This window comes from Nyctereutes procyonoides, unplaced genomic scaffold, assembly GCF_905146905.1.
Source record: "Nyctereutes procyonoides isolate TBG_1078 unplaced genomic scaffold, NYPRO_anot_genome, whole genome shotgun sequence".
Classification (NCBI taxonomy): Eukaryota; Metazoa; Chordata; class Mammalia; order Carnivora; family Canidae; genus Nyctereutes; species Nyctereutes procyonoides.
In genome coordinates, this window is record NW_026575048.1 from 37162853 (window position 1) to 37303857 (window position 141005).

At 51.0% G+C, this 141005-nt stretch overlaps 2 protein-coding genes and 1 pseudogene across 8 annotated transcripts; 1 reads left to right on the top strand and 2 right to left on the bottom strand.

The window, feature by feature from the left end:
* The first annotated feature begins 939 nt into the window (after positions 1–939).
* On the top strand, positions 940–36211 carry PSD4 (pleckstrin and Sec7 domain containing 4). Of its 4 annotated transcripts, XM_055327384.1 has the most exons (18): positions 940–1410; positions 9506–9620; positions 20278–21377; positions 22503–22628; positions 22889–22967; positions 23464–23845; positions 26705–26881; positions 27291–27371; positions 27516–27628; positions 27865–27923; positions 28134–28223; positions 29343–29386; positions 29753–29913; positions 30965–31035; positions 31125–31288; positions 32003–32147; positions 32336–32479; positions 34001–36211. In XM_055327384.1, the coding sequence occupies exons 3-18, from the start codon at positions 20400–20402 to the stop codon at positions 34256–34258; spliced, it is 3072 nt and encodes a 1023-aa protein (XP_055183359.1). In that variant the 5' UTR covers positions 940–1410; positions 9506–9620; positions 20278–20399; the 3' UTR covers positions 34259–36211. The 4 variants fall into 4 exon arrangements, with proteins under 4 accessions (XP_055183359.1, XP_055183358.1, XP_055183361.1 ...); XM_055327383.1 differs by lacking the exon at positions 9506–9620; XM_055327385.1 differs by lacking the exons at positions 940–1410; positions 9506–9620 and adding an exon at positions 13176–13196.
* Positions 36212–42971: 6760 nt separating this feature from the next.
* On the bottom strand, positions 42972–104178 carry PAX8 (paired box 8). Of its 4 annotated transcripts, none has more exons than XM_055327600.1 (12): positions 104074–104178; positions 103630–103737; positions 72750–72915; positions 70563–70763; positions 69082–69170; positions 68649–68774; positions 68210–68385; positions 63611–63734; positions 62955–63164; positions 56135–56236; positions 49807–49893; positions 42974–48344 (listed from the first exon to the last, which is right to left on the bottom strand). In XM_055327600.1, exons 2-12 carry the CDS (start codon positions 103652–103654, stop codon positions 48268–48270), a joined length of 1383 nt encoding a protein of 460 aa, XP_055183575.1. In that variant the 5' UTR covers positions 103655–103737; positions 104074–104178; the 3' UTR covers positions 42974–48267. The 4 variants fall into 4 exon arrangements, with proteins under 4 accessions (XP_055183577.1, XP_055183578.1, XP_055183575.1 ...); XM_055327601.1 differs by having other exon boundaries at positions 42975–48344; positions 70563–70760; XM_055327602.1 differs by lacking the exon at positions 62955–63164 and having other exon boundaries at positions 42972–48344.
* Positions 104179–117731: 13553 nt separating this feature from the next.
* Positions 117732–117837, bottom strand: LOC129511225 (small nucleolar RNA SNORA72; annotated as a pseudogene).
* Between the last annotated feature and the right edge of the window lie 23168 nt (positions 117838–141005).

A 141005-nucleotide genomic window follows, 5' to 3' on the forward strand; every position in this document is an offset into this window, starting at 1 on the left:
GAAAAGCTGCCTACGTCATTGGGTAGTTGAGCGGATTGCATGTGCTAAGACAGGGAGCTATTGCCTGGCACATAATTAACACAATAAACATTAGCTGTTGTTCCTTCCAGGAGAGCCTGGTCAGTTCCGTTTTAGGCAGCAGCAGACGAGGAGACGGGCTGCCCCCGGGGGCCAGTCTCTGGGAGAGCTACGCATCACTGGCTATGTCGGAGATAAGGAATCCCTTAACCCGGATTGATTTTCACATACGGTGCCTTAACGTAGCCACAGAAACAGAAACCAGGAACTGAGAGCCATCAAGTGGAATCCTGAAAACTAAAAGCTGCCCGCCAAGGTCGACCGATGTCTGAGGACACGGCCGCTAAAGTACGCTCCTTGCAAAACACAACTCTTGGCCACCGTGCCGTCAAGTAGCAGAGCGGCCAGCGGCAGCACACCGAAGTCGGCAGTCACAGCCGCACCGCTGCCCTCGGACCACGCAGCTTCCCTCGCGCCCGCGAAACACAAGCAACGGGCGTGCAGGGACCCGGAGCTGCGCGCGGGGGCTCGAGGCGCGTGCACGTCTGGGCGGCCTCGGTTTCCGGGGTCTGCGCGCAGAGGCGAGGCGGAGGCGAGGCACAGGCCCCGCGGCGGACGGCCCGGCCCCGGCCCCCGCCCCGGCCCCCGCCCCGGCCCCCGCCCCCGCCCCCGAGCGCGCAGGCCGGCCCGCGCCGCCGCCGTCAGACCAGTCGGGCGGCTTCGCCCCCAGCCCGCCCCTCCCCGCCCTCCCGGAAACCCGGGCCCTCCCGCGAGCGCCCGAGCAGGCCGCGCCGGCCCGCGCAGCCGCCGCCCGCAGCCCTCGCGCTCCCGCCCGCGCTCGGGCGCCGCGCCATGGGGCCGCCGGGCCGGCGGGAGGCCGGAGCAGGCGCGCGGCGGGCGGTGGGGAGGGGCCCGCGGGGAGGCCGGGCCGGGGCGCCCGCGCCGCCCTCGACGGGGGCCGTGCGCCGGGACGCGCCGAGCGCGGGAGCACCTGCGGGGGCTGCGGGGCCCTGCGCCCAGGTCCAGGGGGCCTGCGGACGGAGGAGGCGGCAGGAGGGTGGAGAGCGAGCGGCGCCCTGGGAATCCGGCCTCATCTGGTGACAGGGACGGCGCACAGTGCGACGGTGCCCCACTGGGCCAGGCAGCCCCGGCCCTGGGCTGGGCTGGGCTGGGCTGGGCTGGGCTGGGCTGGTGGCTCTGCTCCGCGGGCTCCTCCAGCTGGGCCCGCTGGATCTGCGCCCCGGTATTAGCGCCGGGTGACTCCAGGGCCTCGCTGCTAATGACCGTTGCCCTGTGCCGCGGTGGCCCCTGCCCTCCCTGCCCTCCCTGCCCTCGTGGATGTTGGCCCATCTCGATGTGTCTGGCCAGAAGACATCAGAGATTCCTGGGAAGGTAAACAGTGCCTGCTCAACTAACAAACTCACATTCCCTCTAGCGTTCCTTGCTGGTCCTAGAATGGAGTCTAGCTTGCCCTTTCTTGGGACGCTGGAGCCAGGAATGTGCGTTCCTTGCTGGGTTTTTTCCATGCCGCAGGATGGATTTTGCTTCTCTGGTCGGTGCACTCACCCAGACCCCTGTGTCTGTGGCCTGCATGCTAGGTCAGGAGGCCAGTATCAAAGGGAGGGCCTGAGTAGTTTGGGACTCCACCTGCCCTTGAACCTCATTAGCCCAGCCCAGAGCTGATTGAATGTAATTAGCAACTAATTGGATGTCTGTGAGCCCCTCTGCATAAGAAATACACCAAGGCCAAGGTTTGATAGCAGATAGTGCAGAATGATTCATTCTTTACTTTCAGACATGGTGTTTTCTCTGTGTGGGGCCTATGACGAAGAGCCATTCATTCATTCATTCATTCATTCATTCAACAGATAATTGCTGAGTGCTGACTGCTAACCAGGCATGTAGGCATTGGCAGCCGCTCTTGTTTACATACATGTTGTATGAGAGAAAGTAAGTAAGTGGGTGAATCACGTTATTTCAGAGAGCATATTTTAAAACAAAAGAAACTGGCTGGTCGCGGGCATGGTGGTGAGACAAGAGAAATTGGCCCTTAGCTAGGTAAGGTACAAGCTTTCCTTTTTTTTTTTTTTAAGACTATTTATTTATTCATGAGAGACAGAGAGAGAGAGGCAGAGGCAGAGACACAGGCAGAGGGAGAAGCAGACCCCATGCAGGGAGCCCGATGTGGGACTCCATCCCAGGTCTCCAGGATCATGCCCTGGGCCAAAGGCAGGTGCTAAACCACTGAGCCGCCCAGGCTGCCAAGGTACAAGCTTTCTAAATGAAGCAGGAAGGTGGTACAATTTTCAGGCCCTAAAACTCTGGGGCTCAGGATAGGATGTCCTCTGTTTCCATGAGCAGAGACTTCTGAGCTGCCTCTGAGGGGTCAGTGAGCAATGGATAAGTGGTGAGTAGCTCCTCTCTGGAGTCCTCAGGATACACTTGTTGGGGAGCTTACATCAAGGCGGAACTCTAAGCTTCCCCAGAAGACAGGCTTCGTGGGTTCACTCGCTCATTTGTTCATTCAACAAATGCTTACCGAGGGCCCATATGTTCCAGGCACTATTCCAGGTGTTAAGGATACATCAGCGAACAATATAGTCTTTCCCCTCACGGTGTTCATTTTCTGGTGGGAGAAATGGACAATAAACAACAGTAACAGCAATTTTAAGGTCGTATCTGATAAGTGCTATTAAGAGAAGGAAAGTAGCTTAAGGGGTTGGAAGATCATAGGGCCGTTGTGTTCAGTAGAGTGGTCAGGACAGGCTGTGCTGGGGAGATGAAATTTTAGTGGAAACCTGAATGTAGATAAGATGTAGTCATGTGACTATCTGAGGAAAGAACATTCCAGGCAGCAGGAATAGCAAGTGCAAAGGCCCTGAGGCATAAATAAGGTGAGCATGCTGGGCATGCTGAATGGGCTGGAGGAATAGGAAAGAGGCCAGTGTGACTCTGGGAGGCAAGCAGACATTTCAGAGGCTCTCCTCAGGTGTGGCCACAGCCTGATGACCAGAGGCATTAAAGAAAGCAGATGATGCTCCCAGGTGCTGTGGCAGGAAGATTCATATTCTCTGCAAACCCAGGGTCAAGCCTCATGGTTTACAGTGAGCAGGGGAATAGGTGATCACTAGAGATGGAGAGTATGTGTCTTAGCACGAGGGGCGTCACTTGCTTTTCTTACACCCAGTATCCATCAGGAAAACCATCATGGGGCCACACAAAGAGAACTAAAGTGGTAAAACAGATCCCAAGCTTTTAAAAATTAGTAAATCTCTGGAAACTGGATATGGAGAGAAAAACTTGCCTTCTTGGAAGATTCCAATCACCTTTCAGTCTTTAATTAGGTGACTCATTTAGGCTTAAAAGGAAAACAAGACATTTATCATTGACATTTATTGAGCACATACTTTATGCCAGCCTCTCCTTTGAGCACCTTATGTGCAAACACAAATCCTCACAGCAAGTCTGTGAGGTAGGTACTGTCCCATTTCACAGATGAAAAAAAAACCTGAGAGACCCAGAGTAGGACAGTTGCCTGCTTTTACACAGCTAGTAAGTGAAGAGTCAGGATTTACCATCAAGGGGCACAATTTTAGAGTCAGGCACTGAGAGACAGAGAGGGGATGCGGGAGGTTTTGGCTGAAGGGATGTTTGTCCACAAAGGAGAGGAATCCAGTAGCAAGAGATCCTAGGGCCTAACAGCAGGGGATGGTTAGAGGAGACAGTAGGGGTTAGAAGCACATTCCACCTCTTTTGTTCTTTTTAAGATAATATTGCACGGGTTAAAAATTCTTTAGAAAGTATTTTTAAAAGTACTACCTGTGTGTGTAGTACCCTAGGGATTTTATCAGCCCTTAGGGATGCACAGTGGAAAATCTCCCTCTCCCTCCTGTGCTCTGACCCTCAATTCTCCTCTTCGGAGGCAATTTCTCAATACTATTTCAAAAGAGATGTGTTCTGTTTGCAAAGGAGCATCCAAGTATCTATAACTTCTCTCTCTTTTTTTTTTTACACAAATAGTAGTAATACTCAGTTCTGTATTATTATCATCATTATTATTTTACTTAAGATACTTATTCTGATTCAGCACATAAAGAAATACTTCACCCTTTTTAAATATACATGCAATGTCCCATTGAGTGGGTGCAACCTGTTTTTCTAGCCGGCCCTCTATGGGCTTTGAGGTGGTTTTCCCCGGTTTTGTGTGTGTCTGCTGTGACAGCAAGCACACGTGTACCTATGGGTCCGTGCACTTCTGTGACTATATCAGCAGGGGAAATGAATAAACGTGGGATTACCGACTGAAGAGCAACGAGTATTTTAGATGTCGATGCTGTCAGCCCTGCATTCCAGGGGCACAGTGTGACACACTTCGGACACAGCTTGCTTCCCCACTGCTCCACCAACTTGGTGTGTTACCAACCTGTTCCTGCCAATGTGACAGATGAAAACAACTGGCACCACGTTGTCGTTTTAATAAGTCTTTATAGGGAGTGCTGTTATGTCTCACACCTGTTTTTAGCTATTGGTCTTTCTCTTTCTGTGGACCGTTCACATCCTTGGCTGGTGGTTTCAATTGGATTTTTGCCTTTTTGTTGTTGTGATTGAATTATCAGGGGTCTTGTTGTGATTTCTTCTTCATCCCTCAAATCTAGTACCACCGACTGCCCCCTCGCACCCTCCACCCCCTTCTTGTGAGCAGCAGCCACTCTTGAGATATTTGTGGTAGGTTTATTCTGGGATCTGGATGTATTCTAGAGAAATAGATGATGTTGACTTATATAGGCATGTATTTCAAACTTACATAAATTGTATTGTGCTACAAATCATGTGCTTTTTACGTTTTCAGCCCGAAGCTATTTTGTTAAAAAGATGGATCTGAGTGCTGTGTGAGCACTTGGTTGGTCGCTCCCAACCGCTGCCTGGCGCTCCCTAGCTGGGATTATGGGATTCTCATAATAGCTGATTCTTTCTGGCTAGTGGCTTGGTCTATAAAGATGGTTTGGAGAAATTATGGGAGTAGCCTCGGAGGCTGAGGAGGATTTAAGAGATGGAAAGTGGTGAAAGGAACAGATGACCCAGAGCATAGCATGAGGACACAGCAGTGTGCCAAAGTACCAAGGACACTGAGGGAGTCCCCTAGACTTCAGGATTGTGCTTCAGGATGTGGAAGTGTGGTCCTGGGAGAGACTGGGGGGTCTCACATGCCAGTGTTGCACCTTCCCAGATGGCAACATGAGTAAGGCAGGGGCTGAGAGACAGCAGGAAGTATTTTCAAGGGCAAGAGTGATCTCCTGGAAAACTGGAACCTTCTGCCCGTGATTCTGAGAGGCAGGAGGTCCCTGCAGTTCTCCTGGTGAGAGAGGTTTTGGGTGAGAATAGGGCAGTGGCATGTGCTGGGGAGGGAGAAGAAGCAGGACGGGGCACTGGGGTCAGGAAGGGTCTGGGCTGGTGTCAGGGCTATTAACTTGGAAAGCTGGGTGGATGTGACACCACAGACAGGACCCAGGAGGGCAGACTGGGCACGGGGATGGGGAGGCGTGTTTGTGGGCATGTGGGCATACTGTGGGGCATGCTACTGAATCTAACTCCTGCTCATTGGGCTAGAGGATTCTTGCTGGCAGTTAGGACTCCCGGCTTTCAGCAAGAAGGTGGGAGGGAGATGAACCTGTGAGGTGAGTGAGGTCACCCCAGGAAAGAGTAGGGCCAGAGAGGCCCAGGCAGACCAGAGCCTGGGGCAGGCCTGTAAGTAGAAGTGGATGGACAGGCTGAACCAGCCAAGGAGGCTGGGTACACTCTGCAACTCTTCCTTTGTTGGCTGCATGACTTCAGGGAGGCCTCCTCTCAGCATGGGAGCCTGGGCAGGTGTTGGGTGGAGGGCCCTGCCTTCCTGGTGTCTACCAGTGCAGCTTCAGAGGAGGCCTAGACACACAGAGACAGACAAGAGGGAGAGGACCTCGGGTGGTGCAGGTGTGCGGGCTCTCTTCCCAGGGATGAGCTCTGAGCTTCCCTGGTGCTGTTCCCACTGGAAGCTGCCATGCCAGACCACCCCTCTGTCCCTGCGGGCCGCAGTGGAGAGAGCATGGATCAGGTCCTGCTGGCACAGAGAAGGGACCAGGAAGCCCAGGGCTCTGTGGCTCTGAGCAGGGTTAAATCCCAGCACCTCCAGGGAAGTCTGGGGCCTTTTAGGTGGACCCAGGAAATGCCTTGCCCTAAGTGTCATCTTCCTCCTACACTAGGTCCTTCACACCTGTTCACTGCTTTATGGAACACCACAGCCTTGCATGCCTGCTAATCCTAAGCCTGAATATCCATTCAGCAGTTGACAACTCATCAAGGCTAATTAGCATTATCATATGTAACTCCCAGTTCTTTCTTCAAAGTAAATGCTCAGAAAGGTGAAAGTACACAGTGTCTACTCATTTACATATCTTGTCATGATTTTTGACGGGAGAGTTTTCCATCCATACTATTTCATTTCATATTTTTCCTTGACTACACACAATTTGAAACTAAAATAGCTATTATTTACTTCCACATGGCCCTAAGAAACAACATCTGTGACAGCCCAGGTTCATTGTATCAGCTATATTTTTAAAATGCATATTCAAATAAATACTCAATTACTAAAAATGTTCATTATGTGTACTGCATCCCTACTTAGGCAAACACAGCCTTAGGTTCATGGAATCCTGGAGGAAGTAATCTTTGCCATGTAGGAGCCAGGGGAAACTTCCTCTGCCCTCTTAGATTCAGTCACTGGGACAGGCAAATTAAACTGACGAAAGATTACCAGTCAAGAGAGGTTTTTTGGCATGCACCTGAGACCCAACCAGAGAAGCAGCTGGCTTGTTAGAAGCAGCTGGTTAAAAGTGTATACACCTAACTTAGTAGGGGGATGGAGGCAGGGAGACAAAAGGCCTCTATGGGAAGAACAGATCAGTTTCTTTAGGAAAGACAAATGGGTTTTTAAACAGGTGAGAGATGAGAAGGTTTGTGAGCACATTTGTCTCTAGGGTATGGGTGATCTTTCAGTGTCCTTCAGGGCCATAATCTTTCCTGGAGAAGGGAATTGGGAGAATTTTTATTTCATCTTCTGGGGGTAGCTCCACCCTGAAGCAGGAATTTATGGGACCTGTATTTTCCAGAATTTGCTGCATTTAGTTAGTTAAAGAAAGCTCTGAGAAGACTTCTTTTTGCCCCTGTCAAATCTCAAATGTCTTCACCTTAAAATAATCTTCATAGCAACTCCGGAATTCTAAACAGGTCCCCATCAAAGACGTCAGAGAGGTCACCCCGGCAGCCACTTGAAGGGTGGTGACAGTGAGGGGTCGAAAACAGTGCACACTATTGCAGACTGTCCTCGTGGCATACTAGCTCCCTGCCTCCACCCAAAAGGAGGGACGAGGTTGGTCAAGAACATCCCAGTCTTTGAAGTGCATGGAAATCGTCACTTGTTGTTTAATTCAGCATATTTAATTTCCTAATGCCTTTATTGCTTTTGCTGCTGATAAATATAATACATACTTGTTTTTAAAATTTAGCTACATACCAAAAAGTGCATCAGGAACTTTAAATCGTGTATAGCGTTGCCATATGCGTTCAGCCACTATCAACCAATGCTTTGGTATTTTGTTGCCTAAATACACAAACATGTTTTTAAAAAATTAAGATCATAATGAATGTATAATTGGTTTTCTTAATAATATGCCATGAGCATCTTTCCACTGCATTAAATACTCTCTAAAACTGAGATAGTTAAAGGTGGCTGAGGCTCACCATATGGCTCTGGGCTCTACCATAATCTATTATCCAATTCCCAATTATGGGTGTTGAGGTTGTGAGCTCTTTTGCCACTAGAAGAACTGCATATTCTTGTACTTTAACAGATGCTTGTGAGCATCTGTTGGGTGCCAAGGGTGGGCTGGAGACAGAGGCAAATAGCTAGGATCCTACCCACGCTTGCCTAAGGAGGGCAGACCCATGACAAGAGGCTGTAGGGAAGGTGCCAATCTACAAAGACACAGAGTTGGGAGGGAGTGGAGAAGGGGAGCCTTGGGAGACAGAGGCTGGGGCCAGACTAGTCCCAAGGAAGAGGAGAGCCAGGGAGCTGTGGCCTGGGCATCTGGGCCTGCAGTGTAGAAACACCTTCCCAAAGTTACTGTGCCTCCCATGGAACTGGGCAACCAAGCCCAAGAGGTAGAAGCTTGTCATTCACTGTCATAATAATCACTTCCTGCCTTTTTCCAGGAATCCAGGGGCAGCACTGGTGCCCACATAGGTGTCGAGAGGTCGGTGGTGGTGGTGTTACCACTAGACTGGGCTCCCTGCCTCTGAGAGACTTCTCCCTCCTGTTCTAGGGGAAGGAAGCCCTTACCACCCCCAGTGCTCCCTCCTCAGCTCCTGGCTCAGACCCCCAGGGGGCCCATAGTCACATAGACCAGTGCAGGTATCCCCATCTAACCTGAGAGGAATGTTTAGGGAGGCAAGCATCCTCCTGTCTGTCCTCCCTGGGGCCCTGGGGTTGTGGAGGCTGGAGAGCTCAGAGGGAATAGGGCCTTTTCTGGAAGACAAAACGTGTAGCTGCCTAAACAACAGAAAGGTTATTCAGCCACACAGGAACCCACTGAGGGACTTTTGGCTCCAGCTCTCACCCTGCCCAGTGGCTGGTGTCCCTGCAAGGACAGCTCAGGAGTTTCTATAAGCTTCGAACGGGGAGAGGTAGTTCAGGCTACACTGTCAGTAGTGCTGCTACTTGCAGAGGAGATCTGCTCCTTCATTCACATCAGCAGTAGGCAGGGGGCAACGGGGTAGAACAAAAAGTGGATTTGCTTGGGTTTGGCAGTCCTGGGTTCAAATCCAGCCAGAGTAACTGCTCAGACCCTCAGTCTCCTCATCTGTGCTGCAGCATGGGGGTAATGACACCCCATTCATACAACAACCTCAGGGGGATTAGAGATGCAGCTTGTAAAGGGGCCGGGTAAATGTCAGTACAGGGGCGGGGGGCAGCGCGTGGTGAAGGGCAGTTATAAGTCAGGTGCCTGTTCCCTTCCCTGCTGCCCGTCTCCTCTCATGCCTCCACCTCTCAGGAGGGCAGACTGCAGTGCTGGAATCCCCAGAGGGGATTCCTCCCCTAGAAGGTGGGCCCTATTCCCTTCTCTGTGCTTAGCTCGTAAGCTATACCTCCGTACCTTTGCTGAGCTGCTTCCTCCGCAGGCAAACAGGAAGTCACTTACCTCCAGGCAGGCAGGAAGGGGCTGCCTGGCAAGGCTGCATGCCCAGGGGTTGTGGTCAGGTCAGGGGGCTGGGTGTCCTCTGGGCCCCAGGGCGGGGATGGTGGGCTGGGTGGGGAATCCCTGGGCGTGGGGAGGGGAGGTAGGTCAAAGCTTGTGCTGGTGAGGGCTCTGGGGCAGAAGCCAGTTCCCTCCTCCTGCCCCCATCCAAGCCACATGGCCACTGAGTTGGTGCCCTCCTTGCCTGTGTCCAGGGATCCTCCCTCCAGAGTTTTAGTCCTGGAAACCTTGAGAAGGGGCTGAAAGCTCTGGGAGATGGAAGAGAGCTGGTGGCTGGTACACTCAGGGAATCTGTTCTTGGAGATTGCTGTGAGTAGAAACACCCCCACACCACCAAACACACATCCCATATGCATGCATACAAGCCCCCCATACGCCCCACTGGTTGGGAGGAAAGGGAGGGACAGATTCTATTGCCTGTGGCATCCTCCTGATGCGATCAAGGAGGAGACGAGTAGCTTTCATTTCATTCACTCAAGTGGCCGTGGGCATGCGTGAGCCAGGCGTCCACAGCCTTGGTGCTCCACAGGTGAATGGGCTGGTCCTTCCCTTGAGGAGGTGGTAGTGTGGGGAGCATGTGGACTCATAAGCCCACAGAGGAGGCGGACCACTGGCACCCTGCCTGACCAGCAGCATTGTAGCCACCGGAGCTGCTTGCACCAGGATCACTGCGGTGGTGTAGAGGCTGGACTGTGGGGGGCAGAGCCGTTATCGGGATCTGGGACATCGACCCCAGGTCCTCACCTCCTAATCAGTCCTCACCTTGTGACTGCCTGGCTTCAGCCCCCATCGTGCCCCTGGTGCCCCCAACCTCTGCTTGTCCATAAGCTCCGTGCAGCCACATTTTTTTAAAGATTTTATTTATTTATTCATGAGAGACTCACAGAGGGAGAGAGAGGCAGAGACACAGGCAGAGGGAGAAGCAGGCTTCACGTAGGGAGCCCGACACGGAACTCGATCCCCGGTCTCCAGGATCACACCCTGGGCTGAAGGCGGCGCTAAACCACTGGGCTACCACGGCTGCCCGTGCAGCCACATTGGATGGCCACTTTGCTCCTTATCTTCCTAGAATTTCTAGTAGCATTTGACATAGCTGACCACTTCCTCCTTCTGTAGTTATCTCCTCTCTTGTCTTCTGTGATGACACACTCCTCATGTTTCTGTCCCCTCCCTGGCAGTCCCTTCTCACTCTCCTTTGCAGACTCGTCCCTAGTAGGCTCCATCAGTCCCTCAAGTAGCCCCTTCCTGCTGCTCACACACGCTCACTTCTGCAGCCCAGCCTTCCTATCCCTGCCAGGCATGGTTTCAGTTGCCTGCTTGAGTTTCACAGGTATCTCAAACCTGAAAAAAAAGAACTCTGAAAAAGCAAACTCTGGATCTTCTCCCCAATCCTGCCATTTTTGCAAATGCCATTTGTACCCATCTGGTTGCTGTAGTCAGGAATCTGGGGCTTGCCCCTGACTAGTCTTTCCTCTTCACACCTTGCTTCTGCTTGAGTAGCTGGTCCATCCACTCAGCCCAGCGTGTATCCCAAGCCCCCCTGCTCCTCTGCTCTGCCCTCTCTGAGCCCCTCCATGCCACCAGCCCGCCTCTCCTGGGCCCCCGGGGCTCCCAGCTAGTCCCTGCTCCTCTGTGAGCCCTTGACTGTCATCCATACGGCAGTAGTTGATCTTAAAAACCAATATGGCAGTGCTCCTGACCTGTCATTTCCCTGCTTAGCCTGCACGCTGGCTGGCTGCTGAGGCCCCCCTGGCATCTGGTCCTGCCACTCCCACCTCATCTCCTCCCACTATCCCCTGAGCCAGCTGCCCAGCCACACTGGCTTGCTTTCTGTCCCCTTAACCCATGGAGAACTTTCCAGTCTTAGGCAAGGAATTAGACATGCTGGCTCCCCTTCACCAGGGTGCAACGGTCCCCACGAGCATTGCAGGTCTCCTGCCGCTGGCCCTCCTGGCTCCCCACCCCTACCTTCCCCAGTAACCACAGTTTACAATCAGATGTAGATTACCTAGGCCACTTGTCTATTTTCTGCCTCTGTCACTAGATTGGAAGCTCCCTGGGGACAGATGTCCTGTGTCCTGTTCCTGAGGGGTCAGCAGCTTCTCTCATAGGAAGCACAGGAGGAGTAGGTGCTGGCCGGCTGGGGCCATGTTCCAGAGAGGCCTCAAGGGAGGGTTTGCATTCAGGCTGAGGTGACTTTGGGTTTCTGGCATGTACAGCTGGGCACAGTTCTGTAAGATCCCAAATACAGCAGGACGGGCAACGGAGGGTAGGGGTGATAAACCCGGTTAGCATTGCATTGAGTCTGAGGCACTCAGGAGATAAACCTGCCCCTAGCATTTGCTAGCCCCAGAACATGAACAGTGGAGGGGCCCATCTGATGTGTTCAAATATGTAAAAATTAGAACTGCAATTGACAAAGTGTTCTTTGAAGTGTGTCTATCCTCCTACCTCCCATCTTAATAGTGTGACCTGTTGAGATTTGAATTGAGATTCTCGGCTTCCCCTGAATGTGGCTACCATACAGAGCCCACTTCTGGCCTCCAACCCCTGCTGTGGCCAGCCTCCCCTCCCTCTTCTCCACCCTGTACCATGTGTGCCTGCAGGGGGCAACCTGCCCACAGGTGCAAACCTCGTCCCTCCTCTCCCTGTCTTCCGCAACCCCCCTGCAGTCTAGGGCTGCACAGAGCAGTGATGCAGGGCCTCTTGGTAGGATGATGCCACATGGGCCCAGGAAGCCGAGAATTCCAGGCTCCTGGGTGCTCTGAGTATGGTGGAGAAAGGCCTGGTGGGCCTGACCTTCTGGGGGAGGGACACAGCCAGAGGAGGGGTAGAGCTGGAAATAGGCCTCTAAACTAGGGGCCAGGACAGCCTGGGTCAGAAGGTATTCTGATTCTGGGGCTCACAAGTGGCAAAGTCTCCTGGGCCCTTGGAATTGTGCAGACCAGAGCTTGGGGCAGGGAGGGGGCTTTGGAGCCTCAGCATGAAGCTGGGGGTGCCTGAGGCTAAAGACGTAGATTGTACAGAAGGAGAAGAGAATGGCACGCGAGCAAGGCTCCCCACCAGCCTCTGTGTCACACTCGTGGTCAGCTGTGACCTGCATCCTGCAGGAATTCAGTAGTGGGGAATGGAGGACTGTTGGTTCTCGTGGTCAGACACTCTTGAGTTCTAACCTCCGCCGTGTGACTTCCCAGCTGTGCGACCCTAGGCAGTGGTGTCACCTCTCCGAGCCTGCCTTCAGTCTGCAGTGGATATAGCAGTACTTCATAATGGAGCTGAGAGGAGTGCAGTACGGTGCTCCTGGGGGACACTTTGTAGCTGCAAGACAAGTGTGTCAGGCACCGCCATTACCTGTATGAAAAGAAGCCTTTCACAGTTTGCAATATCATTTGTGAGAAACGGAAAAAGAAAAGCTGCCAGGCTAGGGCCCTCCTCTGTCCCCTGGGTGCCTGGCGACGAGGGACCGCCAGCTGGGGCAGAGATGAGAACCTGGTGACAGAACCACAGGGAGGAAGGGGGTGGGGCCTGTCCACAGCCCGGGGCACAGCACCTTCCCCTTTCTCTCCCTGGGCCCTAGCCTGGGGAGGAGGGCGTCACCACGTCTCTCTGGGCCGCCTGGAGGGTAGGGGGCCGCAAAGCAGCAGGGGTCTGAGGAAGGGGGCCAGAGGCAGTGGACCTGGGAATGGAGGCGCTTGGCTTGTGGGCAGGAAGTGTGAGGTGGCGAGCTGCTCAGGAGCCCGGAGGAGGCCGCGGGGTGGGAGGGGTGAGCGTGTCGTGGTGGTGAGGGGAGCGGAAGTCGGAAGCACCGGCAGCCACATTCTCCATTCACTGGTGGACGGACCTGCATGGGGAAGGCCCGCTTATCCTTTCCTGGGTCCTTGGGAGGTGAGCAAGGTGGGCCTGCTGGGGGTGGCGGCCTGGCGGGAGCTGAGGGGAGCAAGGGATGTGGAGAGTCCCATGTGGGCCCCTGTGGTAGCCGCAGGGGCTGGTGGGCAGGAAGGAGGGCTCTGTAGGCCCACTGCGGGCCCACCTTCTATGAGCCTGGCAGGCCTGCAGCCCTCACGTTCGTCTTCCTTCTCTCTGTCCCCCTCCTCCCTCAACCCACCCCACCCAATCTGGCCTTGCCTCCGATCCCTGCTCTGACCCCTATGTACCTTGGCCTCTCCAGAGCCGCTGGGGGTCTCCAGTTAGGAAGGGGGAAGGGGCTCCTTCCTGAACCTCTTATGGGCCTCCTCAGGTCCCTGGTGACCACTGTGGCTGGGTACCCAGTGGGGGCTTTTGTGACCAGAAGCTCCGGGTGAGCCTTTGAGCGAGCTAGAGAGAAGGAAGCCAGACAGGCCTGGGCTTTGGGGCGGAGGCAGCTTTGGGTGTAGTTGCTGCGGGAGCTCAGACGCAGAATTGGCCATTAGGGGGCTCCCAGCTCTACCTCGCCCTTCAGGCCCCACCCCAGGAGGCTGGATTAGTGCTAGGGACCCCACTAGCTGGTTGGCCAGGGCAGCCGTGGTTTAGGCCTGTTGACCTGATACGCAGTGGCCATCATTTTACTCGCCAAAGCCTCCCTGTTTAGGACACTGTGAGGCCTTCTGCTCGTAGCTGTCATCCTCATGGTAAATGGAGTCTCCCGGAGGGAAAGTCCTTCTAAGGGCCTAAGATCCTATGGTTGGCTTCACTCCTCTGCTAAAAAGGCAGGGGAGGGTGAGCTGTCATCAGCAGATAATAAATACTCCTCAGGCCTGTTGGACTTTAGCCAGGTTGGAAGGAATGTGCCTCAGATGGGCCTGTATCCCCAGCCTCCTGAGGCTTTAAAACATCCCAGAGCTGCTTCTTTCTGCAGGTAATAAACCACCCAGCACAGGGCTTAGAACCTGGGCTGCTGGGCTCTTTGGGGAAGGAGGGGAGACCCAGGAGGGGTGAGGGTGGTCCAGCCTGGCCCTGAGCCCTCCTAGGGGTCTTTGTCATTCCCAGGGGGCAGCTGCTTTGGAGATACATTGGTGGTCTGCCCCCATTCTCTCTGTACCCCAACCTCTCTGCCCCCCATCTTCTCTGCTCCCACTCTCCCTTCCCCCACCCTCTCTTCCCCCATTGTCTCTGTACCCCATTGTCTCTGTACCCTCATTCTCTTCCCTCTCTGCCTGAGCCCCAGCTGACCCCACTACGGGATCCTCCGCACTGCTGGTATCTCTCTCTCTCTGTCTCAATCTCTGTCTCTTTGTGCACACTTGCATGAAGGCTTCTTCCGTGTAGGCAGGATGTGGGGCTGCCACTAGGCATGTCTCTCACGGTGCTCTTGCCCAGGTTTAGGCAGGAGCATCTGTCTTGCAACTCCAGATAAGGAACTCTTCCTCTATTCCTCTGCCCTCTGGGATGACATCCCTAACCTGGCTCCTACCAAGGGGTGTGTAGGGACAGGCCACTTCCTAAATTCCTGGATGGGCCAGGAGCCTTTGCTTTTTCCATAGGAAGGAAAATTTTCTAGGGATAAGGAAGGAATGTCTGCTGAATCTGGAAGCTTCAAGGGAGTGAGGCACAGAGCCATAAAACTCGGGGATGGGGCTCAGAGCTTAGGAAGCCCACTGGGAGGGTTGTTTGTGGGCTTATTTGTTTGGGCCTCTCTAAATAACCAGCAAAGCAGCAAAGTTAAACTGAGAAGGACATGCTATTTCTGAGCACCTGCAGGCGGCCAGGCCAGCAGCAGCTCTCAGACCCATACTGCTTTATCACAAATCTATAGCATAGCTTTACTCCATCTTATTTCCTTTATTTTATAGATAAGGAACCAGGTGAAGTTTTTGACCAGAGTCACATAGCTCTTCAGTTGTAGTTGGAACTTGAGTCTAGTCTGTGAGCCTCTAGACATAGGGGGGCTACAGACATGCAAGGCTGCCACCTCCTCGCCCAGGGCAGGCTCTCCCCCAGTGTCCTGTGGCCTCCCTGCACCTCAGAGTAAAGCCGTGTGCCCCAGCAAGGGCGGGGGGCGGGGGGTGAAAAGCAAATGCACTCTCAAGAAGTACAGTCCAAGAGCCAACTGGTCTCCTTGCCCTCCCGCGCCACCCCCTCTACCCCCCCCGCCCAAGAGCAAGACAAAGTTGCATTGAATCCCAGGGTGAGGGACGGTAGGGGTGGAGGGACTTAGGCCCCTTAATCCCCCAGTGATGAGTTTGTGTGTCCTATATATTCCCATCAGCCAGGCCCAGCCTAGCCCCTGCACTGTTCTCCACTCCAGTAGAGAGGGGGCGCCTCCCCCCCACCTCCTCCCTCTCCTCCAGCTCAGCTCCTTCCTATTCCTTCCTGTCTTCTGGAGCTCAAAACATTTTGTTGGATTCCATAGAGCCATTCTGCTTCTCCAGGAGCTTATCCTTCAACTTCCCAAGCCATCCAAGGGCCACTTTATTTTGGAGGTTAACAAAACTCACCGTGTAAGGCATGCAGCAGAACTTTCTTCCTCGTTTGTTCTGGTTAGGATACCTGAGATAAGCGGTTTCTTTTTTCTTTTCTTTTTTTTTAAAGATTTTATTTATTTATTCATGAGAGAAACACACAGAGAGGCAGAGACATAGGCAGAGGGAGAAGCAGGCTTCCTGCAGGGAACCTGATGTGGGACTAGATCCTGGGACTCCAGGATCACACCCTGGGCCCAAGGCAGATGCTCAACTACTGAGCTACCCAGGGGTCCCAGATAAGTGGTTTCAAAAGAGATTTCACTCAACACCAGGGCTGAAAAAAAAGTAAACCAAGACAGTTCTAGATATGGAGACCTGAGTTCTGGTCCCCAGGTCCTGGCCCACCTCTGACTAAGACGGAAGGTTGCCTCCAGGAAACAGGCCCCTACTCCACCCTTGACCCTGCCCTCACCCAGGCAGGGCTGCCTTACCCCTCAGGCCATTCTACCCCTTCATTCAGGGAGGAGTGATTTAAAAAAGAGAGAGAGGAGAAGGGGGAGAGAAAGAGAGGAAGAAAGGGAGCAGAGGAGGAGAGGAGGAGAGACACGTAAACTCTCAATCACAGTAGCCCTTGCAGAGGCGGAGAGCACAAATCACGTGATTGAATGAGTCTTCCTCATGTCTCCTCCTCTCTACCAGCTGCTGCCTGGGAGCCGGGACCCATGTGAACATTTTGGCTGCTGGCCTGGCAGGACCCTACCTCTGGGAGAGCTCTGCCCCAAGGGTCCTGGGCTTCCTGGGAGGAAGGAAGATGTGATTGGTTCATAGGCAGACTGTCCTTGGGAGGTAGTTGCAAGGTCAAAATGATGCTAAATCTCCTCCAAGCCCCATCTCCCTAGTCCTTGGGTAAGGTTGTCAAGGAGCGGTTTTCAGGATCTTTCCCTTCCATGCCCTCATCCATCCATCATCCATCCACCCATCCCTCCATCCTTCTCTTTTATCCATACCTTCTATCCATCATCCATCCATCCGTCCATCCATTTTCCTTCCCCTCCCTCCCTTCATTCCATCCATCCATCCATCCTCTCATTTCCACAAACATTTTTGGAGTACCACTTCTGAGTCAAGCAGACACTGAACTGGACAGTGGGAAAACAGATGAATTCAAGAGACTCTCTGCTTCACAAGTAATTCATGCTTCATTCAATTCATGAAGGCCCAAGGGAATTGATTTATGGGTGGGGAGAGAGAGTGATACATAAGAGAGCCACAGACCTGCATGCAGGTCTCCACATGACTCCAGCTCTGCCACATACTACTAGCTGAGCTACCTGGGTACATTTTTGACACTCTCTGAGCTTTAGCTTCTATTAGGAAGGAGATGATAGCACTTGTCTCATTTGTGGGGTGGCTGTCAAGATAGATGAGCTCATGGCTGTGAAGCACCTAGCTGGATAACAGGTGCTTTGTGGGGGCTTGGTACATTTTTTTCACCTCCTCTGTGGGGTTGGGTTGCCAGATAAAATACAGGATGCCCAGTTACATTTTAATTTCAGTTAAACAGTAAATTTTTAGTATAAGTATGTCCCAAATATTGGGCATCCACTATGTTTATTTGCCAAAGGTGGCAACTCTACCGTGAAGCCATGTGCTGCCCATTTGGAACTGCCAGCCTAGAATCAGGAACACCTGCCACCAGGCTCTGTAACCCCAGGGGTCCCATGGGTGGTCCTGAATTCTTGAGTCAAAAGTAACCTTTAGCTTTCTAATCTATCTATTTTCTTGGTGCTTCCATTCTGGGAAGGGCAGACAGGAGCCATGTGAGTGAAACACCAACAGTCACACCTCAGGATAAATGTTCTGAAACAGAGTGAGGGGTGGGGTGGAGTCAGGTCGATTTTAATCCATTCAGAGTCATGGACTAGCCAAACTGTATGCCTCTTCTGTCACCTAATGCTCTGTCTGCTTCTTCCTTCTGTTCCTCGGTCCCTACCCCACCTCCCTCAGGTCCCAGAAATCTGCTCTCTCCTCTTTGGTGTCTGGAAAGCTGCTACAGCTTCTGTCCGCCCTCCGCCCCCTCCCCTGCCCCTCCCCCAGCCCGGAACCTGTTGATCTGGACTTGTTCTGGGAGGGCAAATCCAGTGATCATTTATGCCTAGCAGAGTCACGAGCATTTACCCATTTGGCTCCTTAATTCATATACATATTTATTTAAAAGTACATATTTGCAAAGAGAAATACGTGGGACTCCTGTCTCATAGCAATTGCAGAACTCCTTTCCACAAGGCTGCTGCCAACATTTCCCATTCCAGTTACTGGCGTTTGAACTTTTCCCACCAAGTGAGTTCACTGATGAGAGTAGGGGAGTTGATGTCATCCAGACAAAATGCTCTCATTCCCACAGGGACATGCTCCTGAGGCTGGCACATGTTCATGTACAACATGTGGACCGTGTAGAGGAATGAAGACCAGGGCAGGGGTGTTGGGAGGGGAGCCAGCTAAGCACAAATAGCCCAGGTCTTGGCAGGAAGGGAGGGTAAAGGAAGGTCGGCCTTGGGATCCAGAAGTGAACTGTAAAGAAGGTGCTTCCCTCCACCTCTGTCCTCTGTCTCCTAAATGGAACTGCCTTCTCTGTGTTCTTTGTACCCTGTGAGCTTGCTTGCTTGAGAAGGCTGCAGTGGGGAGATCTCACCTCCTCTCTCACATTTGATCATTCTCCAGACAGGCCTGGGGAGGTAGATTGGATCTGGAGGGGTAGCCCAAATATAGACAGTGGATTGTGAGACTCACTCGTCCTTCTCCCTTGGAAGTACCCAGAGAGGACTGAGAATAGAAAACAGACCACACTGCTTGGGGGGAGGAAGGTTCTGGTATTGCCTGTTGGACCAGTGCAGGACTTAAGGAGCAAAGCATAGGAGTCCTCAGCCTATAACTGGGAAGAGGGGCGTGAGGTGGAGACAAAGAAATGAGAAGGACCAATGGCTGAGCAAGGAGACCCAGACGACAAGAGCCAAGGGTAAGACTGGTGCACATTGCTTTGATTCAGAGCATCGAATACAAGCTTAAAAATAAGGACTAGCCTCGCCTTCAGGGAAGGTATAGTCCACACAGTCACTGCTAGAACTTGGTAGCCCTGAAGGCTGGACACGAGCCTTTCCCAGGGAGACAGCCTCCAGATCTTGAGGCCCAAGCAATGACAGGTTCCTGCTCTGAGAGAGGAATGTAGGGGTTGGGACAGAGAGGGAAAAATCCAGACAGGGGTTCTAAGGGACTTTTTGGAAGAGGCTCTCAGAAGGAGCAAGAAACTGAAATTCCTGGTGGTCCTGTGTCATTTCTGTCAGATACTGTCCCCAAAGAGGGCATGGTGCCAAGCCATGTTTTCTAGGTGACCTTAAACAATAGGTTTGAACAGTAAGTCCCCACCTGAGCCTGGTTTTCCAGCTCCTGGGGGGGGGGGGGGGGCGGGGTCCCATTTATCCAGTGTTTAATGGTGGGCCAATAGGTAGGCCCCAGGTGGTTACAAGTTGGGAGCAGGTGTGTGTCTCTTTATATCTTTGTTCCCCCAAATAGTTTAACACAGCACACAAGCACACACAAGATTTTAGGATGGAAACACGTGAGTGCAGGATGTGGGCCAAAGGGAAACCCAGAAAAGTTCCAGTGCAGCCAGGGGTATGTTCAGTATCGGGCATCCACGCTAAAAGGGCTGTGCACTTAGCCCTGCACTTCCTGGGACTCTACCAAGCAGGAAATGGGTCCATTTAGGAGTTGCAGAGTGTCTATGTGGTCAAAACAAGCCATTGTCCTGAAGAAGTAGGGCCGCCCAGAGAGTCTTGTAACTCGTCTCTATGCTGAGGATGGAGACGCATGCTTCTGGAAAAGATCCTTCAAGATTCTTCAGCTAGTGTGGCAGATGCACTGGGCAGGTCTGAGGGGATGTGGTGCAGCCACAAGTCTCTTGCTGCTCCCTCTCCTTCCCGTGTAGCTGGGTAGGCCGCAGGGGCTGTGGGTCCTCTCATTGGGGCCCCCAGTGAGTTTAGCTGAGCCAAGGATGAGGCCTCAAAGACAGGAGCCCTGGAAAGTAGAAATAAGGCAGCATGTGCCTTCCTTTCCTGGGTGCCTGCTTCTCCCTCAGGGCTCCTCGCCTCCAGTCTGTGTCTGTTCAGCTCCCCCATACTTTGGTTTATGTGTGTTTTCAGCTTGCCACTGCTTTTATGCTGCTCTGAGGAATGTCCACCTTCTGTTCCTCCTACAACCACTTCAGTTTCTCTGTTCTCCCTTCCAGATTCCCAAAAAAAAGATCCAGTGTGTCCCATTTATCTTTCTTAGCTAAGCCACTCAGCCACCTTCTGCCAATAGATGGGTGTCTTTGGAGCAGGTGCCACCCTGGTGTGAACAGTTGAGATTGTAGGATGGACAGCATTGATGGTATACCCCTCACCCCTGGCAGGGCTATGGAGGGCATGTGTTCCTTGACCAGTGCCAGGGATACAACAGGCACCCCGAAACCTGTCTGATACACAAGACGCATGTGTCCATGGACTGACAGCCCTTTGCTAACCTGCATTTGCTTTGGGCGTTTCCAGGGTAGGTGCGGACTCCCAGCTGCCGCTTGGGCCAGCGCTCCCCACACCCAGTCCTCACAATGGGATTCTGAAGGCAGACACTTCTAGGGGCTTCGGAGCAGCCGGAGCAGCTTGCACTCTGGATGATGGGGGACGACAGACTCTCTGAAAAACCCAAGCCCATGGAATTTCTCAACCTCTATTTGGGAGACAACCTACAGCCATGTCCAGAAGCACACCTGAAGGAAACGTGCAGCCTTCTTGACCCTCCCAAACCTGAACCTCTTCGGGAACAGACCTGGGTCTCAGAGCCTCCTGATTGCATGAGGCCAGATGCTCCTCCCAGTGGTGCCAGCATGGAGCCCCCGCACCTGGGGAGTGGCTCTTCCCAGGGCGGGGCCGGGCACAAAGCAGCACCCCCTAGGTCACCCAAGGATAGCCATCCCCTGGAGAGCCCAAGGCAGAGCCAGAGCACGTCCACCCAGGTGATGTTCTGGGCAGGCATTCTACAGGCCCAGATGTGTGTCCTGGACCTGGAGGAAGAGTTGGAGAAGACAGAGGGGCTCCGGGCTGAGCTGAGATGCTGCCTCCCTGCAGCCCCTGTGGAACTCCCCCCTCTCCCCTCCAGCCCTGCTGGCCCCCGCAACTCAGGCCTCCATCCCAGCTCACCCTCGGTGGAGGCCCTAGGGGGAGACAGCAGTGACCCTGAAGGGGAGAACCAGAATGCTGTGTGGCCCAGGAAGGGAAGGATAGACTTCTCCCCAGAGTGGGGTGCTGAGGAGGAGAGTGTGTTCTTTGACAATCCCCTCTTTTTGGAGAGCCCTTGCTCGGACACGGGTGCTTCTGGAGCTCGCTTTTCCTGGGAGTTCTCAGACTCCTGCATGGATTTGAGATCTGAGCCCCAGGGTCCCCAGACCCTGGAGCCTCCCCCCTCAGGAGGAGGGGTGCTGTGGGAACTGGACAGTGAGCCGGATTTGGGGGATGGCACAGCTGATTCCAGTGGCCACACCACGCCTCCCTTCCCTGTGCCCACCTACAAACCTCACTCCTTCTCACAGACTGTGGTGGATGAGGCCACCAAGGGGACCCTGGAAGCACCAGGGTGCTGGACAGAGAGTGAGGTAAGCTGAGCCTTGGGGACCAAGCCAAGGCTGTGCATGGAAGGAAGGGCCTTTCTCTGTGGTCACCAGGCCCAGAACACCCTTTTTAGATGCTAGGGCCTTTTGGAATCCTAAAGTAATAGAGCAGAAAAGCAGGCCCAGTATGACCTTCAGAATTATAGGGCATTTTATAAATGCCATGATGTCATCAGAACATGATGGCAATTAAGTCTGCAAATGTCTCCATCTCACCAGCTCCAGGGGGCTGAGTCTGGACACATTTAGAGAACAAACAGCTCCTCCATTTGCAGTATGTTCCAGACCATTCTTAGACACTACCCCTCCCACTTCCAAGACATTCCCAGCTATAACAGGATAGTGCTCAGCCTGCGAGATGACCTCTGCCCCAGGCTGGGAGATATCTGTTTTAAGAGTCTTGTCCTTTCTTTTCTTGAGATATTTCAGCATTTGGTTACTTTTAGTTCACAGTCTTTTATTCCCACCCCTCCGCCTCCTCCCCAGGGGCCATAGATCAGGCTTGCATAACAATGGCAGAGGTTCTTGATATCAACTAGGACAAGTTCTGGGGACAAGTAACACGTGAGACAGTGGGGAGCACTGTTTTCCCAAGGAGCCCTCTGTTTAAGAGATAAGGACACTCAAGATGGAGAGCTGGGCTGTAACTTTCTAATCTCTCTGGTCCCAAAGAACAGTGCAGAAGAGCCGTGAACCAGAGCAGCTCTCTCACCTGACCCCAAGATCAGAGGAGCTGCTAGGTATTCTTGGAGGCCCCCCCGCCCCCACCTGAAGGCTGGGAGGTCCAGCATGGGGCATTGTGGCTCTGTCCTGTGCGAGTACGTTCTTGGGACCTTGTTGCTCTAGGGCCCTTGGGGACCTCAGAGGGAAGCCTGGGAGCCCCATCCTCACAGCAAGTAGCATTTGCTCTCACCTCTGTGCCTGGGAGCTGTCATAATCCAGGCCGTCCTTGGGCTGGTACTGCAGACCACAGAGGGAGGAGGATGGAGGCAGAGAAGATCAAGAGTCAGTGAGCATGGACGAGGGGCTCCGGAATCCTTGTGGGATGCGTTTAAGGCCCTAAGAACTGTTTCCCTTGGGTCAAACCTCTTGCCTCTCCTTCTCTCTAAGACTTTGCTGGGAAGCAGTCTTAACTCCGCCCTATCTGCAGCATCCTGTGTGGACAAAGCATTGACCTGGGACACAGGACAAGTGGAATCTGATCCCAGCTCGGCCACACATCGTGTGCCACCTTGGGCAAGTCACTTCTCTCTCGGCCCCCCCTTCCCCATCTGTATGAGGTAATGCCCTGGTGGTTCTTGGGCCAGCACCAGCGTTCTAGGATGCGGGTCTTCTCTCACCCAGGATTCCTCTTCTGAACTGAGGCCGTGCTGTCAGAGTAGGAAGAGAGCAGAGAAGCAGGGGCCCTGTCACCCTCCTCAAAGTCACCCTCCCCCTCCTGCCCTCCCCTCTGAGTGTCTCCCAGGCTCATGGAGATCCCCTGCCTTTCTCAACAGGCCCTGCCCAGCCCGGAAGGCTGGCAGACAGAAGAGGGCCCTTCCTGGGCCCAGGTGCCTCTTCTCTCCCAGGACCGAGGTGAGATCTATTAGAGACTCTGGGAAATTGGGTGTGGGAGGCTTTGGATTTGGGTAGGGACAAAGATGGACCTTGGATCCATAGATATCATTAAGAAGTACCATCGTATCGTGTTGAAGCCAGACCAAGGGTGAAATCCTGCTTCTCCCTCTGTGACTTCATTCATACAATGGGTTTGAAAATGCTCATTGCAGAGTTAATGAAGAAATGTGGAAAAGACCCAGCATTTCTGATGCCCGGGCCTCAGTGGTTTAGGAAGTCCTGAGCCCTGGGTTGCCTCGGACGGGAGTCCTGGGAACCCTCTGCCCACTCCCTGTGCCTGGGGGAGGTCCCTGTCTGAAGGAAGCACAGAACATGCAGCCCAGCTTCAGGGGAGGAGCCCCAGGGAGGGAGCGTGTGGAGTGGCTGCTCAGGCGGTTTTCCTGGCTCTGCCAGGCCCCCGGCCCTCAGCCTGCCTCTCGCCCCCATGTCAGCTTCCCTCCACACTCTTCCTCAGGTGACAGTGATGCTGAGTGTATCCAGAAGTCTGCTCCATACACCTTGGCTCCGGGCCCCTGGGGGAGCACAGCCTCTTTGACAGAGCCTAGCAGTCCCGAGTCTGAGGGCAGAGGCCCTGGCCCCAGGCCCAGCCCTGTGTCCTCCCAAGAAGGCAGCCCACAGCACCGGGACCACCACTTGGGCAGCAGTTTTCCCGGGTGCATACTAGATGCTTCATGCCCTTCACTCTTGGAGCCAGATGGGACAGAACCAAGTTTTCTGGAGAGAGAAGAGGCAGGAGAGGCCCCACACCCCAGAGAAGAAGTAAAGAGTGAAGGTCCAGCCAGGACTGCAGAGGCTGGAACCTTCCAGCCTGGTACTCGCTTGACTTCTACAGAAGGGTAAGTGTTAGCCTAACCAGTCATCTGACTTCTAATTGTGGATGCATTTAAGAATACCCTGGTCTGGATGGAGCATGAGAAATGCACACTGGGATTTAACATACTAATATCTATTAAGCCAGGATTGTATGACTGGGTGCCAGCAGTTATGAGCAATACTGGAGGATTTGAAAGCATGAGAAACCAAAAAGCAGACAATTACACATGTGGGGCAGGATTGGTGTGTGCCGAGGCAATGCCCCAAGAGCCTGGACACCGGGGGGCGCGGGGGGGGCGGTGTTCAGAGGACCTGACCAGGCCTATGTGTCCAGAGAAATGGCAGTTGTGCTAGGCAGGCCTGGGGAGTGGGAAGATCAGAGCTTGTGATGTGTGAATTACACACTGCTTTGAACTTGAGCAGGTGTCTGGGAGAAACTCATCCATGAGCCTAGGCCCAGGGTACTGGCTCAGATCTCAGGAAAAGTCAGAACACCAAGGGGAAATTTGACTGGAACCAGGGAGTGGATCTCAGAGCCCATATTGGGATCGAATAACCATAGAACTATGGCCCGAGGCAGGAATAGGACAACTGGGAAGCCAGTCTCGATGTCTGCCTGCCCCAGGAGGCTGCCTGAGGTCTGTCGGCGCCCAGGGCCTCCACCCAGGAGAGGGGTTTTGTTCTCTGGCTGCCTGGGTAGGGGACATACTGAAGAGGCCAGGAGGAACCAGTGATGATGGTTCAGATTGTACTAACTGGAAGGTCGGCCTCACCCCTATCTCAGTGTCACTGGGTGATGGGGACAGAACCTCAGGCAGTGCCAAAACCAGAGCATCTTCCCCATGCATCTGGAAAACCATACTGCCTCTGGAGGTGTTTGGAGGCTTGGTAATCAGGGGAGTCTTTCAGGATCTGAGAAGAGAGGGCTCGTCATACCAACACTAGTGTCAATTCAACTCAAAATAAAAGTAAGTAAATCCACCTAAAATGAGAACCATATTTTCTTTTTTTAAGATTTTATTTATTTGAGAGAGAGAGAGCACACAAGCAGGGCGAGGGACAAAGGGAGAAACAGACTTCCTGATGAGCAGGGGGCCTGACACGGGGTTCAATCCCATGACCCCAGATCACGACCTGAGCCAAAACCAAGAGTTGGACACTCAACCAGCCGAGCTGCCCAGGCGCCCCTCAGTTAATTTTTAAATTTTTAAATTTTTTTTAAATTTTATTTATTTATTCATGAGACACACACAGAGAGAGAGAGAGAGAGAGGGAAAGACATAGGCAGAGGGAGAAGCAGGCTCCATGCAGGGAGCCCAATGTGGGACTTGATCCCAGGACCTCAGGATCACACCCTGAGCCAAAGGCAGACGCTTAACCACTGAGCCACCCAGGCGTCCCAATTAATTTATTTTAATAACAGCTTTATTGAGAAGTAATTCACATACCATACAATTCACCCATTTAAGTACACAACCCCATGACAGTTTATGTTTGCATCATTTTTTTCCTCCAGAGTAACTCCCCATCTAGATATTATTTTAGTAATCACACCAATTGGCCAGGTCATTTCTGTAAAAGCATTTTAGGGCTTGCTCAGCTATCAGAGTTCTCTTCAGATGTGATGAGTTGTCCTTATTTTTCTCTTCAGTTGTCCACTGGACTCACTGCTCCAGTTCCTTGTTTGTCAGTGGCTCTTCCTGTGATTCCTAGACTCTTCTGGCCTCACTAACACAGACTTCATGAAGTCCTACGTTTTGGGGGGGCAAGATGGGTGATGTTGCTTCTCCGTGGGTCTCCGTTATGCCAGCCCCACCTTGCTGTGACAGCTGGGTGTATGGGAGCCTCAGGACTCAGGGAGAAATCAACAGTGAAGACATGGCCCGGTTGGGGGCAGAGATGGACACTTGTGTTAAGGAGAGAGGGCGGTCGAGTGCAGCCCCATTTGATAAGTGGTCAGTTTACCAGTGAACATTTTCATGTTCTCATGGTGTTGCTTATCTGTACAGCTCCCTAACTGTGGTTATTAGGATTCAGAATATTCAGATTAATGATGATACCCCCACCCCCAATTGTAATGTTGCAGGGAAAACCGAAAAGTCGGGTGGAGACCGGCTTGGTGACTTCCAAGGCTCTGAGTGTCAGACCCTGAGCACCCCCCGAGTCTGTCAGAGTGGCCTGGTCCTCTGTATGTTCATGATAATAATAACAGGTCACCATGTGGGCTCCTGAGGAGAGGGCTTGCTTACCACAAGGCTGCGGGTATGAGAAGGGAGAAGTCAGAAGCCACCTCTTTGACTCCCTCCCAGCTGTCACCATGCCTGAAGCCAGGCTTCTTGTTCATCCCTCACCCTTGCACCTTCCTTGGCTCCAGCTCTAGGAATGAAGCCTGAGGCTGGGGCTTAGAGGGAGAAAGGGGGCAGGTAGGCATCACAAGCACAGCAGGACAAGTGAGGGAGACAAGTGGCTGGTAGGGCTTGGGGAGACAAATGCCATCCCTCCTGGGGATGGATTAGATACCACTGGCATCTTCAAAGGACTGCATGTGACAGCTGATGTGACCTGGGCTCAAAATGTCCTTGTGGTTTAGCTGAGAAAGTGCTAGGGCCTAAGCTTGGCTCCCATGCTTGCTGGCCTGGCAGGTATGCCACCTCTCTGGATCCTCCTGTGCCCAGGCCAGGCCAGGCCCCAGTTTCCCCAGGAAGGCCCTGGTCCAGCTTCTGCCTCCACTACTCAAGGCCCGGGAGCTCCAGCTCCCCTGCTGAACTCTGAGCATGGACTCTGGGCACCCCTCCCATGGCTAACCTATAGGGACGCTTGACCCAGTACCCCTTCCTGCCCATCCCACGTGGTAGTCTGAGGACACTGTTGTACCTCTACAGGCTTTCTGAGAGCCCCATGCCCCAAGCACAGTCCCTGGAGGAAGGCCAAAGGCCACAGGCTGGAGACAAGCTGGCTAATGGTGTCAGCCCCGACAAGGTGGCCTGGGACTTGGCCTCTCGCCTCTATCACCTGGAAGGCTTCCGGAAGTCTGAAGTGGCTGCCTACCTGCAGAAGAAGTAAGGGGCTTGGAGCCTGAGCAAGGCTGGAGGTTGTCAGGAGAGGGAGGAGTGGTCAGCAGACTCTGTCGACCAGCCGCCCCTCCTATCCCTGTGTCCCTGCTGCCCTTCATCCCATCCTTCCTGTCCTATTCTATCCCCTCCCCTGTCCTCTTGTGGTGCCTGCCTCTTCCTCTTAGTCCCACTTGTCACCTCTTCTCCACACTTTTGAGCCCACCCAAGAGCCCCCAGTCCTGGCCACCCTGCCTCCCAACCCGACTCCACATGTCCTCCCCACTCAGTGTTGGATGGGTGCCAGTGGCAGACAGGACCCTGGCTCCCCTTGACCTCTCACCCTCCAGGGATGTGCGGGCCCTGGGGCCCCAGCCACATCCCCAGGGCGGGCTTCACTGCTATATTCTCTCTGCAGCAATGACTTCAGTAGGGCTGTGGCTGAGGAATACTTGTCCTTCTTCCAATTTGGAGGCCAGAGCCTGGACCGAGCCCTCAGGTAATGCCTCCAGGCCCTCTCTGGGGAGGAGGGACAGCTGGGACGTGGTGGCCCTGGGGAGGCTGGAATAGGATTGTCTCCCAGCTTGGGTGCCCGCTGGCTCCCCAGCTTGGGCTCTGTCCTGGAGTCTGGCCTTCCTTCCAGGGGCTTCCTCCAGGCCCTGGTGCTCAGTGGGGAGACACAGGAGCGAGAGCGAGTCCTCTACCAGTTCTCCAAACGCTTCCATCACTGCAATCCTGGGGCCTTCTCCTCCGCAGGTAGGAGGGGCAGGCCTTGAGGGCAGGGCAGGGGGTTCTGGGGTGCCTGGGAGGATGGCATGGAAGTGTCCCCAGGGGTCTGCTCAGGAGTTCACTGGGTAGCAGCTCGTGGCAGTGTTTGGGTGGCTGTGGAGAACCAGAAGCACTTGGTCGTCGCTGCACCCAGCATGGGCAGTGGAAAGGCAAGAGTCCTGGTTCCAACGAGCTTTCTCTCCACTTGCCTCCCACTGGGGCAGATTCTATACACACCTTGACCTGTGCCATCATGCTCCTTAACACGGACCTGCATGGACAGGTGAGAGGGCAAGGGAGCTGGGACCAGCGGCATGGAAGGGCCCCGGCGGGGGGGGGGGGGGGAGGGCAGGGTTATGTCTGGAGAACTGGGGGGGGTGGGGGAGGAGTAGGTCTGGAGAACTGGAGAAGATTCCAGAGTGGCCGGCTAGGGGGTTGTTCTCTTGGGGTGGGGAGTATGTGCCAGCTGTCCCACTTCTCTCAATGGCCACAGAACATTGGGAAGAGCATGAGTTGCCAGGAATTCATAACCAACCTGAATGGCCTGCGAGATGGCGGGAACTTCCCCAAGGAGTTGCTGAAGGTAAGGCATGGGGGAAGGGGGGGCCTTCGTATTGACCTGTTTTCTTATTGTTCTCAATATCCCAGGCTGGTGGCTCACTGGGATCATGATGCCAGGGCTCCCTGTGTAGCTCCTCATCCTGGGGGGGATGCCCCACCTGGGCCTGGCTCTGCTGCAAAGTCCTTGGGAGGCCAAGGCTTGTTTATGGAAGGTGCTAAAGTGTGCATCTTATTCAGCAGCAGCAGCACCTTGAAATTTGTTGGCTTGTGCAAATTCATAGGCCCCCTGCCTTGGACCGACTAAATTAGAATCTCTGGGGCTAGGATCCCTAAAATGTTCTCTTGAGTTTCCAGGTGATTCTGAGATGCACTCAGAATTTTTTTTTTTTTTTTTTGGTTCTCAGAAATGAACCAAGACAAAGTTTTAAGTGGCATTGAGTCTAAGATTTAGGAGCTGCGTGTTCTAGGGTTTGAATTCTTCTAGTCTTAGGCAGCTTGGCTGCTGAAGTTCCTCCAGGAGCAGCGACTGCTTTACATTGTGGTTATGACAATGAAATAAAGGTTGTCAGGTGCTTAGCATGGCAAGGGGCACAAGCCTGCTTTTTTGTAAGCTATGATGGCACTGATTCTTTCGTCTGTGTGATGGACACTTCTTGAACACTTGTCGTGTGCCTGGCATGATGCTAAGCATTGCTAGAGCTACAAAGGCCAGCAAGATGCATGGACACGAGTACTCTTTGTTGCATCATTTCCAAGTCCCAGCACTGATTTACTCATTCTTCCACCATCCATATTTTGGCCCTGTTAGTCAGCTGTTCCTGCATTGTTAGATCCCTCTGGGCCAGGATGGTATGTGGATGATTCATTTCCTTTTCAGGAGAACTAGCTCAGGCCTCATGAATCTCAGGTAGGGATCAGGATTGCTTTGATCACCGTGCAGCATCTGGCACAGTCCCTGGCACACGGTGAACGCTCCGTAAATGGTTGCATGTATGCATGAGGACATGGATGCATGGATGAGCTGCCTCCTGGTCAAGGAGGAAGGGGATGGAAGAGGCAGACTGCAGCTTTTCCCTGTCCTACGTCTGAGTTTGGGCCTCATGGGCAGAGGCTCCCTGCCCACTGTGCACTTCTATTCTAGGCCCTCTACTGGTCTATCCGAAGTGAGAAGCTTGAATGGGCCGTGTAAGTAAGACTCCTCTTCCTTCTACTCCCCACCCCTCTCCCCTGCCTCTGGGCCTGTCCTCCTTCCATCCACCCACCCACCTGAGAGTTGGAGGAGCCCAGGGCCTCTGGACAGTGGTCCCCTCTGTGTGGGGTCCAGACAGAGGCCAATCTCAAAGAGGGTGGAGGAGTCCAGGTAATACCTGGAGGATCCAGGGGCCGTGGGGAGTAGGGATGACAGGAATAGCTGGCTTTGAAGGACTCCTTTTGGGGGGTCCTGGGACATGGCTCCCCAGTGAGAAAGAAGGTAGAAGGTGCTGAAGCTGCGGGCCCCTCCTGGTGGCTTTTACCCAGTCAGTACCCCCAACCTGATTCTCTGATGCCCAGGGACGAAGACAACACAGGCAGACCAGAAAAGGCCCAGCTGTCTCTCCCCTCTGGCAAGATGAGCAACCCCTTCCTCCAGCTGGCCCAGAACTCCACGGTGCCCACCTACAAGCAGGGCATCCTGGCTCGGAAGATGCATCACGATGCGGATGGCAAGAAGAGTGAGTGTCTGCTGTGCTGAGTGTGTGGGGCTTGTGTCTGCCACCGAACCAGAGTGTGTGTGCATACAGGCATACAGAGTGGCTTGGCACAGGGACATGGGCTGAAGTGTGTGCCAGCGTGCAGAGAGATGGCGCAGGTCAAGGACAGGCAGCCTGTGTTCCTTCCTTGATGGGGACCATGTGCTGGGTGCCGGGTAAGATGCCAGGGGGCGGGTGTACAGAGACAAGACACACCTAGGTACTCCTTGGCCCCCAGGACCCCCCCAGGACCCCCCCAGGACCCCTGTGGTAAGGGGGAGGTGAGACAAGTACATCAGTGTTGGGATAAAAGGTAGAAATTGCTGAGAGGTGTAGGGAGGGGGAGGTCAAGTATGGGGGTGTGGAAAAGGGCTAGGTTTTGATTTGTTTGGAGGGTGAGATGTGGGGGACAGGGATGGGTGAGGCTTCTGGGAAACGATGGTATCAGAGTTGAACCTCAGAGCAAAAGAGGCCAGAGGGCATTTCCCACAGACAAGGAACAGGAATGGTTTGCTGGGAATAGGGGGTGTGTGACAGAATGGCAGGGGGTGCATTTGGCCTCATTCTGCAGACAGGTGGGAGCTTTAGGGCAGGGCAGCCATGGGACCAGAGCAGTAATGGAATCCTGGATTGGACGGGGTGTGGGACCAGCCAGGAGCTAGCATTTGGGCCTGAGCAAGGCCTGGAGGCAACCCCGGGAAAGCCGGCCACCTACTGCATGACAACCTGAGCCCTGTGACTCTCTGGATGGGACCAGAAAGATGTCTGGTGGAACTATGCTTGCAGGTGGGAGTGTTTGGAGGGAGGATGGTCAGTGTGGACATCTGGTTTTGTTGTCGTTTGTGCGGTCCAAGCACGATTGCCTGGGTGTGAGGCATGACATCTGCTTGTTTGCTACTGTTTTCTTGTGTTGGTACGTCAGTGTGTGTTTATTATGTGCACCCTGGGGAGGGACTGAGTTGGCGGGGAGAGGGGACTGCATGTGTCTGGTTGGGGTGCCACCACCCGCTTTTGTGTTCTGCCCCTGGAGCAGCACCGTGGGGTAAGCGTGGCTGGAAGATGTTCCACACCTTGCTTCGAGGGATGGTCCTCTACTTCCTGAAGGTAGGAAGGGCAGGGTGGGGAACCAGAATGGTTCGGAGGGTGGGCAACTGATAAGCACCCCTTTTCTGAGGCCCTGTGCCCTGTGGCAGGGAGAGGACCACTGCCCCCCTGGCCAGAGTTTGGTGGGACAGATGGTGGACGAGCCGGTGGGAGTGCACCACTCACTGGCCACCCCGGCCACCCATTACACCAAGAAGCCACATGTCTTCCAGCTGCGGACTGCCGACTGGCGCCTCTACCTCTTCCAGGCACCGTAAGTCCCTGGGGGTGCCCGCCAAGCAGCAAGGCCCTGGCCCTCCTCTCCCTGATCTCATGCTCACCCTCTGATGGCTGCTGGCTGGGGCCTTGGTGGGAATTGCCTTCTTCTTCTTTTTTTTTTTAAGATTTTATTTATTCATGAGAGAGGGGCAGAGACACAGGCAGAGGGAGAAGCAGGCTCCATGCAGGGAGCCCGATGCAGGACTCAATCCCAGGACTCCAGGATCACACCCTGGGCGGAAGGCAGGCGCCAAACCGCTGAGCCACCCAGGGATCCCCGAGAACTGCCTTCTTGGCCCGGAACATTAGACCGCCGCAGCCGGCAGGGGTCCTAGGGCTGCACCCGAGGCCTCCTCTGACCCTGCCCACTTTGCCACTGCAGGGGCCTCTTCCCTGGAAGCCCCGGGCCAACCTCCTACTTATGAACAGAGGATTCCAGGAAAGCCTCTAGCCACTGATTTTTTTTTTTTTTTTTTTTTTTTTTTTTTTGCATTTGATCTAAAATCCATTGCTTTCCTAGATTTTCCTCTTTGACAGATGATAAAAAACCACCCGCAGAGGTCAGCCACCTCGGCTGGTGACCGGCTTCTGGCTTTTTGAGGCTCTGGGTCTTGAGAGTCTGGAAGACTGTGCAGCCCGCACGAGGCTGGGGGGAGAGGGACAGGGCCGACTCGGTCACCCGGGGGCTAACGGCCTCCTCCGCCCTCAGCACCGCGAAGGAGATGAGTTCCTGGATCGCGCGCATCAACCTGGCGGCCGCCACGCACTCGGCGCCGCCCTTCCCTGCCGCCGTGGGCTCCCAGCGCAGATTTGTCCGGCCCATCCTGCCTGTGGGCCCGGCCCAGAGCACGCTGGTACGGCCTCCGGGAGGGCGGGGCTGCGCACCTGGCCTGGCTAGCCCGAGGGGGTGCGCCGAGCACCTAGGCCCGGGAGCGCCCCGGGTCGGGGAACGGGGAACGGCGCGAGGGGATGGGGTGGCCCGCGCTGCGCATCGGGGCCGGCACGGAGCGGTGGGACAGCGTCCCCTCCCCCCCGCCCCCAGGAGGAGCAGCACCGATCCCACGAGAACTGCCTGGACGCTGCCTCCGACGACCTGCTCGATCTGCAGCGGAACCTACCGGAGAGGCGGGGCCGCGGCCGCGAGCTGGAGGAGTACCGCCTGCGGAAGGAGTACCTGGAGTATGAGGTCAGGCGCCGGAGTCCCCGCCCGCCGCTCCGCCCCTCCCCCCCCCGCCTCGGCGCGGCGCTCTGCCGCCCTCTCGTGGCCGCATTCGGCGGCCCGCAGCGCCCTGTGCAGTGTGCGTGTCCCTGTGCACGCAGACCTTCCCTTGTCCTGGGGGCACCTGGCAGCTGCTGGTCTGCAAACTCTTCCAGCGGACTCTTTATCACTTTCACCTAAGAGTATACTATATTCGTCTTTACCTAAATTGAAGGGAAAACTGTATTTTAGTCGAATTATTTTCCCTAATACCTACCTAGTACTAGCAGACAGTATTTATAGAGCTTGTAATACTTGCCGGTATTATCTTATTTAGGCGTCTAACAACTCTGAGGTAGGGACCGTCATCCTCCCTTTACAGATGAGGAAGCAGGCAGGGAGAGATTAAACAATTTCTCCAAACTTGATGAATTCACATCCTATTCCAGGCAGGACCGTGCCTCATAGTCTTAACTAAGGAATAATCTGATCTGTGCCGCACTGTTTTATCCCCTGGCCCCACATGTTACCCTCCCTCCTTCATCTTACATCTTAGGCCTCTGGTCAGTGCACACATTCTGGGATCTGAAGCCAAGAGGGGTAGGGGAGGGGCAGTATGAGGACAGAGAGGATCAGAGTCATCCAGAGGCAGAGACCAGAGAAGGAAGCATCCGTGTCATCCTGGGCTGTGCTCACCAGGTCTCATGCTGCCCTCTCCCTGCCTTTTTGGCTCATCCCTTAGCTTGGTAGGTGGTTCTCAGCCGTGGATGCACCGTTTCCCAGAGTCTCTGGGGTGACAGGACCCATCCCTGCCTGCAGAATCCTAGCCTCTCCCTGCCTATGGTCAGCTGCAACCTGTAGCAAGCCCTTGGCCCTCCCTAGATCTCATTCCCTTCTTTATAAGGTGGAGAAAACGATTCCCTGGCCACCCAGTCAGCCAGGGCTGGGATGAGGATCAGGTGGGGTGGAGGATGAGCATATACTCAGTACACCGGGACCCCACCCGCATCTGAAAGCTGCTAGTTATGGAGGCCTTCGGAGAGTTAAACAGATGAAGGTAGTTAGCATCCCACTCTCCAGATGCCAATTGTTAAAATGCTATTCAGACTCAATTAGGCTTCAGTACAGATGTGAGCTGTTTGTGTGCAGTGCTGCACAGATCAGGCCTAGTGGGTTATGGATCTTTTAGTGTCTCAGAGATGTAACGTGTTCTGGAGGCGTTAGTTACAGCATTACAAGGTGGTGGCTGTTAGAACAAGCCTGGGCTGGTAGGTGTTCTTGTAAAACTGTCCAGATAACTGCACATTTTGGGCACGTTGCTGCTGTGTCCTGCAAAGTCTGCAAAGTCAAGCTCAGTACAGATGTTGGCTGTTGGCCCAGCACTCCTTTTGCAGAAATCTTTACCACCAGAGTCTTGTTCACCTGTGAGTGGTCTGTCCCCCATGATTCCAGCTTCCTCCAGCCCTGGAGCCAGGGTGGCGCTAAGGTGGCGGGTCCCGTGTATTGCAGAAAACCCGCTACGAGACCTATGTGCAGCTGCTGGTGGCCCGTCTCCACTGCTCCTCAGATGACCTGGACCTGTGGGAAGAGCAGCTGGGGAGGGAAGCCGGAGGCACTCAGGAGCCCAAGCCCAGCCTGAAGAAGTCCCACTCCAGCCCGTCGCTACACCAGGAGGAGGCCCCCACCACTGCCAAGGTGAAGCGCAACATCTCAGAGCGCAGAACTTACCGGAAGATCATACCCAAGAGGAACCGCAATCAGCTGTGAGGCTGGTGCCACCTCACAGACTCTGACCACATGTCCGGGGTGGACCTGAGATGAGACCCCACGGAGGAGCCTCATTTCAGTGGGTCCCTGATGGGGGATGAGGCCCTTCCCCTTTCCACTGAAGGACAACCCCGATTTCTCTGTGATCCTCCCTCCCTGTTCACTGGAACTTTCCTAATACTCTGTGCCCACCCCTAGGTTGGCCCCCAGCTGCCCCAGTCCCTGCTCACTCTCAGGGGAGGATGGATAAGAGCTTGGCTGTACTCCCGGGGGCAGCTCAGCACTCATTTGAAATTCAGAGTACTCCTGGGTTCTGAGCTTCCAGAAGGGAGGCTGAGGCAGCGGAAGCCTCTGGGCAGTCAAACCAGTGGAGCCATAGCCCTGAGGGTGGTCTTGTGCTGGGAGTCTGGTGACCTGTGGTGAGAGGTCCTGGGAGACCCCAGCCATCCTCAGGTGACAGCAGGGTGGCTCAGCCCTGCCCTCTGACAGGTAGGCCTTGGGAGGGCAGGGTTTCAAGAACAAATTCAGTGAGGCTGATTCTTGGGCCCCCGGCCTTTGTGTCCTTTCCCCCTACAATCATCCATGCACCAGGGGCAAATGAAGGAGGCCCCACCTCACACACCCAATTGCTAATCATCAGAGCAGAGCCACTGGTGGTCGGTGAGGGCCAGAAGGGGTTGGAGAGCCCTGGGAACAAGGGGCCTTTGTTCCTCCAGAGCAGGGAAGAACCTGTTCAGACCCTGGGAGAGGGCTGAAGGGCAAGATGTGACACATCCCCCGGGGGGGCTCTCTTGGAAGATGCTGAGAGCTGTGAGGGCCAGGTAGAAGCCTGGCTCCCTTCCACACACCCCATCCCATAAAGTTGCATTCCCAAGAGGGGTGCCAGGGCCACTTCCAGAACCCTCCCCCCACCAGCTCACAGGGGGCTTTGCTCCCCTCCCTGGGAAGTCCCCTTGTGCTGCCCTCTGACTGCCTCCCAGCTGGGCTCTGGGGGAGGTTCCGGACACTCATGGACCTCAGACTCTGCCTGTGGGAAGGAGGCTGGGTTGGAGGAGCAGCCACCATTGTCTCTGTTCAGCCAAGTGTGCGAGCAGGCTGCCCGCCAAGAGGGGCCTCTGCTGCCTGTCTGCCGCCTGCTGGCTGACGCATTGCCTCTCTGGCCTTCCTGCCAGAGGGTGGGGGGCCTCCTCCCTCTGTGTTTGTAACCAGCCCCGTGGCCTGGAACTCCACCAAGTGGGGCTGGCCCTCAGAGACCATAAGAGGTGTCTGGCCAGGGCCTGGGGCCGGGCCAGGTACTCAGTGAGTGCACAATAAATGCAGGTGTGCACAAATGTGTGACGAAGGGAGGGTCAGGCCGTTCTGAGCAGCTGGAGCCACCTGCAGGGTGCCAGGCTGAGTCTCCCTTCACCTAGGTGTGTCTGTACCTCTGCGTGTCTGTATGTGCGTGTGTAGGTCTGTGTGCATGTGTGGAAGACTGTGAGCCAGAGGGGACCTCAGAATCATTTGTTCATCCACTCATTCATTCATTTCATAAATAATATTGACCACTTTTTATGGGCCAGTACAGGGATTTCCAAAATGACTGGAACATGTCTCTGGCCTCTGGGAGGTAACAGTCCTGTTCTCTGGTCCTTACTATCAGTATAGAAGCACACTTTATCTTGCTGGGGAGGCATGCTGAGGATGCATGTCCATCCTCAGGAACAAATCCCATGCTAAGGGATTCAGATTCAGTAGGTCTGGGTCGAGGGCATGATTATGTTTTTGTTTTGTTTTGTTTTTTAAAGCGGCTTGGGTCACTGATGTGCAGTTAATAGGTGAAAACCTAGCATCAGGTGGATGAGACTTGCCCCAGGACTGACACAAGCTTGGCCTTGAGTGGGTTATTTGACCTCACTGAACGCATATCCTTATTTCTAAAACCAGAATAAAAAAGGCAGACGTTTATCCACATTTGTGCATGTGTGTGTCACTTTGATGCTTCTTTGTTCAAGTAGAACTGGCACCTCTCTTTCACCTGGGCGCAGGAAGCCGTCAGAGACAGGTGGTGGCTGCGGGGGGGGGGGGGGGGGCGGGGGGGATGGGGCAGCGGGCCAATGCTGCCTAGGCGTCCCTTGGCCTGGAGGCCTGGGAAGGTGCAGGCTGCGAGGTTAGGCTGCAGTTCTGACCTGTGGCCACTGGGGGGCGGGCTTGCATCTTTCAAGCTTGTGGGGCCCAGGTGTCCAGCCGCAGAGCTCTGCTCCCTGAAGAAGAGGAAGTTAGTCTGTTTGTCCCCAACCATCACCAGAACCAGAGCCTTCCACTTCCCTAAATCCACAGTGATCCAGGCCAGGCCTCCACCTTCTGGAGAAGTCCGCCAAGGAGAGGGTTGCGACTCTGACATCTTCATCTTCCGATAGATGGAAGGGGAAAGGGTATCCAGAGCCATGTGGGGGCAGCCTAGAGTTCCCCAAAGTATTATCCCCACAAAAGTGAAAACTGAGTGAGCTCCCTGTCCCAGTCCTGAGGCATAGGGCAGCGCCAACCCTCAGGCCTGTGTCTGACCTGGGAGGTGGGTTGGTGATCTCTTTGCTGACAGTGGGGTGGGCACAGGTTCTTGGTAATGGGCTCAGGCTCTGCAAGGCTGGCTGAAGTTGGTCTTTGGCTCCTCCTTTCCCCTCTAGGGAAGCTCAGTCTCCAGGGCCCTGGGCCTGCTGTGACCCAGGTGACACCCCAGATGTAACCTCTTCCTGGTCCCCCAGAATCTCTGTTTTGTGTGGCTTTCTGCTGATAACGTTCATTTGTGGGTCATTCATCAGGCACCAGAAAAGAATAAAAGGCCACTGAGGCCCAAGGCCTGGGTCTTTTTCTTTGAGGGTCAGAGTCAGATGGCGACAACAGGTGGGCTACGTTAGAAGGAGCTGGGCTGCAGGATTGTGCTGGCAGTGGGCAAGGGAAACACGGTGGTATGGCTGTGGTGGGGTCTGGTCACTCAGGCCCTCGCCTGCAGCCCAAGAGTGTGCTTTATCAGCAGAAGAGACACAGGCTCATGGCCTGGGAGGCAGCCAGCCTGGGAGTCTTGCTTTAGGAAAATGATGTGACTTGAGTGAATAAGGCCAATACGTAGGGTCAGAATATGGCCTGGAGACACTACACCACCTGTGCAACTTTTCTGTAAGTCTAAAATAAAAGATGAAAATGGGGGAGAAAAATCAATGGTCTGGAGACTTAGGACAACCTGGCAATCCCCCACCTGACCCTCCTCCCTCCCTTGCCCCCTATGCCCACGTGCATGCCCATGCCGGCACATACTCCAACGTACTTATGGCTCTCCATAATGGCTCCTCCCACTGCCCCTCTGCTAACTTTTCTGGATGTCTGTGCCCCCTTGCCGTCCAACTGTGGCTCACACCTTTACCCGTCCCTTCCTCTTCCCTTCTCTAGAAGAAGAAGTGCTCACTGTATATCTGGGACTGACCACACACTGTCCCTGCTTCTCCTGCCTGCCATGACCTCTCTCCCTCAGGAGTCTCATCCAGGTCCTTGGGCCTACTTTCTACCACCTTCCTTATCCCGCCTTGCAAACAAATTCCAGTATACCACCCTCAGGAGGAAAAAGAAAAAGAAAAGCCTGAGTTTTACTCTTTGCTGCCTATAGCTGGGACCCACAGATGTGTGGTCTTTGCCAGCTGTTTCTCTCCCTCGCCCGGCTCCCATTCACACCTGGCTCCCACTCACACCTTGCAAACTGGCTTCTGCTCTACCCTTCCCAGAAACGGGGACACACCAAAAGGGCCACTGATGATGCTTAATCACCAAATCCAATGTCTTCTCAGCCTTTGTGCCCCTCACCTCTCAGCGACCTTTGACTCAGGAACCTGTCTGACCCTGCACAAGGCCCAGCGTGATCTGGGCTCACCAGCCAGGGCCTGGAATTGGACTGTCTAGGATCAAGTCCCAGAATGTTCTCTCTTCTAGCTGTCTGACCACAGGCCAGCTCCTAAGCCCCTTGCACTCTGATTTGCTTCTTTATCAAATGGGAATAATAACACTATTTTCTTCACAGAGTCCTGGTGAGGAATAAGTAAAATGACCCAGAACAATGCCTGGCACTGAAGGAAAGGCTCTCAAGTTAGCTGTTAGTCCACAGCCTTGTGGGCCTCACCACATGCACCTGCCCGTCCTTGGGGGCTGCTGTTTGGGTTCTGTTTTTCTAAATTCAAGGCCTTGGATTTCCCTCTGCCTGGAATTTGCAAGTTATAAATCTTAAGTCAAATGGGCTTTACTAAAAAAAAAAAAAAAAAAAAAAAAAAAAAAAAAGGACATTTGATCACTCCCATATTGGGACAGTCTATATCCAGGTCAGATGAGGCCTGAGCTAGGACTTTCAACTAAGCCTTGCCCCCATTTCCCTCTGTTCCTCTGGGCTCTGTCCCCCCAGGAGGCAGGAGCAGCCCTCATGGTACCAAGAGGGCCCCAGCAGCTACCAAATATCGCTCTTCATGGTGCTGGTCCAGCACATAGAGACTATCTCTTCTTGGAAAGTTCAAACTCATGTCTAGGAATACAGTCTCTTGGAGCTGACCACTTTGAACCGTGTGCCCATCTCTGAGCCATCACTAGAGTCAGGGGCCTAGGGAAATCAGAGTCCATCTGCTGAGATGAGGGTGGTGGGTGGGGATACTATCACCCAAAGGATGGGGACTGGGACCAGCTGCTGAGAAACTCTGAGTACCACTGGTACCTAAAAGGAGAGAAAACCAGCTGTCTCTGGATGCCATCTCCTCCAGGAAGCTTTCCTTGAGCCCAGCTCCATGTGAGAAGTCTGTGACTTCCCACATCCCTCACTCCCCTGGCTCTCCCCTCGCTCCCCTTCCCTCTTCCTTCTGTCTCTGCTCCCAGTAGAACATCTTCCCATCTCCCAGCTTCCCAAAGGTAGGAGCAGGGCAAGTTGGTTTCCATGGCTCAGGGTACAACACCTGCAGTCCAAAAGTGTAACTCTCGAAACTATGTCCCCCACCCCCACCCCGCACCCCTGGCTTCCAGCTTCCGCGTTCTCCAGGTCCTTCTAGGTTCTGTTTCTATCTTTCCTCCGCCTGTGCCTCCAACCCCGGAACTCAGCCTTCCTCTAACGTGCAGCTTTCCGAGGCAGGAGAGCCCCTGGGAAAGCCTCCCGATGGAGGCTGGAGGCTCTGATCTCTGCTCTGGATTTCAGACCCGGAGGTCTAACTGGACAGGACTCGGCCTCCGTGATCTTCCCGGAGAGGGTCAGTTTCCATAGGGAAGTTACTTATTACCCATGAGACTGGATTCAGTAGCGTCCCCTAAGCCTGTCCCCTTCTGACTCCCATTTTCCATTAATGATTCTGTGACAGTTGATTTGAGAGGCAACACACCAGCATTATGAGGATATTTGAGCCAAATGGGCCTCTCACCTTTGGTGTCAGGTGGAAGCTTCTGGCTTTCTGACATCTTTGCCTTTGTCTGCTGTGATGTGGACAGGGTCTGGAGGAGGTACGTGGCTGGAAAAGCAGGGACTCTCATCCAGCAAATGAGGTCAGGTAAGCGCCTGTAAAAGCCCTTCCACTTGGCCACCACCACGAGGCTCGAGGTTTGGGCCGATTTACAGCTCAACTGCGACTGCTCGGGACCCCTCACTGGATTTTCTGTGGTCCTGATGCTTTATTTCCTATTTATATTTGACTAATTTATCGAATGCGTTTCCTGTGAGCTGTCTCAAATCCTCTCTGGAACAAGGTGGGGAATACATTAATATTTAAAATAAAATAAACAAAATGTCAATGTGTGTGTGCGCGTCTTAGGTTGGAAATTCCTTAAGGGCAGGGACCGTGTCTGTTTATATAGCACCTGGCACAGTGTCAAATTGAAGCTTAACAAATGAATTTTGATGAAGAGGAAGAAAGAAGCTGCCTGCAGGAAGATACGGAGAGATTTAGACTTCACCCTCCAGCTACCCCTCAGCCAAAGCCCCTTCTGCAAGGGGTGCCCTTCCGCACGCAGTTCCTGACCATACGGGTTCCCTCCTGTCATCCCTGCCCTGTCCACACTCCTAGTGACCAACCCTGTCTTCACCCAGACCCTGCTGTCTGGCAGATGTTCGCCTTCTCACACAAGCACAGCCCCAAACACACCTCACTCAGCGCTTCACCCCGAAACACAGTTCCACCTCCTCCTTTCACCCACTGCCCCAGCCCCCAGGCCCAGCCAAGGCTGGGCAGCAGCACGGCCGGGGCCAGGAAACACCACTGGCTGAGTGGTTGGAGTCGCTGTCCCCACTCGTGCCTTGGCCCCGTGGGGGCCTCCAGCCAGGCGGGGACCTGGCAGAGGGAGGGAGAGGATAAGCTGCTTCAAAACTCCAGATGCAGCAGTTAAAAAGAGGACAGAGGCAATGATCCTTCAAATTGCCACATCTGTATAATCTGCCTTTTATTTTCTGCTTCATGAAGTTTTATTTCCTATTATTTATTCACCTCCCCGCCCTCCCCTCCCCCGCCTCCACTCCTCCTTAGCAGGCGACATGCTCAGATGGGCCTTGAGCCTTGGCCTGGGTCTCAGCCCACCCCCACCCCAGCCCCCCCCCCCACCCTGGGCTGCTGAGAAAAGGCACCTGCTCCCCCTTCTAGGACAGCACCCCTCCCATCATGGTGCTGCAGCCTCTCCGGACTCCTCCCTCCACCCTCCTTGAATGGGGAGTAGAGATCAGGGAGGTGAGGCCCCTGATCCCCCAAGACTGCGATCACTGTCACCACCACTTAGCAGGAGCTTACAGGAACGAAGAACCCAAAGACCTAGAACCCGCAGCCAGCTGGAGTCTCTGTCCCTGTGTGCCCTCTGCCCACTCTCCTGTGTCTCCTTTCCCAGCGTCAACACCTCTTCCTTCTCCCTTCCCTTCTGTTCTGTGGTCAGAGATGGGGGGGGCAGCCTGCTGAGCTGGGGAGGGGTGAGTATTGAGATGGGACAAAGGGGGACCAGCCAAGCCTGTACAGGGAGCCGCAGCTGCCAAGCCAAGCTCCTCTAGGCCCTGAGCCCCCTCTTCTTCTTCCCCTTCCCGAAAGGTCCCTAACATTTCCTGTGTGCCTCACCGAGAGCACCCTACTCCCGCCTGGGAACAAAAGCACAGGAAGCCCTTTTCTGGAAAGAGACATCTGGGCCTTTTAGGCCCCAGGGGGGTTTAGGGTTTGCAGTTGGTGTTCCTAGCTCTGCTGCTTGGAGAAGACAGGGGGATGCCTGCCCAAGAAAGGCCTGGAAGGAGCAAGAAGGATTTCGAGAATAGGATCTGAAACCTGAAAGCACTTTAGATCTCTCTCATGGCCTTCAGCACTTTCCCACCTTGTGCCCTAGTGACTTTCGGAAAAGTCTTATTTCTAAGTCCGAAAGATGTGGGGTGGAGGTGGTGGGTGATGGAATTCAATAGGATTTCTCTTGCTCTTGGCTAAGTGTTTGTCTTCGAGCCTGGCACATAGTAGGTGGTTCTCGAGAGACTCCCAGGTTAACCTATGGAAGAATGCCAGGGCTCAGCAGACTTTTCTGCCCCCACCTCTTTAACTGTGGCTCCTCAGCCTTGCTTTGGTTTCTGCCCCAGTCCTGGAATCATTTGGAAGCCCAGCTTAGCTCCCCTGGCCAAGATGGGCCTCCAGTGCCCTGGGTGAGTGGGGCACCAGAAGCCACCCCACCCCACCCCAACAGAGACCTGATTCCAAATATGGAACTATGGTGTTTTGTACAGTGTTTCATGGAAAATTACCTGGGGAATTTGGGAGAAAGAGGCTTCATACCTGAACCAGTCAGATGAGGCTGGGAATGCCTTTCACTGACCCAGGCAACTACTGAATCACAACGTTAGGGCTGCATCTCATGGCCCACGAGCTTCTACAAGTGAGGAAGCTGAGGTCCCCTGGGGTCTCCAATGGGGAGGCTACAGAGCAGGGTCAGAGGCCCATACCCCAGCTCTCTCTGGGCTCCTTAGCTACATCCCTGGCCCCTCTCTCTGAGGAAGGGGTGGGAGAAACAGAGGTGATGACTGGGGGCCTCCTTGTGATGACAAGAACTAGCAGATTCTGGTACCCCCCAAATTCGGTCTCTGGAATGGCAAGCAGAGCAGCCCCTTTTCCCTGGCCCCTCCAGCCAGCTTCCCCAGTCTTGAGCCCTTTGAGCCCTTCTTCTTTCTTTTCTTTTCTTTTTTTTTTTTTCCCCTTCCTTCTTTCTTAACCATTTCTGTTTCTCTTCCCTTCTTCCTTTGGTGGGGAAATGAGTTTCCATTCAGACCAAGCTCACCCCTTTCTGGACCATGTGTGTCCTGTTGCAGTGAAGTCCCCTGGGGGTGGGGTGGGGGGGACTGTAGCTAAACAGATCCCACCCAAGGAAGCTTCTGGCCACACTCCCTGGGCTGTGCCCCCAGGGTGCTCTCATCTTGGGGGGGGCAGGATGGGGGGTGGGGACACACACATACCTGGTGGGGGAACCAACGTGGCTGGGGGCCGGGGCCTTTCAGAATGGCAGGGGCAGCCCTGAAAAGAAGGGTGAGGGTGGTGGGAAGATGACAGTGGTTTGAATGGCCCGTCCACACTCGGGGCAAAGTGGGGGCTGTATGTAAGTTGAGCTTGCAACCAACGCCCCTTCCCCAAAGCAAACAAACAAAAACCAACCAAACAAAAAGATTTATTTGCAAATGAACGGGGCGGGGTGGGGGGCGCGGGTGGCTCCCGGAGCGCGGCAGGCTGCACCCCCCTGTGCTGCGCGTGACGGTCCGTGTGCAGTGGGCTCGGCTCCCCGGCTGGGGGAGGGTGCCCGGGCCGCGGAGGAGGAGGAGGAGGGAGTGGGGGTCTCGGCGGGAGGGGGAGGGGGAGGGGTGGGGGGCGGGTGTTGGCTTCATGCTGGTACTGGTTTGATTTATCCCTAATGAGTTCTCAGCACATGGCTGCTCCCGGCTCACTCCAGGGGCCAGCGCGGCCTCCCGCGGGCCCCAGCCCGCCCCGACTCCACAACAGCCGCGCTCGCTCAGAAAAGAGCCAATTTCCACACTGCACAGTCCGCTTCACTCAAGGGGAAATCACATTTCCCTGCGAGAGCCGCAGGCAGCGCTTCACTCCACAGCCTGGCCAGCTGCCACCAGGCGCAGCTGCGGGGGAGCTGGGCCCGGCCTCCCTTCTCCCCTCGCCGGAGCCCCTGCTTCCCTGCCGCCCGGCCCGGTCCCGCCCCAAATCCCTGGGCAGCCTCTCCGCGGCCCTCTGCTGCTGCTTCTCCTCCGGAGCAGGAGAAAGGGTGCCTGCCGGCGGCCGAGGATGCTGACCAGGAGGGGACTCGCCTTGCCTGCGTCCCTGGGTTCCTGTCCCCCAGGGTCCCCGACATGTGGCGGTGGGGCTTCAGGGGGGTGGTGCACCTGCAGGAGCTGGGGGGCAGCGGGCAGGTATATGGGCCTTTGGGAGACAGGGCCTCTGTGCCGATGTCCCCGAGTGCCCCAAAGAGCAAGAGGAACAGAAGAGGAATGGAAGAAGGTCATGAAAAGAACAAGGAGCCAAAAGATGAGGCGATGGAGAGAGGAGGAAAGCATTCTGGCATTGGTGGAGCAGGACGCAGGGCCGCCTCTCACGTGTCCACAACTTTGCAGACACCAAAGGGGTAGGGGTGGGGGTGGGCAAAGGAACGATTGCTTTGGACCCCACGGAGGAGGGACAGGACAGAGGCTAAGAGATGGCAAGTGTCAGGACAAAGAGGTGAGAGAGGTGGGGGGGACACAGGGTTCTCCACCAGAATCACAGCCACCCTGGGGCACCCTGGTCACCCTGTGGAGCGTGACACGTAAGCCTGAGCGCTGGCAGAGAACAATCAGATCCCTTACAGGTGGAAATGCTTTGTGACCCTAAAGGTAGGAGGACAGCTGCCAAGGGATGGCCTGAGGAGAAACTCAGGCCCAGGGACAGAGGGGGAGCAGGATCAACCTGGCCCTGCATGCCTTCTCCACCTGTAGCCTGACTTCCATCTGGGAGTGCATAGCCATGCCCTAGGCGGTCGGTCGCTGACCTTCTGCTCCTCCCTACACAGTCAAAGCTGCCTGAGGTCTCTGCGGAGGCCTGGCCACACCCAGGTATCCAGGCTTTAGATTAGGATGCAGAGCTGGCCTTGGATTAGGGGTGGGGCTGTGGTCCCTGCTCCTCTGAATGACCTTGAGAAAGTCAGGTGATCTTTTGTTCTCAGTTTCTCCAAGTGCAAAATGGGGCCGATGTTCAGAATCACCGACAAAAATTGATGTGAATGAGCTTTATAACTAGAAACTAAGTCCATGTGAAGGTTAGTACATCTTCTAAGGATGAGGGAAGAAGGGGGGGCAGTAAAGTAAGGAGTGAAGGAGCCCCAATCCCCACTGGCTTCCCTCTGTACCTGAAGCTCATTCCCACTGACAAGGGGCTTGGAAGTCTCTGGGCCTATCCTTTGCTCCCACCCCAAAGGAAAAGGACATCAGGAATTGCCTAATGAGGACCGAGGTGTGTACACACCTGAAAAGGTGTGTGCATTTGAGGAAGGAAGCAGGCAGATGGGGAGGGCAAGCAGAAGGGCCACCCTAGTAAGCACCTCAACTTCCCTGGTCTCCTATTTCTATCTGTAGACTGTGGCTGCTAACTCCTCTTGTCTGTGCTTGTCGCCAGGGTGGAGTGTGTGCCCCCATTGAACATACACTCTCTTTAGTAACAGCTCACAGCAAGAATATTGGAGAAGGTAGGGGGTGGGGAGGTTGGAACCAGCCCAGGGTTGACCTTGGAGGCAGGACTCCCGCTTCCCCATCTCCACCCCTGCAGGCTGTGCGGTAGGGGCCAGGTGGTCACAACAGCTCTGGCCCACCTTAGAAAGATGGATTCTACTCCACCTTGTGGCCCCCGTGGTTTGAGTCACCTACAGGGGCTGCCTGGCCGGCTCAGACTCTGTGAGCTACCGGGACCCTAGGCTGGCCTGGCCGAGCTAGGAGGGGTGGGAGATGGAGGACGGGGGTCACTGAAGGGGATGGGTGAAGATGCTGGAGCAGGAGCAGGGATTGCTGCCTGGAAAGCTGAGGAGGCCTCTCCACACAGGCTGTGATGGGGATTACTCCAGTGGCTCTGCAGGGTAGGTGAGGCTGGGCCTTGGGATGCACAGGCCTGTGCATGCCTCGTCCCAAATTCTCCTCCCCACATGCTCTGCTCCCACAAGCCTTCACAGAGACTTTGCCACAAGGTAAACCAACCACCTGTCACGCAGCTCCCCACAGGTGCCTCCCACATTCCAACACATCTCCCTACTCTCCTCATAGCCCTTTGCTGAGCCCTGCCTATGCCTCCCCAACTGCTCTCAACAGCGCCCCCGATGCTGGGGCACTTCAAATCATTGCTTTTCCCCAACACATAGAGGACTGTATTTTCCGAACCCCAAAGGTGGACCATGGTTTGACCGTGGATTGAATGTCTGGATAGGCACCGGCCAGGACACACTGCCCTCGGCCCACACCACATACCAACACCTACTTTAAGCAGAGTGCCCTGGGATGCTCACTCCACCTCAGAGAAAGGAAGGGGAGTCTTGAACCATGGTCACCCTGGGCAAAAGCACAGTCCCTGTGGAGAAGGCCTGGCAAGGGCACCAAGTGTTCCCAGAGAGGGTTTTCGCTGCAAATGAAAAATCGCTCTGCAGGCTCCCTGGGGCACCATGCCTCTCAAAGTGATCTTGAATGGTTGGGTGCGGGCAGGGGGGGGGGGGGAGTTATTGTTGCTCCCAAACCAGGTTGGGGGCTATCTTAGGGCATTCGGGGACTGAGAGTTTGGATGACAAGGAGTTTCAGATACGATGGGATTCAGTCCTGCTCCCATGCTTGTAGCTGGAAGGAAGTGCTATTACTGGAAAATGAGGCTCATCTTAGATCCCCTTGGAAGAGAAGAGACAGGTTTTCTCTGTGGGATGGTCTCAAGGCTCTACTCTCGTGCCATGGTCAGTGAGCATCCCTGGCCTCTCTTTAGAGAGGACCAGGGGTGGGGTAAAAGCCCTATCTCTCCTCCTCAGCCCTCCCTAGACACCAGGGAATGCCCGGTGGGTGAGGAGTCCTCTCTTCATCTGACTCCATCTCAGTCATCTGCCCTGCTGTTAGCATTCATCTGGGTGCCCTGCTCCAGAGACCCGTCCCTTGTTCCCACTGCACCCCACGCAGGGTGGGGGGAGTGGGGTGCCAACAGGCCAAGTGCCCTGATGGGGGCAGAGCCCTTGTGGCCACCATTTTATGTGACCCCTGTTCTCCAGAATTTCTTACACAGGGATCATCTGAAGTCCCTGCAGGTTCCCTTGGCCCTTCCTGGCCTCTTGCTCAGTCTTTCCAAGAGGACTTGATTGAATCCAGCACTTCCCCCACCTTGGGCAAGTTGTTTCATTCTGTCTGAGCCTCAGTTTCCTCAAATGTAAAATGGGGTTAATCGCACCTTAATTTATGCGAGGCCCTTCACACTGAGCCTGGCACACAGTAGAGCCCAGGAAGTGTCTCCTCCCCTCCCCCTCTCACAGCACAGGGGACAAGGGAGCTGGTATGTGGGCTCCAGAGTATAGTGTTCCCAGAACCTTCACCAATCCTCCCCGCTGATTCTCTGGCTTCCTGTGAATAACAAGAGCAACTACTTGTGGGGAGTCTCTGATTGGCCCGGCACCGTGCCATGCGCTCATTTTATCCTTGCATTCATTCACAGTGGAAATCAAAGCTTAGGATAAGTGGCTATTAACAGACGGAGAGAGAGTATGCTAAGTCAGGGCTCCTGGGCAGCAGACGGCCCTTCAACTCTCCACCCCCCAAAGTGAACTCATGGGCCACTGGGCTCTGAGGTTCTCTGGAGAAAGCCCAGACCCAGGGTGCTTCCTTCCCCAGCTGACTGCAAAGCCTGAGACGAAGAGTAATGGTTTATTGAGTTATGTGGTAATGGTGGGTTGTCTTTAAAAAAAAGGAAGAAGCATCAAGGAGAGAAGCCCAACATGGCAGGGAGACAATTCACTGAGAGGCCAAAGTCTGGGGGTGGAAAGAGGGAAGCTTGACCCAAACAGAGCTTCATTTACAGTATTTACAGTCAGGCTTTGGGGGCAAGGGCTGCGGGGGGCCGGAGAGGGCACCTCCATGCTGGCTTCAGGGGGTTGCCACAGGGACTCTTCGGTTGCTGTGGGCTGGGGCTGCAGGCCGCATACCTGGCTTGGCAGGGGCTGTCGAGGGAGGGAAGTGAGTCCCCAGCAATACTGCCTTGCCCTGCCCGGGGGCAGGGCTGGAGCTCACTCCCCAGGAGCCGCAGGGGCCCTTGGGAATGTCTGTCAAGCTGTCGTCAGTTGGTCTGGCTGCGAAGGAATGATCCACAGGAGGAGAACCTGGGGTGTGCTCACACATTCTCAGCAGCAGGCAAAAGGAAGGCCCGATGACCACCAGGTGGAGCTTCTGGCTTCCACTCCACCCAGCCCTTAGCCCTGGCCAAGAGAGAGGTGCAGAAAAGCCAAGCAAGCTGGGTGGAGGAGGTGGACAGCAGGAGTCTCAGCTGTGGGGCAGCCAGACGGGACTCTCCGTGAGGCTGTGAGGGACAGTCCTGGTGCCCGGCTGCGGTGTGTGGGCTGGACAGGCGTGCTCACAGCCCGCGCCTGCAAGAGCGAGTTGATGGTAGAGCCATGGGTGCCTCTGTGTGGCCTGAAGCCCATCAGGCGCCCAAGTGTCATCCCTCGCAAGCTCCTCGGCTGTTCCCTCTTCTCTCCATATTTCTCCTCCAATTTTGTATCTTTTGGAATGGGACAGTTCTCTCTCCCTGGGACTCCTGCCCCTCATTAAGGAGTTTTAGAGGACAGTTTGGCCTTCTCCAAAGTCATCCTGTCTTTCATGGTTCATTAAATCAACCACACAGGGAGTGAGCCGCAATGCTGGACTTGTGGTTATTTTTCATGTAATAAATAAAGATTCCTTTGTGTGACTCTCTGGGGCCTGTCCCAGGCCAAGTCCTCCTGTTGCTCAGTTGCTCCCACTGTCCCCATAGCAACTACAGATGGTCAAAGGCCGTGGCGGTGGTGGGTGGCGCACTTGGCCTTGATGTGGAACTGTAATAATATGGGGAACCTGGACATGTTAAAAAAAAAAAAAATAACAACAACACTGCTGGTCAGAAGGGGAAATTGCACCATAGCCTCTCCTGCATCTGCTAACCTTGAAGACAACACAAGTTAATCATCTACCCCTCTGGCCTATCTGATCATCAAAGATTAACTCCTCTCTGGCCCTATTTCCTCCTTCTCTGGCCTCACCTTTGCGTTTCTGGCCAGAATGAGAACTGTGGCTTCTTGCCCCTCCTCCCATGACTGCTTTGACCTTCAACACCCTCATTTCAGGGAGAGGGCAATTGAGAGCAGTTGCATCTGGAACCTTGGAGAACCAAGCACACTGGGGGGTTCCTGTGGCCTTCCCCAACCTTACCCAAATAGTGCGAGGTCAGAAAATTTTCCTTTTAGGGCCAAGGATTAGAATCCTGACTGGCCACGGAGGATGTGTATTTGAGGGCCTCCATGGGGAGGCTCTGCCCACCTGAAGGATGGGCAGCCCAGGTAGGCTTGGCAGGGAGGTGCCCTGCCACCTGGCCCAGCTCAGCCCCCTTCATTCCTTTCTGGCACAACTGAACAGAAAAGTGGCTTGGAGTTGAACCCATCTGGCAAACAGAGCCCAGGTTAGCAACTCTCCCAGTCATTTCTGGAATGCCAAGAGGTAATGGCAGGAGAGGGGAGGTGGGTCCTAGGAAATGGATGGTCCTACCTGGCCTGTGATAGCACCCATGGGTGGGCCACACTTGCTCCATTGCTCAGATTTGCTCTGAGACCCTCAAGGGAGACTCTAGTGGAATTCCTCAAGTTCCCCATTTATGGGGCTTGATTTCCTAAAAAAGCATCTCTACCCAGCCTATGGCCCCAGGGCAAGAGAGGAGTGAAGAGTAGCCCAGAGCTTACTCTCTGGATCTCCCTCCCAAAGGAGATCTCAAGCCAAATATCAAGCCAAATATCAGACACATGAACAAAAGATCCCATTGGAAGGGTTTCCGCGTGGAATAATGAGCGCTGGGGCACCACTTAGATGGTTAATGTGTGCGACAGGCTGGCCCTGTTTGCCAACAGCATGCTCCCAGGCAGGAGGGCAGTTGGTGCTCCTGCAGGGTGCCCCCGCTTCAGTGTCCCTGCTGCTGGACTATGAGCCCCTGAAGGAAGAAGTCCACTCTGAGACGTTTCTTGAGTTCACCCTTGCCCTCCCAAGGCCTGAGCCCCAAATCTTACGAAAAACAGATTTCAGAGACATGGCCTCAGGCAGTAAGAGGGAGAATGATGCAGAGAAATCTCCTGCTTATGTGCTCTCCCTCCAAACAGCCGGGTCCTCTGCCTTCCCTCCACCTGCTTGGACTGCCAAGAACACCTGTCTCCCCAGGCCCTCCATTTAACCTGGGCATCCTGGCTGCCTTTGAGGCAGACTTTCGGCCCCGCCTTGTCCCCCAACCTTGCCCCACACAGCAGAGGGCCTGGGTGATCCCAGGGGGACTTACTCAGCAAGCTGGAGTTGGGGAAACGCCAGGCCTCGCCGTAGGAGGAGTAGGGGGTGTGGCCGTAGGCATTGCCAGAGTATTCGCTTCCTGTTGGAGGCACACAGGTGAGAGGCCTGTGAGGTGGACACACCAATGTAGGCTTGGGGGTCTGGGACGAGGGTCTGCAGGGCTGGGCACTGGGCCCAGGGACAGCATGAGCTTAGAGGCCTCTCGATCCACTCTTTGGGGGCCCTTAAGTCTGCATGAGTTTGGACAGGGCCCTTTATCGCCAGGTATCAGAGTCACTGCCCTGACAAGCTCAGACCTCCTAGCTACCCCAGGAAGGAGGGAATACTATAATGCTCATCTTCCAGGTAAAGAAGCTAAGCCTTGGAGATCTGAAGAAGCTCACATAGCAGAAGGGTTTGGTGGTGTTTGGAAACTGTGCTGTGACTCTTAGCACCCAGGTTCTAGCCACCTTTTCTGCTGCCTGGACCTCCAGCCGAAGGCTGTTCCAGAAGGGGCTGAAGGGAGTGAGAGAGGTCAGAAACAGCAGGAGGAGGAATCAGCATTTATAGACTTTTTAGCCTCCCTAGGTCTGAGTTTGTTAGGGACCGGTGTGTGGGGCAGTGGCAGTGAGGGGAGGGGTGCAGGGGATTAGGGGAAGGAGCAGAGGGAAGAGCCCTGCAGGGCACCGACCTCTGTGTCCTGGGACTTGTTCTGAGGATGCCCCCACTCCCATTCCATTTGCACTTGAAGCAAACTCAGTGCATGAATTTAAACAAAGTAAATCAGATCGCCAGGAGTCGCAGAAGTCACTTGGCTCCCAATAGCAGATGAGATTTTGAAAGGTAGTCCGGACATTGGGTGAGAAAGGACATTGGGTGAGAAATCAGATCACCTCTGTGAGTTTTTGGCTTTACCAAAGGAATGATTTTCCAAAGAAATCACGTAAGGATTCCCTTAAACAACAGCAACAAAGCCAAGCACACCAGTCCATTACCATCGGTACTTGGTAGGGAGCTTAAAGTCTGCAAAACGCTTTCCTACACACTAGGCTCCCTTATCCTCGAGCATCATATGAAGCACCCATTAATACCACCAATTTCTAGAAGATGAGTGCGGCAGGATTAAGCAGTTTCCCTCAAATCACAGCGTTGGTAAATGGCAGAGTAGAACTTGACCTTAGGGCTCTTAACTCTGGATTCCAGATAATCCCTTTATGTGTTTCTGAGCCAATTACCTCTCCAAAGCCAGGTTCCTGCCAACCCTGCCATCCCTTGAACGTCGGCATTGCCTTTCAAAACCTCGTTGCTATTGGGAGGTGAGTGCCTTCTGTGGCTCCTGGTCTCTTTCAGACTCTGGAAAGGAAGCTTGAAAACTGCCTGGCTCTCAAGCTGGCCTGCCTGAAGTCAAATCCCTGCTCCCTACTTCCTAGCTGTGTAACCTTGGACAAATTGCCTTGATTTCCTTATCTGTAAAATGGGGGAAAATTATTGTCCCCATCTCATGGGGTTTATTGAGGATGAAATTAAAGAATATACATTAAATGGCTAGCCCCACACTTGGTATATGAAAAGCACTCCAAAAATGCTAGCTTTTGTTATTTTCCCAATAAGCGGGTGCTAGAATAAAGCTCAACAGAGGATCACAAATGAAAAAACTGCTCCCTAGAGAGGGAAAGACATTTGTCCCAGGTCCATGTTCAATTAGAGCTAGAACCATGGTCCCTAGCTCCTACTCCAGGGCTCTTTCTTGTATCCAACAATGCTAACTGTTCTCCACTTACGGCTGGTGTACCTCAGAACTGCCTGGTGTCAGAGAACCCTAGGAAGAAGCCGATTCTATTTGGGCTCCACAGCCAGGGCCCCGTGCCTTTCCCTCCACCTGGTGCCAAACACTGCTGGCTCCAAAGGAATAGAGGTGGAAAATACAAAGGGCTTCCTCTCTCATTTTCTCACTTATTCATGCCTTCACTCACTCACACACTTACTCACTTATTGAACACACATTCACCAAGTACCTATGTGCTTCAGGCACCCAGAAGGTGGCATAGGGCTTCGGGCTCAGGAGGCAGCACACACTTGGGTGCAGCATCTTCCCACCGCCAGATCTGTCAACCAGCCTGCAGCCATGGTGGATGAAACGCCCCTGCACCCACAAAAGCCCAACCCATCCTCTTTGCTCTGCATCCCACCCCACCCCACTCACCTCTCCAAGGACTTGGCCCCTACAATCTATCCCTTCCATTTTTCTGCTTCATTGATTTCTCCCTTCCTAATTTACCACTTTCTCTAGCTGGCAAACATGCTCTGCCATCTTCTGTTTTAAAAATTGTCTCCCTGCCCCACATCCAGCTCGCTGAAGCTTTCTGTGCTTCCTGATGTCTGCCCTCACTTCCTCATTCCTGTCCAATCGGGCCAGTGATGATCCTCTGAAATCCCACAAATTCCACCCTGATCATTCCAATGGTCACTTCTAGGCCTGCTCCTGCCCCCCCAACCCCCCCCCCCCCCCCCCCCCCCCGCCAAACCTCCTTGCTGACTGTGATTCAGGTCATTGCTCCCTCTACGCCTTTGGGTTTCATGATGCCTCTGCTATCAGATCCACTGTCCTCTCCCACTCACTCTCCTTGGTGGTTTCTTCTCTGCTCAAGCTCTAAATGCTGAAGGCTTGGTTTGTGAGCCCTCTGTGATTTTCCATCCACATTCTCTCTCTAGTGATCTTGTCTAATTCCTTGGCATTAAATAACAGCTCAGTGTAATGGCTGAAATTTATGCCCTGGCCAGAATTCTTTCCTGACTTCAGACATATATCATGTGCCTACTGACTTATTAAACTGGATATCTGGAGGTGTCTCAATTCTATTATGGCCCAATAGAATTCTTGATTTCCACCTGCCACACATTCTGCATCTTCCTCTCCAGGTCTCCCACATATATACTTGCCACCACCACCAGTCATGCATTTTCCCAAGCCCCAAGCTTAGGAGTCATCCTTGTACCCTCTATTTTGGAACCCCTATGGCCAATTCACCAGTAAGTGTTGTTGGCTGTACCACTAAATAATCCTCAGTGTCTCTTTTCTCTTCCCTCACTGCTACCTCCCCAGCTCAAGCCACCGTCATGTCTTGAATGAACTATTGAAATTGTCCCTCCTCTAATTGGTCTCTATGCTTCTACTTTTGACTATCTACAATGTGTTTTCCCAGTTGCCTGGGTAGTCTTAAAATTTGACCAAGCCACTTCCCAGATCCTCTCACTTTATAGTGTTTTCCCCATTCACTTGTTGTTCTTGGATATACTCACCCCCTTTTTATGTGTGATCATGCTAAACTAGTTCCTGCCTTGGGGCCTTTGCACTTGCTGTTCTTTTGGGCTGGGGATGGTTTGCTCCAGTTTATCACTTGGCTGACCACTTTGAATACCTTCTCAGAGAGGTTTCTCCTGTTCATCCAATCTAAAGTAGTTATCTCCTCTCCCTGTGGCTCTTTATGACATTATTCTATTTTATTGTCTTCATGGCACTTATCATTATCTGAAATTATCTTGTTTATTCATTCATTGACTTGTTTACTGTACTTTTTCCCCCCACTGTTAGGTTGTAAGCTCAATGAATAGAGGGACCTAACTTGTTCACCCCAGCATCCTATACCATAGTACTCAACCAGTTTTTACTAGGTGAAAAAGAGGTGAATGTATGGAAGGATGCAAGAATGGTTGAAAGATTGGGTAAGGATGGAGGATGGGAAGATGGGTAGGTGAAGGAATGGATGTGTGGAAGCATATATGGATAGACAGATAGATGAATGGATGGATAGATGGTTAGATGGGTGAGTGGATGAGTGGATGGAAGCATAGATGGGTCAATGAAAGGATGGATCTAAGGAAGGATGGATAGATGAATGGATAGAAGGAACAATGGATGGGAAGAAAGAAGAATGGAATGATGGATGATGGAAGGATGGGAAAATGGGTAAGAAGATTCACAGATAGATGGAAAAATGTGTATAAAGATGCATGGATGGAAAGCTGGGTAGATGGATGGATGGATCCATCTATCTGGAGTTGCCAGTTCAGCCCTAGAGCTGGTGTGAGGGTCATCAACTCTGTTAATGGGGCAGGAGCAACAACCACCACTATGAGAAGGCAAAACAGAAGATGAGTGGATATGAGAAGTCTGTCCTGGTCCTGTTCTTGTGTTGCTTTCTTATAGCTTGTGTTGTTATTTCTAGTATTGTGGGAGGCAGTGTGGTATAGTAGAAAGAGCCCCAGATTTGAATTAAAAAAGACCTGTGTTAATGAACAGCTCAGCCACGTAGTATAGTTCATTAAGACCCTCAACACACTAAGTTTGTTTCCTTATCTTTATTAAACCAGAATAATACCAGCCTCCTAATCTTATGTGAGGATTAAACAAGAAAGTTACATCTATGAATGACCAGGCACACAGAAGTACATAATAAATTATCTTTGCCTTCCTTCCACTAATGATTGAGGAATGTCATTAGCATGCCTTGTTTTAAGCCTGTATTCTGAACCTGGCACACAGTAGGTGCTCAGTGAAGGTTTATTAATTGTAATGGAAGGAATCGCCATTCAGTTCACTGGGAGATTGTGGCTACTGGTAAGGGATGGACGAATAATATTTTATGAAAAAAACAGTTCCTTAAGAATTCATTTGTACCAAGGAGTTCCTAGGAACCAGATGATGCATTTAAATAGTATTGCATTTTCTGAAAACTAATTTACACATAACTTAGTGGGGAGCCCATGCCCTGTGTAAGGCAAGGTCCACCCCTTTTGCAATTCACTGGTAGTTGATGCTACACTTGTGCTATTTTTTTTCCACAACACTCACTCAGGATGAGATCTTTCTGGAAACACCTGGGTGCCTTTGATGAGAGGCCCAAACCTTCTAGCTACCTCACAGGTCAAACTCCAGGCCCCAGGACCCCCTTGCCCTGGGCCTGGCCCCAGGGAATGATTCATAATTAAGAGAAAAGCCCTGTGCTTTATGTTTCCTCCTCCTCCTCTAAGCAGGCGGCAGGGGAAGGTGGAGAGGTTGGAAGGGGGATGGGGGGAGCCGACTGGAGCCTGGGATTTTGATTGAGAGGCCCCATTATCCACACTCTTAAAAAAATAACCGAATCTTTTCCTTTTTTATCTTGACCAATCTCATTTCACGCTCCAGAAGAGGAAAGGAGGGAGGGAGGGAGTCCAGGGCCAGGAGGGAGAGAGGAGTCAGTATTCTGTATTTTCAACGCTGCATTAAGCACATCGCCACGGTAACCAGGCAGCAACAAGTGCCAGCTCAGCAGGTTCCCAGGGAGTGCAGAGACCTCCTTCCCTCCCTCTTCTCCCTCCCCTCCCTCTACCCAGGAGAGCCCAGCCCACCTGCAGCACAGGGAACCCAGAGTGGGTGGCTGGCAAAGAATAACCTCTGTCAGGGAGGGAGGGAAGCAGACCTGGGTGAATGTGCTAAGTCTCTGGGGTCAGAGCCATGGAGGCTGACCCACGGTTGGCATGGGGGTCACAGATGCCCTGATTCAGAGCCTGTTCTAGAAGCTCCAGGTCCTGGGCCTCTAGAGGCAGTACAAATGACTCGATTCTGCTCTATCCACCCTTGGGTCCTTCCCATGTGGTTCCTAAAAAAGACATTCTCCTTGTCCTCCTCAGTTGCCTAGAGCTTGACACTCTGGGTCACTGTTAGGTGATGATCATGCTGGTAGACAAGGAACCCAAAGGACTGGCAGGCAGGAATCCAAGACAATCCAAATGATGATGGAGAAATCCTCCCAGTTTATCTCCCTGTAGTACCTTTGGAGTATCCAGAACTTGGGTCTCACCCATGCAGGGCTTAGTGCGGGGTGTAATAGAAGGTATATTTCAATCATCTTCAACATCATCATCACCAACACCATTCATACTCAGATTTTACAGAAAGGGCATACAGATTCATCAGAGTGAAATAACTGGGAGACCGTGGGTTGCTCAAGTGCCAGGCTGGTGTTTAGCTCATGCTGTTCTGTGGACCCCTAGAGCGCTATCCATCAAGGCTCACTGAGTCAGTGGAAGAAATGGCAGAGCTTAGATCTGAACATTGGTCTGTCTCAGGTCTGCCCATTTCATCATGAGGAATCTGGGAGCATGTGGGAAGAAGGAGGCTGAGTGGGGGAGAGTTAAGGAGCTAGGACCACAGCAAAATCCTGGCTCCAGGCATATATAAGATGTGCTCTTTGGGAAATCGATGCATGGGACACACCCTACCTCTCTGTCCCCTCTTGCTTCACCTTTGGCCAACACTTCCTATTTGTAGCACTCCCCTCCTGCCCAGCCCGTCCCCTTACCTGCCACCATGCCTGCGATGGCAGAAGAGGCATAGCTGCCCTGTCCACTGGTGGGGATGTGGGGTGGGTATCCGGGCAGTGTGGGTCCCACCATCTCTCTCCCTGGAAAAACACAGCAAGGAGCCATTAGTTAGGCCATCGTGGGTTCTTGCACTTCTTGTCTTGCTTCCCTGAGGCTCAGCAAATCTTTCCTCATGCCACGGCCACTCTCTCCAAAGCCATTCTCCAGAACCCACTTCCCCCTCCTCCATCCTCTGAGTTCAAGCTTCTGCCTGTGTCTGGCCTTCCAGAGGACACAGGCTCCACCACACAGGGAGCACTGCCTATTGCAGTCCTGTATTGTGGCCCATCCTCCAATGATTTTATTTGCATGAATCTTAATTCACCCATAAAAATGGCATGGTATTGGAGGAAGACTGGGGGCTTGGTCTTCTGCGTCTTTGTTATCCCTTGGTGTCCAGCACAGCAGTGGGTGCAGCTGGCCTAAGTAATACATTAGAGGCTACTGGGCTCAGACCTTATGCTCTTCCAGCCCCAGCTCTGAGGATCAAGAACAAGGCCCTACAAGGGATGGCCCAGGTGTGGCCTTTTGGTCACCATCCTTAACTACTCTTCTTGGACCTGTGGCAGACATTGCTAATCAATCACTGTACTCTTTTCCAGTGGGCCAGAGAGGGCATTGGTCTCTTCAACCTGGCCTTCCAGGTGGATACAACCTATCAGAGCTGTAAAGGACACAAAACCTATTGGCTATTCCTGACCTAGAAAGGAGATGCGGGCTGAGAGATATTTAGTGTTTATACATGAACATGAACCACCTATCTGCCAAGTCCATTCCTGAAAGGGGAAAAAAACATTTTCAGCCAAACAGGCACCCATCTCTCTCTGTCATTTGTGGGTAATGCCCTTGCCTTGGTGGCAGCGAGGCAGCTCTGTAGAGACCTGATTTCCCTGGCTCCACCTCTTCCTTACACCTGGAAGTCGAGCCTTCCCATTTTGGAGGCTCCATCTGACTAGGTGAGTTTCTTCCAGAGCCGAGATATCCTACAGGCCCAGATCAGACTCTCCCTCACCCAAAGATCTTTGGCAATACATCCTGGTTTGCCCACACCTGTCTAGGTTATGACCACTGTCCCAGCATATTTATTAATAATGTCCATTTCACTCTCAAATGCCCCGGTGTGAATGATGAATTATTTTGTCATCGCAGCTCTTGGTGATACTTAAAGGTTTTCTCAGCTTCAGCACCACTGAATTGGGGCCAGAAAACTCTGTGTGGGGCCATCCTATGCACTGCAGGATGCTCAGCAGCAGCCGTGGTAACTACTCACTAGATGTCAGTAGCAGTTCCCACACCCCAGTGTGACAATCGTAAATATCTTCAAATATTGCCTTATGTTCCCTGGGTGTAAAATCACCCTGAGTTGAGAATCTCTCTGTTCAATTATTATGGCCATTTTACCCAAATGCCTCTGCTTCTTCCATGCTGAGGGCTATTTTTCTCCTAGGGCTTACATGGACTCCCTGTAAGCCTCTCAACCAACTTGCCAAGGTCATCCCCTCTACATTACTGCTTGTCCAACTTTTCTCCCTGAGGTCCCCCCAGGGTCCTACATGCTTTGAACTCTTCAGGGGGTAGCCAGGGATATTAAAAGGGAAGGTATGTCCCGTGGAACCTTATGAGTTGTCAATACCAGAGTGACAAACTCTTACCTCTTACCCTGAAGACAATTTGTGCATTCAGTAAAGATTTATTAGTAAGTATAATGTCCTAGGCACTTTTTCTGAGTACTGGGGATACAGCAGTGAGTAAGAATGCTAAGTTAGCAAGACCAGCCATTAAATCAAGATGGGGCATGAGCTGGGATGAGCATGTGGAGCCAAGCCTAGGGATTAACAAACAAGACCACACCTTCTGGTCTTCTGCTCTTTCTCTGGATGGAAGGGTCTAGGAAGCAGATGACCTCAGTCCTTATCCTGCTTCTATAGCTAATTTTCCAAATGCCCTTCAACCAGCCACCTATGTGCCCAAGCTTGTTTCTTCACGTGCAAAATGTGAGAAAAACAGTAAGAGTAGCCTTGTGCACCTTATTACTACTGCTATGGTGTTATCAGCATAATTCAGAGCCAGGGTTTCATGTTACAGGTGGGCACTGAGTGGTGCAATGGACAAATTCCATAAATTGTGACATGTCATGGGAACCATTATAGAATAAGTCCTATTTGAAATGAGCCATCAGTGATCATTATTTAAAACTATGTGAGTGTTTTCATAAAAATGAATATCACCTCCTAATTTAAGAGTTTGTCAAGAGTTAAGTCAAACTAGAGTTTGACTTCTAGTACGAAGGGCAGCTATGGTTGGTGTTGGACCAAAGAGGGTGAAATCTACTGGAATTTTACAGGTGGGTTCAGTTCAATTGACCCAAAGTCCTGAACAAATGAGGGATTGGAAACCCAGGTGAGGCAAGGAAATTTTAGTATATTTAGAAGTAGGAAAATACGCAGGATCTATACCAAGATAAAATCTGGTCTTTCTTTGAAGACTGCAGTACTATCAACTATCAGACTCAGCCCCCTCGGCCCTCAGATGAAGCACTTGGCCAGGTACTGGAGCCTATGAGAGCAAGGGGGGGGACAAGAAGCCTGTGAGAGCAGTAGGAATACAGAGGATAGACAGGTGCATGCATAGAAGAGTGATGGAAGAAGGTGATGGCTAATTCAAGCTCGATGCCTTCTCTCTTTCCTCTTCCTGCTTCCTCCTCTGAGAGAGAGATAGAGAGAGACAGCACTTGCAGGCACAATGTGTTGAGCAGGATTCTGAGGCTGCATCTGTGTCTACCATGACTGGGGCTGGAGTTGAGGAGGTAAGTCTTGACTCTCAGGCCACCTCTTTGCTGGTACTGGCCTAGGTGCTCTCCAGGGCTCCCTTGGCCCTGGAGCCCTGTGGTCTCACACTCTCCTTTCTCTAGCCCTTCTCCATCCCTGTCCATCAACTGACCCTACTGCTTCTTGATCTTTGTGGCTCCATGGGCAGAGCACTAGGGCACGTGCTCCCCTGAAGGCACAAATTAATGAAGTCACAGTTGCCCTGTGGGACCCCATCCCATGAAACTAGCCCTTAGACTGCTTTTAGATAAAAATTCATCAACCTCACTCACTTAAATTCTGAGATTTTAATCTTCATCTCTCCTTGGTCACCAAATTTTCTCCCAGTGGGGCAGAGGTTTCTGAATCAAATGCTGGAGGAGACCCCAAAAGTGTCCATGAAACTTGGCCCTCCAGGAAAGCCTAGGAGGACTTTCTATAGGATGGCTCTCACCCAGCATGTGGTACCTTAAACTCTCCTATCAATCTTTCAAAACTTTGTTTCAGTTCCTTAAATACATGGTTTCTTCCAAAAAGCCGAGAACCTCACAACCTTCTCAGAAATGAAGCCACAGAAGCCATGAGGTAGATTCACTCCAAAATGGCCTGTGACTTTTAATTGACTTATTTATTTTTAAGGCTCTTCATCACTAGTTTCTTTGATTTGTAACTCCTCTGTACTCAAATATACTTCCAACATGGCCCTGTTTTTGAAAAGGTGATGTAGACGCAGGTCCATGTTGGCTGGCTGTCAAGTGGGGTTCTATAAGAAAACACTAGCACCCCCAGAAATATTGGTAAATGTTCTAAATATTGGTGGCATTCCTTGGAGGAATTCAGAGGGTAGAGGTGATTTCAGACAATTTTATTTGCCCACTTTGATGTCTGCCCTCTATGTGACCCTTTTCAATTCCTTATCTTGTTCTGATAGCAAAGAAAATTTATAGCAATCCAGAAATCTCTTTGGCAGGACTAAATATAATTTCTCACAAAAGAATGGAGGCGGGTAATGGACTGTTTGATGATAAAACCAAACTCAGAGCTTTCTGATCAGCTGAGCTGGAATCAGCCCTGAAACATCCAGGGCAGGGACAACCTCGATATCACTCTTACAAGTGTGTGGGGACCCAGACTGGGGCATTTGAAGGGAAATGGCAGGAATATTAGGGGCAATCCTATTGTTTCCCAAACTCTGATGCTTCTTCTTTTTCTGAGTTGGGAGAAGCTGAGACTCAGAAGGACAGTCACCCTGGAAATTGTGCTAACAAAGCCACTGGGTGAGGAATAGAAGTGACCCCAGGAGGAGACCATGAAGCAGCAGGGAGGGTCCTTAGGAAGCCATTCAGAGGAGGAGAGCGGGAGGGCTCTGGGAGGTGAGGGCCAAGCTGAATCTGGAATGAAAACTCACCTGGCCTGCCTATTCCTCTTGTCTGCAGCCCTCCCTCAGAATAATTTAGTCTTGGTTACCTTCTCTTTAAGTTCATCTTTTCCTCCCTTGGATCGGTTTCTAGCCCCTCAGACTCTTGAGATCCTTCCTCCTAATCCTCCTTCTCTCTGGATGTCCTCCCAGCCTGCTCACCATGGCTCAGCCACGTGGTAGGTATTTAGGTCCCTTCTTGACCATAGGCTGCAGGTGGACAGTCTTCAGGGAGCTCCAGTTCAACACTCTGGGCTCTGCATGGACACCAGTCATCATGTACTTGGTGCCCGAGCCACAGAGCTGGCCTTCCTCTGAACTGCAGTCCTGACTTGCTTCCTGCTCTTGGCAACCTGCCTGGACCCAGTCTCTCTAAGCCTGGGCACCTCTTGCTTTTCTCAGAGCACCTGCCTTTGGTGCCACATCTTTAGTTCTTGAGCTGGGCCTTGCAGCTCACCATTGGCTTTCACAGGGATCACACCCTATCCCCTGGCATGTGTTGCCAGCTTCTTTACCCCATGCAGTAGATGACCTTCCAGTCCGGCAGTTGGTCTGAAGAGTAGGCATGCCTACTAAACTAAGAACTGACAGAGGTTGGAAGTGGCATCCTGGTTTGATTGCATATTGATAGGGAGTACTTGAAGCCCTAACAGGGTGACAGAGAAGAGAGAAAGTATGGGGGCTTTGGAGTAGGGAGTTTGCTCTGGGCTGTTCCAAATATCCAAGACCACTTCCTACTGCTATCTGCCCTTCCCTCTCCACTCAAGTGGAGCCTGCCAAGGGGCCTTCCCACTTGGGGCCTGCCAAGTCTCTGGGAAACTCACATAGTAACTTAAGTCCTGCTCCCCATTGTCACATGATTTTCCCACACCTTAGCCCTTGCCTGCCTTATTGCAGCCCTCCTGGTCGGGGCCTGCCATTCACACAAAGCAGGCAGCCTCACCCAGTGATTGGGCCTCTCCACCCCACAGTGGATGTGAGTCTCTTTACTCCCTGGCTCCCCTCTCACCCTCCTTATCCCATTTTCTCTAGCTGACATCATTCCACTCAGCTCACAGATTTTTCTCCTTTAATCATGTTGGTCAAAACAAATGACCCATCTCCACTGACTTCACCCGCTTTTGAAATTTTGAACTCTGAGTCAACATTTGCTTCCTTGCTCCATACCCCAAAACACCGCCTCTCTGCCCACACACTGGACTTCCCTTGTTAATCCTTTAACTCTGTGCCCACTCCTTCCAAGAGGACTTCCCACATTAAATGTGGGGATGCACAGAGAAAATAATCCCAGGTGCCTGCCAGACAGGATATGTAGAGTCAGTTATGAGATAGAGTCTGTGAACTTAAATTCAAGATGACCTTGTAGTCCCTCTGGGCAGGTAGAGGTCTTATTCTTCTGGTTTGGTGGTTTTCAAGTCCAAGGGCTTTCAGGGGGCATAGTCCCTACTTCAAACAGAGTAGCTCTTCATTTGTCTGGTTTGGATACCTGGCTTCTATAAAAGCTATCATGTCAAGAGAGCGTTCTGAGGTCCAGTAAGTTGAAAACCACTGGTCCAGAGGGCTGGCTCACTTTTGGCTTCCTCCATGTGTTCTAGTTCAATGCCTTGGGCCCACATCTAAAATAGTCTCATCTCTGTGGAAGCCCATCAGATATCTGAAGACTATCATGGGTCTCTGCTCCCTTTTTTCTTTCCATCTCAGGCCTTCTGCCCAAGCCAGATGTCTACCCGGACTCTTTCGGCTGCTGCCCAGGCCCTGGCTGGATGGGCTCATGTCATTCTGCTAGGGAGGTCTGAGCCCTAGCCGGTGCACACAGGCTGAGCCCTCGACTCTGCCAGATGCCACATGTGTATTCAGGAACCATGACCAGGCCCTTCTCCTTCTTGGGCCTGTTCCCATCAGTATAAGGAGAGATTTGCTCTAGATGCCCCTAAGGTGCTTCCAGCTGTAAACGTTTTGAGGCCAACGAGGTTCCTGATGGGAGGTTCTCCTGTTCTCCCATCTCTCAAGCTGGTGAGTTACTCTGCTTCAGTGTTCTCCAAGGGAGACCCTGTTAAGCTGGGTACAAGGAGAGCTACACTATGGGGATCCAATGGGGACCGACCCTCTGTTTTCTTTAAAAATTCCATCCAGAAACTGGCTACAAAAGCCAATGACTTTTTCCCTCCAAAGTTCTTTTTTGTTTCTCATCCAGACCAAGGGTTCACTGCTCTATACTGCCTGGCTCCTAGCCTTAAGGTCTCTCCTCGTGTCCGTGGGTCTTTGGGGCGAGGTTCTAGAAATCGGCCAGGCACCCCACTTCCTGGCATCCCCAGAGTGCCTGCCCACCCCCATGGCCGACCCCGCCAGGGCAGGGGAGCACCACATCTCGGCTTGTGCAAAAGTTGCAGGAAGATTTAGGGAAGAGAGTGAGGGTGGACTGGGCCGAGGGCCGGAGAGGGGGCTGGACCCCAAAGCAGGGGGTAGTGGCCGGCCCTGAGGACCCCCCTCCCCCCCCCCGCGAGAGCTGCACGGCCCGGGACCTCCCTGTCGTACCTGAGAGGAGGGCCTGGCCCGTGAACTGCCCGTACACGGAGGCAGCATGGGGAAAGGCATTGAAGGGCGGGACCGAGGCACCGGCTGGGACCCCGGCGCCGCCGACTTGCTGCAGATCCAAAAAGGCGGAGCTAGATAAAGAGGAAGGGGTGGAGCTAGAACTGGACACCTCGGGGGTTTCCTGCTTTATGGCGAAGGGTGAATGAGGATCTGCCGGAGGGAGGGAGACAACAAGGAGAGAGGGGTGTGAGATGATGGGGTGGGCACATGCACGAACCCAGCCATGAGATGTGGGGGGTGCGGGCGGGGCGCTGGGGCAGGCGGCTCCTCTCTGCGCTGGGGGCGGCGGGCGGGTGCGCGTGTGCCTCGGGAGAGAGAGCGGGAGCGAGCAGCTCCGCCTCCCTGCTGTGCCCCGGCGACCGGCGGGGGCTGGTGCGCCCCCCTCCCCCCCGCGGCGGTGGGCGGGGAGCGAGGAGGCCGGAGCAGGGCCTGGGCCGCAGGCAGGACCTGGGGATCCGCCTGGAGGCCCCCGGGGCGGCACAGCCCACCTCTCCGCAGGCCCAGGGCCCTAGCCCCCCTCAGGGCCGGCCACACTCCGCCTTCCAGCCTTTCGGTGCAGCCGGGGCGCATGGCCCAGGACATTCCAGGCATCGTACCTGCCACCACGGGGTAGGTCTGGTGAGTCGAGAGGTTGCGCCCCAGGGGTGTATTGGAAGGGGTCAGGGTGGCCTTGCCGTCGTCCAGGGCGGCGCTGTTGAGCAGGGGCAGCGGGTAGAGGCCCTGCGGAACAAAGACATGTCAGCGCACCCAGGCCCCTGGCAGTAGGCCTCGCCGTGGCCGCGGAGACCCAGTCTCCCGAAACACTCGCCCTTCCTCGCTGTGCCCTTCCTTGCGCTCTCTCTCAACTCCACTTAGCCTCTTTAATGGGTTCTTAAGATTCTTATTCTCCGACTCCACTCACAGCCCTACTGTTCCTAATCCCTGGCTCATAGCTTCCCCTCCTGCAGCCCTAGAATTCAGAGTCCGCTGGTGGCCTGAGGGATTGGCTGGACTGCGCTCTCCTTCCTCCTTGTCTCCTTGTAGGTCTGGACCTACAGAGAATGGGAAGCAGGGCTAGAGCAGTCCGCCTGTGGCCTGGTTCAGAGGTCTTCCCTGGATCCGCTAGGTTATTCCTCTTCAGATAGGAAACAGCCGCAGGGAGACCAAGAAACTTGTCACCTTCCCATAGGGGGCAGAGCCAGGACAGAAACCTAGGGGGTCCGGCTCTCAAGTCCATAGTCCCAAATGGTGCACTAAACTGGATGACATCATGACCGTATCCATTTGCAAAAAGTACACATTAGAGCTTTGCTGATGTTATCCTGTCCCCTGACCCCAAGGGCCCTGTGACGTGGGCAAGTAGGCAAGCAATATTGTGTCTGTTTTATATGCAGAGAGCCTGAAGCCCGGAGAGTCAAGTGTCCCAGCTAAGTATGAAACAGATACTAAACTGAGGGCATTGGATCCTGCCCCAGGTGCTCTTTCCTTCAGTAAAGTGCCAGGCATGACACCCCACCAGAACAGGTGGCTGTCTTCTTTCTCTCCTCTATATCCAATAAATATAAATTCACAGGTTCACCTGGAAGATGATACTTTGTTTTTGTTTTTTTTTTTTTAAACTTTATCAAGTACCTGTGGGGTTTTCTTTCCCTAGTGCAGTGATGGGTAAGTGTGCACTACCCCTCACCGTGACTCCCTCCCTTAGGAAAAGACAGCACACACAAGCACACACCTGTCCCCTATACGTGGGTCACACACGTCACAGACACACTCCGTGAAGCCATGTGCAATGGTAAAATCAAGGAATGCTCTGGTTACATAACAGCTCCACTAACAGCAGTCTCTTCCAACGATTTCCATGGAGCTGGGTTCTCCAAGGGGCTGGCGCTTTCTGGTTGTATGCCGGGCACTTTTGGAAGTTGCAGGCAATTCTAGAGGCCACCAGAGCACCATTATTGTTTAGCCGCAATTACTGACTAAATGGTGCTCTGGTTCCACGCTTTCAGAGGGGGCCTGCTTTGAGGCAGGGTGGAGTTGCTTAGAGCCCAGCTTAATGAAATTGAACAAAGTACCTAATTTCTGGAGAGTGTAAGAAAAGTTTAAAATGCCTTATGGGTGTGTTGATTTAATAACAAATAACAAATTCCTACTCAAAATCCTACAGCTTTCCCAAATCCAGACAATTCAGTGGGGAAAAAAAAAATCCCCAATTTCCCCTGAAACCCTCAGTCATCCCAGTCATGACTGGATTTATTTCTGGGGTTGAATTTGAACTGGAGTGCAGAGTGGCTTTGGTACTTGGGCCAATTTCAGCCCTCGGTCTACAGTGACCAGCCAAGTAGCTGTGGTCGCTGTGGCCTCTTTGAGCCGTGACTTTCTCACCTCTATGGCAGAGAATGGAATTTGTGTCCCTAGGCTGATGTAAGAGTTAAATGAGATTTCGTATATCTACATTAAACGCTTTGCAGGGAATGCCTAATACATTGCTCTAATGGGAGTTAGTATTTCCAAATTCTGGGGATCCCTGGGTGGCTCAGCGGTTTGGCGCCTGCCTTTGGCCCAGGGCGCGATCCTGGAGTCCCGGGATCGAGTCCCGCGTCGGGCTCCCGGCATGGAGCCTGCTTCTCCCTCTGCCTGTGTCTCTGCCTCTCTCTCTCTCTATGTCTATCATAAATAAATAAATAAATAAATAATAATCTTTAAAAATAAAAGTATTTCCAAATTCTGTGAAGAGTCATAAGCTGCAAAATTCTTGGTCTCTGTCATAATATGCACATTCTGCTGATCTGCTTCTTGTTGTACTTGTAGAATACAGGACAAAGAGCTGCTCCTAACTGTCCTGGTAGTGAAATAGCAACCAGAAGTGAGGCCACATGGTGTTTCTGTTGAATACTTTCTCCCTTATTGATCTTACAGGAAAAATAGCTGTGCCTTCCCTGCCTCCTGAGGTCGGGTATGAGGACCTGTGCTTCTCTCTCTCTCTCTCTCTCTCTCTCTCTCTCTCTCTCTCTCTCTCTCTCGTATCCCCAGGCCTGAGGGCCTTCCTGTGTCTAGGTGAGGGCACACAGAGTATCCTTTGACAGCACAGTCCGAGTCACCAAGGGCAGGGAAGGCAGGAGCTTGGACACAAGGAGCCCTTGGCACAGGCTGCATGCTCTCTGCCCCTCACTACCTGGCCAGGTGAATGGATGAGTGAGTAGAAGATGGGCTGAGGGAGGGAATGAATCATGGATGGATACTGCTGATTGGTTTCCTTATCCATAGAATGAGCTATTCCATGGTTTGGAGCTGATCCATGGTTTTCAAACTCTTTCTCCAGCTGACAGAAACAGCGTGTCTAACAGAGTGTGCAAGCGGACCAGTCTGAATGAAACCAGGTCGGCAGACCTGAGCTCCACAACCATTTGCTCCCCCAGGCTCTGTCTACCCTTCTCGGACTTGGGTTATCGGCACACAAATGGAAAGACTAGACTCCATGGTCTCTGAGGTCCCTGTGGCTCTAAGACTCCCCAATGTCTTAGAGGTCCCTGTGGCTCTGATTCCCCACGTGCATGTGCCAACTTGGGGCTGGTCTCAGGGTCTCCCTGTAATCAAGCAGGGCCCTTTGGGAGCTTAGCAGTGGAGCTAGGAAATGGCTCTGTGAGCCAGAGGGTGCCAGGGTGTCAGCAGCAGGGTTTCTGTGGGATGGCTGCTCCTTGCACCCTGGGCTGTGCAGCTCCTTACCACAGAGCAGGCTTCCCGTGAGCCCCCGGCTTCTGCTCCACTTCCCTCAGAAAGCCATGTGCCGACTCCCGGTTGAACACCCAGGCCCTCTCCCCAGGTCTGCTGACGGCCAGCTTTCTCTGCACCCCCTCGTGGTTGCCACAGCCCAGGCTGATAAAATCGCTGACGCAGATTGCCTGCCCAGCTGCGGTGCTGGCATAGGCCCAGCAGCCCAGACGGTCACTGGCAATGGTTCAGCTGGTTATTGGCATCGTCCACATTGTCCTGCTCAGACTTTAAAGGCATAAGGCTTGCCTCACTCCTGGACCAAATGACAGCATGAGCGAAGTGGGGTGAGCACACCCACCCTAAGGGAATTCCTTAGCTGGTTGATCCAGGGGGTAGGGGGTTGGGGGTTGGGGGTTGGGGGTGGAAGCCATTGCTACTGTGGAGAGATACCAATGGATGGATGGTCCTGGAAGTTCTGTCAGAGTCGTGGAGTCTTTGTTGGGCTTGGGGAGACCAAGGACATCTCTGCTAGCTGTTTCCAGAAGCTGACCTACTATAAACCATTTCACCTGTCACGATCCCTGGAAATAAAAGTTCCCCTGTAACTTGCAATTTATTGTTCTGGATTTCTCAGCTCACTCACCAAGACACCTTTACTGAGTATCTGTTCTAAGACGGGCACAATGTTAGGTGCCATAGATAAAAAAAAAAAAAAGAAGAAGAAGAAGAAGAAAGAACGAAAGAAAGAAAGAAGCTTCGAAATGCCGCCCTTCCTTGTGAAACCCATGGTCTACACCTCTGTCCACTGGACAATTCAGTACATAGGAGAAGTTGCTGGAGTGACCTGTTGGATGGGCAGAAGCACAGACAAGACAGAGATGAAGCATTGGCTGAGGGGCAGGGCATGATTCATGGGTAAGTGATGCTTGAGCTGAGCTGAGTCATAATGGCCAAGCAGTACTTTTCCAGGCAGAAAGGTAGAAGGAAAGGCACTCTGTAGCAGGCATGCAGTGTGTCAGTGCACAGAGGTGTGAACAAGAATGACATGCCTGGGAGCATGAGTAATGCAGTAATGCACTTGTAGGGTGTACAGGTGTGAGTGGCCAGAGGTAGGCTGGAGGTGCTGGTTGAGGTCATGGTGTGAGGCTCTGAGCTGCTGCTTTAGAGCTGTGGGACCTCCCCCTGTGGTCTGGGAGAGCCACTGAGGACAGAGGGAGGGTGCCCCCTGGTTGTGTTGCTCTTTCCAAAAGGGTGGAGCTCAGAGGCTAAGGGTGAGGGGAAGGCAGAAGGGCTGTGGGGAGAAGGAGGATGCCGGCATCTGGTAAAGTCAAATCTGTGTTGGGCTTGGAGCTGCAGGAAGCATGTGACCCTAAGCCCACGGGCACAGGTTCTGGCCACTTTGGTGGCAAGACCGCAGGCTGACTAGGAGACCAGGAGTCTTTCAGAGACTGTGCTGTGTTGCAGTCCCTGCCTGCTGCTGCTCGGCTGCTCACCTGGCTGCTTACCTGCTCGCCTTTGGTGTGGCTGGGGGAGGCATAGGCCTCCGGGTAGTGCTGCCGCTCGAATGGGCACTCGAGTGGCTCAAGGTGGTGTTGGCTGAAGGCGTCCGTGCGAAGGTGCTTGCGGGGCCCGCTGCTGCTGCTCTGGGAGTCGATGCTCAGCCGGCAGCTGTCCTGGTCACCTGGCATCCCCAGGCAGGAAGAGAGCTTTCAGGGGACCCATCTACCCATGCCCCAGGCCAGAGTGGAGAGGCAGACTCAGGCTGCAGAGGGACAGGGAGGACTTGGCTCCAGGCCGTGGGACTGTGGCCAGTTAGGGACAGGCCATGTGCTGTAGGCGGGAACCTGCCGGCACCTGCAAAGTCTGGGGCCACCAGTCCCCTTGGAGCCTGAGCCGATTGCCCTCCTGCACCCCCAACCTGCCCTCTGGTTCCCCAACACTCACTGTCATCCATCTTCCTCTTGCTGTCGCTGCCAGGCTGAGCAATCCCCAGGAGCCCGTTGATGGAGTAGGTGGATCCCAGGGAGTCTGACTGGGGTGACTCCGGGGGCGTGACAGCTGAACTGGGGACTGCAGTGGGATGAGAGGGAGAGGGTCAGTGTGGGGTGGGGTGTGACCCCCCCTCAAGGTCCCTGCTGCCACTACAGAGGAGTCAGGAGGCCCGCTGGTAGGAGGGGTGCTTGGAGACATGGCTGCCTGAAGTGAGGCCACCCCTAAATATGTCAGGGCACCTTCCCTGGGACCCAGTGAGGCTCTGTCCCTGTGCAAGGGCTCAGTCCACACAGGCGGGTGTATCTCTGAGGGCCTGCATGTGACCATGTTTCTACAGATGGGTATGTGTATGCAAGATTGAGTGTGCCCACGTGTCGGCACTCACTCAGCGTGTGTCCTGGGCTCAGGGACTTGGTGGCCACACAGCTGTCCATGGGGAGGTTGAACGGTTGCTGCACTTTGGTCCGGATGATTCTGTAAGAAGACAAAGAAGCTATTAGAGAGAAGAGGAGGAAGCTGGACTCACACTGCCCCAATCCTATGCCTTTTTTGAGAGTGCACTTGGTTATCTTAGAGGCACCTCCAGCACAACTTGTCTATAGTTGGACTCCTGACCGGACCACACCTGGTCCTTCCCAGTGGTCCTGTTTCACAATCAGCTCCACTGGTCACTCAAGGCAGAACTGCAGGAGGGGCTTCACACCTGCTTCCCTCTCTCCTCTGTCAACCCCATCATGAGGTTCTGTGAGTTTGACATTGTAAGCCTCTCCAGCATTGATCCCTCTCGGCATGTCACTGTCAGTCACTTAGGGCAGGCCTCCAGGAGCTCTCTCCCACCAGGATCCCTCACTGGCCCACCCCTATCTGCTCTCAACCCTTTCTAATCTGTGCTCCTGATTATAGCCTGAGTAGACTTTTTGCAATGCCTCCTGCAGCCTCCTGCTTAAAGTCTGCCAACTTTCCTATGGGTCACAGGCAAGAATATGTGACATGGCCACCAGCCTCTATAGGGCAGTCTTTGCTGACATTTCCACTTCAGCTACCTCATGCCCCCCTGCCCCAAACCAACCTTCTATCTGCTGGCTTTCTTTCAGCTTCCTGTCTAGGATCTGTGAGCCACAGGGCCTTTGCATATGGTGTCTCAGAGCCCCTTTCTTTGGCTCCCCTTTTCACCTAGTTAACTCTTATTCATTGTTTCTTACTCCAGGACATCTTTTCATTCCTTCCTAAACCAAGCACCGGATGCTAGTTCACATACCTCAGGTTCCTCTCCTTGGGAGGACTGAGAGCTACATTTTAACAATTGTGTGTGGGGGCACTTGATTAGTACCTGATTAGGGTCTGTCTTCTCACTAAACTATAAGCTCCACAAGGACAAGGATTGTGGGTTCCCAGGGCCTAGCACATAATGAGTGAATTATGTATATATGAATATATGAATGAATGAGTGAGTAAATGATTGATTGAGGCTGTGAGTGAATAATTGAATAACCGAACAATTGAGTGAATGCTTGAATGAGGGCCAGGTTAGGGGTCGTGTGGCCCAGGAAAGGATCATTCCAGGATTCTTTTGTTGAATGAAAGAGGATGTCATGTGCGAGGTAGGAAACTACCAAAGTAGGGCCTGGGGTGGGGTGGGGTGGGGTGGGGTGGGGTGGGGTGGGAATGTCACAGAGCAGTGGGAAGGTGTGGTACCTGCCCCGTGGCACCTGGGGTGCCTCCTGCTTAATTCTTCAGCAAGAGGCCCCTTCCTAGGCTCTGTTTCCACCCAAGCTAGGCCCTTCTTCCGGTCTCCGTCATGGTTCCCCCAAAGCCAGTTACCCTGTTCTCCCCCTCCTCCTGCCCCAGCTGCTGTGTCCCTCTTACCTGTTGATAGAGCTGACACTGGGCACAGTGTCGTTGTCACAGACACCCTCAGCCAGGAGCCGGTCTCGGATCTCCCAGGCAAACATGGTAGGGTTCTGCCGTTTGTAGTCTCCAATCTTCTCCACCACCTTGGGGGTGGCCACCTTAGGCTTAGAGCCCCCTATCACTCCAGGCCGGATGCTTCCAGTCTCGTAGTACCTACTCCAATAGAGAACCCCAAAGAATTACCCAATAAGCAGGTGGGATCTTTGAGCAGGGAGTTAGCCAGAGACTCCTGTTCCTCTCTGAGGCTTCTGGGCGGGGGGTAAAATGTACCCCCAGGGCTGGCTTTAAACACTTGATGTTCCTAGCACTGTCTGTTTCCCTTGCATGAGTAGGTTTATGCTGCTGCCAAACCAGAACCCTCTGCTAAAGACCTTACCCTGGACACCTAGCTTCTCTCTTTTTCCCTCCAGCCAGTCTCCTGTATCTGAGCTCCTGCAAGAGCCACCTATGAAGCACAAAAGATTTCCCTTCTTAGAAAGGAGGTTTTGATGCACAGGCTCTGTATATACATACAGGTTCATGGCGGCGGGTTTCTCCAGCCAGCTTTCCTGCATTAAATCTTGACTTACTATTCTCGGCTATCCTGGTTTTACCCCTCCCCAGGAAGCCAGCTTGGATCATTGGGCCCTCTGCCCTGTTTCACTGGTTCACCTTTGCTCCCTTACCTTCCTTCCTCCCCTCTGGCTGGCCACTAATTTTCTACCAGATTACATGATTCAGGTTGAAGCTGTTTCTCCTGGACTCTGGAATGGCAGCATGGCCTGGATCCCTGGCCACATCCAGCCCCTTAGGCCATGCCTACTCTCCCAGGCTGTCCACTTTCCCTTTCCCCTGAGCCCTCAACTACCTCCTTTGGTAGATCCATGACTTATGGTAGGATGGCTTTCCCCTCTTTGTTATGGAAACTCTCTGGTCTCTTCTACCATAGAATGAAATCTGGTTCTTTAAAACTCTGCTTGTTAGTCACAGCCATCCCAGGCTCATCTCTGGGACATTACAGCCCATCTTGGGAACCTTGCTCCTGACCCGAGCCAGGGAGCACGCTTTCCCCTGGCAACCTCAGTCAGAAATCTGGGTTCTCCACAGTTCAACCACAGTTCAGGTCCTTTTGCCTCTTTAAACCAGAACTCCTGTTGAATCTACCTGTGAGTTGGGTGAGGGAGACAGGTACATTTAAGCCAATGCAAAGCCCAAGTGCCACAGTACAGGGGCATTTGGGGAGTGGCTGTCCAGACTATGCTATGTCAGTCTAGAAGCAGGCTTTACTGCTCCTGGTCCCTCCTGAACCTTTGGGTCAGTGGTCCTCAACTCTGGCTACAGAAAATTAGAATCATTTGATGAAGCCTTAACACTATACAAACACTCAGGCCCATTCTCCTAAAGTTCTGCTTTAATGGGTGTGGGCTAAGGCTTAGACACAATTTCTTTTTAAATTTTTATTTCTTTTATTTTTTTCAATTTCTTTTTTTTTTTTTTTAATTAAGTTTCCCTAGGTGACTCTTAACGTGCAGCCAAGGCTATGAACCATTGGTCTGGAGTTAATGTTCATAAATGTTACTTGGTCATCTCATAAGGATCACAGCACCCAGGCCTGGCTCCCTGAGTGGATGCTATGATTTATATGTAGGCCTGAACCAGGCCTTAACGATCTGCATCTCATCAAGGAACGCTGGTGCTTCTGTTGCAGGTGGTCTGGGAGTTAACAGTTTGAGAAGCATACTCAGATATCCCTCATGCAGGGGGTTAGACCGCAGGAGCCACCTCTGATCATGTGTCCGCTCCCTAGCAGCTTCATTTCCTTTGGTCTCAGCCCGGGTTGTTGGGGTACTTTGGGGAAGTTTCTCCTGTTTTAGGAGTAGAGAAGCCCATAAAAATGAGAGATGGGGCAAAAGAGAAAAGTGGGAGGGAGAAATGAAAGGAAGGAGAAAGATAAAGAAAGAAGCAAGGGCAGGAAAACAATAAAAGAACAGGGGGCGGGGAGGCCCAGAAACACCTCCACACTCTGTTCAGATCCCAGTCCTTGGGCCAAAGCTTCACAATCAAGAATGGACCAAGTTCCCTGCGGGAAAAGGCATGGCCAAGAGCGGGCTGCCCAACACAAGGCCTGCAGGGAAGGTGGCATGTGGTGAATTTCGTGCTTACCTGCCAAGGATCTTGCTGACACAGCCATGGCTGACTCGGAGCTGGCGGGAGATGTCACAGGGCCTCACGCCCTGGTGGGCAAGGTCCACGATGCGTTGACGTACCACTTCAGGCAGAGGTCTGCCGTTCACAAAGGCCCCTCCCAGCTGGTTCAGCCCTCCATGGCCTGAGAAGACAGGAGGCCCAGGAACAGCTGTCAGGGCCAGGCAGGGCAGGTGGGTGGGAATTAGCGCAGGAGTGTGGGTGCTGTGTGCGCGAGCGACCGGGTGCACGTGAGCTCTCCCCATCGTGCCCCCTGGTGCTCCTGATGCACCGTCTCCTGTTTCCCGTTGCAGAGGGAAGCTAGCTCCCATTGGGGAGGGTGGTGTATGATGCCAGAGGGGCAGATTGCCAGACTGCGGTCTCCTCTCAGACCCTCAGCCCTTCACTCTGAATAACCACCTCCTACCTTCTTCCCTGCTTCTGAAAAGTATATAAAGAATTAGAGATGCAGGTTCTTCCTACTCTGATGCTGAGCTGTGTGATGTTGGAGAAAGTACCCTGTCCTCTCTGGCTCTGCTTTCCTCATCTATAAAATGAGGGCAAAGACTAAATCAGTGGTTTTTAAGTTTGTCTTTGTCTTTCTTCTTTTTAACACAGAGTCAGATTTTTATAAGCACAAGTGCATTGAGAAACATAAACGAGCAAAAGCAGAGCTTCTCTGGGTGAGCTGGGGCAGAGTGGGGCTAGGCCTTGTTTGTGGCCTAGAGGGATGCTGAGGGATCCTGAGATCCTGAGGGATATCCAAGGTTTCTCCTCTCTCTAACAGGCCAGAGCCCTAAAAGGGCTGGCAGAGATATCCCTGGTACACGTTCCCAGGGGTTCCAGGGATATGACATGTTGGGCTGCAGGCAGTTGTGAAGAACATGGATGCACCGTGGATACATGTGCATGTTTCCTCAGCTGGCTTTCTGACTTGCCCTCTGCCCTCTGGCCCCAGCCTGTATTTCGTTTTGAACACAAACACATTTACCTAGCCAAACACATACATATTAAGCGCCTACCATGTGCCAGGTACTGTAGCAGGCCCTGCAGATGCCCAGATGAATAAGGCAGATGTGATCTCTGTTCTTGCAGTTTTCAATGGCCAGTCACCAGACCACATGGCCACTGTTGGGCCCAGGGCTAAGCAGGGGGTTATGGGAACCACTGGAGGGGACCAAGCCCAGGCTTAGGGGACTCTGGATGGGTTCCTGAAGAAGTCTAAGCTTTGACTGAAGATAAGTGAAGGAGAAAAGGGGGAAAACTGTTCCAGGCAGTGGGAACAGCACCTACAAAGGCTTAGAGGCAAGAAGGTGCCTGTCTGTCAGATTTACCAACATTCTCAACTCTTGAAAATCCTGAGGCCTGGGCTGGGCTCATTCTAGGGCTGAGATCTCCCTTTTGCTGATGAAGAGACTGGGGTGTGGAGAGTGCTTTCTATGACTGATGTGACTCAGCCTGTATGAGGAGCAGCCAGGCTCTAGCCAAGGGTGAAAGCTTTCAGCAGTGCTTCTTGGCTCAAGCCCTGTTCTCCAGCACCAGCCCTGGAAGCTTGTGCTGCAGATGCCATGATCTGAGCACGAAGGACCTCTCTCCATCCCAGGGCCTGATGTAGTAATCTGGCTGGGATGGTAGAGATCCAGGGGTGGGAGTCAGGGGGAGCAGGCAGGTGAGGAGGAAGAGCCAGTGCCAAGCCTTCTGTGTGAGCCCGTTAAGGACTATTTATGGCCAAGGGTGGGAAGTGCCTCTGCTGGGCACATAGTGCCCATTACCACCCACTGACTTAGCACATTCAGAACTGCCTTGCAATGTCTCCTCAGGGGCCCAAGCTGGCTTCAGTAGAACAGTCAATTTCTCTTAAAAGAAAAAGAGAGGCTATAAGTCTCTGGCCTGGGCACTAAGTCAGGAGGAACAAGCCTGCTGGCCAAATACCCCAGCAGGAGGGACACAGTGATCCATTTCCCTGATGGAGGCAATTGGGTGAGCTTGCACACAACTTCTACTGTCCCACACTAGGCAGCTTGTCCCAGCAAGTGCTTTTCCACCAGACCTGGGAAGATATCCCAGATGGTCCACTCCTAAGCCCCTTCTGCTGGCTTCTTATGGCCACAGTCTGTCCTTGGAGAATGGCTTAGCCCTCACTCCATCCTTCTGGTCTTTTGGCTCTTTGGGTCCAAACACTGAACACAAGGGGGCGCCAGAGAGCTACCCGAAAGCAGACAAGACCTTGAGACAGTCCTGGTTTGTCCCCATTTTCCAGAACTTTAGGCTGCCACGTCATCCACCAAGGCTCAGGTGTTTGTGGTAGGACCTCTATATCTGGAAGCAAAGTTTCCTACAGGTGGAGTTCTTCACCTTTAGAAAGGTAGCAGTTTTGAAAAAAACCAAGTGCCATTTTTGGGGTGACCTGAGTTGGGTATTGTGCCTTAAAAAAATCAACCCTGTCTCTCTATTGAAGGAAGCTGTGTGGGCATTGTCCTAAATCTTCCTGAAGGGCGGATCAGGATCCTTAAAGACCCAAGCCCTCAGGAACCCTCCTGACATCTCATTTATTAGATCATCCAGCATCAGTGTGAAGGGAAAGGTGTACTCATACCTCTGGCCCTTAAACTATAAATTCTCTGGTGCTTTATTTTATTTTACTGGCTTCCGAATAACTTTATGTTGCTGTACAAAGAATATTGGCCAGATTCCTGCATTGACTCTGCCTGTTTTAATTTTATCATTTGAGAAAGTGTCCCCCCCCCCACCTTTACTGTTCGCATCCACTGAATGGAACTTCTTATTCTGCTCCTGACCTCCAAACTGCTATAAGAAGATGAGTAAATGAGGATATGGGAGTGTTTGGTTTGCTGAAAGTTTTGATTTAGTGGAAAAATTCTAATTTTAATATTTACATAGTTGAATTATGACCCCAAGCTTGGCCCTAGGATGGGAGCAGTGGTTCTCAAACTTGAGCATGCATCAGAATCACTTGGGAGGCTTGTTAAAACACAGGCTGATGAGCCCAATGCCCTGGGTTTCTGAATCAGCAGGTCTGGGATGGAACCAAGAATTTGTCTAAGAAGTTCCCAGATGGTGCTGATGCTGCTCGTCTGGGGCCACACATTGCAAACCACTGGTTTAGGCTGGGCGATGGCTGGTAAAGAAAATTAAGAGAGGAACTAAATACTCACACACCTCCCACCTCGGCCCTACCAGCTCCTAAAGAATAATAATTTGTACTGTTTGTATATCACAGTTTCATTTCTTTTTATCTCAATATTTATGTATGAAGTGCCTACCGTGAATCAGATGCAAAACACTGAGGAAGCCATCTTGAGGGACAAGAACTGGCCCTCAAGGGAACTTAAAATCTTTGGGGGATGCAATCACAGACACTGGGAATCCCCACGCTAAGGGAGAAGTTTCTTGGGAAAGATAAGCTCAGGGGCTAGGGAAGCCCACGTAAGTGGTCAGATGGAGCTTGCAGGGAGAGATGACGAGGAGGTAACCAGGTGAAGAAGCTTCCACAGGGAAATAAATCTATGCACAATGTCTTGGTGCTCTCAAGACATTGGAGGACATCTACTGTGATGTAGGACAGGCAGGTAGCAGTGTCTGGCAAGAGCCTGCGGGCTGAACATGGAGATGGCCCCTATGGTTTGAGGTTTTGAGCTAAGTCTGTGTAATGGAAGGACTTTTGTCCCTTCCTGTGTCCGGTGTGGGGGAGTGGACTCCTTTGGGTGAGTCACCACCAAATGCCCAAAGGTGGGTGCAGCCTTCCTTCCTGCCCCGGGAAGGGCTGGGCCGCCCACTGTGCTGACCACCTTTCCTTGCAACTACAGACCGGGTGGGCTTTGAGGCCGGAAGCCAGGAATGAGTGGGAGCCCCTGGTTGGGCTGGGGGACGGGGAAGGTGTGAACCAGGAAGAAGCTTGAAGCAAAGGCAAAGCAAAGGCTCTTTGCATGGTCTAGAGCATTGTGGGTGGGGAGGGGTGGGTGTGGAAGAGGAAGGCAAGCCTGCCTGGCTAGACACAAGCAGGTTGTGAGTGTGAAGGCCCTCACACAAGGGGATGCCAACTTTCCCAGGGCCAGAGAGGACTAGTCTACAGTGAGGGGTCTGGAGCCCTGCAAAGCCCCAGCTGAAGCCTGCTGTCCAGAAATGTATACTATGGAGAAGTGACCATATAGGGAAGCCTTAGGGTTTCTTTTGGTCATTTCTTCACCCCTTAGAGAGCTCTGAGGAGCAGCAACAGTAGAAGGAAAAGAAAGAGGCTCATCGCACAAAACTCTCGGTCACAGGTACCAATCCCAAGCCCTTGAGGCACATGGAGAATTTTCCTGGGCACCCATCGCTCTCTGTACAAGTTTTCATCGTGGCACTGATTACCCTCATCAGTCTCTCTATTTGTTTAGATTCCTTTAGGGATTCTCCTCAAGGGCAAGGTCCCCGTCTTTGTCTACCTGGCTTGGTCACAAAAGGCTAATGAATCCTTCTGTAAATACAGGCGACAGAGAAATGCCTTCCAAATGTGAGGGCTGTTGTGCGGCTATTGTGATGGTTATTGCGCAGACTCCCCACTGTGGGATCCCTAAGTGGCAGACTCAATACTTTCCTCTTTCTTTCTGTCTCATTTCTCAGGCCACTGCCCAGTCCTAGAGTGACTATGTGTGTGTTGTTCTGGGAAGATTTCCACTTAACTACCTGGGGGCTTTTCTTTAGCTCCAAAGCGTGTCAAGGTGGGAGTTTGAGCCTTGGCAGGACTATAAAGGGAGGGCCAGTGGCTGCCTTGAGATGCCCTTTCTATCACGCGGTGCCTACTCCCTTTCCACAAAGGAATGGCTTTGTCCATGGGAACCAGGCTCTGACATCCTTAGCCTAGTCGCTGCTCGCAGGCCTGCGATCCGCCACTACAACCTCCCAGTTGCTCCCCTTGGCCCAGTGCCCTTCTGGAAAAAAGGCCAGGGCTTCTGCCTCACACTACTAGAAGTGTTCCAGGACCATGGACACCTAGGTGCCAACCTCTGGTTCCATTTTTCACCCCAAGTCTGCACACTGGATCATGCCAGCACCCATGGTTATGGGTTACCTAGGCACACAGGCCCTGCTCTAGCAAAAAGGGGCAGGCACACTGAGAGGCAGCATTCCACATCTGGTTTCAGCCCCGACCTAGGCGTGGCCTTCTTACCATGCCTTCCACTTCCCCTCCCAAGGCTAACTAACTGGAGCCAAGAGACAGCGGCCGGCTAAAGCTGTTGCTTATACTTCTCGTTCATGTCGCAATGACCCCTCACTTTCCACCTGGTCTGGAACGCTACTCCATAAATTATCCTCATATTTCTTTTATGTTATTTACCTCTTCCTACTAGGTCTTTCCCCTGGACCTCTGAGCACAATGAAATTCAACTATGCTGCTTCCCTAGCCCCTCCCAAACTCCCCCCAGTATTCTCCCCTTGACTAGGAACTTTTTTCTTACTATTGTTTTCGACCAGATTTCTCAAGAAGCAGTCATACTTGCTGTTCCTATTTCTTTCATTTCCTTCCTTGCTGTTCATTGGTTACTTCCCCATGTGCCTCCAGCTAAGCGAGTGCCCAAACACTTGGCACTGGATGGACAGGGAGTGGTGCAGAAACCTCCTTGGAGAGGTTTCTGTGACAGCGCTGTCCCCTGGCTCCTTATACTTTCAGACCTGCTTTTGTTTCTATTTCCTGGGGTTTTCTTCCTGCATTTGTTCTATTATATGTATACATTTTTTTAGGCTTTTCTTAAACGCCAGGACTGCACCCACCCTACACAGTCATCCTTGTTGATCACACTCACTCTCACTGTTTGACCTATTACCTATGCATGGATGGCACCGTGAGCATCCCAGGGTCCCCAGTCTAGAGCTTCTCCCCTACTTTTATACTTAGTTTCCTATTGGAAATCTCCTGTTGGGTGATAAGGAGGCTTCTCTCTGGTGTTGTCTTGATTGAGAATGATACCAGCCACCAAGGAAGCAGAGAGCCTGCCCTGCACTTCACCTCATCCCACCTTCCACCATACTGCCCTGCAGCCTCGTAGGCTCTCTGCGTGACCTCAGAGCTAGCATGTTGTTCTCCCTTGGGCTTTTGCATATGCGGTTCCCACTGCCTGAACTCTTGTCTTTCTTCCCCTCTTATCTAGCTAACTCCTATGCATCCTGTATAGTTTAGAACAAAGTTACTTCGTCCAGATGGCTTTACTTTATCCTACAGAGAAGGCTACGGCCTTGTTTAGACATTCTCAACCAACAGCCTTTACCTTCCCTGCATGGCCTTCACTCGAATTTTAATTTTACATTCATTTGCATGATTATATACAAGAGTAGCAACTGTCTTTTCTCACTAGATTGAAAGCTTCATGGGGGCATGACCATGACTGTTTTGTTCATTATCAAATTGTATTAGGTATTCAATTAATATACGCCACATGAACCAACTAATGGCCTTTAGCTTCTTCCATTCTCCCCATATGGAGGACCCACCAAATCATGACATTTTTGTCTTCTAAATATTTACCTAAGCAGTACCTTCCTAGCCATCCCCAGCATTCATACATCCATGTATTCCTATACCCATTCAATGTATATTTGCTGAGCACCTACCATATGGCAAGCACTTTACTGGAACTGGTCATATAGAATTGATGCCTGACCTCATGGAGCTTCCAGTCTAGAAATAGGTAGATAGATATTTACAAAGCAAACATACAAATAGTGTATAATTATTGTTTGGGTGATGCTAAGGACACAGTAGGGTACAGTATTAAAGAATAATTGGGGGGGAGAGGGTGAGAGATAGAATTAGTTCCAGGTGACCCAAGAAAATCTCCCCAAGTGATGTATCATCTGGGACAAAGGTGAGTAGGGGTTAACCAGTCACCTGGACTCACCGGTCCCTGCCCTCAACATGCACACATGACTTTTGCTGGGGGGCACCACATCTAAAACCTGAGTCTGCGTGCATCCCTCCCGTATTGAAGAAGCCTGCTGGGGCATAGCACCATCTCCTGCATGGTGAGGTCTGAGTTACTAAACCTGGAAGGACAAGGTCCACATGGGCTGAGCCTAGCTTACCTCTCCAGCCTCGATCCCAACCTGTCTGAGCCCTATTTCCGATGACCCAGCCAACATGGAATTGTTGGCTGCTCTTTCACAGCATTGGAATCCTCCCCTGTGTCCTTGTCTGTGCTGTTTTCCATGCCTGGAGGGGCCTTTCTTAACTGGCTCCCGATTGATCTGCCTACCTTGAGTCACTTCAGGAAGCTTCCTCCTACAGCAAGTCTTCCCTGCCTTTCTTCCCTGCTGTCTCTGGTCCTTTCTTTTAAACATGCTGGGGCACAGCCTCTAGCACTACAATTACTAAGAATGTGTCTATTTATGTTGGCTGTGTCCTGCTGCGTAGACTGTGTGCCCCTTGAGGGATGACTTTTTTTTTTTTAATCCCTAAAGCCCTAATATCTAGTATAATGCTTGGTGCACCGTAGGCACTCAATAAATGCTGGTTAATTATTGGAAGAAAAGAAGGAAGGAACAAATGAAAGAGAGGGGAAGAAGGAAGGAAGGAAGGAGGGAGGGAGGGATAGAGGGAGAGAGGGAGGAAGGAAAGTCAAGAGGCCTAAAACAAGCTTAGTGAAGCCTGTACAATCTTCGCACTAAGCAGAACTGTGTCTTCCAAAGTCACATTCTCTCAGACATGAGCTATTTTAGAAGGAGGCCCAGCTACCACAGTCCAGGAAAAGAGAAATTTGCCCTCCTGCAGGAGCCATGTGATGAATGCCAGGGGCCTTCCTTTACATCCAGGCTTTGGTGTCGTTGTGAAATGAGTGAGCACTTGTCATGGTTTACTTATGGCCTGTTTGATTCTGCAGGAGCCCTCTGGGAGAGCAGAGCCACTGTCACCAAGGCAGGTCTGCAGATTCCTGGGTGAGAGGGCTTTTCCTTCTAACCTTAGCCCCAGAGGGTCTGCAGAGAAAGACGAGGGGTGACTCATGCAGATCGACCCCCACAGGGTTTATGGCTCTGGTGGGAGACTTCAGTGTGTATTAAGGGAAAAAGCCACAAAGAGATAGCTTGAACTAGGGATAAGCATGGTGTTGTGTCAAAAGCTACCCCTCCAGGATCCCTGGGTGGCTCAGTGGTTGGGCGTCTGCCTTTGGCTCAGGGCGTGATCCTGGATTCCCGGGATCGAGTCCCACATCAGGCTTCTTGCATGGAGCCTGCTTCTCCTCCCTCTGCCTCTCTTTCTGTGTTTCTCATGAATAAATAAATAAAATCTTAAAAAAAAAAAAAAAAGCTACCCCTCCTGGGACTTGGACACCCCAGAGTCAGAGGCTCCCTTGAGGAGAAGTGTCTGACTCGGAGCTGTTGGGCAGGGCTGCCCTTTTGTGTCTAACAGGATCCAGCTGGTCAAAAAGAAACTGGTTTCCCAGGTCTCACTGCCAAGAAGCTCTGCATTGTGCTCTGTGTTCAAGGCCAAGGGCATGACCAAGCCAATCCTGGAATCCTGTTTCCTCAGACCTCCTCTGACATTAAATAGCATGTCGGTCAGAGTCCAGTCAGAAATCAGAAGCCTGTTCTAGGTACTTCAGCAAGGCACTTCAATACAGGAAATTACTTCTCTGGGTGCTGGAGGATTGTAAGAGCACCAAGAGGCCATGAGGTACCCCTGAGGGGGAAGCAAAGGGAAGAGGTCTGCTCCTGTCTGATCATTGTCTTGCTCTGGTAAGGTTCTGGAATGCCCTAAGGGGCAGGAAATAATCCCAGCTCTGTCTTCCCCACTCCTGGAGCCCCTGTCTAGATGGTTAGTTATTGATTCCTGTGCTTGTTCTTGTTGATTTATTTTCCTGGTCTGTAGGGCTCTGCTCCTCCTGCGAGATCTCCATGCACTTTAACGCACCCCAAGAGGTCTCCAGGTTGAGGCCATGAGGATGAGCTCCAGCTCCTGACTTCTCTCAACTTGAAGTTTTGGCAAATCTGAGGGTCCCCAGAGGCCCCTGGAACAATAGGATGAAAAGTTTGGCTCCCTAAAGCTCTGCCCTAGTCAGGCCCAGAGGGTGGGAGGGTTTAGCACTATTCTTTCCTCCTCAACAGGGAGAGAGAGAGCTGGGAGGCGCAGAGGGAGGGAGACAAAGGGTGGATAAAGAGGTTTCCCCTGGATTAGTCCCTAGCTGGGAAAGAACCAAATCTGGCAGGGATCTTGCCCATGTTGGACTTAAAGAAGAGGAAAGAGGGAGAGAAGCAAAGGAGCAAGCAATCCTATTTCCAGGGTTCTGCCTCCTGCCCCCACGAGCCAATGCTTAGGGATACCCCGAGCGCCAGAGTGGTGGGAGGTACTGACTCCTGAGTCACACTGGACACTCTAAATGCATCTTTTGGTTCGTCCTCATGACAGCCCTCTGAGGCAGGTAGCGACCTCAACCGCATTTTACAGAAGCGGAGATGAGGAGCCAAGGCTGTGTGGACCGTCCCCAGGCTGCATCATCACAAAGGGGCAGAGGTCTCCAGGGCTCCAGGTGCGGCCTGGCCCATCCTCCCCTGGGCAGCGCCCCTGGCACCCGCGGCGCTGTGGCTCGGGGACCATCAGCCCCTTGCCCAAGAGCCTTCGTGTCTCCGCGGCACCTACCAAACGCACCTCGGGGTCCTCCCCAGGTTCTCATTTTGTTGAGGCTTCATCTTGCCTTTTCTGTGGCTTTCTTCAGTTAGAGGACTCCCTGAATTCGGTTCTCATTCACCCTCTTGCCTGCTAGTTCATTGTCCTGCACTCTGTTCCCCTCTGCCCCCCCCTAGTCTCTCCCGCTCTGGCTTTCACTGCCCTCTGTCCCTTCCCATTGCCTTCCTAGCCTCCAAGGCCAGCCCTTGCTGATGGCCCCTGTGCCTCCCATTCTAGGTCCTCCCAGCCCCTTCCCTGCACCAGTCCCTGGGTCCTGTCCAAGGCAGCAGAGCCTGCGGGGGGGGGGGGCACCTCTCTCTTACCCCTTCACCCCCAGCCTTCCCTCCTCTCTGCCTCCGCACACGCACGCCTTTGGCCGGCCCCCTCCGCGCATCATCTTTATTGCCTGCTTGACTGCTCAGGTTCTTTATCCTATCTTCCCCTCAAAGGCATTCGCAGCTCGGCTGTTATTCTTGTATTAGCATTGAACCCATTAAAGCTAATTTGTTTGCCCTAATCTCCATTTATTTTTCCCTAGTTGATATTAGATTTCCCTTTCTATTGCTCCAGCATGATTTTCTCTTTGTCTTCCTAATGGTCTACCCCCCTCTCTCTTCCTCTATTAATCTGGTTGGCTTCACCGTGTGTTTCAAGGCCTCCCCCAGCCCTTAGATTAACCCTGTCACCTCCCTCCCAGGAAGGGCCCCAATGCGTGGATTTCTAGGGATGGAGCTGCTGGAAATGGACCTCTAAGCTTCCCAAGGAAAGTCCCACTGGAGGGGAGGCCCTGCCCTGGCCTAAAGCCAGTCTGGATGCCTGGGGGTACCCAGAGGCTGGTGAGCTGGGGGAAAGAGGAGAACCTGGGATCCTCTAAGCCCTGAAGGGTTCCCTGGCTTGGTTCCCCTCTGTCTCAAAGATTTCTGGAGGCCTCTACAAACTTTCTCAGATCTATAAATTCTTTCCGTAGGCCAAACAGTTGGATGGGCCACTTTCTCCCTGCAATTAAGGGTGGGTACTATGTCTCCTCCTTCCTTGTTTCTCTGACTGGAGACACACTCCTTCCTCATCCTGAAGAGGTGAAGCCTCCTCTCTAAGGACATGGCTTTGGAGTGGCTACTCTGCACCTCACACTCTGGCCTTGATGTTGCCCAAACTAGTAGCCTCCGTGGACCAGCTCTCAGGGAACTTTACTACCCCCTACCCTCTTACCTCCCCTACTGTCCCTGTCCATGGCCTGCCATCTCATTATTAAGGCCTTTCTCAGGGTCAGTGCTTTTTCCTGGTCCCTAGATGCCTAGCTCCTTGAGGGCAAGTGTAGTGTCCTATCTGGCCATCTAAGCTTGCCTTGCAGGGGGATAGCCATGCTTCTGCCTGGCTGTGTGCTAGACTCACCTGAGGACTTTGGAAACTTTCTACCTCCAGTTCCCTCAACCAGACTCTTGACCTGGTGTCTCCAAATCTGTATTTTTTTAAAAAATTCCTCTGGTGATTGCCCAGAGTTTTTATGACCAGAGTAGATGGTCAAATACTTATTGAAAGCATGAATTACTTGATTAAACTTAAACTTCCTGTCAGAGGCTACAGTGGATCTTTCCAGGGCTGGCTGGAGGTTTACTGGAGGTTATGCTTCTCAGCAATTTCCCACTGAGCTTAGACACCTCCAGACTCCTGATGGTGCATACCGGGGACTGTGGCAGCAGGGGCCAGGGCCTCTGTCTCTGGGGGGAGAGAGGTACATGAGGCGGCAATGCCAGCACCCCTGGATGCGTACTTAGAAGCCCAGCAACACAAATCACTGCACCTTCCATAACCCTCCCTGGGGTCAGAGGCCTATGGATATTAATGTCGTTTTAAAAAATATGGATCTATATTAAAGCCATTTTCAGTTCGTTAGATTTCAATTCAACGAGTATCCCCTCTATGTCCAATAATATTCCAGGCTGGGTGTGTGTGGGGAGATGGTTTCCGAGTAGAAGACACAGTTCTTGCCCTTGAGAAACTTACAAGTTAATAATCCCTGACAACACATTATAGAACCTTAAATTTTTAAAATCCATTCACACACACTATCTCCTTCAATTCTTTCGAGAAGCCTGTGGAATACCTATGGTGGGGGGAGGGTGTGCACGCACTCGTGTGTGTGTGTGTGTGTGTGTGTGTGTGTGTGTGTGTGTGTGTTGGGGAATGAGGGTGAGTCATCAATAATTCATGTCTGATGACATACATATGTTGTAGAACATTCTGCTAGGTTCTATAGCTCAAAGTTATAATGTTATAAATGTGGGTTTTGTGGACATTGAGTTAAAAATCACCCAGAGATGAGGAGGGGCAGGGGTGGGAAGGTAGCCAGAAGGGCCCCTGAAGGGGAAGCAGGGCAGAAGAGGGAGGGGAGAGGGCAGGGAGCAGCACTGGACAAGTGGGGTACCTGCAGTGACTGAGAGGCTAGAAGCATGAGGGCATCCTGAAGATTAGTGAAATCACGTGAAGAAGAGAAGAGGGAAATCTTGCCTCATCTAGAGGGTTGAACTCAATGGCCTCTGAAATCCTCTCTGACTGGGATTCTGTGCTGCTGAGATCCTAACTAAGATAAGAGGTGCCTGACTAGGTGCGGGGTGGCTGCAAATGATGAGCTTTGGCTTGAACTTGAAGCAGTTAGAAAGGTTGTGTGTCTGGGTGCATGTGTGTGTACGTGTCCGTGTGTGTGTACATGTCTATGTGTGTGAGGTGGAGAGCCCTCAGGGCTGGGGTGGGAGGGGGAAGGAAGAAGGCCTGGCCATCCTGAGGAGCGAAACAGGTAGGAACAAATGAAGAGGAACCGCTTTCTTGAGCCTGACGCACCGAGCAAAATCTGTGACAAAATTGCGTGTCTGTGGTTTCCACACCTGACGACAGCTGGTTCCCCAGAACCTGGCACCGTAGCAAAGTGGATTACACACTCTAAAAGTCACACTCGCTGCTGCGTAAGGAACCAGCAAGGGACAGATGGGGATAGGCTCAGACAGCAGGTTATGGTTTCAGGGGAAGGAACAGGGGTGCTGAGACCCGGGTTCCAGCCACTCCGAGACCTTGCCTATTTGTGCCTCAGTTTCCTCATCTGGTCTGAAAGGAGCCGATGATGTTTAGTGTCCTCCCAGTCCAATGGCTAAAACTCCAGGACTGCCCCTGGGCCTGGGAACAGAAGCCAGAAATCCCCAGAAGAGGGTGCAGAGAGAGCTCTGTGGGGGGACCCTGGGCACCTTTTCCATACAGAAAACTACCAGGGGTTGGCCCTGAGGCCACCTGTAGGAAGGTGAGGGAAAGTGGCACACAACGGGGCCCCTGGGCTGTCATGTGACCTGCATGATGGTACAATGAGACCCTCTAGCTAACTGACTATGGAAGTGGCCATGCGCAGTATCTCATTTCAAACCAGAGTTGTGGGCCCTTCTAGAGTGTCCTTGGCCAGGAAGGGGAGGCGACCTGCCTAATGTCACAGACTCACTTCATGGCATACCCAAGACTCACAGTTTCTGACCTACGTCCCCATTCATTCCACATTCCAGGAGGCCCTTGGGGACCTGAGCGCTTGGCTGGGGCCATCTTAGCACACAGAGGAGGAAGAAAGTTGTGGGTATTGGGTAGAATGTGTTCTGAGCCAGGCACACCCTGAGAAGATTTCTGCTCCTCTCACCAGCTTGTTTGCTTGTCATTTTTATTTGCTTACGTGGTGAACCCAGACCCAAGGCTCTGTTCTGTGGGTTCTGGCCTTGGGAAGTAGAGTTCCTTCCTCTGTGGGAACACTGAGATGGGCACAAGAAGAAAGGCTCTGGAGAACCCATATTGGTTTCTCCTCCTCTTCTGTCAGTCCCAACAAAGTCTGACCCACACCACCCACCTGCAACACTCAGGTTGTTACGCATTGAACTGTGTCCCCTCAAAACTCATATGTTGAAGTCCTAACCCACAGTACCTCAGAATGCAACCTTATTTGGAAATAGGGTCTTTGTAAATGATCAAGATGAAGTCATTAGAGTGAGCCCTAATCCAACATGACTGTGTCCTTAAGAAAAGGGGAATTTAGACACACAGAGATGACATACAGAGAATGCCGTGCAAACATTGGAGTTGTGTGGCCCCAAGCCAGGGCACACCAGAGATGGCCAGCAAACCACCGGAAGCTGGGGGAGGGGACTGGGAAACAGATTCCCCCTTAGACCTCTGAGAAGGAGCCACCCTGCCAACATCTTGACCTCAGACTTCCAGCCTCCAGAGCCATGAGAAGATAACTATTATTTCAGTGTCCCAGTTTGTGGTGTTTTGTTATGTCAGCCCCAACAAAGCCAATTCACAGATCAGCTGGATGCTAGCTCTGAACTGGATCTGGCAGGCTTAGGGAGGCCCCTTTGGGCTACTCTCCTGGGATATCTGGCTGCCCCTCCAAGTAACTTTCCAGTCTAAGGCAGGCTTAGTCAGGTAGAGAGCACTTTCCAACATCTGATCTTGCCTATGTGCACCTGCTTCTCTTGACATTGCTGTCTTTCCTACAGCATCACCATCCTGGTCTCCATTCCGGATCCTTCTATCACATAGCAAGTTCTTCTTTAACACAAGAATGTCAACACAGCAGCATAACAAAGCCCCCATGTAGGTTTTAATCACTCTTGCCCAGCCAGGCTGGGTTCCCCTCAAGTCAGCCAGGACTTCCAGGCTTCTCCTCCTTTCAAGAACCTTCTGGATTCAGTCTAAAAGTTGGTTATGGACTCCCTTAACATTTGCAGAGCCCTTTAAAAGTGCTGGCAAGTAAGTGATTGTTAAACTTAATTAAGTTCAACAAATAGCAATTGGGCTTTGGTTGTACCAGGGACAGGTTTTCACAACCCTGTGAGAAAGGTGGGGCTCACATGTTGAGCCTGTTTTCTGGATGAAGACGCCAACTATGTACTAGCCAGTTAAGACCAGACCTGAGACTACATGTGAGTCTGACCCACTCTTGCCCACAGCCAGATGGGAAATCTCTGAGAGGCGGGGCTGTTGTTTAGGAAGAAGGGCTGTTCCTCAGCAGGCTGGCATGAGGTTCTCCACCTGTGAGAGACCTCTGCCTGGGCCGTAATGGGCTAGCTCTAGATCTGTGGTTCTCAAATGCTGATCCACAGCAGAATCACTGGGCACTTGTGATGGGTACAGACTCCAGGGCCTTACATCTATTCACAGAGCCCTGGAAGCTTTTGATGCTAGAGCAAAAATTATACTTGAGAAGCACTTGCATAAAGCAATTTTAAAATTGGTTATGTCATCTAGCAAATATTTATTAAGCATCTAGCATATATCTACCATGTGCCAGATGAGTTTGGGGAATTCAATTCCCAACCTCTAGAATCTTGTAAGCATTGGTTCTCACAGATGGCCCTGAATCTGGCCATCTGCCTTGCCCAACTCATGCCCAGTGTCCACGAGGAAGGACCCCAGTTTGGTCAGTCTTGCCCAGGCCTGCTAGTGTTTGCTACTCCCAGTGGTCCCTGCCACCCAACTTTAACACCCCACATTTGGGCCTGGGCCAGTGAGGTGCCTCAGGACCAGGGAGGTGTCCCAGTGGGACAGCTTAGGCCACAGTGGCTGCATCATGTTTCCCAGAAAGGCTACAATTCCTTGTCTCTTCAGTCCCCTAGCACCCCCTTAGTATAAAGAAAAGCAAATAGTGATTATAGCAATAGCATGTGAAAGGACCAAGGGTGCTTCATGTTGGGAAAACTTTAATCAGAAAGCTCAAATGTATAAGTTAGGTCAACTAGCAAAACAATAAAACATGCTATTGGAGAATTATGTTGAAATTACCATCATGGGCATTTGTGGAACTCTCACTGGATATAAGATTTTATGTCCAAGTGCTGGAGATGTAGAGAGAACCAAGAGTTCTTGCTCCTGCCTAGCTCAGAGGTTAGTGCCGTGGGGAGTTAGACATGGTCTCTAAAGCTGAGGGGAGCAGACAGGGCCTGGTTAGGGAGGCAGAGCTTTGTCAAAGGGTGGGAGTAGGGATGCTGTTCCAGGCAGCTGCCATTGCACGGGCAAAGGTACACAGGTGGGACTGTACATGGTATGTTTTGGAAACAGAGACTAGTTGGCTGGAACATGGGTTTGCATATGGAAGTAGGGGGAAACAGCGTCAGGGAGGTGGGATAGAATGTTCTCAAATTACACCCCAGAGGTTTGCCCACAAATGCCTGTTAATGATTGGATTAAAAGGAAGTACAAGCGGGACTCTAAGATTATTTTGGAAAATCACCAGGCTAAGATTCTCTGGAACAGAGCTGGGAAAGGAAAGAAATCAGAACATTTTGATAATGTGAATCATCTAGCCATCACAGATTATTGCCAAGCTGTTCCCCATCATAAAAATAACACAAAGCTTGAAGAGGATAAAGTAGGTATGTGGCTCTAGCAAGAGAGCTAAAAGGAATATGAGCATCAATGACAAGGGAGGTGTGAAGTCAAGCCAGGTAAGGATGGAAGTTTTCATGCACAGTGAGTAAAACACTCCTAAACATGTACATCGAGTGCACTTGACCCAGGCTTCCTGATGGCAGAGCTGGTATCGACCCCTTAGCCTGGCCTCTCTGGTCAAAGCTCCCTGTAGTTTGTCTGAAACCCATCAGACATTCCATTACTGTACTCTTTGGCCAGAGCTGACTCTGGTCCCTGGAGCCTGCACACACGCCTGGGACTCCACATCTTTGTTCCCTATGGTCCCTCCAAGAGTCCCACATGGTGGGAATCCTGTCCCTGCCTTAGGGTAGGCTCCCACCCCTGCCTTGATCATAGCAATGCACTCTCTGTCCCCTCTCCTGCTAGCTCAGCATTTTGTGCCTGTCTGGACTGAGCCTTTCCTTTCTCTCTTCACTTGTGGCTAAAAGTCCAATTTGTTTCCATTCTCTCTAGAATGTCAGCATGAAGGCAGAGGACTCCTGAGTTCTGCAACCCCAAAGTCTAGCTCCGTACCTGCCCTACTAAAGGGTTCTGTAGATGTTTACTTATTAAACTGAACATTAGAGTACAAATGTTCTTTGAAACAATCTGGAGTTAGAGCTCAACACTTATGTGGTCAGGGGATGTGTGATTGGGTGAGAAGGCGAGAGTATGTCATAGGACCCTGGAGTAAGCATGGGGTGGGGTGTGGTGGGGGACTGGTGCAGTGTGCCATCAGAGACCTGCACAGGGCACTGCCAGTCAAGTTCAGGCATACAGGAAGTCAGAGACAGAGAGTGGGGGTGGGGGGCTCATATGCTTCTTAGGAGCTGGAGTGAAACTTCAAGTGATCCAAGCACAGGGGCCAGGCAGGGCACCCACGTAGGAGACAAATAGGCCAGAAGATCTGTCTCAGGACAGTAGAAGGCTGGGAATAGAACCATCTCTAGAGAGTGGACCAAGTGGTTTGTGCACCTGAGGAGAAAATAAATGATGATTTCTATGGCTGGTAGCGTGGACTAATCCCCAATGTGATGGTATTTGGAGGGGGAGCCTTTGGGAGGTGATTAGAGTTAGATGAGGTCATGAGGGTGTGCCCTCATGACGGGAACAGTGCTTATAATTAGAGACTACAATAATGCTTATTCTTTTAGGAAGAGTCCAGATCTCTCTCTCCCCAGGAACATGCACTGAGGAAGGCCACATGAGGACACAGCATGAAGGCCCTGTCTGCAAGCCAGGAAGAGCACCCTCACCAGACTTGACCATGGTGGTACTCTGATCTCAGACGCAGCCTCCAGAATAGTGAGAAATATATGTCTATTGTTTAACCTACCCAGTGTATGGCATTGTGTATTTTTTTCTAAAGATTTCATTTATTTATTTGAGAGGGTTGAGAGGAGGAGAGAGAGACAAGCAGACTCCACAATCAGTGCATAGCCCAACACGAGGCTTGATCCCACAACCTGGAGGTCCCGACCTGAGCCAAAATCAAGAGTTGGAGGCTTAACCAACTGAGCCACCTAAGCACCCCTGGCATTATTTTAATAACCTGAACCTACTAAGACAGGTGACTGGGATAGAAAGTGTAGAGTTGATGGGATCTTCTGAGGAAATCTCAAGGAGAGGCGTCACGGCCCTAAGTATGCTCCTGAGCAGCTAGAGTAAGGCAGGGGGGCAGCTTGTACAAGCAGTGTGGGCGAGTATCCTTACTCTGCCACAATCACTGGGTCCCTTAAATGACCCCCCCACACACACACGCTATATACAATGTGCCTGGAAAATAGGGGGCTTTTTGATAAAGTAAAGGTGAGAGAGGTGGGGGCCCAGGAACAGAACTCTTTCCTTGATGGTGGCAACGCAAATTCTCTGTGATGAAAATGCTCAGATGCTCTCTGCTTTTGATGCAGGCATGCACATCTCCACATTTCACACAACTAGGGTGCTATACCCAGAAGGTGGACATCAGACAACCCCAACCAGCCTCACATCCACACTAGCTATTCTGGCACTTGTCAGGAGAAAGGGTCCCTGGAAGGCCACACAGACTTCCACCAAGAATGTGACCAAACAGCAGCTCCACATAATGAAAAGTAGGATGTGCTGCTCAATCGATTCAAGATCTAAGGGATATGTGAAGTAGTGGCCATTAAAAAGAAAAAAAATTACATCTTGACCTTGAAAGTGTTTTGTCCAAAAATGCACTTTGCCCTGCCACTATTGCTCAGTTTCACGATATGAGTGAGTATCTCTGCTTGTTCTGCAGGGAAACATTGTTTGAGAATCACTGATTTATGAAGGTTATACAAATATTTGTTGACCAAATGTACAAAGTATTCATGATGACACCGTATTATTTGTAATAATCAGTTCATGCAGGTGCTGCAGCAAGCCTTGCACATCCAGGAGATTTTGGTGCACACTCACATAACCCTTGCATGGTTTAGTGCGCAGGGGCATGTGTGTTCATAAGGCTGCAGGGTGAGGACTGAGGGGCTCAGGGGACAGAGCTGCGGGGGATTTCTGAGCAGGGGCGAACAATGAGACAGGATATTCTCAAGGTCTGAGTGGAAGAAGCCCACCAGTGACAGCCCTCCGCTGCCTGCATTCAGCGCTGCCATCCTCAAGGAACCTACTGCTGTTGCCCACCTGCTTGGTCACTCTGTCTTCATCTGGGAAGAGCCACCATGAACCCCAGAGACAGAGCATTGATAGTGGCTCTGACACCCGCCTAACGAGAGGCCTATGTGAATAACTGTCTTTTGGTCTCATTGCAAACCAAGGTCTCTGCAGGGCCCCCGATACCACCTCAGTCCTCTAACTTAAGTGGGGCCCTGGGGAGGAGGGCATGGCTGGACACTGGAGTCCCTCTGCTCAGACCTCAAACCATAGGTTGCAACAATGAGGAGACCACAGGTGAGTGACCTCATGCTTTTATTGATCAGAGTTGACCCACAACACAGAGTAGATTCCCTGGATGCCTGGGACCTCACTTTCTCTACCATGTCTATTATTGATGCTTCTCAGCAATGTGGACTCCATCGGAACTCGACAACTGCACCTGTGTTTTCCGGGCTGGATCTCTTGGACTCTCTGAGAGCAGGGGCTTCACTGACCCTCCCTTTTTTTTAATCATTCACAAACCTAGGACAGTGTTTCGCACACACATGTACTTTGTAAAGGCTTCTTCCTAGTGTTTATACTTGTGACAGAGTAAGTATTGTGCATATATGTGTGAGCATACTTCACCCGCATGTATATGAGTGTGGTTATAACCCGCTATGTGCACATGTACATCACATATAGGGGACTATATGTCCAGCCAGGGGCCCAGGGTACAAAATTCAAGGAGGCACTCATTCTCAGGGCCAGCTTTGCCCCTGCATTAGCCTGAGAGTGAGCATGTCCTTAAATTTGGCCCTCAGGTTGCCTTTGTGTCTCACCCACCCTCATCCGAACCCCCACCTTGGGTGTATGTGTGAGTGTTTGTGTGTGTGTGTGTGTGTGGCTCTATAGTCTCTGTGTATGGGAGCATCTGTGTGGTGTATGTGTTCATATATGTGCCTGTGTGTCCATTTGTGTGTCCATGTGTATTGATGCCTCTCCCTGGGCTTCAGCTGTCCCTGTCAGCAAGTGTGAGAGGCCCTTCTCAGTTCCCTGGGCCATGGCCAGCACTCTCTAGACTGGAGTCTGGCCTCACTCTACCCCAGGACACTCTGAAGGCTGCTCCAGTATCGCACAGAGAGCCCTGGTTGTAAGTGCAGAGCCTCAGCTGTGCCACTAAGCCCGCGGGGTCTGGAGCAAGGCATGCCCCTGTGAGTCTCAGTTTCCTGGTCAGGAAAATGTGGCAATGGGGTTTCACCTGGGAACCCCTTCTCTCCTTGATCAACTCTGGGTCCAGGTAGATATTTGGTGTAACAAAACCCTAGGGAGCTCCAGGGCTGGGTGAGATCCACCCCCTCGCAGGTGTTCAGTAGCCCACTCTAAAGGGGAAGAGCCACAGAGAGAAACATCTCTTTACAAAGCATCCCTTTACAAAGACTGCAAAACATGCCTTAAAAATAAAGTGCTAGCAGGCGCTGGGCACTGGTGAGGAGGGAAAGCTTTAGGGGAGGTGGCATCTGAGCCAGGCTGGTGGAAGATAGCTGGATAGGGGAGCCCCCGACTAATCCTGAGATCAGTCAGTCCTCACAGGAGCCTGCTGAGGCAGGAACCAAAAGTCTACTTTTCTGCAGGTGTAAATGGTTGAATGGGGACTCAAACCCCCCACACCAGCCCCTTTGGCCTTTCTTTTTTTCCTCCAGCAAAGGGAAGGATAGGCTCTCTGGTCTCAAGATGGGCACCATCTACAAGGGGTGGATTGGTGAACACACACAAAATTGTCTGCAGACAATAGAAGGCTGTGCACAATTGTGTCCGTGCTGCGGTACAGACAGTGACTTCCAGGGAGGTGGGGACAGAGAGCAGTGTGGGCAGGGGCACGATGCGCTCCTGGCCTCAGATCTCTTGGGGAGATGGATACCTTCCAGCCAACAGGATCCAGCCAGCCAGGAACACAAATGTGAGAAAACAATCAGGACAGCAACCATATCACTGCCAGCAGGATTCCTGAAAGCAGGTCTCACCTACAAAAGGGTGAGCTTGGGGATCTTCCTGGTGTGGGGCACTGTCATATCACCACAGAATGTGGCGACTGGAAGGACCTGCTCCTTGTCACACTGTCAAGGAGATGGGGGGGCCCAGAAGGGAAAATCCTATAAGGTCTGCACATCTCTGAAAGTGTGGGGGATATGCATCAGAGGTGTCCAACAACCATTTGGATTTAGCAGATGTGGGCAAGTCTCCACAGCCTTTGCACCTACAGATGGGCAACATTTTACCATGAACCAGATAGCCATCCAACTCCAGAGTCTCAGTGTAGACCCCCACGGAGCTGGGGGAGCCTACACAGACTCCCATGCTGCCTCTCTGGAATAAGTGCTCCAGGGACCAACTAGACTCAAGAAAGCCAGATGAGCTTTATCTGTTGTCAGCAATAACTTGATTGAGTGGGGTGGCTATTGGAGATAAATGACCTTTGGTGTTCCCACCATTGAGGTTGTTAGTTCAGTCCTTGGCCTGCCACCGAACTGTTTGGTCTGATTTTTCCCCCTTCTGGTGCTATGGGTCTGTCCCCTTGACAGGGAATCACAAGACTCCAGCTGCCCTCCCCAAGGAGGTGCCACTCACCCCTGTCATTTACTTGGACCACCGGGGCAGGGAATGCCACCATTCCTGGCATGGTGTCCTGCACATCGTGGGTGGCCCCCACTAGGGTTTGTTACATTGAATCAAGCCCCGGACCCTCAAGTGCCAGCTGGCTCCTAGCTTGACTCCAGTATCTCTCCTGCCCTAACACTCTCCATCCCATCTTTATTCCTCCCCCTGTTCCCACCTCTAAGTCACAGACAGATGCCCAAGGACCTGCCAAGAGGTTGCCCCATGCCTGCCACCTCCATTTTGACAGGACCCAAGAACAATCCAACGTTAGCAGGGAAGACCAAAACAGCTGGAGTCAGTGATTTGGTGCTCAGCTAATTTTAAATGTCAACCAGGGTTTGCCATCATGACAAAGCTGGATTATTATTATACGAAGTAGGAAAATATAAGATGGGGGTGGGGTGAGGGAGAAAGAATAGTGAAGTAAAAAAAATAAACATATAGTTCTGTGTCAATTAAGAACAGGTACCGAGATGTGTCTTCATGTGGTCCTCTCTTACTACACCACAGCATAGCTGCACATACACTTTCGCTCACGCAACCTCTAAGACCCTAAGTTTTACTAAAGTCCTGGAATGTTCTGGATTCCAACATAAAGTCCATGGATAGTCCATTCTAGTGTTCCCCCTATGACTGGGTTTTCTGGGAAAATGAGGTAAGGAATCATTTTCCAGAACAGGCTGTGATAGCTGCTGATAATGGCCACAGGGGTCTGAGCCAGCACTTCCCACGTATCCTTTCATTTAATCCAACACCCCTGGGTAGTAGGTTTATTATTTTGTCCACTTGGAATACTTAAAAGATCTGTCCTAAATTTTTACTGGAACAAAGTTTTGATGCTGGGTTCCACAGGAAATGCTAAGACAATGTGATGTTTGGGTATCTCCCCGGGAGAATTTTCGCAGACTCTCTTCCCTGGTGACCAGTATATGGAGCAGGAAAAAAAATTCTTGAGTAGCTGCTGTGTGCCAGGTAGGGATACTGGTCAAATTTTTAGTACTTTCTAAAAGCTCTGCAACATCTTCACATTTTATACCCACGAAGAATCCAAGCCCAGAGAGACAACTGACCTACCTAAGGTCACACAGGGACAAAACAGCAAGGTCCAGACAGGCAAAGCCTCCAAGGCATAGACCCTCCTGCTGCCTGTAGAGATGGGTAGGCTCCCAGATGGCCCCGGCTTCAGTGACTTCCAAATCCCTCGCCCTCCTGACGCCTCCTGGCCCCGGAGTTTATTCTAGGAATAATAGTTCTGCTGTCCTAGAGAAGCTGAGAGATAAAAAAAAAAAAAAGCAACACACACAGAGGACCCTGGGTGTGCAAACATGCAGTTCACATGATGACAGCAGATTAAGCTGTTTCTTAGATGTGTCACCCAACCAGCTCCCCGGCCTCTCTGCTGTGCTGGTCTGACAGCGACAATATGTCCCAGTGGACTAATTAGCACTAACTACTCAGGTCACTCCAAGGCCACTTAGGAGAACAAGTGCAAAAGAAAAACTGATGAGCATTGTGGCTGAAAACAGGAGAAGAAAGACAAGAGTTAAAAGAAGGGAGAGGAAAAAAAATATTTGTTTCTTTTCTTTCTCAGTCTTTCTGCTTAAACCATGGATTTTTTTTTTATTTGAGAAATGCAAACAACTCCAGGAACTGGGCAGCTTCTCTCACAGGAAAAAGGGCAACATTAAAATGACCAGCTAATGTTACAAGATGAACCACAGAGGAGGCTCTGAAGGAGCAATTTGGTTTTGAACCCCTGAGTGAGAGATACCTCGAGGAAGCAGCGGAGGGAACGAACCCAAGCTTGAGGAAATGAGAACGGGCTCCTCAAGTCCTCAGGACTGGCTGCTGGTGGCCCCGACACCTGTGACGTCCCCTGACTTCGTGGGTGAGACTTCGCAGTAACTTTGAAACTTCCATCACACCCACTAACTCATTAGTCTCTGAAGTGGACCCAGGTAGGCAGGCCAAGTATGGTTTGCAGATGCCAAGGGACTAAGTTCCTTGCTGGCCTATGATAAATGGAGGTGCTGGAGGATAGCTCCCTCGCTCCCTTTTTTTGGTGCAGGTGGAAACATGGCAGCTTTGGGGGCATGCATTAAAAAAAAAAAAAGCCTCTCTCTCTGCCTTTCTTAGGGGCTGATCATCTTTCTCCTCACAGCGACCTCCAGGAGGGACATCCTGAGAGGAACCACTTCTCCCATTGCACAGATGAGAAGATGGAGAGCTGTACTGAAAAGGATCTATTCTAATGAGTGGAGAGTTAGGGACCCTGGCGAGGAGAAAAAGCTGAAAGACTGAAGGCCCTGCCACTATTGCTGTCACTATTGCTGTTCCTACAGACCCTTATGTCCTCTCACGAAGGGTTCTGGCCTGACTTCCCAGTGGAGTCGCAGGTGTGAACCATCCAATGGGTGGTTCACAACAGGGAGTTTGGATGATTTGCATGTCAGGAAGGTGGGCAGGAAACAGGAGCGTTAGAGTCCGCTCAGCCTCTCTTAGCATCAGTTCCTTCCTCTTCTGCAAAAATGTCAAACACAATATGTGCCTGGTAGAGTCATGGGAATTAAATTAGAGGATGGTATGCCCTCTCCAGTGGACCACCATACCAAGAGGAGCCCTCGGAGATACTAACACAACTTTCATTTACCGAGGGCTCACTAAGTGCCAGGGAGTGCTGAGCTCTTTGTGTGTGACTTCTCTTTCTTTGACTATAAAAGTGGCATTGGCAGAGCTGGAGCGGCCGTAGGGCTGACTGTGCTGAGCCTTGAAGCAAGATGCAAGACTTGGCATCTTATGTGGCATTCAGGACTAGGGAGGGATTGTGAGGAATGAACACAGAAACAGAACCCATGTATCCTTGGGGGAACTCCTGAACTTCCTTCCCCTTGATCTTGGACATGCCTCAGTAGGGAGATGCTGGTTTCTGCCCAGCTCCATTCCTGGGGAAGGAGCCCCAGTCCAGGAAAAGCCTAGTAACTCAGTGACATGAATTGTGGGTTTAAAATAGAAAACTTGGGTCCCTGGGTGGCGCAGCGGTTTAGCGCCTGCCTTTGGCCCAGGGCGCGATCCTGGAGACCCGGGATCGAATCCCACGTCAGGCTCCCAGGGCATGGAGCCTGCTTCTTCCTCTGCCTATGTCTCTGCCTCTCTCTCTCTCTGTGACTATCATAAATAAATAAAAATTTAAAAAAAAAATAAAAAAAAATAAAATAGAAAACTTGGGCAGCCTGGGTGGCTCAGCGGTTTAGTGTCGCCTTCAGCCCAGTGTGTGATCCTGGAGACTGGGGATCGAGTCCCATGGCAGGCTCCCTGCATGGAGCCTGCTTCTCCCTCTGCCTGTGTCTCTGCCTCTCTCTCTCTCTCTCTCTCTCTCTCTCTCTCTGTCTCTCATGAATAAATAAATAAAATCTTTAAAAAAATAAAATAAAATAGAAAACTTCCTGGGAAGAATTTTCTGGGTCCTGGCCCTTGTAAGAGACATTTGTTCATCATGTTCCCCACCTAGCCAAGGGAGAGATCTAGAGGGGCTTTCAAAAAACCCAAACACAACCCTAACTGTAGACCTAAGGAAATAGTTACAACCCTCAAAGATCTACTTAAAAGTGCCATGACCACAGATAAATAAGGAGGAGCAGAGGCCTCTGCTCACCTATCCCTATCCAGAGATTCCATCACTGATCACAGACTGAATGAGCTGGGATCGGCCTGGCATAGTGGAGCTTTCAGGAACCAGGAGACCCCTCGATGGCTGTTCTCTACTGCTGCCTCAAAGAGCAACATCTAGAACCTCTGCAGGTGCCAACGTGGTCACTGCACACACTTCCTAGGCAACATGTCTTCTAGCTCCTTCTCCAAAAGAATGCAGGGTACAAAGTGTCCCAGTCTGAACCCAGAAAAGAATCACCCCCCCAAAAAACTCTGAGTATGGGTGTGCATTCTCCTCTTTTTATGGAATGTTTTACATCCTCAAGTTCTATCTCTGAAGGGAGTGGGGGCCGGTGGGGGCCAGTGAAGCTGCTAAACCCCCCAAGTTTCAGCTAAAACAAAAACCAACTGCAGTCTTGAATAAGGGTGCATTCTCCTGTTCTCTCCTTTGAAAAATCATCTTTTTTTCTTTTTCCTTAAACGAAATTTGCTTTTATCTTTTGGCTCCTTGTGTACCCAGAACCACAGAGCTCAAAGCTTTCTCAGCGCAGCTGAGAACTCTTGGACTGATAAATAGAGCAGCTTTAAAATGCTTAGAACTGAAGACAGACCAACTGTGGAGAGAGAAAGTAAACACATCCATGCACCAGTCAACCCTAGCAAGCTCCTCGCTGAGATTACAAACTGCAGTTCCTGCCTGAGCTGGCGAGCTGGCGAGGATGCTGGGGCGGGCTGCTGTGTGTGTGGGGGTGTGCAGAGCCACAAAGCAGGGTCCTCTGCCTCAGTTAGTTGTGCCCCAGAGGAGATGGGTCACCTGGGAGTCTGCTCAGGACCAGGTTTGGATGTTTCTAAGCATAACAGACCCTGCTGATGTGTTTCCCACTGGTTTCACACTTGGAATTGTCCCAAGAGAAGAGGGGACCAGCTTCATTCTGCTGTAAAGGCTCTCATCTTCCTCACTCCACATTCTTTGTGTGCTGGTGAATTTCACCAGCGAGAAAATTAGGACTTTTCACAAAACAGAATCTGATCACTATATCATTTGATAGGGATATCTGAGGAACTTTTCCTATGAAGAATCAATACTTTAAATATTCCCCTCGCCTGAAAACACACACACATACACACACACACACACACACACACAAATTGTTTTTTATGAGAACCAATTAATAAATGCTAATTCATTCAGGCATATCTCGACTAAATTACTGTTTCATTTAATTGCAGGGGAATTTTCCATTACTAAACTCTCCCTTGCTGATTTTTTTTGCATTATTTATATATTTTTTTCAGTTTCACTAATAGTGAGATTGGTATGTGATATTATCTGCTGTTTGTACGTCTTAAATTTCTTTTTTCATTTAAAATGTTTCCTCATTCTTGCAGCTCCACGTAATCTGGGAGAAACATCATTAAAAGCAGACAAGATTTTATACATAAATGAAAAAGGCACTGCCTGAAATTAACCTGGCAGGAGTGCATCTTGTCTGATGGTGCTGCTCTCATTTCAGGCGTGCATGAGTGTGTGCAAGTATGTGTCTCCACTTTGGGTGTGCGTGGCAACGTTTTCCTGCCAATGAATCACCAGTCTATCTGCGGAAAGATTGCGGGTATACCGCTAGGAATGAAGATCACAGGGATTTTAATAATAAATAAAAATAACGCTCAAATCTCTTTGTAAACCCCCAGAACACAATGCGTATTTTCTTGCTTCCTTTTTATGGATACCAAATCAAGACTTTGATATCTAGACAGACCAGCTGGCTCCTGAAAATCCTGCCTCTTTTCATGCATAGAAAAGTGGGGGAGTTTCCAGTGGTGTTTAGGGGTTACTTAGGGACTGTGGTAGAGATCCATGTTCAAAAGGATGTGTTTTGAATTCCCATTTTCTTATATTGAATGACAAAGGTCCTGTGCACCTGGCTACCTTCGCTTCTGAAATAAGTTCTTTCATTTTTATTCTCTCCAGCCACCTTCTCCCTCTCACTTCTCTCCCTCCCCCATTGCCTCCTGTCAGGGTCTTTCTTTTTCTCTTTTTTCTGTCCCTTCTTTCTCTTTCACAGTAACATATTCTGAGGATGTGAATGATTAAACTGTTTACTCCGAGGTTTAAGTACGAAAAGGCATGTCACCGAAGTAAAGTTTCACCTTCATACCCAACTCTATCAATAATTACAGAACAGGGATGATGATTAGTAAATCTTTCTTACAGTTAGCTCTTGCGAAAATGATGCCATTTATTCTGAGCATTCTGAGTTCTACTGATTTCACTTTTCACAAAAATTAATCACAAAGCATAGTAACCTCCAAAATGAAGTCAGCCTATAAAGGGATTGTGAGGAAGACAGAAAAATATATACCCAGTGAATATGTACCCCATTAAAATTAGAGCTTTGAAGCCATGAAGAGAAAGTTTTGACATATTATTATATTAGTGGATGATCTCCTTTGAATAAAAATATCACAATAATTAAAATTTCATGACACTGATTTTTGTTTTGTTTTGTTTTCCTTCACTTCCTTTGTCCTCTTCAGCAAAATTAAGGCAGAGTCTTTTTGGGTACAGACTGATAAAATTAATTAACTTTTTTTCCACCCCCAAAATGTCCCAAATAAATGCTTCCAATAGACATCAAAAAAGTGTCAATTAGAAATAATTACTTCTTATCAATCAGTGGAGCAATTAAAGTGACAAAGCTTAAAAAGATACTTATCTTAAAACTAATTCACAAGGTAGCTAAATTATCTCCTAATTAACTTGCATTGAGGAGGGTGGGAGGATGGACCATCTCGAAACAAAGATGAATTGAGGAACCCCAATACCTCTTTATGCTCCTTGAGACTGTTTCCCATCCGGAGAGCTTGTTTGCAACCCAGGCAAGAAACCTGGGGAAAAAAACCCAGATCCTTCCCCAATGCATTTGGTTCCCTTTCCTCCTTTCTAAAACCAAGATGAGGGAATAGGGCTTTGCATATCCAATCTAGCAAGAGGCTCGTGCATCCTTGATCTTAAGTTTTATTTTACCACTTGAATAACCTATTTTCAGCAGCTGGGGAAGAGGGCTGCTGCAAGTTATTGCACATAACTTTTAATGACAACTTGCTTGCTTTTACTAAACTCTCTTCCTCGTTGATGACGATATTGTTTTCATTATAATAATTATGTGGCATTTATCTTTAAACATTAAAAAAAAAGGTTTTGCTTTAGAGGACCTTTGTTCCCTGATGCTACAAAATTCCCAGTAGATTTTACAGAATGTTCAGTCCATTGCTGACCAGCGCAATCAGAATAACTGCCTATGCGCTCTCCATAGCCCTTCCCGAATAAAGGTTGTAGGGGAAAAAAAAAATTAAGACCTCATTTCACAGCAAGATCAGCCGAGAGTAAGCTGAGGATGAGCTGCAGCCAGCCCAGTGGGCAGAGGCTGCACAGGAAACTTTGCTCAGTCTTCTCTGGTTTTTGGAAACCCTGTGCTCAGCCTCGGTCCCGCGAAAAGCCCCGGGGCACCCTGCGCCCCGGCATTCTGCTTCAGAGAAAACTTAAATAGAAGCTTTCCAGGCAAAGCCAAACTCAGGAATGGAAGTGCCTGAGGAAAAGAGGGAAGCTGCTAAACCTGAGAAATGAGCTTATAAAAATAGGAGGAGTCAGTTTATGAATTTATCTTTAAACATAGGCAATAGGTGTTAAGTAAACTGGTTAACAAGACGGAGGTCTCTGGCTCAGGTTTTCATGACAATTTAGAAAAGAAATGGGATAGCCTTGAAACGTTTGAGCTCTGTTTTAGGCAGTTTTCTTCTGTTTTATTAGCATTAAATTAAACGAAAGGAGAAAGGCTCATTTTCCCCTCCTTGCAGCTTTATTTCTTTTTTATTTGTTTGGGGTGGGGGGGGGAAGGTTTAGAAGTAGCCCCTCTGCCTTCCTTAAACGGAAAAATACCTCTGCCCTGGCCCTGCCAGGGAGTGGTCAGCTCTCTTCCCCCAACCCAAGGACCATTCGCATCTGAGCCAGTAGGAAATCGGCCTCTCATCTTCTGGGCCTGTTGCTGATTGAAAATAAAGTAAAAATAAATGGTGCCCTCCCACCCCCACCCCCCTTTTCCTTCTTTTATCCCCATTTAATCTAGCGAGTGCTTCTAGAATGAAAATAAGTAGCGAAAACAAAATCAAGCCAGCCCAAGGGACCGTGACCTCGTCTTATTTCTAGCAGCAACAGAGGGAGAGGTAAAATCGAGGTCCCAGGGCACCCACTCCTACCATCGCCTGAAAGGTCAGGGGAAGGTCGGGCTGCCGGCGAGGGGAGACGGAGTGGGGAACCGAGCGGAAGCGGCTGGACCAGGCTGGCTTAGGATAGGGCAGTGAGCGCTGAGCGCTCGGCCTCGGAGACCGTCCTGATCCCGAGGCAAGGGCGACGTCCCGTATTGTCCCCGGGTTTGGTTAATGACCGAAGGGCTAAAATCTGGTCTCGGTCTCAGAAAGTGGTCAAGGAGCGCGGCGGGGCGAGGGGTGCCAGCCAGGTCCGCTCGGTTCGGGGCTCGCGACCCCGCCGCTGCCGGGGAGGGCCTCGAGGTCTCTACCGCCGCGAGGTCTCTACTGCGCGCCCGGAGAGGCGGCCGGGACGCGGCCGGGACGGCTGGGGCCGCGCTCTCCTCGGGGATCTGCGGGTGGGGAGGCAGCGGACTGCTGACTCCGTCTCCCACTCTAGAGCAAACCAGAATGACCAACCTTCTGGCGCCTCGCGGGATTCCCCGCACCCCTAGTTGCGGAGCCGCGGCCGCGGGACCCGAGGCTGCGCGGCCAAGCTCGATTCGTGGCGCTCTCGGCTAAATAGAGATCTCAGCCGCGCGCCGCGCCCGATCCGACCCTGCTTATTATAACAAATGTCCCGTTTGCCGAGCGGGACTTCATATTCGCCGAGAATTCATCTGAAATATTGATTTCCTCTCACTTCGCCGGCCCAAATCGATAGCGCTGCGCCCTGGCCCCATAAATCGCCTTCCCCGCGGCCGGCCCGGCTCCATCCATCACCGCGGGCCGGGCCGCGCCTCTGCCCTCTGTCCACACTCGCTGCGCGCCCGGGCGGCCGTGCCCACCGCGCCCACCCGCCCCGACCCTGGGGCTCCGTCTCCTTAACACCTTTCTCCCCAACCCCCAGCCCGGCCTGGGCCGGGAGGCGGGGGAGAGCAGGCGCCGCGGCCGGGACCCCGGAGCGCCCAGGAAGGCCCTGGGCCGGGGCGCCGCTGGGGAGGGGGTTCGGCCGCGCGGGCAGCTCGGTGCTCGCTGGCCGGACGCCCCGCGCGCGGCTCCCCGCCTGCCCCCGGCTCGGCAAGGAGCAGTCCGAGAGCAGCCGGCCGAGTGCACTCAGAGGCCCCCAGGCCCCGGGCCGCGAGATTCTTTCCCGCTGGCTTGAGGGGTGCGTGGGGCTCACGGTCCCGCGGGCCAAGAGGGTCAGCCGGGGGCCAGAGCTGCGCGCACCCTGGCACACGGGCTTAGAGGTCGGGGGCGGCCCAGGGCCCGAGAGGCGCAGGGTGTCCGCTCTCGGGGGCCGTGCAAGACAGGGGTGGGGCGCGAGGGACACCCCTCTGACCCGCACGGAGAGCTCCTCACCGCTCCGCGTGGTCCGCAGAAACCGAGGCCTGGGGAGGGCGGCCCGCCGGGCCGGGCGAGGGGGACCTCGGGGCCTGAGAACGGCGAGATGGCCGCAGCGGAGAGCTAGGCCAGCGGCGCCCCCAGCTGCGTCCCGCGCAGGAGGGTACCACGAGCCCGGAGCGTGAGCTCCCCAGCCCCACCGACCCGGGCGCACGCACGGACGCACGGCGACGCGGGGGCTCCGGGGTCCCGGCAACGCCGCGTCCTTACCGGATCTGATGGAGTTGTGCGGCATCGCCGGGGAGTCGCTCGCAGCCCGCCGAGGGCTCAGGGCGTCCTCGCGCAGGTCCCCGCCGCGCCCGCCGCCACGCCGCTGCCCTGCACAGACCCAGGGGAAGGGGCATGAGATTCGATGTCCCCTGTCTTATGCCTTCTCCCCAGGCCCTATCCCTTAGGCTCTCATCACGCGGCAGGAGTCGGAGGATTTTTAGGCGAAGGGTGGCCCGCTCGGCCGGGCTTAACACACGTTTGCCCGGAGGATCCGGGATTGGGTGTCCTCTGAGGAAGCCCCAAACTCCAGAGCGGGTGTTTTTGCCCCAGCCTCATCCAGTTTAACGTAGGAAGGGAAAAGCTCCCAGGCTTCCTGGGCCCCTCTCCCTTCCAGAATCACCTCTGTCCCCCAGTCTGCTTTCCGCCAACCCCTGGGCAGCCTACCTGGCCGGCAGGCCACAGGCCCTCACTGCCTGGGTCTGCCCGCCCGCGACGGTGCCCTGGGCCCTGCTGTCTCTCCTCGTTCTGAAGTTTGTTCCCATCCGCCCGGCATCGCCGACCGGTTTTATCCCGCCAGGGCCCTGAGAGATGGGTCTGGAGAGGCTCGCAGGCCTCGGATTGGCTGGCTGGGTGCAGGGGGGTGCGGGGAGGGGAGGATTTTGCAAGGGGGACATGGCTGAGTGGACTCAGGAGTTAGAAACATTCGCTGGAGCTTCTGTTTCCAGTGGAGAGAGGAGAGGGAGGCAGCTGAGCCCTACCTCAGCAGGCCTGGAAATATTAGAGGAGTGGGAGATGGAGACCTCAGAGCCTGAGCATGAGGGTCTCGGGTTCTTCCTGGGGTCACTGACCACCAGAAGTCAGAGACACAGTTTCTCTGTGACATCCTGCATCCCTTCTCTCACCTCTGCTCTGCTCTGTGGAAGCAGTCTTTCCTTTTGTAGGAGGAAACTTTGGTTTTTAAGCCTGTTTCTTAAGGTACAAAGAAGCCTGCCAATAGGACTGGAGACAGCAAGGTCCCATCTTCTCACCCCTTGTGTGGACTTCTTCCAGACAGAACCCCAAACAGCCCCAGAACTCATTGCCTTTATATCACTCGGACAGGAGCCATACCTTCACCTTTATTAGGTTGGTGAACATGGTCCTATAACCTATTCGACAGGGCTTCTCCTCTTCCCAAACACATGCAGCCATCAGCCAGCCCTCTTTCTTGCTCCTTGAAGATTTTGAACTTGGGAGAACAGCTCAGAGGGTGGGCAGTGAGGCTCTAAGATTTCACTTCAACATGGAAGGGTGTCAGCCAGCCAGCAACAGGACTGAGCTGACCTCTGGCCAGCTCTGGTCTGTGAGAATCAGGACCCTTGGGAGCTGGGGGCCTGCGTGTGGATAAGAAGGGGTGTCTTGGATGGGAATGAGCTGACTCCTCTTTGGTCACAGGTTTTCTCTTCGTCCGGGAGGCTGGGTCCAGGGAAGATGGTACGTGCAAACAAATGTGCTGGGGCCGTGGGCAGGGCCTGGACTCCTTAGTCTCAGACCAGATGGCCAGCCTCAGGAGCACAAGTCTCTGGCCTGGAGGGGTACAGAGGCCAGAGATGCTGGAGTGAGAGGGGAGTGAAGGAGCAGAAAGGAGTTATTCAGGGGGATGTGCATGTTCCTGTACACACGTGTGTGCCCACGTGTGTAAAAAAACCACACTTTTTCTTAATGAAAAAGAAAATTTTCTCTTTCAGGTTAACCCACTTCTTCTTCCCACCCAGACTTTCTCGATTTAGTAGAGATTAATCATTTTGTGAAAAGAAAAAGAGGAGAGTATGCATGTCCCCTAAGTGGATTCTCCACATTCGTAATAATGGCTCTAAACAAAAACAATAAGAGCTTTACTGTGTTAAAAGTTTCTCCAAAATTGGTGTTTAAAATTGCTCTGTGGTTTCCAAATGTCCAGATACTGTACTTCTCTAGTAAGACCCTCCTGGGGGGAGAAGATCAAGGGTGTTGGGATGGAAGTGGACCTCAGTGCAGTTCCCACGGCCACTACCATGGGCCAGTTGGCTGCTCTGGTGCCCAGCCTGCCTCTGTAGGGGAGCTGTGGGGCAGCAGAGGGGAAGGCAGAGACTGTCCGCTCAGGCTCCCTCCTACCAAGGAGGCAGTGCCCAGCTGAGCCGGACAAGCCCTTACCCAAACAGTTCTTCAAACCTCAGAAGGTCTTCCCAAGCCAAGGGGCTGCGATAGGTACCAATCACCATGGAAACTCATGCATGTATTCTTGCCTGCAATTTTCTCCCACTTGACAAAACAAATCTGCTCCCTTTCCTTTTTTTGGCAAAAGTTCTCAAAGGACAAAAATAGCGACTTATCAAAACATCCCTGTCTCATTTGTGGGCTCATTTAAAAAATTCAGTTAAATACGAAAACTAAAGGTACAAAAGGCCCATTCACAGACCATGAGAGCACCCCTTCCCTGGACTGCAGGTGACTGGAGATGGCCAAGAGGAGACTCGGCAGAGAGGTTCTAGAGCTAGCAAGCAGTGAGAATACAGTGAGCCCTGCTGAAGAGATAAACCCAGGCTTCATGATGCTTTCTAATTACAATCAGAAATCAGGCCTGGGTCCCTTTCTACTTCCTATCTGCCTGCCACTAAGGTCAAGAAAATGGTTATTAATCAGCACCCCAACTCAATCTCTTTGGCATCACTCTCTTCCTCTGCAAAATCAAGAGGTTGAAACATATATATTTCAATATTTATGTTGAATATATTAAAATATATTTATGTCTATTTAAATAAAATATATATATTAAAAAATCCATATCCATGATCATTGTAATTATACATAAAAATCTTAAGCCTTCCTCTAATGTTACTTAACATTTCCAAATAAATTTGGCATCATGACTGAGAGACTATCAGATCAATGGTACATTAAGAACACACTTTTTAAAACCAATACCTCCTTCTCCAGCTTTTTCTTAGATTTGATGCCCATAAGGTTTTCATGCTGAGGTTATCAACTGGCAACCTGTGATTTAAACCCAGCTACAATTTTTTTAACTCAGTGTTCTTTCCAAGAAAATGTAATTAATTGCCATCACGAAATTAGAGAAGAAAGAGTAACTCTGGCTTGCCTTTAAAAATTGGACAGATCTGGCCACGGATCTGAGTGTTTCTTTGTAGAAATAAATGTTCTTTCAGGTTTAACATTCAAAGAGTTTGAAATACATGCCAGGTATAGCTGCCTCACTCCCGTGAGTATTCTGTGATTTTTTTTTTTTTATTCTAAGTTGATCTGCTGAGCCTTCAAAAGATGTTCTTTCTTTCTAGGATTCAGCCGACATTGGCAGAGCTGGTGGTAGGGTTTGCCGGGGATGAGACTAAGGGCATTCTCTATATGTGGGATTTTCAGTGCTAAAACCAAGCTGCCCTAGGCACACCAGAAGGAGTTAGCCCTCCTAGCTGACAGAACTGGGAAGGAGGGTGGTTTGGAGTTCTTATAAGCAGCTCAGAGTTTACACTGACTCCTGGGGTGGCTGTTTAATTGCACAAGTGGAATCCTATCACCTTCAGGCTCAGGCTCTTTGTCCCCTTGAACTCGGCCTGTGGGCTTTACTTCTTAATTCCAGGACATGGAGGGAATCTGGGACCCCTTCTCCCACTTTGACAAGAAGTCTCGAAAGTTCCTCTGTGCAGACCACCCAGAGGCCAGCCTTGGGGGAAGATCCTAACCCCCAGAAGGCTCCTTGCTTACCTGCCAGGCTGCCAGACCCCCTTTTCCCTACATGGGAGACAATTCTGGAACTAAAGAGCATTCCTTGAAAAGAAACCAGTAGCTCTCTGCTAAGCGTTAGAAGGTAAACTTTCCAGCCCTGACTGTGTGAAAACGGGACCATCCCCTCTCTCTGAGCCTCACTTGCTTATTCAGTGGGTTGTGGTTACAGGTGGAGAGTGAGGAGGGTAAGGCCTCATAGATTTGTTGGGAGGATGAACAGAATTATGAACGTGGAAGCCCTTTGGAAACCACAGCTGTGCACAAAAGTTAATTATTGTTAGGCAACAAAGGCTGGGCAATACTTTTAAGAAGGGCAGAATTATAACTCTCTAAAATTTTGCTGGAGACATCCGTTCCTTTAATCCCCTCCCAAAAGCACCGTGAGTTTTTCAAACAGCCACGTGAACCAGAATGATGGAGAGGTGAACTGGGAGGGACAGGAAAGGGCCGGTGAGCCCAGAGTGCTGTGGGTGTGGGGTGGCTGTTGTGGGGGCTGGGTGTCTGCGAGGGGAGCAGTGGAGGGTTTGACCCACAAAAAGGGGAGCAGTGCCAATGGCAGAAGGGGAGGGCTAGCTCCAGGGCAGAGCTTCCAGCCTCCTCAACATCTCCCCCTTGGAGGGGGCAAAAGTGTGGAGGGCACCTGCAGGTCGCAGTCCCCTCTCCCGGCTCACAGACTTGCCCGTGGTGGTGCTGTGGCCACATGGGATCTTTACCAAGTCCCCACACCTCAGGAAATGGCTGACAGCCTGCCCTGAGGCCTCCTGGTGGCCCTGCCTGAGAATCAATCATTAATGAGCCCCTGCTCCGTCCCTCCCCCTCAGGCTGTCTAAACACAGAAATAGAAATACAGGTCCTGGCAGGTGAGAGGAAAGGCCCGGTGTGGAAGGCAGTTTGGAAAAAGCCACCAACGGCAGCCAGCATTAGTCCCAATGGTTTGGGGCTGGAGAAGTGTCCTGGGCACGTGTCTCTCAAGCTCTTTGCCTACCCCACAGTCCTTTGGTGGCTGCAACAGGGGTGTCTGGAGGACACTTGAGTAACAAAGAGCTTCACTGGGAAACCAGAGGGGAAGGTGACAGAAGGAAAGGATGGGAACGATGTATATGGGGATAACACGTCAACTTTTTCTAGTTTTAATATTTTTAAAAATGTTACAAATAATTAGCATGGCCCTTAGGTTACCCATTTTATAGATGAGAATAACGAGCCCCAGAGAAGGTAAGTAGCATGTCCACGGTTACGCAGCGGGTAGCTGGTACTCGATGACCAAATAAACACTAGTGATCCAGTCCCTGCGTTGTGTTAGAAATGCTGCTTGCCTCATCCTACTTCCTCTCACTCCCCAGCACCTATCTACCTACCCTCTAGTCAGGAAGGAAGGTGCTGGAACCCAAGGAGTGGCCAGAGTGAGGTCAGAAAACTTTCCTGCCACAGGAGAGGAGCCCAGCTCACTCAGCAGGAATGCCCTCCCTCCCATTGGCCGGGCCCCTGGTCCAGCCCAGAGCAGCAGGAGTCAGGGCACAAGAATCTTCTCAGGGCACTGGAGTGGGCTGCCTTCCTGACACCTGTTTTTGGGGAGGTGCCAAGGAAAAAACCCAGGCCCAGGGCTCTTCATCAGACTCCAGGCCGGCTTTGTTCTCTGTGGCCTTGGAATGCGAGAGGTCCCTGCTGTTCACACAGACCACAGAACAAGGCAGGGTTTCCCCTAACCGTTGGCAGTGCCGGGGCCCTGAAGAAAGGACTGAGAGATCTTGGTAGTTGGGGAGCAGGGTGGAGGGGAGAGGTTGAGGGATAGAGAAGATTCTGGAGACCTCATCTGCCTTGTCTTTTGCCCCCAGACTTCACTGCCTGGCCCCTGCAAAGCTTCCTGCCTTCTGAGCAGAGCAATCCTGGGCGCTTTGCCACACTTTGGGCCTTGGCAGGACTCAAGACCCCCTGCCTTCCCTGCGTTTGGGGGGGTTGCCCTGAGGGTTTACAACTTTGGACTCCAATTTGTATCTGTGCTCCAGTGCCCCAGCAATAGGCCCATCCTTGCTGTTCTATGGCCCCCATATGAGGGTGGCCTTGAGGGATTACTAAGCATGGTGCTACTTTCTAATAACAACTACTGCTACTGTTATTTACAGGTATCATTAAATGTTAGGGGCTACTAAGTATCTTATGCACACCCAGTGAGGCCAAATTTTGAGGCAGCTGGGACATAGAGGTTGCTTTCTAGGTCATCCCATTGCTGAGCAGTAGAACCAGGATCTGAATGGAGGCTCATCTAAAACCTGAGCCAACATTCTCTCCACCACCCTATGTGGTGTTTCAAGGGAATGGACAGCCATGTAGCTTCAAAAATGCTGTAGGAATAAACTAGAAAATGAGTCTCTCTTGTCCGTTTCAGGGGCCACCAGTGGCCCACTGGCAAGAAGCTTGACCCCTAGTCATGAGGCAGAGGATTCCTTGGCCCTCAGAGAGGCCAGGCCAATGAAAGAATAAAAAACAAAGCAAAGGTTGGGGTCACGATACATTCCACCTCTCTGTCACAGAATTCCCACACGTTTCGAGAAGCACAGACACAGAACTCATTTGTGGCAAGAATGAGTAAATCATCCACCTATACATTTTTCTTTTTCTTTTTCCCCTCCAGCTCTCTTGAGGTATAATTAATAAAGTAAGAGGATATTTCAGGTGTACATCGTGGTGAATGCCTGTGTACACTGTGAAAGGGTCCCCACTATCTAGTTAATGAACACATCCTTCACCTCACATGTTTCTCTCTCTCTCTTGCTCTCTGTCTCTCTCTCTTTTCTTGGTGAGAACATGTACTATCAAATGTTCATAGTGTATTCTCTCAGCAAGTGTTAACAATGATTGTCATAATGCTTTACATTAGACCCTCAGACCTTGAGCCTATACATTTTTCTAAATGTTGTTTTACATTCTTTTTATCCTTTTAGGTATATCATCTTTATGTGAGGTAGCATTTCCTTTTATTTGTCCTAGTTCTCCTTTGAACCTCGTAGAGTATGCTGTGGTCGTGCTGATTTGTATTTACTTCGCTCCCATTCTCTGTCATGTTACAGATATTCATCCTATCTGCTCTGAGACTTCATTTTTCCGGGTAGATTCACTTCCCTTAGGCTCATGCCAGCAGAGAGCCCAGAGTCCTGGGGAAGGATCTTTTCCCACTTGGATCCTGACACTGCCCTCCACAATGCAGAAACAATACAGGAGTTGTGACTGTAGGGCTGGGAATCTAGCAGCCAAAGTTGGAATCCTGGCACATTCCTGTACGGGCTGTGTGACTTTGTGCCAATCACCCAATCAAACTTCTCCAAGCCAGAGTTTCTGGGTCTGAGAAGTGAGACCATTAATGGTACTTCTCTTTTATTACATTGCAACGATTAGGTCAGACAAAGTGCTTGGAACCCAGTGGATGCTCAGTAAATGTTAGTGTCTGACAGTAAAACTAGCCACAGTAAAGATGATAGATACCATCGTTCATAGACCTTGGGGTGGTGTCACCAACACCATAACTCAACACCAGAAGACACTGGAGTTTCCAAAGGGGGTCATGGAGTCAGGGGACTGGGCAGAAGGAGGATTGAACATTCTAGGTCTTAGACAACTGGTCCCCAGATGTATGTAAGCAGTTTCCTATCCACCATTATCTGTGAATGTGTACTCACCCGGCATCCTGGCCTCTATCCTCTGAGTGCCCAAGACCACACTCATGGATTAGAACTCGCTCCCGCTTCTGAAGAGCCTGCCAAGTTCTTCAGCCTGAGAACTGTCCTCCCAGAAAGTGCGTGTTCCCGGGGCCTCTAGAGGGTGGAGTTCAGAATAGAAGACACCATTCTCTGGAGGGCAGGCATGTGGCTTCCAGAGCCCTGACTTTTCAGGCTCAGCTTTGTGGTGGGCCATGTCTGACCTAAATGCCACTTTCTAATTCATTGAAAAGCCGGAGTCTTCCCTAGTTTCTTTCTTTCTTTCTTTCTTTCTTTCTTTCTTTCTTTCTTTCTTTCTTTCTCTTCTTTCTTTCTTTCTTTCTTTCTTTCTTTCTTCTTTCTTTCTTTTTTCTTTTTCTTTCTTTCTTCTTTCTTTTCTTTCTCTCTCTTTCTTTCTTTCTTCTTTCTTTCTTTCTTTCTTTCTTTAGAGCTTATATGCATAATATATCATAAATAATTCAACAGTAATGACAAGTGGCTCCCTTCCTCCTGCCCTTAGCCTAAGGTAACCCTGTTACCCATTTGGTATTTATCCTTCCAGAACTTTGCTATTCATACTTTATGTCTGTTAAGGTAGAAATTATGACCTTTATTTTAGGAATGTGTGTTTCAGCATACATAGTAGCACACTGTATGTAAATCTTGCTCTGCAAGTTGCTTTTATTCACTTAGCAATATCTTGAACATTTCTACATGTCAGGACAAAGCTCTACCTTGTTCTTTTGAACTTCTCAAGCATACTCCAAAATATGGATATGATGCAGTCTAAGTAACTGTCCTCCTTACCATGTATTTTTATCTTCTACTTCTTCTCTTATCAAAACTGGTCTGCAACAAATTCTTTCTGCACATGTGTGAATATTTTCCTGGTGAGATGAGAGAAGAGAAATAGAATTGTGGGGGCACAGGGTGAGCACCTTTAAAGTAGGCAGGGCTAATTGGCTTCCCAACAGTCTAGTCTGGCTTCTCTCATCATTACTATTTTTTTTAAAGATTATTTAATTATTCATGAGAGACACACAGAGAGAGGCAGAGACATAGGCAGAGAGAGAAGCAGGCTCCTTGTGAGGAGCCTGATGCAGAACTCGATCCTAGGACCTTGGGATCATGACCTGAGCCAAAGACAGATCTCAACCACTGAGCCACCCAGGTGCCCCACTCTCTCTTCATTAATCTTGAATATCCCTTTAAAGATTGAAGTTAATTAAGCAGGCCAGGCAGAATAAGAAGGGAGATACCTGTGAGGTTTCCTAATTCAGGGTCATTGTCACCCTCTAGGCAGTGACCAAGGTACAGAAGTCAGTGTGGGCATCCTAACTGGAGAATGCTCTTCATCCTGAGAATATTCTTGACTCCTCAGAACTAATCAGGGATTAAAGAGAGGGTGAACCACAACCCCCTGGCATCCCAAGGCCACCTTCACAGATCAAACTGGGTGACTGAATTATGGTCTCTTCTTCAGGATTTAAGAAAGAGCTGGCCCCTCATGCTTGAGACTCAGTCTCTTCATTCCAGAGCCTGAGGAGTTGTGAGCTCAAGCTCAAAGAGACCTGCATTTATGACACAGCCCAGCCCTGAGCTGTGTGATCTTGGGAAAGTCACTCACTTACTCTGATTATGAGGTCCCTCATACTTAGTAAAAAAAAAAAAAAAAAAAAGGTATATCATGTTCTCCTCCTACCAGTAGGGTACTGTGAAAGTGGTTTGTAAACTCTTCAGAAATGGAGAAATGTGAAGGATGATGAATTTGAAGCAATTGTGTGGAATATAATGCCAGGGTTACCTCGCCAGAAGAACCTTTCTCTTTCCCTCCCTCTCTCTCTCTCCTTCCCTCCATTTCCATGAATTTAGTTGCATAGATACTTATTGGGCATCTACTAAGTGTTGAGCACTCTGCTAGGACTTGGGAATACAATGGTAACCAAAACAAGAATCATATCCTTGTGGAACAAATAGGTAGGTTCTTGCAGGGAGATGTGCTACATGCCATGATGGAGCTGGAGTGGGGAGTAGGAGGTGTGAGGAACATGGAGCAGGGCACATCACAGAGTCTTAACTGTTCAGAAGAGACCTCTAATTAGACAGTGGAAGAAAGAGGTGCATTCATCCAGGCAAAGAGAGGAATGTGAGGAAGTGGACGTTGAATATTCTGGTATGAGCAGGAAAAAAAAATCCACAATGTAAAGGCCCAAAGGGCCAGGGGGCACCAGGCACATTTAGGGAACTGAGCTCACTGTAGTGGGAAGTAAAGTGCAGTTAAAGAGAAAGAGAGGGAGAGAGAGAGAAAGTGAGAGAGAGAGAGAGAGAGAGAGAGAGAGAGAGAGAGAAAGTATGAAGCTGTAGAGCTCAGCTCAGGCTGAGACATGAGACTGAGAATGTGAGCAGAGTTTGATCACCAATGTCCTTGTAGGCATGTTAAGGAATTTAGAATTTATTCTAAAAAACAAAGGGAAATGTCTGAAGGGATTTTAGTAGCAGAAAAGGAATGGCCAGACTTACATTTTACAAAGTTCTTCCTCGCTGTAATGTGGACAATGGGTTGGAGGAGGCCACGTGGCAGGCTGGAAGAGGCTATGTTACCCTGATTCCCTGAAGAGTGATGGGAACATTGAGGCTGGAGAGACACAATGTTGGGGTTGGGGTGGTGGAAATATTGTCCTGCTCAGCTCTTGGCTTTTAATTTCATCCTTGATCTGGGGATAATAGGCTGCAGCTCTATGAAGTCCAGATTGAATGTAAATGTTAGTCATGTCCTATCTTCCTATGTCCACTGGCTCTTGTCACTTCAAAACTTCCCAATGGCCAAGGTCCAAAATTGTGACCACTGGCTCTTGTCACTTCAAAACTTCCCAATGGCCAAGGAGAAATTTCTGTCTGATGACAGATCAGACAAGAGAGGATGGATTTGGGTCCAGGACCTAGACTATCATAGACTGGCTGATGGATGGAATAGAGAGGAGGCATGTGCCTCAAGCTGTCTGTGGTTTTGAATTTCAAACCTCATTCCAACCTGGGTACCAATAGCACCCCTGTGACTGAATGATAGACAAATGCTGAATAGAATGAAAGAGGGAGTGGAAAGGTATACAAGGGGTGTCTGCCTCTATACAGGGTAGTAAAAAACAAGCACTGGCTGACAGTCAGAAAGTTAGGATGCCAGGCTTGGGACTGAGGCAGTAGGACCTTGGGGAGGTCATTCAGCTTCTTGGGCCTTCGTGTCCCCATCTCCATAAAGAAGAATGGGGAGCTGGAACATATACTGGCTCCCAAGAGTGTATAGGAGTATTTCCTAGAGTTGGGCCATGAGCAAAAAACACTCCCTATTCCCTACACTCAAGTTTTTTTGTTTTCAATACAACGTGCTTAAGGATATTTTCCTTTTTAATCTCATTGGGTGGGCTCTTGGGAACTACTGTGTGTGAAAGCACTTTGAAAATGCTTAAGTTGTAATAGTACTGTAGCCCAATATCTCTCTTTATAGTGAATAAATGCTGTCATATCCATGATTTCATTTAATAGGTTTGTCAATACGTATGTACATCTATTACTATGTATTGCTATGTGTATCTGTTATATAATACTGTAGAATTACTAATATATCTAATATATTTATAATACATATCACTACATGTAATTATTCTGTATATATATATATATATATATATATATATATATATATATATATATATTGCTGGCATGAGATCCTGATATGTTCCAGTGCATATTCAGTGGGTCCCTCACTCACTCAGAGAAAATGACAAAACTCCCAAATCCTCTTCCATCAGCATATGCTACCCTGTCATTTCCCTCATATGTCTCCTTTCTTTTCCCCCTCTTTTATTCTCCTCCAGCCACTGGTCTCCTGGCCTTCCTCAGATATGCCAGGCTTGCTCTCACTTGGTTAGCCTGATGCTTGCCTCATCTCTAAGTCTTGGCCCAAATCACAATCTCAGTGAACTTTTTCTAATCCCCCTTGTTGCAACCCTCTCCTTGATTCTTTATCCTTCTTCCTCTGCTTTCTCTCTGCTATTAACATATTATATTTATCATCTATTTGTTTGTCACCTGTCTCCCCCCCCACCACCACCAGTAACTGGTAAGTGGCATAAGGGCAGGGAGTGCTCATCAATTTTAGTCACTTTTGTGTCCTCCGTGCCTAGAATAGTGCCTGGTACATAGGAGGGGCTCAGTAAACATTTGTACTTGCGTGAGTGTTTGATGGAATGAATGGTAGCAACAAGGTTAACACAATGACTTTATTGTGACCAAGTGGTGCTAGGCACTGGACACACAGCAGTTAACAAGACAAACACCGGGCCAAAGTCTCAGCTGTGCCTGCCCCTCATTGGTTCTTGGCAGCTGGTGGTAGAAGCAGAAATTCAGTGGCCCTTAAATTTTTACCTGGGAATGCTTGCCTTCCTGCCCCTTCTTTGTTCCAGGCATTTGAGGATGCTCTGAGTAGAATCTAGGTGAAAACTGGGCTCAGGCCCTGGCCAGAGTCAACAAAAGGTGTGCAGGGAGTAGCCTCCCCCAGATCCCAAGGGCAGTGGGAGACAGCCAGACCAATCTCCTCCTCTTTGGCATTCAGCCCTGCCACCAAGAGCTCCAAATCTCTGGGCAAAGGTCATAGCACCTGCTGCCCAGAGGACATGTGACCAGAGTGCTGCTGACTTGGAACAAGCCACACAATCAGGTCATTGTGCTAAACATGCAGGTCCTCTTGCCAAGACACACCTCATTCCATCACTGCCAGGCCTTTCTGGGGCCCTGATTTATAGGGGCCCCAAATTGGAGAGGGTATTGTCTCAAAGATCTTAGAGGAGGAGAGGTCTCTTCTGGGACACCCATTTGCTCTGCTCCAGAGTCAGGAAGAAGTAGGTAAGTGAGAAGCAAGCACCAAGCCCATCCTGGCTTTAGGTCCCATGAGGAGTGGCAGACACTGACAGTATCATTACTGTTTGACTCTTGGTGACACTTTGGCTTTAACCATTGTCTCCCAACATTTGCTTTGGGTGGTGAAGACTGCTGATTTCTAACTTTGATATTTTAGAAACCCAAAGGTTTTCTTCCTGTCATGAATGGGTCCAGAGATTCCCATGAAGCCCATTCCTGGAAGGAGATCTTCCTTTACAGAACCAGAAGGTCACTGGATAATAATTTAGGTCTACTGAACTCTGGGAGAACCTGCCAGATGAAGAGCATGGTGGCGTGGGTTTCTGGAAAGCCAGACAAAGCTGTTAGAGAGTCAATCCCAGATTTTCTACTTTTATGCTGAATGGCTTGGGGCATTACACCCAAATTCTCAGAGACTTAGTTGCCTCATTTATAAAATGGGGATGATGATGCTTGTCATATATGATTGTAGATGATCTTAAACAATGAGGTCTGTAAAATATTGGCCTGCCCCACAAGAATGCATTTGTTAATGTCCCTGGAGTAGTGAGGAGTCAGACAGGGCTTTGCATTCTCTGGACACTCAGGCGAAGCTTACTGGTGGGTTTCACTTCACAGGCCATTCAGTGACTGTAAGAGAGTCCACCATGCTTGAGTTGTTTATTTTTTTCCTTATAGGTGACCCTAAGGGAGATGGCATGATGTGGTAGCTTTCAGCTGGGTTGACATAGCAACCTTGGTTTTAACAGGCAGGAGAATAAGAAATTTGCTTGTTAACACTGCAAGATTCTTGAGCACTTGGTATGTAGAGAGTAAAACAGAGGTGAATTTGCACTTGATCTTAGCCAAATGTCTGAGAAGTGATAAGAGGTGAATCAGAGTCAGGGAGTTTGAGGTGAACCAAGACCACTTTGGGTCCCAGGTACTCGTTATGGGTTCAGAGTTTCCAGTTCTGCCTTGTTCAAGTTCTTAGTACACCTTTCCACAAAGAAAGAGGGAAAGACAGTAAACAGTTCTCATCCTTTGCCATGTTACCTTGCAGGAAAGATACTGGTCTATAGGCTGGGGTCCAGGCACCTAAGATCTAAGATGCCCTGGCCCATAACCCTGGCTCTGCAGGCCCAGTGGATGATTTTTGTGTTCCAAGTTTTATCTCTCCAGGATCATCCTCCAAGGTAACACCCCCCTTCCCTACCTCCACCCACTGACATATAAAGGAAGGTCTGGGGAAGGGAGGAGGAGCATTACAATTATTAGAGGTTAGTTATTGTTATTGTTGTTGTTGTTTTGGCATGTGTTTGTTCATTGTCCCACATCATTTGTTGAATAGACTCTCTTTTTCCTCCATTGAACAGTTATTGCACTTCTGTCAAAAATCCACTGGACATATTTGTATGACTCTATTTCTAATCTCCTAAGACCCATCAATCTATGTATCTCTCCATCTGCCAATACTATACTATCTTCATTGCTGTGGCTTTATAGTAATTCTTAAAATTTAGTAGTGTGAATCCTAAAACTTTTTTTTACCCAGGATTATTTTGACTATTCAAGTTTTCTTTACCTTCCCACATAAATTCTTTTAGTTTTACAATTCATTTAAAGCAAGTGGCAATCATCAAACTGGCAATGGTTATTCTGAAGTTGTTACACTAGCTGTGTTGTCATTTCTCAGGGTTGATCAGATAACCTAGGGTCAGACATTCCCCACATAAGATGAATCATGAGTCAGAATGGACTTTTCACCAGCATTAATAAAGCCAGAGTTAGAAACAGAACTAGGTCTGGGGACACATGCATGGTCTTAATATAGTAAATGTTTAGCCTGGGAGGAGCATTACAATAACTGAGCATCTACTTTGTAAGCACCAGCTACAGATGCTGTCCAAGGTCCTGACTGTATGCTATTTCCGCCGTACTAGGTGCTCTTATTCCTAAAGAAAAGGGCCCTGAGATCTTGAATCTTGGAGCTGGATTGTCTTGGTGGCTCTGCTTTACCACTTACTGGAGGGCCTTAACAAGTGGCTTAGCCTCTTGTGGCCTCAGCTGTCCCCCCTGTGAAACTGGGATGATAAGAACACCTACATTTTGAGGGTTGTTGTAGATTAAATGAGATAAGTCAAGCACGTGACACAGGGCTTGCTAAGTGCTTTGACGCTTGTAGGGGTGGTGATGATAATAAAATAGTGTGGGCTCTGAAAGGCATCCCCAGATGTTACCCTTGGCCTCAGTGCTACCTGGAATTTCCAGCTACTCAGCAGAGAGGACCTGACGCTGGCAGTTCTGGGAGTCCAACTCTATTTCTCACTTGCCCGGGGCAATTTATTTCCTCCAGATAATTTCTATTCTGGAGTCTGAGAGTTGGGTCCCGCGGCGCTGCCCCAGCGGCACAATGTCAGAACTATTCCAAAGGACGGAAAGGCCCCTCTTCTCCTCCAAGTGTCCTCCTCTGCGTGGGGAGGAGGGGGGGCCCGGAGAAGGGGCCGCGAAGAGGGCGAGCCCTGCGTGGGCCGACACCCTTGCTCCCCGTGGCCGACTTGCTCTAGTTCCCTCCTCCCACCGGCTGGGTCTCCAGGTGCCTTCCTTTAATTAAAAGTCTTTAGCCTTCCGCGACACTGGCCCTCATTTGCATGGCATCCTTCCTTTTATGCAGCTTCGGTATCAGAGCGAGCCAGGAGGTTAACGGAGCGTCCTCGCACCGCGCCCCGGGACAGCCGGCTGAGCCGAGCGCCGGGTCCCCGCCGCGGCCCCCCGGGACTCCGCACGCCGCGGGGCGGGTTGCTGCCGGGTTTCCAGCCGCTCTGCGGCCCCGCCTGGCTCGCCGGGCTCCACGCGGGCGGTAGCAGAGGGGCCCCGGCTGCCCGGAGCCGGCGCGGGCGTGGCCCAGGCTCCCCGCCTCCGTGCGTTTACAGCGCGCGTCCCCTGCGGCCCTCGCAGCCTGGGCGGGGACCTCTGCGTGCCTGCAGCCGCGGGAGCTGGTCTCCGCGCACCGGGATCAAAGAGGAAGGCGGGTGTTCTCCAAACACCTGTGTTTGCCCGACACTGGATGGAGCTCCTGGGGGTATTGCTGGGCAAGTCACCACTCCCGCCCCAGGACCCAAGAGCTGATCAGAAGAAAACTGTGTTGGAGATCAGGCAAAGAACTGTGATATTAAGGTAGAAGGTGGCTAAACACTGCTGGAAGGCTTCACCTCAAGGGGCACTGGAGTTCAGAGGAAAGCAGAAAGTGAACTGCCAGTTAATGCCAGGACCGTACCTATTGGGAGGAGGGGGAGGAGAATGAGGAGCAGGAGGAGAAGTAGGAGGAAAAGGAGGGGAAAGAGGAGAAGGAGGAATGGGGGAGAGGAGGAGATTCTGATGCTTAGAAAAATCGGGCAAATTCACCAAGGGCATGTAGATGATTTAAGCCTAGTCCAGCCCACCTCCTAGGCCCATCTTATTCCGCTCAGAAGGCAGGGAAGCATCCACCCTGGAGTGACCAGACTCCTTCCCTTCCAGGTGCTCATGCTGGAGTGGGGAAGATAGACTCAGACCTGGGAGACTCCAGGTCAGGGATTTACTTCTGAGCTCACAGTGGGCTCCACTTTATGGTTCTGGTTTCCTCGGCAGACATAGGATTTTCTGTATAGCCTCCCCTAGTCTGTTCAGTGCCCCACCTACTGGAGTCCCTCCATCACCAGCAGCCCCAATGTCTCAAGACTCAGGAAACAAGAGCAGTCGACCCTTTTTACATGACAGACACAATTTTTACAGATAAGGAAGAGGAGGGGCAGTGAGGGCTGCTCTGTCTTTTTTATTTTATTTTATTTTATTTTATTTTATTTTATTTTTGTTTATGTATTCATGAGAGACACACAGAGAGAGGCAGAGACACAGACAAAGGGAGAAGCAGGCTCCCCAAAGGGAGCCGGATATGGGACTTGATCCCTGGACTCCAGATCATGCCCAAAGCCTAAGGCAGATGCCCAACCGCGGAGCCACCCAGGCATCCCCACTCTTGTCTTTGCCTACTTTTTTACTCCTTTTGTTAGATTGATTCCGAAGACCTCCCTTCCCCCAAATTCTGTGAACTCATTCCTTTCCACAAATCACTTTTTCCCTTTTCATTTCCTTGGACTAGGTGACAGATACCATGGGGTCCTGGAGTTATTGTGACTTTCTCCATGCAGAGTGTCTGATACCAACTAGGCAATGAATAATGGATGAATGAATGAATGGGCTCAGAATCTGATTCAGCCTTTCACAAGTTAAAGACAGAGGAGGAAAGGGACATGGACCAACATGGGGAAGGGTTAGAGCCCCTCATTCACTGGCTTGTTTCCCCACCATCCCAAAGTCATCCTGAATGTAGACACCAGGCTGTTGTGCCATAAGACCCTCCAACAATACTCCAGAAGAAGGCAGGCAGCCTTCCTGCTCACTTTATTATGTGAAGCCCCTGGAACTGGGAGTCTGAAGGCCTCCTTTGCCTCCTGGAGCAGCCCAGACCAGCAGACAGTCCGCTGACATTACTTCAGGCCTAGGAGAGGGCAGAGTGAGCTCAGGACTTATTCTAGAGGTATATTTTCAAGGCATTTCAGGAGCACATTCCCCTTCCCTGCTAGCTGGTGGAGCATGTAGTATAGAAATATTCCATTAGCATTTTCTTAGCCATGGACCCCACAGATGGGTGAGCTCTCCCTTTTCCCTTGCCATGGGTGCTTGGGCAAGCTGAGGGAGGTGGGAAGACTGCTGTCAGTGATGGCATCAACAAACAGCTCCAGAAACACATTTCAAAAGCATCACCTCCTATCATCCTCACCAGCAACTGCTGATGTTTGTGTTGATCTGCTTCATGGATGAGCAAAGGGAGGCTCTGATGGGTTCAATCACATATTTGGGGTTGCCTAACTCCTGAGTGTTGAGGCCAGGATGTGCACCCAGACCCTCTCATTCCAGAGACTTCTGAGAGCAGTTAGGAAAGGCCATCTAGAAGGCAAATGGGGCCTGGAAAGGACCCTTGACTTTCCAGGCTTGCCCAGGAAAGTGGAATCTTTTTGAATAGGGCACTTGAAAGAACATCCTTCTTGAAATGGCCTCTAGTAGGTCTCTCCTCTGATTCAGACACTGTGACTATAAAGATGTATTAAAACACAGACATTTTTGTTGAGAACAGTGTGACAATATGACTTCTAGGGCCCAACAGACAGTAGCAAGCATGGGGCCATTCGATTAGCTTGCTGTCACCCAGAAAGCAGAGAGCATGACCCTCAGGGGATGGATCAGGCACAAAGTGAAGGAGCTGTGGGAGGATTGGAGATGAGGAGGGGAGGAAGACAAGGGTCTGAGCAGTGAGGCCCCTGAGTGGAAGTGTTAAAAGAGGGGGTGCTGAGGGCTGGAAAAAAAAACCTTCATGAGGCAAGATCCTGAGACTGCTTGTTCCCTCCGTGTCCTCACTGCCTTGCACAACTCTTGATACATGTAGGTTCTCAATAAATACTGAACGTAGGATCCCTGGGTGGCGCAGCGGTTTGGCGCCTGCCTTTGGCCCAGGGCGCGATCCTGGAGACCCCGGATCGAATCCCACGTCGGGCTCCCGGTGCATGGAGCCTGCTTCTCCCTCTGCCTGTGTCTCTGCCTCTCTCTCTCTCTCTGTGTGTGACTATCATAAATAAATAAAAATTAAAAAAAAAAAAAATACTGAACGTAGTAAGTATTAAATGACTGTGCCAGGAAGAAATCCTTGAGGGAGAACATCTGGGAGCAGGAGAGGAGCCCGGCAGGCAGATCTTGTGCAGGTGAATTCTATTTTCAGACTGGCTCTTTGTGAGAGAGGGAGTGTGTGTGTGAGGGGGGTGCATACAAGTCAACATGCTTGAAACCCTCGTTTTCTCATAGTGCCTTCTTGGTCGCAGAAAAAGAGAGACATTTCCTAAAAGGTTTTAAAAAGTTTAGTTGATTTTAATGGTGAATATGCAGTTAGGCTTGGCTTGGGAGTGGGCCAATTCTGTGGGATTAGGTGAGGGTGCTGCCTTGGTAGAATGTAGACAGTTCTTCACTGATGAGGTGAAAGGAAAGGTCTGGGTAGGTCAAGAGGCACAAGGAATGTTCATCCCTCAGGAGGGAGGCTTGTCTCCACCTAGTGCAGACATAACAGCAGCATCAGCAGTGCTGACGGTCTTCCTGGATGACACGTTCATTGAAACTCTTTAGTTGCAAGTAAAAGCAACCAATTTGGATCAATTAGAATATTTTCACTGCTAAAGCAAAAAGTAGAATTTCTTCTCCTTCCCCCTTTCCCCCCCTTTTCTCTTCTCCCTTCTTCCTCCTCTCCCTTCCTCCTCCTCTCCCTCCTCCCCCTTATTTCCTCGCTCCCTCCTCCTCTCCCCTCCCCACTTTCTTCTTCCTTCTAAATTGAGTTCTTTGGGCTTTAAACCTGCCTCTAGCCCTAACGTGGGGATTTGGTGAATTAACACATGAATTCATCCTTGGCATTTTAGATGCAACTGTGTTCAGATCTCTAGAGGGCATTCTACCAGCCACTGGTATGGAAATAACTGGGATGCTCTTCTGAGACTGGTAGATGCTTTATTCTGTTTTGGCTAGACATTCCAGCTGAGACAGGGGTTATCCCGGGGGAAGAGGTCACGTGGCCTTTCTTAGAGACAAGTCAGGAAACATGTGGAGGCAGTGGGCAGCCCTTGAGGTTGGTGAGACTCACTTTTCAGAGTCAAAGAGAAAGAGAGAGAAGGCTCTTCAGTCTTGGCCCCTGCATTTCATATCTGTGAGTGCATGTACAGGAGTGTTCTTTCCATTCCCTATCTTAGAAGTCTTCAAAGAACTAGAGGTCAGGACTAGCACTGATCAAAGTTCACAAGTTTTTTGTTTGTTTGTTTCATTCCTATCTCCTATTTCTTTTTGGGGAGTGGGATGGGGATGCTGAGCAGGCTGGGGAAAGGAGAGAGGCAGCAAACATTATGAGTTCCTGAGGACTAAGGCAAAGGAAAAAACAAATCCACTAGAAGCTGGTCTGGGTCTGTAAAGGTCTGAGCACTTAAAATGTCCTGGGATTCTCAGCCAATGTCCTTGGTGTTTTCTTTCTATTGGCTAAACTCTGTCTGTAAATCAGGTAGGTTCCACCAGGTGGAGAAGTGTCTAGATTACAACCTTATGACTCTTCCCATGAGCGTGGGTAACTGAGAAGATACAGGGTTTAACCATCATGCTTAAAGATGTTGCTAAATGCATACACACACACACACACACATATCCAAGATACTAATTATTGAGAAAGGACTCCTTTATTAGCAAGTATAGAGATTTATGAAAGTTACTTATCACTAATCATCTCCAGGACTCTGTTGTTTTTTCTTGCAAAGTGATTTCTAAGTCCCCTCTAAAGTTCTAGAAGTCCATAATATAACATTTTAACAAATATTTACAAAAAAGTTTATTCTACTTTGATTTTTCCTGGCTCCTTAGGGCTGTGGGGTCTCAGCCCCATTTCCCATCTCTTTCCTTCTTTCCTTTAAAGATTTATTTATTTATTTGAGAGAGGGAGCAGAGGGAGGGGCAGAGGGAGAGGAAGAAAATCCTCAAGCCGACTTCATGCTGAGCACAGAGCCTGACATGGGGCTCAAACCCTGAGATCACAAACCTGAGCTGAAACCAAGTCGTATACTAAACCAACTGAACCACCCAGGCACCCCTTCATCTCTTCCTTTCTTATGGATTGGTTGAGCTCTGTTTCTTTTAACATCAACAACCATTTACATCAATTTTCTCAACTTCCTTCCTCTCTATTTAAAAGATGTCTCTATCTCTCCACTCATCCATTCTCCCCTTTTCTCTGGTGTATTAGACGCAAACTTTGTATACTTTCTTAGATTCTTTCAACTGTCTTTTTTCTCTTTCTTGTTTGGAACCCATTCCATCCTTCTACTTCAAGACTTGATCATGCTGTGAGATTTGACATGTTGGTGGACAAATATTGAAGAGCTATTACAGATATTTGGAGGCATTTGCTTGCTGTTGGGTAAGTCTTGATTGGTGGGAAATGAGACACTGGAGGAGGATGGTCACAAAAATTCCCTATCTCCTTTCAGTGGATACTTCACTGAAGGTATGATTTTCTTCTTGCATCTCTTGCAACCAGCATGCCAAGTGAACGTGTCTCATGAATGAGGTGCTGTGTGTTCCTGGATTGTTATAAAGTTTCCACCAGCACGGTCCCATTTTAGCACAGTGCCTCACACCTTCTCCTGCCTTGCTTCTATCTTTCCTTAATCCTCACTGTCCTGGGGGCTTGCACCTCTCTGTCAGGTAAAGTGTCAACACTTCAATCCTTCCCATAAGCTCTGCTTTCTATAGGATCGAGGCTGAGATAATTGACCTTAGAAGACAATGTCCCCTTCCTTTTAAGGACAATTCTCTCACTTGGGTTTTCATTTCAGTCTCTTTCTGCCTCCTCTGTGCTTCATTAACCATTATTCAATTACATTTTTGAGATATAATCAACGTAGAAATTTTTCCATTGTTTTGAGTTTTCCACTTCTTCCTCTTTGTGGATTCCTTTCTCATAGTCTATGAACACACTCAAGTATTTTTATGAAAAATAAACATTTCCTTTACTAAAAGTGTTAAGTTGCATATCTTGATGAAAAGGTTTCTTATGAAGTTATATGTAACTGCCTTTATTCCTTTTCTAGAGCTGCCATAACAATGTAGCACAAATTGGGTGGCTTAAGGCAATAGAAATGTACTTTCTAATGGTCCTGGAGGCCAAAAGTCTGAAATCAAAATGTTGGCAGGGCTATGCTTCCTCTGAAGCCTGGAGAGGTGGATCCTGCTTTCCCCCTTTTGCATTCTGGTTGCTCCAGGTGATTGCTGGCTTGTGGCAATGTCACTCCAATGTCTGCCTTTATCTGCATGGGGCTGGGGCCTTCTGTGCGTCTATGTCTTCATAGGGCATTCTCCTTTGTCTTGTAAGGTCATCAATCATATTGGATTAAAGGCCCATCTTAATGACCTCAACCTAATTATATCTGCAAATATCCTATTTCCAAATAAGGGCACATTCATTGGTGCCAGGGATTAGGACTTCAATATCTCTTTTGGGGGGACACAATTGAACCCATAACAATTAGCCTAAAGGTTCTTACTGCCAATGCATTCCTTGGCTTCTTGTAATTAGGTTCTTTTCCATACCTTGCCATTTGTAAACATCACCAATGCCAAATTCAATGGCTTTTGTTTTTTCTTTTTTTAAGATTTTATTTACTTGAGAGAAAGAGAAAGAGAATGAGAGAGGGAGAGTGAGAGAGAGCATGAGCAGGGGGGAGGGGCAGAGGGAGAGGGAGAAGTAGGCTCCCCACACTGAGCAGGAAGCCCTACATGGGACTCAATCCCACGGTCCTGGGATCATGACCTGAGCTGAAGGCAGACGTTTTACTGACTGAGCCACCCAGGTGCCCCATTCAATGGCTTTTCTCAGTCCCTATCCTTGTGACTACCTTGCTGTATTTGTCATGGTTACCTTTTGCCTCCATCCTAAAGCCCCCTGCTAACTTGATTTCCAGGTTGTTGTGCACATCTGTGGCTCCTTCTGTCCTCCATATTGTGGAAATGCCTTCTTCTATGGCTTTTCCTTCTTGCCCCATCTCCAATTCAAGATGTATTTTAGTGTTGGGGCCTTGGTCATATTCTCATCTTTCAACACACTCTCTCCTCTGGCCTACTCCCAACCTTCACGCTTCAGTGCTCTCTTCGAAGTAGATAACAAATATATCTCTCTGGTCCAACTGTCTCCAGAGCTCAGGGCGAGTACTGCTGCTTGGAAATCACTGAAGGGCCGCAAAGATAATATATCCCAAGCACAACAGATTGCCTTTACACACACACACACACACACACACACACACCCTGATCAAAGAAACAATTTGTTTCTCTTCTTGGCTTTCCTATTACTAGTAACACCCCACCCCCCTGCCCACTCTTTGTTTTTCAGGTATCTGTGTCAGTCTTTGTGAAATTGTTCTGAGACTTCCAGAAATACTGTGGCACTTTGAATGTGGACAGGCTCCCTCAAGAATGGGTGGAAACAGTTCAGTGAGATGTGCCTTATTGCCATTATTGTGAACTCAGCTTTAGACACAAGCTGTTGAGACCTGGGTAACTCAGGCTTATACCTGATTCTGTGGGCTAAGATGCCCATGGCAATAAGAACAAAAGTATATGTAACAGCCAACTTGAGAATATAGATAACTCTGGGCCTGGTTTCAGACCCAATGAGGCCAGGGACACCCCCTCACTCATAAGCTGTTGGATTTGGAACATATGACTTCCACATAAATTCTATGTTTTTTTTCAGAGTCTCTGGTGGAGAGTCTCACACATATCTAGCTTCCCATAAATGTGGTTGAATGATGGAATTTGCTTGGGTGCTTATCTCAGCCGTAAGACCCAATAGACTTGTACTCATAGATCTGTAAATAAACAGCTCATGCTGCTTCTCTGCAACTCAGCTCCCCATAACCTTCCTTCCCAGCATAGCCAGATAGCATAATAATGTCCATGTTTAAGATTCAGGGCTGGAGTGGACTGTAAAGATGTACCTGCTCCAATCCTTTGATTCTGTTGAGACACTGAGGGGCTTCCCCAGGGCCCCCTGTGCAGTCCCCTTACATGCTGTCTGCATTATTTTCTTTCTCCAGTTCATCTGCTTAAGTGTGTTGGGTGGGGGTGCAGTCCCATTGCACATTTTCATCCTGTGACATCCACCCATAGCACCTTGGAAATGCTGCCTAGCAGCATCTTGATCTAATGTAGGGATATTGTCCTAAGGTGGATCATTGGGGCCTGGAGGGCTCAGCAGAGAGAGGAGACAAAAGAAGGAGTGTTCAGAGATTGTCGTATATCAGGGAACATCACCTCTTGTGTTCATATGTAGCTGAGTGTATGTTCTGTTCTCAATCTGTTGGGACCTTATAGCCTCTTTCAGTAAAGGAAGCCTTGGTGGCTAACCAAAGACGGGTAACAGTCACACATTTAACACCTCTTTATATAGGGGGCCTGTTACTATGCCTTGTCTTAATATAGTGGTTTATACACAGCAGGACAGAACAGGAATGCAAGGTTTATTTTATTTTACATTTAATTTAACTTATTCATAAGTGTGTGTTGGGGGCGTGAGGATGGGGTGGGTGCCCCACATGACCTGAGGTCCAGGCTTCACACAGGAAGCTGACAGCTGCAGAAGATGCCATAAGATCTGGGAAGACCTTTGGAACCTAGGGTCTGTATTCACAGAACCCTTGAAAAGGTTCCAGGCTGCTGGTGGGTTCCAGGCAAGCAGGAGGAAGCCTATAGGCCTTGCAGAGGCCTGGGGACCCCCATCTCCCCGACATTCAGGTCTCCCATGTTACATGACATCTTCTCTGCCTCGGTGTCCTCTTCTCTGACCCTTGATACCACTGCATAGCAGTTGCACATTGGGCAACTGTCACATTGGCTCTGGGGTAGGGGGATTTCTAGCATAGAGCAGGAGGGAATGGAGGCTTAGTGAGGCATCATCCACACAAAGTCCCAGTAGGATGGTGGTGGCAGCAGAGCCAGAATAAACACTAGGCTCCCCGAGTCCACGTCCTCCCTGTGGCTGCCTTGCCATTCCTCTTAGCCTGCTACCTGTCTCCCCATCTCAGAGAGCAGTGCCCAGCGGCTTCTTGGGCTCTCCATTTCCTCTAGCTCTGTGCTGGAGATACAGTGAGCAATGAGTTTGCTCCATGCCAGGCACCTGCTGGGCTCCAACTCATTGATTCTCTCAATAGAAATATGAGGTAGGTACTGATTTCTTCACGATGCAATGAAGGAGCCTGAACTCAGTGAGATTGGAAGGTGTCCTCAAGTCACCCAGATACTTGCTGGCTGCTGGAGGAGCAGAGGAGGGCCGCCTCAAGCACTGTGCACCCTCCACCGGCCACCTTCCACAGAGCACCTCGGGCTGAGCTCTCCATGCCAGCCCTTGCACCCCAACCGGCTCACCTGGGCAGGCGAGTGGAGACTGCACGGCTGGCGAGTGATACATGGCAAGCGTCGCCTCTTGCCTGACAGGCAGAAGATAAACAGCTCCCCGTTAAATCTCACTTAATGCTGATATTTATAAATTTATTCAGCTTGTGTTTACTGAATCGAGAGAATGCCTAATAACATAACGTGCTTCATCTCACATGTTCCTACTAATGAGAATGCAAGTATTGCTTAATTTTTTTTTTAACATTTCATTTGCTTTCCACCCCCCCCCCCCGCCCCCGCCTCCTCTTGTTGTTGTTGGTTCAGACTTTAAGCTGTTGCCAAACTCTGGAAAGTTCGGGCTTCTTGGATGTTAGTGAGGAGAAGGGCGATGTGGGCCTAGGTCTGTAGTTGGAGCTAGCCCCGTCCCCACATGCAGTCCACCCCCCATCGTCGGTGCCCACAGAGTCAGGGTGGCAAAAACAGGGAACCTGCTGAGGGAAAATCAGCCTGCTGTATTTCAGGGTGCTACATGCTCTGGGGCAGAATTGGCAAGTGCTTTGAAGTTTCAGGGTAGGGAATTTAGGGCAAGCAGTGGGGGGATAGAGTCCTGGACTTGAGAGAGACCAGGAGGGTGGCCAGAATGACTGGAATGTAGACACTGTCTGTGGGGCTGTGGTGCAATTGTGTGTGAATGTGTGAGTGTGTGTAAGGATGTGTGTGAGTATGTGGATCTGTATGTATCCATATGAGCTTGTGTAAGAGAGTGGGAGAGAGGGAGACTCCATTTTCCCTGTGGTTTGATCTATTCACTATGAGTTTGTTAAGATGAAGGCCTTCCTCTGGCTGTTTATGGAACTAAGGTGAGCTGTGAGGGCTGCTGTAGGCAGCTGTGGGGGTGCTGGGCTGGCAGGCTGCACTGGGCCAGGGCAGGTGCCAAGAGCAGGGCAGGGGAGGCGACAGATCAGCCAAGCTCAGGAGGGTGCTCTGAAATGCATTCTGGCAGAGGGCCCAGCAGGGAGAGCTGGGCTGGGCTGGGCTGGGCTGGGCTGCCTTGGGGAGGAGGGGGTGGGAGAGAGGAGTGGGGTGGCAAGGTGCCAGGCCTGGGTGGCCTGGTAGACGGAGAGTTGAAAGGGGGAGGACACCATGGAAAAGTCTGGAATCAGGGTTGGGTGTGCTGAGAGCTAGAGCTGGGGAGGAGGAAGGTGGAGACCTGCTGCCCTGGGGGGACGGGGCGGGGCGGGGGTGGGAACAGGACTGGGATGAGTGATGGCAGGTGCACAGGGACTGGGAGAGGGAGATGAGTCTGCTTCAGGGGAACAGGAGCAAGATCTGGGATGAGGAAGTGGGGAAAGGAGATGGGTGCAGTCCTGCCTGGACCCCCTGCTCCCTGCCGTTCCTCCCAGGTGGCTGCTGTCTATTCTCTCCCAGCCCCGCGTGGAATCCTCACGCCGTCCACACATGCTACTTGCTCGTGTAGAGTTTTCCTTCTCTTTTGCTCTTCTAAGCAATCATTCCTACCATTTCTAGTTTGAAAAAATGTATAACCTTAAATATAAAAGTTGAGTGGAATAATTCATACGTTCCTGTCCAGACACCCTACACATCCAAGCTCCTACATAGCTGTAGATACTTCTGTTATGATTCAGCTAGTGCCACTCTCCCTTCCATCCGTGTTCATTGGCTGGAGGAGAGGCTGTAAAGGAGACCGGCGCTCTGGCCCTGACCCCGTGACCTTGGATGAGCTATGGGCCTCTTTGAGCCTCATGATTAGAAGCCCCAGGCCTTCTGGTCTTATTGTGGGTGGCAAATTCTGGTCTGGCCACCATCTTCTGCAGGTTAGCAGAGCAGGAGGCGGGTCTGGCATGGCCTGTGGCAGCTCCCGGAGAGTATTTTCGGCTTTTTTGTCACTTGAAAGGCAGGACAAGGCTGTCTTTTCTGAGGCCTGGCTTCTTAGGGGATCTCTTACCTTTGGGCATTACCGAGGAAGCTGGGACCACCATGGGAACCCATGGAACCTAGAGTGAGGATGAAAGCTCTAGCTAAGTGCCAAAAATCATTTCTCCAAGGGCAAGGGTAGATGCGGTGCCGAGTTCCAGTTCTGCCCATCCCTGGGGTCGTGTCCTATACAGAATCCTCTCCCTGTCTGTGTGTCAGTTTCCCCATCCATTTAAAAGTAGGTTGTCATCAGATGAACAAGAAAACCTTTCCAGCTCTAGCTATGGCCTAATTCCACAGCCACCTGCCCCAGCAGCCCTAAACCATGGTGTCCTGGCCTCTACCTCCCAGACCTGTGGGCTTCCCTGAGCAGTGCTGGGGAGGGGCAGCTCTCCTTGCCAGGCCCAGCACATCCTGGTCTATCTAGTGTGCTTCCCTGAGGGTTGGGGGACAGGCAGGTGGCATGGACATCAGAGGCCTTGGGTAGCAGACATCTATGTTCGGAGTGAGTGGAGATGCCCCAGGCCCAGCCAGAACCACTTCCTTCTGCTTCCAGTCCCCCAGATTCGATCCTTTCCCCATGCAGCCTTTGTATGTCTACACTCATACCTCTGAGGCTCCTCTAAGGATGCTCAGCCATCCCATGCTCCTCTCTGCTCTGCAGCAACAGCAGGAACTTCCTCTTGAACCCCCACCCCCAATGCCTCCCTCTGGGCTCAGCTCTGTTTGGGGTTCCTTCAGGAGGAGGGGGAGGGGGACAGGGGCTCATCCCTCTCTTTTGTGCTGCCTCTCCCTCCCACTTCCGCTCCCCTCGCTGCTCTGGGTGACCTTTCACCCCTCCCTTGGATGTCCCTCAAAGGCAGCTCCTGTGGTTAATAACTTCTGCTGGCAGCCCCACACAAAGCCAGGGCCGGAAACCATTGTCCCCGGGACAATGGCAGAGCAGCCCAATAATGAGGCGGCCACAGTGTTGTCTGACATCCTACGTTGCCCTGGCAAAGGAGGAGGGGCAGTGGGGTTCGCCATGCCCTCGCCTCCTGGAGTTGAATTATTTCCCTCGCGCATGGTGGTTCCTCTTTCTGAGGAGACACCAGGCACCTGTACCCTCCAATCCGCCGCATTTTCCTAAGGTTGCACGCTGGGTACATGTCACCCAGAGACACCCATCCCCACCAGTACACACCACCACTGCTCTGGCTCCTTTTTCGGCTCCCAAGTCCAGAGTCAGAGCACCACACAGTTTAGCACTTGATTGGTTCTGGCAAATGAATCAGAGAGGGAAGATCTTAGCCTGCTGCCTGATGGGGAGCATGTGGTACTCTGAAAACAGTGTGTGCTCTGGAGCCAGCAGGTGTGGGTTCAAAGTTTCCCTCCTCCCTTCCTAGCTGTGTGACCTTTGGGAAACTGTTTAATCTCTCTGAATCTCTGCTTATTCATTTGTAAAGGGAGGGGTGGGATGGGAGCCCAGAGGAGAGCCCTCCAAAGTCACCTGAGAGGTGAGAATCTGTGACCTCCAGCTGTTGCCACACCCTTGCTACTCTTGTGGGGAGATTTGAACACGCCCCCACCTCCCCTGCTGTGGGAGTAGCCCTGCCTCAGTTATAACTGGACTTCGTTTTATGCAGGCCCCTGTCTTGTGACCCAAACCAGAGTGTAAATTACTCAGGGACATAATGTGTCACGTGCTGTTCCTTTACCTCTCCCCCTTGGGCCTCTGCACAGTGCTGGGCACTCAGAGGAGGTCCCGGTGAAACCACAAGAGTTGATTGCTGATATTTGCAAAAGGCTCTCAAGTGACTGTCAGCTCTTCTGCCCACTAGAATTTTCTGGATAGGAACGCCTGGGTGGCTCAGCGGTTTAACACCTGCCTTCGGCCCAGGGCGTGATCCTGGAGTCCCGGATCGAGTCGCGCGTTGGGCTCCCTGCCTGGAGCCTGCTTCTCCCTCTGCCTGTGTCTCTGCTTCTCCCTTTCTCTCTCTGTGTCTCTCGTGAATATGTAAATAAAATCTTAAAAAAAAAAAGAATTAACTGGATAGTTTTACAAAATGTCCAGGAATTTTGATTTAATTAGGATGGTCTATGGCATTGTGTGTGTGTGCTTGTATGCACAACAGGTAGGAGGATTAACATACAGGTACAGAAACACTGATTTGTGTCCTCAGAGAACATGTCATCTCACATTTATGACAGCACAGTCCTTCTTTAGGGGGAGAAAAGGTCTATGTTGTAAGACATTCTGGGATGCAGTATTCTTTACTATGGCTTTACAGTAAGCAAAAATGGTTTAGAGCTAGGGATAGTTTTCTTTTTAAATCAACTTTATTGAGATGTAATTTGAATATACTAAAATGCACCCACTGGAAGGGTATACAGTCCACAAGTTTTGATAAACACGCACATCTATATTACCACTGCCCCCATCAAGATACAGAATAATCTATCATCCCAGAAAGGTTCTTTGCAGATCTGAGATTTCGAAAGCTTCTCAGGTGATTTTGTGGCACCGCAGAGTCTGAGATGAGCGTCTGGCCTCCAAGGTTCTCAGACCTGCAAACCCTGGTGTTGAAGCTTCTGGCCTCATGAAAATCATACCCCATGTCCTCAGATTTTTCTCTTTTTTAGCTCAGCCCAAACCCTGAATCCCAGGCAAGAGGCCCAAGTGTGATGACATCTCCCTTCCCTCTCCCTCTGGGTATTGTCTGTCCCTTCCTGCCCACTCCCACCTGCCCTGTACCCACCTGTGTCACTCTCCTGAGATAGGCCTCCTTTTCTGCCTGCTTCTGAATGATTTGCCCATTTTCAGCAACATCTACCTTTCCCGGTCCACTCTATTCCTTAACTTACTGAGCAAGTATTTATGAAGTAATAGCACTGGGCCAGGCCTTGAGGAGGAAGATAAACCAGAAGCTATGATTAGGTTAGGGAAGAAGGCAATTGAATAACAGAATTATTCAACTCAGCTGGGAGAGACCTTAGTGATCCCCCTGTATTTCATGGATAATGTTTGGGGAAGCCGGCACACGAATTCCAGTTAGGGAAGGATAAGTAGAGTAGACTTGGCGGGAGAGGAGGGATTTGAGAAGGACTCTGGAGTTGGTGTTGCAGGGGATGTGAGAAGTCAAAGAAGGGCACCGGGACTGAGAGGGGAAGGAGACACTGATGGAAACTGGGCCCCGATTCTCAAAGGATAGGGAGGAGATCCTGTGGAGTCAGCTGCCCAGACAGCTGACATAACCTCAAGCTGCCAGGATAGTCATCACTGCTGGGACTTGGGAGGTGACAGTTCGGTTTTCCTGTATCCAGGTCCCTTCTGAGCACTGGGTATGTGTTTTCACTTCCCCCAGCACACACGAGGTGTGTGCCTGGGGTGGCCTGAGGATTAGGTCCTATAAACCCTGGGATCTGGAGATGTTTGGTCTGGGGGCGGGGGAGGGGGGCACATTTTAAACATTAGCAAGACTATAAACACCAATGTCAATAGTAATGTGGAATTTAGAGAGAGGTAGGATTCAGTTCACCCTTTGGGTGAGCTAGGTTCTAACACTCATCCCCCAAGATAGACTGTGCCACCTAAAGAGGAAGGGATTTTCAGCTCCTGAACATGGACAGCTGAGAATGGACGGGAACAAAGATGTCAGACTTCTAAGCTTCCCTGTCCCCTCCCTGAGAGCCCACCAGGGGAAGCCAATCATCCTGGTGGCCTGGAGTCCCTCTTTGTGTCCAAGGTACAGTGCCCCCCCCCCCCCCCCAGTGATTCCCCCGTAGTTACTGGCTGAAACATGTTTCTTTCTTTCCAGGGTAGGAAGAGCCATTTACCTCCCAGTATATAGCCACTCTAGAATTTAATATTTACAGGCAAGAATGCAGATGGCAGCATAGGTTTAAGAAAGAGGAGGGCAGCGGGGTTCCACCAGGCTGCATCTGAGGGAACTTTAGGTATCTGAAAAAAAATAGACCTGAAATTTAAATAAAAGGTCAGGGCTGCACGTGTAGAAATGAGGGTTAAAATAATGGAGCAAGGCTTGTCTAGGAATATCATAAGGCTCCAGGTTGCTATGGATTGGATGTCTTGTAGGGTTCAGGGGAGGATAAAATGTGAGTGGAATTTGGCCGTGACCAGCCCTGGGAGTGGGTTCAACCGGGCCCCAGCAGCTGTGTGTCCTTGGGCATACTGTTGGTTGTTTCCCCTTCTGCATGACGGTGAGATTGTCATCCAAATATTTAAGCTTTCTTCCAGCTTACATGCACTAGAATTCAGTAGTTTCAGGATTTAAGTCGACTTCCCGTCCAGCAGTGAAAATCAGAGCCCAGCTTCAAGTGTATGATGGAGCCAGTGTCCAGTAGAGCCTGCCATGGTTACATTGGGACAGTCTAGAGGGAGAGGGGCAGAGGTGGATGATAAAGATGATTTGAAGTGGGAAAGAAAAAAATGGATGTCCTCAGTTCTTTCAGTCAAGCATTGCAGAAGCTTGCTTTCCAGCCAACTGTCTGCCAGTCAGACTTGGAACGTCCCCGCAGGACCTCACAGGGGTTGCCTGGTCCATGTTCCACAAACAGGAACAACTGCTAGTTAATTATGCAGATGGGAGGTGAGGAGCGCAGCTGTCTTGGGAGAGAACTCATAAGAAGCTGTAACTTCTGCAGTCAGCTCCTGGCCAAATGTAGGGGACAGGCCACAGGTCCCTATGGAATGGCTCCACAGGGTCTGTCCTGCCTGACCCTTGCTCTCTGCTGGGAGGGAAGTGCTCACTCCCTTGGCTGGCTCCATTGAACCGGGAAGGAAGTGGCAGACAGTGTGGGCTCCAGAGCTTCAGTACTCTGCTCACACTGTATGGCTCATCTCTCCAGCTGAGATCTGCACTCTGGGGTAAAGATCCCAGACCTCAGAAGGAATGCAGTCTTAGGAGACCATGAACAGCAGGAGAGCCCTTCTGATCACTAGACCTGAAGGATGCAGGGATGCAGCCATCAAGATGGAAAAGCCAGGATGCCAAATACCCCTCTCTCTCCTGGATCCCAAGGCAATCGTTCCCACTGATCCACACTGGCCTCAGAATATGTCTTAACACAGCATTCTCATCAACGGAGTGGCCACATTTGATGAACCCTTGACCTTCTCTAGACTAAGCTTAATTCCAACACTAGAAAATGCCTTTGATTGACTTATAGGACATCCTTCCTGTGGCAACTACACAGAATACTCTGCTGGTGGACAGGAGCAGGGTGGCCAATACAAAAAAACCTGATGGCCCCACTGTTAACAATACCCACAACAAAGTAAAGCCACAAATCGCTCCTTAGCAATTGATTGCAAAAAGTTACTCATTATCACTTTTCTCTTTGATTTCCTAAAAGAGCAATTCAAAATCACATAGGCATTCATACAATTTTGGTTGACACTCAACTAAATTGCATGTAGCAGGTACTTATCAAGCACTTTTGAGGGAACGGATGCATGAATGAATGACAAATGAATGAAAGTTCTAGTTTTTGTTCACATCATCAATATTCTGTATTGTTTCCTGAAAAGTTTAGCTTCCCTTTGTAAATCTTTGTCAAGGGGAAGCCATCTCTCCATAGGCTGCAATATGCTGGTGCTGAGCTTTTGCCAGAGAAACATTTCCCAGCTCTGCAAGTCACTCACCCTTCTTTTTCTGGGAAACACATGAGCCTCAGAGAGGGGTTTTGCAAGAAGGGTGCGCCATCCTCCCCCCCCACCACACCCCTTGAAGTAAGAGTACAGCTGCTCCACCTTCCTGTTGTCCCACATACTCTGGGCAAAATGTGTTGGTCATTAACTTTGTAAACTGACTTTCTGAACAACTGTGGGTTATTTAGCTTTGGTGTCTATTCACACAACTCTTTCCTGGTATGTTTCCTTTCCTTTGTGTTTGCTTTGACTTATTGTAAGATCAGGGTGCAGCTCCTGAGATGTTCTGCAGGGCAAAACAATCGGGTGTGTTGTGAGGTGTGATGTAAATGAATCACCAGCTGGCACAAGGGAGCCACCTGCATTGGTGCACACTCCAATCTCCAGGTGAGGGTTTGGCATCCAGTAAGTAGCATTCATACATCTACCCAGAGAGCCACTAGCATCGGCTCATTGTTGCTTCCAGGGACTCTGGATGACCCTGGGTTTGCTGGCAGTCTTCTCCCTTACTTTCCTGCCATTCTTGGCTCCTGACTTGGACAGTGAGGACATCATCCCCCCCGGATGGAAGGGTAGGGGAGATAGGCTGGTAGTCATGACGGTGGGTGGAGCAGAAAGGACACTTTCTCTAGAAAGCACTAGATATCATAGAATCTACATACTTGAGATGGAAGTGGTGCTATGGAGCACCTAGTCCAACATCCTCACTTCAAAAAAGAGAAAGCCGAGCCCAGAGAGGGAAGGGGCATGTGACATTAATAGAGCTCATTTTTGGGATGCCTGGGTGGCTCAGTGGTTGAGCATCTGCCTTCGGCTCAGGGTGTGATCCCAGAGTTCCAGGATTGAGTCCCTCATCAGGCCCCCCTCAGGGAGCCTGCTTCTCCCTCTGCCTGTGTCTCTGCCTCTCTCTGTGTCTCTCATGAATAAATAAATAAATAAAACCTTCTTTAAAAAATAGAGCTCGTTTTTGAGAAAACCAGGACTGCAATCCAGATCTCCTGACATCCAGTCTCCTGTGTGTCCCCATGTCCCATGTTGCCCTAGGAAAGCCAGTGAAGGCCAGCTGGAGGTCTCCTGAGAGCATCACAGACTCTTCTGAACCCTTGAAGTCTCAAGGTAGTTTGGACAAATTGTGAAGAGGACGAACTGGCCTTGGGTTTCTGGGCAAATGCCTTTTTATCATCCTGTTTTTAAGGCTCTGTGTTCTGACTGAACTGGAAAGTTTTGTGTACTCAAAATAGTTTAAATGTATTTATCATGCTATTTAATTCTCAAAACAATATTTGTGGGCAGATCTATTATTTTAAATTTACAGATGAAAAATATCCAGGCCCAAAGATGGTGAGCAACTTGTCAAAGTCACACCAGTAGTAGGTGGCTGGGCAGGTGCAGGCACTTGGGCCCTTGCCCTTCTCTTTCGGGCCGACGGCTAGGCCCTCGTGCACTGTTAGTTACGCGAGACCTCTACAGATGGCTAGGGACGACTTCTCAGTGGGGGAAGGGAAGAAGGGCTATAATCTGTTTTAAACCTGAAGATCTGATCTTATTCGGGCTTTTCACGGCCTCAAGTGGACATTCTACTTCTTTCTGGGAGTTTTGGAGCTCAAGGACTGATGGGATGGTGGGGTTTCATCTTATATATTAAAAATAATAGAGCTTTATTGTTACACTAACTTGGGTTTGAGGCCAGTCCTGTCACTTAAAAGCTATGTGACCTGGGGCAAGTTACTTCATCTCTGAGCCTCTATTTCTTCACATAGAGATGAGTGTGCGGGAAGTTTATTGTGCAGTGCTTCTGGGCTCAGCATCTGTGGAAGAATGGTAAGGAAGCAGGATCCGGCAGAGGGAGAAGCTGAACTGTGTTGTAGTGTCCGCAGAGCTCTGAAGTTGAGATAGCCCTGCAGAGCTGTCCTGGGTTGGGATGCAAAGGCCAGTCCTTTAAAGCTCCAGATTGACCACTCCCTAGATGTGGGGCTTGACCTTGGGTGAGTTGGTTCTTTTCACCCAAGTGCTGTTGCAGAGAGATCTGACAGCTGGCAGCTGAGTCCTTCAGTCTTAAAGGAGGACCAGTGCAACATGGGACAGAATCTACCACAGTCCTTTGTAGCATTTTCTAGCATTAAGTGAAATGACTGGAATGCATACACAGTGCCAGAACTAGAACAGAGAAAGTGCCCAGCTGAGTCAGGTCCTTCCTCCCCCACTTCTCATCCCACCTCTTCTTGCTCTTGGTTAAGAAACCTTTCAGGTGGGGATCCCTGGGTGGCGCAGCGGTTTGGCGCCTGCCTTTGGCCCAGGGTGCGATCCTGGAGACCCAGGATCGAATCCCACATCGGGCTCCCGGTGCATGGAGCCTGCTTCTCCCTCTGCCTGTGTCTCTGCCTCTCTCTCTCTCTGTGTGTGTGACTATCATAAATAAATTTTAAAAAAAAATTAAAAAAAAAAAGAAACCTTTCAGGTAAATCTATAGGGAGCAGAATTCACAGACCCCCATGGAGAGCTCTGAGAACCTCCCTAGAGAACCTGCTTCCATTCTGGCCAAGTGGTTGCAGGGCCTGTGTGTGTGTGTGTGTGTGTGTGTGTGTGTGCATGTGGGTGCCCGGGATCTCTGCCAAATAACCGGGAGCTCCCCAGGATAGGAACCATGGCTAACATTCCATTCTCACTTCCCAGATGGTTCCTTTGCTTAGCGTTGTAGGTCACAATGGATATTTGTCATTCATTTGCTTCAAAACATGCCATAAAAGTATACATATTTAAGATAATGAAATTAACAGGTATGGTATCATAACCAACCACAATTAGTATAAGCTACTATGCAACCACACATACGTAAGAACTGTGCAAACTGGGGAGCTAATTGGAGTCCCCATAAACAGGCTCCGAAAGCCCTCAGACAACTGTGAAGCATGAACCACATGGAGAGATCATTATAGCATGTGGAGGGGGACTGAGGTTGACAAAGTAATAGTCATGGCCACCCTGTGCCAGCCATGATATGCTTGATTTTCTTTAATCCTGAGATCTCCAGTGGTGGGTGCTGTTCCTATCAACCTTACATAGATTGGAACCTGTGGTTCAGAGTGGGCAAGCCACAAATTAAGCTGACCCAGCTTCTAAGTGTCAGAGCTGGACCCTCCATCCAGGAGTCTGCCTCTGGCCAGCACTTCCTTCAATGCCCCGTTCTTCAGGCAGAGGTTCCCTTTTGGGGGTGGGGGTGGGAAAGAAGATGGATCTGAGCATCCTGTGGAAAAAGGAAAAGCAGGATTGCAAAAAATAAAAATAGCTTACCAGCCCACAGGGGACTCTAAGGGATGGCGACCCTCTCCTAAAGTGGGGGTGTGGGATTGGGGGGCAGACGAGAAGTGTCAGATTCAATCTTCAGTCTCAGATAAGTTTAGGAGCTAAAATGAGTTTGTGAAGAAGGTCATGGATCTTCTTCCCCAGAGACCCCTACAAATAGGCCACAGCAGCCATCAGTGGCAATAATCAGTGGTTCACTGCTCATCAGAAACCAGGGTGGGCTCAGAAAACATGGCCAGGGTCAGCCCAGCTGTCCCACTTCTGGAAGGCCTGCTTTGCCAGACACAGGCTTAGGAAGGCTGGGGGTAGCTGGTTATTTAGGCATCTTACGATCCTTTATACCTCTCAGGAAACTTTAACAAAGGAATCTCTCCAGTGCATTTAAGACTGGACTTGGGTCATTTACATAACATCTCAGAGTCCTACCTACTGTATTAAGGCATGTGTGTGCCTGCATGCTCAGAAAGGGGCTGCTCCTTTTCTGGAAGGGGCTGTGGGGTGTGTATTCTTTGGTGTCCCAGTTGTCCTGAAATCTGTGACAAAGGTACATGTCTATTATGACTGAATAGGTACATGCCACCAGAGCTCTTTCCAGTCCATCCTAATTCTTCCACCTGGAGAGGCCAGCTCTTTACTCTTACTTTTTCCTGACTTCTGGCTCCGGGTCCACTTCTGCTCCTTGGTTATGGTCTGTTACCCCTCCCACTGGACCCTAGTACCAAGGGCTCACCTTGGTTTTCCCTCTGTATGTTTGCCATATTTGCCACTTGGGGTTTGCTCACTCCAGACTCTGTGTACAATATGCCCTCAGAGAAGGAATCCAGACATGCACACATCAGCCCCTGGACTAGGACAGATGGAAGTACAGGGGCTTAGAAGGAAGAAGCCTGCCAGCCATGCTTGGACCTCAGATACTTCACCCGCCATTCATTCAGCTTGACTCTCTTTATTCGCAAAGCAGCAACAGTCATTTCTACCTTTTTAAAAAATTTTAGTTCAATTAGTCAACATATAGTACATCATTAGTTTCAGATGGAGAGTTCAATAATTCATCAGTTGGGTATAACACCCGGTGCTCATGACATCACATGTCCTCCTTAATGCCCATCACCCAGTTACCCCATTTCCCCCCCCCCATTTCCCCTCCAGCAACCCTGAGTTTGTTTCCTATAGTTAAGAGTCTCTCATGGTTTATTTTCCTCTCTGGTTACTATACATTCAGTTTTCCCTCCCTTCCCCTGTGATCCTCTGTGCTGTTTCTTATATTCCACATATGAGTGAAACATATGATAATTGTCTTTCTCTGACTGATTTATTTCACCCAGCATAATACCCTCCAGTTCCATCCATGTTGATGTAAATGGTGAGACTTCATCCTTTCTGATGGCTGAGTAATATTCCATTCCATATGCATATCCCACATCCTCTTTATCCATTCATTTGTCAATGGACATCTGGGCTCTTTCCATTGTTTGACTATTGCGAACATTGCTGCTATCAACATTGGGCTGCAGGTGCCCCTTCATATCACTACATTTGTATCTTTGGGGTAAATACCTAGTAGTATAATTGCTGGTTCATAAGGTAGCTCTATTTTTAACTTCTTAAAGAATCTCCATGCTGTTTTCCAGAGTCCTGCACCAGCTTGCATTCCCACCAAGAGTGTAAGAGGGTTCCCCTTTCTCCACATCCTTGTCAACATTTGTTGCTTCCTGACTTGTTAATTTTTGCCATTCTGACTGCTGTGAGGTGGTATCTCATCGTGATTTTGTCTGTATTTCCCTGATGCCGAGTGATGTTGAGCATTTTTTCATGTGTCTGTTGACCATGTGTATGTCTTCTTTGGAGAAATGTCTGTTCATGTCTTCTGCCCATTTCTTGACTGGATTATTCAGTTTTTGGGTGTTAAGTTTGATAAGGTCTTTATAGATCTGGGATACTAGCCCTTTGTCTGATATGCCATTTGTAAATATCTTCTCCTATTCTGTAGGCTGCCTTTTGGTTTTGTTGACTGTTATCTTTGCTGTGCAGAAGCTTTTTATCTTGATGAAGTCCCAATAGTTCACTGTGTTACTGCACTGTTTGCCAAGGCTGTGGCTCAAGCTTTGGAGATGCTCAGTGGAAGATGGCTGCTA

Excerpts from the sequence above, each read along its gene's own strand:
- PSD4 (XM_055327384.1), top strand. The coding sequence starts at position 20,400 with ATGATGGGGGACGACAGACTCTCTGAAAAACCCAAGCCCATGGAATTT. Across the intron at positions 27,629-27,864 it reads TGGGGCCTTCTCCTCCGCAG|ATTCTATACACACCTTGACC; the intron begins GTAGGAGGGGCA and ends CCACTGGGGCAG. Across the intron at positions 29,387-29,752 it reads GAGAAGCTTGAATGGGCCGT|GGACGAAGACAACACAGGCA; the intron begins GTAAGTAAGACT and ends TCTGATGCCCAG.
- PAX8 (XM_055327600.1), bottom strand. The coding sequence starts at position 103,654 with ATGCCGCACAACTCCATCAGATCCG. Across the intron at positions 72,916-103,629 it reads GCACAACTCCATCAGATCCG|GCCATGGAGGGCTGAACCAG; the intron begins GTAAGGACGCGG and ends CTGTCTTCTCAG. Across the intron at positions 69,171-70,562 it reads AGTGTCAGCTCTATCAACAG|AATCATCCGGACCAAAGTGC; the intron begins GTAAGAGGGACA and ends GTCTTCTTACAG.